Below are 128,259 nucleotides of genomic sequence, written 5' to 3' on the forward strand. Positions count from 1 at the left end.
CTAATTATAGAAAAATTAATTCTAACTTTAACGGCTATGCTTTGATTACAGCCTTCCTTAGACCAAGGCACTAGCAGAGGAAGGACAATCAGAAGCACTTGCGGGCAGCCCTGATCACTGGGAAAATCTATCCCAGTGTCTACTTTTTCCACAGCCCTTTATGCTGCTCCAAATTCATGCAGAGATGAATGCATTGACAGATGGAGATGTCGTTCTTAATCTTTTAGGCTCACACCAACCTCGACTGCGTTCTGTTATGGCAGCCTAGACTGAGTAAGACACCCATAAAATCGGAAGCCTGGACAAATAAGGTACCAGTTCTAAGCCGGGCAGAGAGGTATCAGAGATGGGTATGTCTGAGGGCTTCACCTGAAGACACAGCTTAGTGTGGAAATAATAGGAAGATTCAGTAAAGCAAAGCAAGGAGGCTGATCTGGAACACAGAGAAAAGGAACTTCATCCCTGCCTTTTGTGACTCCGTTTCTTCACACCGGATAAGGCCATATGAACACTGGGATCATTTGACCTTGAACCCATTGACTTATTCTAGAATTAGATACAAAGCCAAAACAAGAAGTAGAAGGATGCAAAAAGTTACCCTTACATATTTACAAAATTTAAAAGCCTATGGAGGGAATAGATAGAAACATCAGTGGAAGAAGTTGTGACTAGAAAATATTCCCCAAATTGTGATTTTTAGTAACATTTCAAATCAATAAGGAAATCTTATTTAAGAAATATTATTAGCCAACTATTCAGCTACTTGTTTTCATTAAACATTTAAATATTTACACAAAAACGACAAAGTCCAGATATGTACCTGGAAACGTGGTGAATATAAAGGGGCCTGTCTTCCCAGGCCACAGGAATAAAAGCAGAGAAGGCCTCCAACTCTACTCCTTCACAAAATACTGGGACCCCACAAGGCCTTCTGTGCAGAGGGCTGGGAACTAGGGTGGTGGGGGTAGGGGGAGAGAGGTCTCAGCAAGAGACAGTAGCAGGACCCGACATAAAAGGTTGGTCCTAAGTAATAAAGCAAATCTTGAGCCAATAGTTCCTGTGCCCTAAGAAGCAGATCAGCAAAGGGAGCTGCTCTACCTTGCCACCAAGCACGACAGACATCCCCTCCTTCCTCAAAATGTAATGAGATTAGCCGGGCGCGGTGGCTCAAGCCTGTAATCCCAGCACTTTGGGAGGCAGAGGCGGGTGGATCACAAGGTCAAGAGATCGAGACCATCCTGGTCAACATGGTGAAACCCCGTCTCTACTAAAAATACAAAAAATTAGCTGGGCATGGTAGCACGTGCCTGTAATCCCAGCTACTCAGGAGGCTGAGGCAGGAGAATTGCCTGAACCCAGGAGGCAGAGGTTGCAGTGAGCCGAGATCGTGCCATTGCACTCCAGCCTGGGTAACAAGAGCGAAACTCCGTCTCAAAAAAAAAAAAAAAAAAAAAAGTAATGAGATTATCTGCATGTACTCCTTTATGTGAGTTTCTGTATGTTTCCCTCATGAGAATTTATAAAAAGGCTCTTACTAGGTAAAGTATGTGAAGTTTTTAAAGTCTGTAATACATGTGTATCTATATAACCGTGTGTGTATATATATAAAACCATAACTAAGATACTTTCTAGAAAGAGTATACCAATTTTTACTCCCACCAACAGTGTGTGAAGTGCTGCCAGTATTGAGTAGTATCATTTTTTTTAAAGTTTAGCAAATAGGTGAAGAATTGTATCGTGCTGTTATAAATTGTGTGTCCTTGTTGCTAATGAGATTCAAATTGCTTTCAACTCTCAGTTGTCTGTGATTGCCCTGGTGCGTGTGCATGTGCTCACGTGTGTGTGTGTGTGTGTGTGCGTGCGTGTGTGTATCCTTGCTTCAGACTGCTGTCCTTTTAAATTGGCTATGTCAGTTGAATTTCGTCTCTCTGCATACCAGTGTAATGTCATACTGACTATAATGGAACCTGGCCGTATGATTGCCCAACATGCAACTTCTAACTGTCAGAGGGAGGTTTTAGAGACTGTGCAGAAGTTTTTGGTTGATGGGGAAAAATTATAAATATTTGTTCTTTTCTAAATCTTTTCCACTGCCTAAGCAACTTGTGGAGAAATGCCCTAGGTTTGGTTTAAAGTAGCTAGACTTATAGATATTTTAGATTAAATATACAAAATGTATTTGTTCAATCAGGGTAGTACCCCAAATTCTATAGCATGTTTCCTTCCCTTTCAAGTCCCACTGTGGGAGCAAACTCATTATTCTAAACAATGAATAGTACTAGTACCATCTTTTTATAATTTATGTCTTGATTCAACACATAATACATCTTTTAAAATCATACATTTTTTTCTCTCGTAAGGGATTCATTTGGCAAGAGAATTTTCTTAATCACATCATGTTTCTTAACAACTCAAAGAGCTATTTTAAGACGCTTCAATATCTTTCAAATGTTCCCTCCCATTTTTATTTTTAAATCCTTAAATTTCTACTTAGCACAAAGTTTTTCCTTACAACTATTTCTTTTTCAGAATGAATAATAATTTACCGTCAGCATATTAATGTAATACTAGTGCGGATCGTTTAAAAGCAATGATTGTAGTCAAAGTAATAGTCCTCTGTCTACAATAACTTAGCCACTTATTACCTCTTGACCCTTTCATTTGTTGAGCAACTACTATATGTTGACACTATGCTCTGTGGTCATGAATGTGAACAAGACAAAGACTCAACAGTTAAAGTGTTTATAATTAGGATTGCCAGCCTTAGCAAATAAACATATAAAATTTCCACTTAATGTGAATTCTAGATAAATAATTTTTAGTGTCAGCATGTCTCAAATACTTGATGGGATTTAGTTATTCTAAAAAACGTTTACTTCATCTGAAATTCAGATTTAACAGGCATTTTGTATTTTTCTAGAAATTTAGTTATGACCTAATAGAAGAGCAATAAAAACCATGATGCATTTCATAAACATAAAATTAGGAGCTTGGGCCGGGTGCGGTGACTCAAACCTGTAATCCCAGCACTTTGAGAGGCCCAGGCAAGCAGATTACTTGAGGTCAAGAGTTTGAGACCAGCCTGGCCAACATGGTGAAACCCCGTGTCTACTAAAAATACAAAAATTAGCTGGGCGTGGTAGCGCACGCCTGTAATCCCAACTACGCAGGAGGCTGAGGCAGGAAAATCGCTTGAACCTGGGAGGTGGAGGTTGCGGTGAGTCAAGATCACACCACTGCACTCCAGCCTGGGTGACAGACTGAGTCTCCATTTCAAGCAGTCAATCAATGATCATCAATAAAATAGGAGTTTAATCATGCTGTGCAAATTGAGAAGTGAAAGATCAGAGAAGGAATTATTAAAGAGTTGTTTCTGAACTAGGTTTCAAGCAAGCAAGTTGTATTCAGACAGATGGTAACCACTGGTGTTCCAGAAAAGGGGAAAGGCAGAAGTAATGATGGATCCACATTTAGCCTAATAATTGTGGTCCATTTGAGCTGGCAAACAAGTTCATAATGGGAGATATAAAACAAGCGGTACCGTAAACAATCTAAGTCCAAAGTGATAAAGTATGAAAAATATGCACCACATTATACGTCTAGTATGTTAATTATAAATCCAAGGGTACAGTAGTTCAACAACAGTATAGGTCGGTGATGTAATTCCTGTCTAGAAAAGACAGCTATTTATATCAAGAGTTATAGCCCCCTCTACTGGTTAGAAGTCAAAAAAATCCTCCGTTGATACCAAAATGGAATCGTTGGACAGTCTGGATATTTCACCATAAACCATTTAGCAATATTGGCAGTTTCTTGGAATGTCTTATTTTAAGCTGCACAAATATTTTTATAAATTCTTCAATTCAGAAATGAATTAATAATACAAAACACTCCAAAAGTTGGGGGATTCGTTTAAAGTCATTAAATGGAAACTGTTAGTTTGTTCAAATGAAGCTCACAACAGTACTTGCTGTCGTCACCAAGATTAGGGTTGTGTTTTTTGTTTTTTTTTTTTCTGTTTAATCTGACCGAAAGTTTCCAGATGGCAAACACAAAATATATTTTTATACATTTGATAATATACAATTACCTATAAGAGAACTATGTATAAATAAGACTCACTCTGTGAGCCTGTAAAAACACTGCTTTCATCCTAAACCCATGGAAATGAGCACCGTAAGAGCAGCTTTGCGGTCTTCGGTTGAAACAATGGGCCCCCGAGTGGTTCTTACTGGACCAGTTTGGAAGCACTTCTGCAAAGCAGATATTCTTCAGTAAACTCAACTTCTTCAGCTGCTAACTTGTTGCTGAACAGCTAATTGACTCCAGGGTACCCTCAATTAATTAGCATCACCTGTTAAACAAAAGCAAATCACTCCCTATTGTCTGTTAGATCAACTCTAAAATCTCTCTCTGGCGGTAATTTAATCTCCCCGCCAGCTGGTCTTGATTCACTTGCTCACATTCCTCTTCAAAGCCTGGATTCCAGCAAGGGTTCCTCTTCACTGGTCCTCACTTTGCCTTGGGTCTCCCTGCAAAAATAATAATAATAATAATCACTCCTGCAGGAAAATGTAACTTCTCTCTTTTCAGGGTCTGCTTCAAGTCTCAGCATCTACTGTGCTGTGCAGCTACCACCTACATTGTTTTAATTCTCCAAATCCTACAGGTTCATTATGTTTTAGACTTGTTCCTGTATGCCGTGTTGTACTTACTGGTTTCTTGTCCATTTCTGAGCCAATACATGGGTAGGTCCCCCTAGCAGGTTAATAATTTGGTACCTTTCTAATTCATGTTAGTTACATGTTAATTTGGAAGAGACTCCCGTGGTTTGGGGAGGCACAGAGAGTGGGGACCACAGAGCTCAATCACGACCCTACTGTTTCCAAGACCTTCCTACTTCACTCCCTAAAACACAAGCCCTGCAATATGGTATGTCACTAGGGGTCTCACCATCTTCTTCCTCATCCTCAAGAAGCTACTTGAAAACATTCATTCCAAACATACATAGTGCATACCCTCAGAAATGATTTGTTTATAGGATCTTCTCAGTCTTATTATTTCTCTACTGATACTTAGCATGCCCTCCAGACTGAGACAGAGCAGGTGCCTGGCTAGCCTACTCTGTGGCCAGCTCTGTATATATTAGAGTTGTCCTTGGCTCCTCAGCTATAATGTTTAGATATTTATTTTATCTTCTGTGTGTCCAATGGCATCTATTGTAATTCAATGTACACTAAAACTCTTTTTTTCTCTCTTTCTTTTCTTCGACTTTTAAGTTCCGGGGTACATGTGCAGATTTGTTACATAGGTAAACATGTGCCGTGGTGGTTTGCTGCACAAATTATCCCATAACCTATGTATTAAGCCCAGCATCCATTAGCTATTGTTTCTGATTCTCTTCCTCTCTCCACCCCGCAACAGGCCCCATTGTGTGTTGTTCCCTGCCATGTGTGCATCTGTTCTTGTGGTTCAACTCCCACTGATGAGTGGTAACATGTGGTGTTTGTTTTTCCATCCCTGCATTACTTTGCTGAGGATAATGGCTTCCAGCTCCTTCGATGTTCACGGAAAGGACATGATCTCATTCCTTTTTATGGCTGCGTAGTATTCCATGGTATAAATGTATCACATTTTCTTTATCCAGTCTATCATTGATGGGCATTTAGGTTGATTTCATGTCTTTGCTATTGTGAATAGTGCTGCAGTGAACATACATGTACATGCATCTTTATAACAGAATGATTTACATTCCTTAGGGTACATACCCAGTAATGTAATTGGCTGTGTCAAATGGCATTTTTGCCTCTACGTATTTGAGGAATCACCACGCTATCTTCCATAATGGTTGAACTAATTTACACTCTCACCAACAGTATAAAAGTGTTCCTTTTTCTCCATAACCTCACCAGCATCTGGTGGTTTTGACTTTTTCATAGTAATGATTCTGACTGGCATGAGATGGTATCTCACTGTGGTTTGATTTGCATTTCTCTAATGATCAGAGATGTTGAGCTTTTTTTTTTCATAGGTAAAACTCTTAAAAAATACTTGACAAGTTCACAATTATCATGAACAGTCATCATTATACTGCTGTCTACCATCTCTGGTTTAAAAGTATTAAAGAGGTTATATCAGCATTTTGATGTTTGTTTAAGTTTTCAGGCTGCAAAAGTATAGTTCTTTAAAATATATGTATTACTTCAATAGAAGAATGCCTTACATAGCATAGTTATTTCAGCAATTCCAAATAACCTAAGAATTTCATTTCTAGCAATATGGCTGACAAATTAACCCAAAAATATCAACACTAAAGCATTAGAAAAGCTAAATAAAAATTAGCAAACATTCTTCTGGGGCAAAATACTTAAAAATACATTAGAGAAAGAGGATATTATCTAAAAATGTCAGGCATATTTGACAAAGAACCAAACACAAAATTGGAATATTTATTAGAAAATAAATTTACTTGTTATAGCAAAAACCCCCTAAATATTCAAATTCTAAGACTCACTTCTTTGACATAAAGTTTGTGTCTGCAATTATGTCTCAGCCATTGCGATCTAGAACATCAAGCTATTTTATGTATGTTATATTCAGGATAGCATTTCAGCAGGACACTGCATAGTACATGAGACATGGCATATGCCCAGTAACAGTTTGTTACATTATTTGAAATGAACAAACCACCTTAGACTAAGTATTCTGATTTTTAACAAGCATCAATTTTATGTGAGAGCATCTATTATCTATTAATTAAAAACAGAGCAGAATATATATGTATATATATATGTATATATACACACATACACACACACACACAATTTATCTGATGAAGTTGCACACTAGATATACCAGTTGTTCATTGCTGCAAAGCAAATTGCTACAAATGTTGTGGTTTTAAGCAATATTCATTTGTTATATCGCAGTCAGGTAAGAAAGAAGTCGGGGCTGACATAACTCATGCATGCTTGGATTGTTTTCATAGGGTCTCCCAACACTGAAACCAGGGTATCAGCAGGTTGGTCTGTTATTTGGAGGATATGGAAGAATCCACATCCAAACTCATCTAAATTGTTTGCAAAAGTGGAGGTCCCCATTCCCTTGCTGGCTATCAGCTGGAAGCCACTCTCTGCTCCCAGAGGCCACCTGCGTTCCTTGGCCTCTAGGAGCTGGGAGTGGTCCCACCCATCTTCAAAACCAGCAGTGATGCGTCAGATTCTCTCCCAAGCTTTGGATCTCTGATTCCTTCGACCAGTCCATTAAAACCTGGCTTTTGAAAGGGTTCATGTAATTAGATTATCTCCTTTTTGTCACATAATCTCCTTTTTTGCCATATAATATAGTCTATAATTATGGGAGTGTTATCTCATCATATGCAAAGTTTCCACTGCACTCAAATGGAATAGAATTACACAAAGGTGAAAGCTCTTTGGGTCTTCTATAGAATTCCGCCTGCTGCTTGTCAGGTGTGTTACTTAGTTGGTAGTTATGCTACGTATTAAGAGAAGATAGAACATATACTTATTAATTTAACAAACATCCACAGCCCTCCATGTACCAGATGCTATTACTACAAAGATTATTATTATTTTTTTAAAGATGGCCAGGCTGGTCTTGAACTCCTGACCTTAGGTGATCCACCCACCTCAGCCTCCCAAAGTGCTAGGATTACACTTACTACAAAGATTAGTAAACCATAGTCCCTGCTTTCAAGGAGATTGACTTATAAATACGTCTTTACTGTGGTGAATGCAAGAATGGAGAACTCTTGAAGGCATAAGAGATGGGTCTGAAACTTGACATGGGATGTAGATGAGTAGTAGCACAAGATGAAATCTAAGCAGCATATAAGATGGCAGAGGGCCTTGCATATCATGCTGAAGGATTTGGTTGTGTTCTGCAGGTAATATAGAGCCCTTGGTAGTCAAACAAGAGAATGGCATGAGATTCCTGCGAACAGCAGCCGTCCAGACATGGACAATGTTGCTAGCAATAAATAGTACAATACCAGCTTCAACACATGCAGGCTGACTCACTATTGTCCTTCCTGCTTTGGGGAGAAGCAAATTCTAATGACCTAGTGACCAAAAATATTAGTGCAATTTTCAAAGGAACTTAATTTATAACTTGACCATCGCCTAGGCACTGAGAAAATCTGACTCACCTTGGCATCTCCTGCATCAATATTCTGTGACAAATTTCTAATTCACCACAATCTACTATGTCATCCTTCCAAACTTGCATGACTTTCCCACCCACCCTCTGCCAGGCTTTTCAACTACCCACAAAAGAAAAAAAAAAGATTTTTTTTATAGACTGGAGTTGAAGTTTTGCACACATTAAAAAAAAAGAAAAAGCAGCTGCACATTTTTTACCTGCTGTTGCTTCCTAAGAAAAGGTTACAGGAATCTCAAGTAAATTTTAATGAGTTGGCTTCTTGGGTCTCGGAAGTGATTTATGTAGGGAAGCATTTGAGATTTTGTAGTAAGTGCATGGTTGACATGAGTTATCACGTAGGTGTACAGCATTCCACATACATAGTCCTTTTAGTTTAAAGAGTATCCAAGTTACAGAAACAGAATAATTTTTAAATGTCACTGTTAGATCTCTGCTAACTACAAAGAACTAAGTATTTAGAAAATCAAATTGCTGCCTCCTGGAAGTGACTCATCATTAACTTCTTGTCAGTGGAATATATTGTTTAAAAAAATAATAAATGTGGAGGAGGAACGACTATTTCCTGATCAAGAGGAGAAAAGAAATCAAGTAACTCCTTTTGCATGACTTTCCCTACTCTGCGTCCATCCTGTTCTCCCTCCTGTTAGCAGACATGTGTATGACTCATGAGATTCTATTTGAAGTTTCAGCTCCGCTACTGTCCTCCCAGAGTAGCATTTTCTGGCAAAATCTATGTGGTAATGAAATGGAGAAGCCTGAGCTTTCAAGATTCCTGACTACCAAGAAGACAGGTCAACATTTTTAAACTCAAAGTCTTCAAAAATCAGGATAGTAATATTTAAGGGAACATAATGTCATCTCCCCTAATATACTATTTTAAAAATCCATACCATGATAAGGTAATGAGATGTTTTAAGGCTTCTATAAATTAACTTCTGAAATATCTAAATTTCTCAAAAAGAATTTTGTTTTATTCAATCAAAAAAATGTTTCTGAACACCTACTATGTTCAGGCAGGATACCCTGCATGGGAAATACAATATCGAATGAAGCATCTTGTCAAATTCTATTTTAACCATAGGGTGTCGGGAGTTTATATCTTGGCCAACCTTCAAATAACCCCCCACCCACCCATGGCAACCATGGAATCTTTAGTGATCTTCCCAACTGAGGTAGAAGGTAGGTGGGGCTTAACTCTGGACCATATTGAAGACAGGCCAAAACCTGGAAGAGGCACCAAAAGCACCTTTCTGGAAGACACACCCACCAGCGCCTTGACAGTTTACCATTGCCATGGCAATACTCAAAAGTTACTGCCTCATTTGTAGCTGTTTCCTGAACAACCCACCTTTTAATTAGCATGAAGTGGGTATTAATAGGACTGCAAAACTGCTCCTAGGCTGCTACTCTCCACACACTGCCTATGGGGTAGCCACGCTCCACAGGGGCAGTCACAGAGCTCTAACATTGCTGATTCCTCAATAAAGCTATTTTCTTCTACCCCCGGCTCACTCTTGAATTCCTTCCTGGGCCAAGCCAAAAATTTGAGCTAAGCCCAGTTTGGGGGCTCATCTGTCCTCCAGCACAACAAGATGTTGTAACTTCTTCCTGTAAGGAATCAACCTTATTTAGAGCCTTTAGCCCGGTCTTCTTCATATTTGAGTTATTAATTCAGTTGTCCTTTTAATTGCCATTATCAAAACATCATAGTTCACCATATTCTAATTCTGTGAGAAAAGACCCCTTGGCAATTTCACAGGTTGAAAGGTCACCCTCTGCTTATCTTACAAAAAATATAGTAATTGATCATTTTTCTCAATATATATTAAGTTACTTAAGTCTTCATGTGAATATCAGTCAAGATATTGGATATTTTGGATAATTAACAAATAGATGCTATCTGTATCTTTGGAAAATTAAAATTAAATAATAGCCTTCAAAAATATATTCAATTCATTTAGTCTATTAACAGGGTCCAAAGGTGCGAGTGATTGGGGCAAACTGAATCACCTGTCTTTTGACGGGAGTTCTGCTGATTGACAGGTATATGCCACTGTTGGTACCAACAGCTGTGGGAGACAGGTTGTGAGTGATATTTTTTTGCTGTAAGTATCTAGTCTTACACTTTGCATGAGATATAGAGAATACTGAAAATAACAATATAATTGCCATGCTGGACCACACTCTGCTATTCTCACACCCACCCTGTGAAATCAGAATCCTTGCTGCATCAACAAACTTTTTAACAATGTTCTATTTTAACTTTATTCCCCTAATATTATTAATTATTATTCATATTTTGGAAGAAAAATCTACACTGTCAGCCTAATCCTCTATTTAGCAATGTCTGGTAGAAGTTGCCCAAGAGGTGCTCCTTCTAGGTATTGGCAAGACCAGCTCCCAATATATCAACGTGGGTTTCAGATCTCTCAAAGTGATTGAGTGGTCTGTGAAAAAGAAAGAGAGATGAGGAAAAAGTTTTCCTTAAAGCTGGACCCAGGGGAGACTCCACATAATGCTGCTCTGTGGGTGTCTGACCTTCTCCTGAAAACCTTTTTATTGTGCTCTTTCAATAGGGGAGGGGGAGTGAGGGTATGCAAAGTTTCAGTGATAATTACACAAAAAGAATGCATTTGCAAAAACTGGTACACAAAAGTCACAACGTGGTATTATAAAAACAGAACAATGAAAAGATAACTTTCTGTGTGTTAGCGTAGAAATCATACACCTTACCAAGAATATAGATTAAACATAAACTTATGATGATCAGCAAGAACATATTGGGTTCACAGCTACAGGGGGAACAGGATCTGACAGGACAACCAGCCTGATCACAAAAACTGCAAGAGGAGAGGGCCTCCATACAATCCTGGAGGAGTAGTGAGAGAAGAAAGACTTACATCCTTATCTCAGCCACAGAGACGGACGCTCCTCATGCGTCTGTTTATAGGCTCTCCATAAGGGTCGCATTCCCTTTCCAGGGCCATAATCAATATGCCTTTCCTGGGAAAGGAATCTGAATAATACGCCTCTCCATTACATGTCCGTTTATAGGCTCTCTGCAACAAGAAGCCCATGACGCTCTGTCATCTCTCTCTGGCAGTCAAGCTATGTGGTTAGTCCCTTTCACAGAGTTCTTGTTCTTACCAGAACAGTTCAGCAGAGCCAAAGTTACAAGTTGCAGCTCAGCAGAGCCAGAGTTACAAGTGACATCTCAGCATTTCACATTGTCCTTCTTTTTCTCAAATATAATCGATACAGTAAGTAACAAGCATCACAAAGCAAATAACTCATTTCAGGGAAACTAAATTCTAAGAATTTACAGGTTAAAGATCAACAATTTCTTCCTCTTATTTCAGGTAGCTTGGGTTTTGCCAATTCTTCCAGAAGCTTAGGGTTGCTCAGTCACCACAGAGGGCTGCAGAGTATTCCCAGCACTAGGAAAGGAGGGTGGAATATTTCTTAAGGCTCTGGCAAGAGGGCATCACCAAGTCAGCAAGTGCAAATTACTCTTTCATCTGAGCAGCCATTACCTGAGCAGCTTGGCTTCATCAAGAGTAGTGAAGAGGATCAGTCACTGGAGAAATTCAAGTGAAGTCAAGGTGGGGAAGGACAGCGGCCAGGGACAACAACGGGCAAATACCACAGCGGGTCATTCTTTGTTTTCAACTTTTAGTTTAGATTCAGGGGGTACATGTGCAAATTTGTTACATGGGCATATTGTGTGATGCTGGGGTTTGGGGTATGAATAATCCCAACACCCAGGTAGTAAGCATAGTACCTAACAGATAGTTTGTCTTTCTTTTCTTTTCTTTTTCTTTTTCTTTTTTTTTTTTTTTTTTTTTTTTTTTTTTTTTTTTTTTTTTTTTTGAGGTGGGGTTTCACTCTTGTTGCCCAGGCTGGAGTGTAATGGTGTGATCTCAGCTGCACAATCTCCACCCTCCAGGTTCAAACGATTCTCCTGCCTCAGCCTCCTGAGTAGCTGGGATTACAGCATGTGCCACCACACCTGGCTAATTGTGTACTTTTAGTAGAGACAGGGTTTCTCAATATTGGCCAGTCCAATCTCAAACTCCCAACCTCAGGAGATCTGCCCACCTTGGCCTCCCAAAGTACTGGGATTATAGGCATGAGCCACTGTCCCCTGCCAGGTAGTTTTTCAAACCTTGCTTCCCTCTTTCCCCACCTTCACAGTCCCTTGTGTCTATTATTCCATTTTTATGTTCATATGTACTCAAAGTTTAGCTCCCACTTATAAGTGAAAATATGTGTTATTAGGTTTTCCATTCTGGCATTAATTCATTTAGGATAATGCTGCATCCATGGTACTGCAAAGGACATGATTTTATTATTTTTCTGGCTGCATAGTATTCTATGGTGTATATGTTCCCACAGTGGCAAATTCTTAAGTCTCAAGTCCTGCAGGGTTTCTCACAGTATTAAGTTGATTGAAAGTGAAGGCTAAAACAAAATAAGAAAATTGGCTTTTGGCAATAAGCAACAACAAAACTCCACAATAAGTAGACAGCTTCTAGCTCAGTACATTATGTCGCTATAGTAAGGTACATACTATAGTGCTTGTATAATAGATATAGAGTACACATATATATGTATACGTGTACTATCTGTGTATGTGTACTATATATGTATATGTATTATATATAGAACACATATATAGTATAGAATACATATATGCACATATAGTACTATAGCATGCATGTATATACGTATAATACATATAGAGTATATATATGTATACTATGTATCTATATATGCTATAGTACACATACACATATATAGTATACATTTATAGTATACACTATCTCTGTAGTATATACATATATAGTATATATGTACTATAGTATGTACAGTACTACAGGATATACATATATACTATAAATAGTATACACATATACTATATATGTATACTATATATACAAATATATTATCTATATATAGTATATCATAGTGTACACTATTATAGTGTGTTTATGCATATAGTCTACATATGTAGTGTAAAGTATAGTGCACTATATAATAACTTAGTGGATTTTGTTAACTATTTAACTCCTGCTGAGCAAAGGATATTAATTGTTGTCAACATGCTGAAAATGATGGAGTTACTTCTTGGTAGGAAGCAATTTGGTATAATGGCTACACTAGGTGTTTTTGTAATTTGAGAAAATATTAGCCTTGGTTACATGATTTTATAGATTATTCTATTTTGATGTTTAAACTATAAAATTAACTTTTTATTTGTGTATTGTTGATTTTTAAAATGTATTAGTTCTATATGTAAAGTGTTTTGCTAGGGCGTTAAATAGAAAATGAAGTATTTGATTTGGAGATTTTTATCTGCTTGGGATAAAAGTGATAAAATAAAAATGTTAGCAATATTAATGAGAACCTTTGGCACAAGGTAAGTAACTATATGTCTATTTTCCACATCGTGTATCTTTACTTCTTTATTTACAATGAATTAAAAAATGAGAAAATATAATACATTTAAAAATCATCCATAATTTCACCTTCTGGATAAAGGGCAGTAAGACTTTATATCTTTCAGCCTTTTTTGCATATATGTAAGTGAATTATATGTGACAGGGAAAAAATAAAGCATCCTTAGTTCTGTGCTGGCTGGAAATCCTGTGGCTGACAGCAAAGCTCTTTGGTGTTGACCGTGCAGAATGAGGTTGTAGGGGATGGGGAGATACAAGAGGAAGCAAGCCTAGCATGAATAGATACGTGGAAAAAAGCACAGAATAATAATAAAATAGATCTGGAATGTGGAAGGAAAAGAGCAAAGACCATCCCAGCAAAGACTGTGGTATGAAACTTTAGGTGATCTGGACAGATGGGATAAAGCTTTCAGTAGAGGTGAGAGAGAGACAGACAGACAGACTGAGAGAACAGAACAAAATTTTAAAAATGTATGCCACTTAAATTTAAATTGCTTTTCAAATATTTGGAAGATGTTACACTTCTAATTACTTGAATGAAGACCCATAGGTAATTTAACTTAAATGAATATTTTTATGACACTTGTGGGATTTGTGTACAGCTATATTTATTCCCTTTTTTTTAGTAACAGCATTAACTCCCCAAACCTGCAGGCTCCTGGCAGCCACACTTGAAATGATATAACCTATTTCTCTGGCCACGCTTCGTACACTAAGGATAGACATCATATATCTATATATTCTTGGTTCAAGTCTCTCCAGGAATTTGAAACTGGAATGTACAGAATGCAAAGCAATTTCTAGGTATTGCTGGACTGTAATACATAAAGTTTGGGAGTTCTGGGATCGACATAATCTACCACATGCATCAGGGAATTAAACAGAGAGAAAGAGAAATGAAAGATAAAGAAGACTGACAACTTTTTAATATGCGGGTGAGACTTTCATTGGAATATTTCTCGAAAGAAACAGCCTTGGGATCCTTAAGATCTCTTTGTTTTTGGTGTTTTAGTCATGAAGTCCTTGCTTATGCCTATGCCCTGAATGGTTTTGCCTAGGTTTTCTTCTAGGGTTTTCATGGTGTTAGGTCTTATATATAAGTCTTTAATCCATCTGGAGTTAATTTTAGTGTAAGGTGTCAGGAAGGGGTCCAGTTTCTGCTTTCTGCACATGGCTAGCCAGTTTTCCCAACACCATTTATTAAACAGGGAATCCTTTCGCCATTGCTTGTTTTTGTCAGGTTTGTCAAAGATCGGATGGTTGTAGATGTGTGGCATTACCTCCGAGGCCTCTGTTCTGTTCCATTGGTCTATATCTCTGTTGTGATACCAGTACCATGCTGTTTTAATTACTGTGGCCTTGTAGTGTAGTTTGAAGTCCAGTAGTGTGATGCCTCCATCTTTGTTCTTTTTGCTTAGAATTGACTTGGCTATGCGGGCTCTCTTTTGGTTCCATATGAAATTTAAGGTGTTTTTTTTCCAGTTCTGTGAAGAAAATCATTGGTAGCTTGATGGGGATAGCATTGAATCTATAAATTACCTTGGGCAGTATGGCCATTTTCATGATATTGATTCTTCCTAACCATGGGCATGGAATGTTTCTCCATCTGTTTGTGTCCTCTCTTATTTCGTTAAGCAGTGGTTTATAGTTCTCCTTGAAGAGGTGCTTTACATCCTTTGTTGGTTGTATTCCTAGGTATTTGTATTCTCTTTGTCACAATTGTGAATGGCAGTTCGTTCTTGATTTGGCTCTCTTTAAGTCTGTTACTGGTGTATAGGAATGCTTGTGATTTTTGCACATTGATTTTGTATCCTGAGACTTTGCTGAAGTTGCTTATCAGTTTCAGGAGATTTTGGGCTGAGATGATGGGGTCTCCTAAATATATAATCATGTCATCTGCAAATAGAGACAGTTTGACTTCCTCCTTTCCTAATTGAATATCCTTTATTTCTTTTTCTTGCCTGATTGCTCTGGCTAGAATTTCCAATACTATATTGAATTGGAGTGGTGAGAGAGGGCATCTTTGTCTAGTGCTAGATTTCAAAGGGAATGCTTCCAGTTTTTGCCCATTCAGGATGATATTGGCTGTGGGTTTGTTATAAATGGCTTTTATTATTTTGAGATACATTCCATCAATATCTAGTTTATTGAGAGTTTTTAGCATGAAGTGCTGTTGAATTTTGTCAAAGGCCTTCTCTGCATCAATTGAGATAATCATGTAGTTTTTGTCTTTGGTTCTGTTTATGTGGTGAATTATGTTTATAGACTTGTGTATGTTGAATCAGCCTTGCATCCTGGGTTGATGCCTACTTGATCCTAATGGATAAGCTTTTTGATGTGATGTTGCAATCAGTTTGCCAGTATTTTAGTGAAGATTTTTGCATCTATGTCCATCACGGATATTGGCCTGAAGTTTTTCTTCTTGTTGAGTCTCTGCAGGATTTTTTGGTATCAGGATGTTGGTCTCATAAAATGATTTGGGAAGAATTCCCTCTTTTTGGATTGCTTGGAATAGTTTCAGAAGGAATGGTAACAGCTCCTCTTCGTATGTCTGGTAGAATTCGGCTGTGAACCCATCTGGACCTGGGCTTTGTTTGGTGGGTGGGCTATTAATTGTTGCCTCAATTTCAGCCCTTGTTATTGGTCTATTCAGGGTTTCAGCTTCTTCCTGGTTTAGGCTTGGGAGGATGCAAATGTCTAGAATTTATCCATTTCTTCCAGGTTTATTGGTTTATGTGCATAGAGTTGTTTGTAGTAATCTCTGATGGTGGTTTGTATTTCTGTGAAATCTGTGGTGTTATTCCCTTTATCAGCCATCTTGGATCCCCTCCCAGTGTATTAATAATTGCATCATTTAACATATAGACCCTAACTTCGGTGTCTGTTCCCAAATAAATTTTATTTTGTCTGCTTTGAAACTGAATTCTCCATCTGCTGACCTATTCATCTAATTGATCCAAATCGTTCTAAATGTTTGTTTCATTTCTTAATATTTCTGTTGTTTACAGTTTTTGCATTACTAAAGAACTGTATCATTTTCAATTACTGCTTTTTCTGATCATCCATCACAACAATGCAGGACTAATTAGCTTAGAAGAGCTAGCTGTTCCTGAAATCCCTGAGGAGAATCACAAGAAGGCTCAAACTAATTTCTCTGTCAGTGGCTCATGCCAACTTCCTATTACCACCTCCTGTGATCATGCTGTGACTTTGACAACTACCCTTGAGGAAATAGCTTTGCCAGTTTACATAGCGAATTGCAGGCAGAACAAAGAATGGGATAGAGTCTGATGTCATTCTCTCTTCCTTCTCCTCCTGACAGGGCATATGAGGTTACCCATCTCAAACTGTCCCCGCATGACTTGCCACATCACAAAAGGGATCTCCACAGTGTTTCTGTATTGTTCTGTATTGCTTCTGGCAACACATAACTACAAAGAGACCTTTTGGTCAAGCTGTGACCGATGTCCTGTGTTATATTTAATGGCATATGGAAAGAAAGAAAGAAAGAAAGAGAGAGAGAGAGAGAGAGAGAGAAAGAAAGAGAGAAAGAAAGAAAGAAAGAAAGAAAGAAAGAAAGAAAGAAAGAAACACAAATACTGTCTTGCTTTTCTTGATATTAAAAAAACTGTGAAGGTTTTTTTTCTAATACCTAGAAGTCTTTTTAAATTTATAAAATAAAAATAAGATGAAAATTTTCAGGATCAAAAATATTAAAGCAGATATTCTCTGCATATCAGAATATAAGACTAGCTATTATGAATATTATTTTTGGTTATTCATGGCTTTGTAGATAAAATAGCAGACATATGGCTTGCAATTTCTAGACTTATAAATACATGAGAAGACTCCAGCCAGTTTTGTTCCGCTATATAATTTTAACCATGTAACATTTTTGAAAGCCCTCGAGTCAAAGTTTCTCAGGGTGTAAAAGCAGTGACAGAATCCTCTAAAAAGCTGAGATGCTTATCAGTGAAACTAACAACAGAGTATTTTTCTTTCATAACATTTAAATTATAATACAATGGCACCACCTGTTGATGGAATGGCAGAACTGAATCCTAAGAGGACAACACAATATCAAATATTTATTAGAATTTTAAATCAAGGGTCATTTTAAATCATAGGTATTTGAAATCATAGGAAATTTTAAATCATAAAATCGTAAGTCATAGGGAATTTTAAATCATAGGTCATTGGCCATTGATCAGATAATAGATTATTGAGATGGCTGGCTAAGATTTGATTTGTTTATATCAATTGCTTCTTTGACTTTCTCACATTTCCCTAAGGGCACAGCATTTCCCTAAGGGCAATCATTGCATGAACATAAGAAAATGTATAATTGAATTAGTTTTCTTAAATGTATTTAAATGTAAGTTTTAGGGAAAAAGTGTTTCTAACATGAAGTTTTTTTCTTACAACACACAATTACTTTGGGTTGAATATGAGGGTTCTGTTGAACACATTTTGGGAAAACTAAACTTATTTTTTTGGAAATATGCAGGACTGGATAAATAACCAGTAAACACATTTAAAAATTACTTTTATAACATAGCAAACATACCCTCAAAAAAAAAAAAAAAAAAAAAAAAAAAAAAAAAAAAAACTTATACTTGCAAGAAAGTAAGGGATACCCCACAGGCAAAACCAGAAGAACCCAGAAAATCAAAGCAACAAACCAGAGAACTTAATATTTTTCAGCTGTCCTGGAAGAAACAATATGTGTTTTGAGGGGTGGAAACTAGTTTCAAAGTTTTTTGTTTTAAGGGCTCAAGCCAAAATATAATAACTTGACCTTGACTAGTGATGTCACTAGTTGAAACTGAGCCAGTCAAATGGCTGTATAATTAGTGAAAGTGTGGAATAGAAAAAGCAAAGATCTGCCAACTCAGGAAAAATACGTGGAAGCTTGTATATCTTGACCTGGGATCTAGATGGATAAGTCAAATGTCTGATATTGGAGTTCCTTGCATGGGCTTAAGTTCTTCTGCCTATTATCTATGTGGTCCAGGAATGTTTCAGCTGAGAAAGCAACATAAAATTGGCCTGTGGTTGCATCACTGCATAACATCACTGGAAATACCCGGATGAACCACATTCAAAACCTCTCTGGGGGACATATACTCTCTTTAGAGTATAAGCCCAACGTATGTCTATTCAGATTTCCATAGATGAACAAGAAATGGAATGATGGAGAAAAAATATTAAAAATGAAATGGCTGGGGCCGGGCACAGTGGCTCAAGCCTGTAATCCCAGCACTTAGGGAGGCCGAGGCGGGTGGATCACAAGGTCAAGAGATCGAGACCATCCTGGTCAACATGGTGAAACCCCATCTCTACTAAAAATACAAAAAAGTTAGCTGGGCATGGTGGCGCATGCCTGTAATCCCAGCTACTCAGGAGGCTGAGGCAGGAGAATTGCCTGAACCCAGGAGGCGGAGGTTGCGGTGAGCCGAGATTGCGCCATTGCATTCCAGCCTGGGTAACAAGAGCGAAACTCTGTCTCAAAAAAAAAAAAAAAAGAAAAGAAAAGAAATGGCTGAAATTTTCTCTAAACTGATGAAAGATGCAAATTCCCCAGTTGACAATGTATAACACTCCCACCATATAACCATATAGGAATCCTGACCAAAAAAAAAAAAAAAAAAAAAAAAAAGCTCCATTGAACATGAGTTCATAACTCAAAAATCAGAAAACAGGGAAATATTTTATCATAATTGAGTTAAATACTATCATAAAAGTTCAAATTTGGAAAACAATCAAATGAAACTTGTATAAATAAAAATGTTTTATTGTAATTAAAAACCCAATAGGTTGGACAAAACAGATAAGACAGAACTAAGCAGAGAATTATAAATGGAAGACTTTATTGCAGATATATTGTACTACAGAGATAAAGAAATGGAAAATGGGAAAGAGAAGTTGAGCCATGGAAGAACTAAGCCCAACATACGTCTATTCAGATCTCCAGAGATGAACAAGAAATGAAATGATGAAGGAAAACTATGAAAAATGAAATGGCTGAAATGTTCTCCTAACTAATGAAAGACACCAATTCCCCAGTTGACAATATATAATGCTCCCAAGCAGGATAAATAGAGGTGAAATGCCTAGATAATTCAGTGGAACAGCAGAAAGGTCATGAGGAAGTAATCCCAAATGCAAACAGAAAAACAAGACAGGTTTCCTAAAAAGGAATGACAATTAGAAAAACCACAGACCTTTCAAAAGTAATAATAAATGGCAGACAACTATAGAATGCTATCTTGAAGGGAAGAGAGAAAACAACTCACACCTTATTCATTTATGTCATGTATTTTATTTTTAATTCGATAGAGATGAGGATTTTTTTTTTCCTATTCCACACTTTCACTAATGGTACAGCCACCTGACTGTCTCAGTTTCAACTAGCAAAATCACACAAGTTCAAGTCATTATCTTCTGGCTTCAGCTCTTAAAACCAAATAACTGAGCTGAGTGCGGTGGCTGCTGCCTGTAATCCCAGCACTTTGGGATACCAAGGCAGGCAGTTCATGAGGTGAGGTGTTAGAGACCAGCCTGACCAACATAGTGAAACCCTGTCTCCACTAAAAATACAAAAATTAGCCAGGTGTGGTGGTGTGTGCCTGTAATCCCAGCTACTCAGGAGGCTGAGGCAGGAGAATTGCCTGAACCTGGGAGGCAGAGGTTGCAGTGAGCCAAGACACTGCCACTGCACTCCAGCCTGGGTGACAGAGTGAGACTCCACCTCAAAAAACAAACAAACAAACAAACAAAACTTTGAAGCCAATTCCCACCCCACAAAACATACATACTTTTCTCCAGGACAACTGAAAGATATTGAGATCTATTTTATCACTCTGATTTTCTGGGTTGGTCTTCAGATTTTGCCAATGGGGTATCTCTTACTTTCTTGCAAGTATAAGTTTCTAAAGTATGTTTGCCATGTTATAAAAGTAATTTTCAAATGTATTTACTGGTCATTTATCTAGACCAGCACATTTCCTAAAACAGTTTATTTTTAATTTAATCATTGTAATAGAGACAAGGTTTCATCTCTAAAAGTAAAAATAAGAAACTGTACCTACCTTATGTCAGTTAAATGAGTTAACATTTGTAACACTCTTAAACAGTGCTGGCTCATAGTAAATGTCATGCAAATGTTTGTTAAATAAAAATAAAATACATAAAATCTACCCTCCTCCTCTGCCTCCTAAGTAGCCAGGACCACAGGCATAAGCCCAGTGTTGGGCGTGCTCTTAAATTTCATTTTGCTGGTGTGAAAACTCAGGAAGAGTCAGGTAAAGTAACATTCTCAAAGGCACATGGCTAGTCAGAGTTTAGACCTTGAAATTTTATCCCACCTAAATTATCACATACGAATAGTGAAAAAATAAGTCAGGTGTGGGGTGTACACCTGTAATCCCAGCCTCCAAAAAATTAGCCAGACATGGTGGCCAGGATGAGGTGGGAGGATTGCTTGAGACTGGGAGTTCCAGGCTCCCGTTAGCCAAGGTGTTGCCACTACACTTCAGCCTGGGACACAGAGTGAATTACTGTCTCAAAAAAGAGACAAAACCAAGCACACCCTTTATAAATCAATACTTAGTGACAATGAAATTTCTTATCAGAAGAATTCAAAAACTGTATGCTTTAGGAAATAGAAAATTAAATCCAAAAAGAAGGAAAGGCAAAATTGTAAATAATGTGACAACCAGGACAGTAAACCTGAACAAACCAAAATATAAAAACAAAATACATATGAAGACTAATTATAGAGGTTACACAAAGGGGAACAAAATATTGGACGTTGCTGTTATTTAATAAGATCTTACAGCTTAAATGAATTATTTGTTCGATAGACATAACAACTCTAAATGTGTGGGTATTAGATATATAATACAGCAATATGGAAAGCAAAGCTGGATACGACAGCAAGAAAAGTATTGACAAATCCACCTCAACAGTAGGAGATTTAACAGTCTCCATTCCAAATGACAGATTAACTAGATTTAAACATTTTTTTAAGGCGGTGGATGAATAAAACAATGAATTAATCTCTTAAACTGAGAGTAATACATAAAACCCTATGCAGAAATGTCGGAGAGCAGATATTCTTCCAAATTATGCATGAAAATTAAAAACAAATTGACCATGAGCTAAGCCTAAAAGCAACTCTCACCGAATACCAAAGTATCAGGATTATAAAAACAATAGTCCTCTGAACAAAATATAGTTAAATTAAAACAATAGTAAATAGATAACTCTAAGAGAAGTCTGAAGATTTAAAATCTACTTGTAAATAACAAATGGGTTAAGAAAAAAACTGGGAATCATAAAATATTTGAACTGAATGATAATCATAAAATATCGAAATTTGCATGAGAGATTATAATTTTATAGCACTAAATGTTATATTAGAATGCAGTAGAAAAGTTAAAAAATAATGAACCATTCAACTCAAGAACTAAGAAAAACCACCAACAAACAGCAGAAAGTGATCATTTTGCAACTTTTAATGGAATAAATGATTTAGGCAAGAATTTTGAGTGGTTGCTAAACCATTAAATAAAAGGTCGAGGGAGAATTGAATTGACACGGAGGCAAGGTAGAGCCCACAGGTTGCTTGCAGAGAGATACTTTACATGAATAATCAATGTTAGAAACACTAGTAATTAGATTACCAGCTTTTGGTGTGATGCAATACGAAAAACATACCATTATTCTTAAGATATTCTTGCAAAAAACTGTTTTGCCATCTAATTAATTTACTCAAATCGAATCAAATCTTTTCATCTAAACTACCAATTTACAGGAAATTCCAAAACCTAAGCAAGGTACAAATCAAACATTCCTACAGGGAAACAATCAGTCACATTTGAAAAAATAAAATGTTCTAAAGGAAAATAGATACCATCTCTTCAACAAATTAATGTCATGAAAAAACAGGGGAAGAGGAATGTCCTACATTAAAATATGCTTTAGAGAAATGTTGTAGGCTTTTGTTGATTGAATCAGGGTCTTACAGAACTAGCTCTAAAAGGCATTGTAAAACTTAACGGAGACAGGCAGATAAAGACTGATAATAAATGACTTTAAGAAATTATTTTGTTGGATGTGATAAGTGGTTATGTAGGAAAGTTTTAATTTCTAGAGATGCATACTGGAATAATTATTTATTATGACATCTGAAATTAGTATTTTAAAATTTACCAAAAATAGATGAAACAGATGATTTAATTATTAAAGCAAGATGTGACAGGTGTTTATTATACCTTTCTCTCCATTTTTTCATGTTTGAAATTTTAAATAAATAACACATTTCTAAAATAAAAACCAAGGAAAATAGAAGCAACCTTGGGGCTCCAACTGTTGTTTGCTTTTGAAGGAGCAAAAGACCTCTGTCTGTCTGTCTGTCTGTCTGTCTAGGTTCCACTCTTGCCTAAAAGGCTGCTTCCCAAAGCTGGAGAATGTGTGACACAATGTCTGGGGCAGAGGTCATTCATTCTTCAACAAGCATGACATTCTGCCTGGACAGAAGCCATGCTGGTGATCATGACACAAATTGAATCACAGAGTTAGTTAATGATCATATGCCTCTTCCTCCCCCGGTTTTATATACAACATTCCAATATCGATTTTTAGCCAAGCAAATCTGGACAGCTTCTAAAAGAACCAAGAAAACTGGGAAGAAAGTCCGGGATAAAATCAAAAGCAGTTTCAACTCATGGAACCAATTGTATTTTACTATCGCTGAGTTAGTTCAAAACTGCCAGACATTATTTTCTGGGCATCCAAATCCATTCAGTTTCTGAGCTTTCCCCAACAGAAATTGTCATTCTTCTTCCAGACTATGGAAGAAGAGTTCAATATTGTACCGTAATGCCCCCTTAGCCACAGTTTCTCTTTCCCCATTTGCTACCCATGATCAAGAAGGTTAAGTACAATACACTAAGATATTTTGAACAGAGAGAAAGAAAGAGACCACATTTACATAACTTTTACTACAATATATTGTTATAATTGTATTGTTATTTTTGTTAATCTCTTACTATACCTGATTTATAAATTAAGGTTTATCATAGGTATGTGTGTATATGAAAAAAAGATAGCATTTTTAGAATCAAGTCCTATCTGCAGTTTCCGGTATCCACTGGGGGTCTTGGAATGTATCCCTCATGAATTTTTGCCATATTGGCAAAAGTTAAGCTGCTGGATTTGATATGTATTTATTGGAGTCTCAATTCTTCCAGAAGGGATTTGATTAATGCTGTGAGGGAGTCACAGACATACATCAGAAGAAATCACAAGTAACAGCAGGAGAGAAAGGTCTTAAGGATTGAGGGCAGAGTGTGCTGTAGAAGTCCAGAAAAGTGCTAATTACAGAACTGAACATGAGACAGGCTACGAATCATGAAGCTTTGTTTCTACCTTATTAGTCTTCTTCTTTTTCTTGCCTTTCTTTATTACATTGAATAGAAGTGATGTTTGTAGGAAGCCTTGTTTTGTTGCCAGTCTAAAAGGGAAATTTTTCTTCATTAAGTATGTTGTTACTAAACTTTTTGATTTTTGGGATGCCTATGGATGCCTAGATTCCTTTAATTGAATCAGTCAGTATATCCATCCCCCAGCTACTGTACCTTCTCGGCAGTTAAAAGTCTACAACTGGACAGAAGTGGTGGCTCACATCTGTAATCCCAGCACTTTGAAAGGCCAAGTAGGGTGGATCACCTGAGGTCAGGAGTTCAAGACCAGCCTGCCCAAATGGTGAAACCCCCTCTCTAAGAAACATACAAAAAATTAGCCAGGCATGGTGGCGGGAGCCTGTAAATCCCAGCTAAGTGGTAGGCTGAGGCAGGAGAATCACTTGAACCCGGGAAGCAGAGCTTGCAGTGAGTCGAGATTGTGCCACTGCACTCCAGCCTGGCTGGGTGACAAGAGCAAAACTCCATCTCAAAACAAAAAAATTTACAACCTTCTCTTTCTACAAGGAGTTATTATCCTTGACAAACTAGACCACAGGGACAATCCATGGCTAATCACTGACTAATACGTAATTTTAAAAACTGTCTGCTTTGTAAGTACCTTTGAAACAACAAAGAAAATGACAAGCTTGTATTTATTAATCAGCAACCTAAGAAGAAGTATGAGAGTCAAAAATGGTCCCTGGCAGCATTTAAATCAAACATGCAAAACCAAACAAAACTTATCCCTGCAGTGGCAAAAACAAACAAAGCCAAAGGCCAAGACAGAATTTGTTTTTTGTGAGTAATGAAACTTCAGAAAAAGCTAAATTTTCTTTGTCTTGGTGAAGGTCCTAGCAATAACGAAATGGGATCTTGAAGACTGGGAATGGGAATGTCTAGCCTCAATTTCTCATCTTGTGTGCCTGTCCATAGACAACTTGAGTATCCTCACAACATGGCAGCTGGCTTCCCCCAAAGAAACAGAGCCAAGAGACGAGGCAGAAACTGCAATGCCTTTAAAGAGTTACTTTTGAAAATCACATCCCGTCACTTTCACCGTATCCAACTGGTCATGCAGTTTGGGTCTTTTCGATGTGGAAAGGAACTACCCAAGGACATGACTGTCAAGAGGCACAGCCACAGGTTGCCATCTTGGAGGCTGGCATTAAGAACATTTGTGATTCATGGAAGGAAATCAACAAATCAACTGGAACATGAGTTTGGAAGAAGTTGATTCCAGCTTTCCTAGATGACTTTGAAGGGCTCAAGACTTTAGTGGAGGAAGTAACTGCAGATGTGGTGGTAACAGCAAGAAAATGGGAATTCAAAGTGGAGGCTGAAGGGATGACTGAATTGCTATAATGTCATGATCAAATTTTGTTGGATAAGGAGTTGCTTCTTATAGATGAGCAAAGAAAGTGGTTTCTAAAGATGGAATGTACTCCTGGTGAAGATGCTATGAACACTTGAAATGACAACAAAGGATTTAGAATATTCCATAAACTTAGTTGATAAAGCAGCAGCTGGGCTGGAGAGGACTGACTCCAATTTTGTAAGAAGTTCTACCATGGGTAAAACATTATCTCATGCCACACAGAAATCTGCTGTGAAAGGAAAAGTCAATCAATACAACAGATTTAATTGCTGTCTTATTATTTTTTTTTATTGCATTTTAGGTTTTGGGGTACATGTGATGAACATGCAAGATTGTTGCATAGGTACACACATGGCAGTGTGCTTTGCTTCCTTCCGTCCCCTCACCTGTATCTGTCATTTCTCCCCATGCTATCTCTTCCCACCTCCCCACCCCCCCGCCCCTCCCCCATTTCCCCCCAACGGATCCCAGTGTGTAGTGCTCCCCTCCCTGTGTCCATGTGTTCTCATTGTTCAACACCCGCCTATGAGCGAGAATATACGGTGTTTGATTTTCTGCTCTTGTGTCAGTTTGCTGAGAATAATGGTTTCCAGGTTCATCCATGTCCCTACAAAGGACGTGAACTCATCATTTTTGATGGCTGCATAATATTCCATGGTGTATATGTACCACATTTTCCCTGTCCAGTCTATCATCGTTGGGCATTTGGGTTGGTTCCAGGTCTTTGCTATTGTAAACAGTGCTGCAATGAACATTCGTGTGCATGTGTCCTTGTAGTAGAATGATTTATAATCCTTTGGATATATACCCAGTAATGGGATTGCTGGGTCAAATGGGATATGCTGGAGAGGATGTGGAGAAATAGGAACACTTTTACACTGTTGGTGGGAATGTAAATTAATTCAACCATTGTGGAAGACAGTGTGGCGATTCCTCAAGGACCTAAAAATAGAAATTGCTGTCTTATTTTAAGAAATTTTCACAACCACCCCAATCTTCAGCACCCACCAACCTGATCAGTCAGCAGCCATCAACATCGAGGCAAGACCCTCCACCAGCAAAAAGATTGCAACTTGCTGAAGGCTCAAATGGTCTTCAGCAATTTTTTAGCAATTGAGTATTTTTTCAATTAAGGTATATACATTGATTGTCTTTTTTAGACATAATGCTATCACACATTTAATAGACTACAGAATAGTGTAGACATAGCATTTATAGGTACTAGGAAAACACAACATTTGTGTGACTGGCTGTATTGCAATATTCACTTTATTGTTATGATCTGGAACTAAATCTGCAATATCTCTGAGGCATGCCTGTATTTAAGATAACATTTAATATTTTTAAGAGTCTGTCTCTCTGTATTAGTTCACTTGGGCTGCCATAACAAAATAGCACAGGCTGGGTGTCTTAAACAGTGTAAATTTGTTTTCTCACAGTTATATAGTCCACAGGTCCAAAATCAAGGTGTTGAGAGGGTTGGTTTGTAGCAAGACCTCTCTTCCTGGCTTGTAAATGGCCACCTTCTCACTGTGTCACTACATAGCCTTTTCTGTATAGAGGGAGACATCACGCTCTGATGTCTTTCTCCTCCTTGAAGGAAATCAGTTATATTGGATTAGAATCCCACCCTTATAACCTCATTTCATCTTAACTACCTTCTTAAGGCCTCTATCTCCAAACACAGTTAAATTAGGGGTTAGGGCTTCAGTATCTGGATTTTGGAGGTACAGAATTCCATCCATTACACCTCCATAGCTTGATATTCCTGCATCATCAAGCATGAGATGCACATCCTCTTTCTTCTCTAGTAAAAGAGTCTATCCAGCTCAAACTTCTCTGATTTTCCCCAATTCAATGAAGAAATAATTCATATGCCATCTTTGTTCTTTATAATGTTTTGCCTGAATCATTAATAAAGCTAACACAAGGAGAGTATTTTTCAATGCTTGTGTTTCTTTTGTGCCTAATGTTCCCTGTTACATATCACAATCATTGTATGATGTAATTACTATTAATCAGATCACTTTATGAATGTGGTAACTAAACCTTAAAGAGGGTGATTTATTCATTCTATCACAATTGAGAACATGAATGAGCTTTTTGTAGATCATGGCACCATTCACTGATACATGAAAGACTGAGAGTAAAGCAGGTTTTGTGGGAAGAGTCATGTTTAATTTGGCACAGATTGAGTTTGAGGTGCCCATGACACATCCAAGTGTGTATATATTATATGCTTACTTCATATAGTTAGTCTTGGGTTAAGGTACAAGTTGTAATTTTATGTTCTCATTTCATAATAGTTAGCACAAGAGCTAAAATGGCAAATAACCTCTTTTATTCTATGTCTTAGTAAAGAATAATGCCAAAATTATTTGTCTACTCCATGTATGTTTCCAACATTCTTTTTCTTCCCATTATTCCCATACATTTCAAGTTAAAGACAGCCACTTTTTAGAATCGTAGAAGTAAACAAGACCTGCAGCGAATATGACCTTAAAAAATAATATAAATTTGCTTATTTTACAGATGAAGAAAGCAAGGTACAGCTAAATGATTTAACCAACATCCACACTTAGTGCCCATAGAGAAACTAACATTCAGATTTTCTAATTCCATTTCAAGACACTATTTCATTAGACCTGTGAATTCTGTAACAGTATTCTGCAGAACATAAATGATATAAGAAGCTCTGCGAATGAAGTGATTCAAATGTGTCTTTTAACATTAAACATAATCTCCACTCTTGGAAAGTTGCAGTGAACAACTTGTTTAAATTTACTTAACCCAGCATTTAATGACAGTTCCCCTTTGCCGCCATGTATTAATGTCAGTAGGAGATGCAGTGGGTAGTGATGCACTAGGCCACATTTGAATATGATGTTGGTGGGTCTGTAAGGGACTTGTATGCTCAGTTGGACAAGCATTATCCTGCTAAGATTAGGATGATGCAGGAGAAGGTGGCTTCATTTGCTTTGCTAGACTTCTGCTGCTATTGGAAGGCAGAGAACATATAAATGAAAAAAATGTATTAATAAATGAGTATGGGGTTGTTTTAATGACCCACCTAAAAGTTATTAATCTTATTGCAGGGTGGGTTTTTGAAAGATTTGATTTCTTCTAGACAAGGAATAATGTAAATACACTAAATTAGGAGTCTAGGGTTTCCAATTGGAGAAGGGTACTTTTCATGTTAGTTCCTAGGAACTAGGTAATAAAGTTGTGCTTTTATTTGGCAAAATGTTTGAGGAAAGACAGAAAATAAGTAAACAGAGACTTAGAGTTTATTGCTGAGTAATTAATTTTGTTGCTTGAAGTAGTAAAGATAGATGAAAAGAATTCAATATAATGTAAATCTCAGCCCAGTTTTATGGCAGCACCATGACTTGAATTTGAAAGAAAGAGAAGTATTATTAATAAAACTTACATATAAAGGTAGTTAAACATTATTAATGCAATCTATATACACCTCAGTGATACAAGTTTAATCAAAACCATAGACAGTCCTGAGAAAAACAGTATGCTAAAATACAAAGTGTTATAAATACATCAAAAAACATTTACATAATTTTCAAGTTATTAAAACAAGGGAAAGGCATTATCATCCAGCAGCAGATATACATGCAAAATGTGATTCCTTTAAATATTTATTTTATAATTACTGAATAATAACAATTTTAATGAATATTAATTTACATTTCTATTTAAATGTTATAATTAATGAATTAAGCAATTTAATGGTCTAATATTCCTTGTTAAAGATATGTCCTGCTAATTTAAAACATTTCCAATAAAAAGTATAATATGAAAGTGGAAAGGACATTCATATCAATGTCCATCCAAGATTTTGCCAGCATCACTGTAGCTAAGAAAAACCATAGATTAAAAAATTTCTAATTAAAAAAATACATTTTGAAAGTACATTTTTTTCTCTTTTTTCATAACAAACTTCTGACTACTATCTGTCCATTAATGGAAAGAAAACAAACGTGATGTAGTGTTATATATACTATACCATTAATATTTCCATACACTAATGGAGAAAGTCAAATGTGGAAATACTTTGAACTTAGAAGTCTGCCAGTTCTACATAAGCTCTATGTACATAGACTCTTCTGCCTTTCAGGAAGTGAAAGAATTACATAAATTGTAATCAGCATGCAAATATTAGCTATTTAACTGGACCAATCTGTACTACTTCCCCTCATCTCTCACTTGCTGAAAGATAATGAATTCTTAATTTTCAGTAAAGACAAGTTTTGTTTCCTTGAATCATTATTGAGATCCGGTGATGTTAAAATCCCCATGTTAGGATTATGAGTAGACAGGTCTTTGTTTCCATAAATTTATATCTCAAGAGAAAAGCAAATAATTCTTTGCAAACACAATGATAATAGGAACTGTCATACGCAAGTTATAGATAAGGTACTATGAAGCTTCAGAAATTACAATTATTACTTTCAATTATAACGACTGGAGAAAGCTTTATTTAAAAGTGGCAGGCACACTCTGACATGAAGGATAGGTAAGATTTGATCTGCAAAAATAAGGCAAGGAATATTCTAAAGGGAATACAGATCAAGAGGAATGCTATGGCTGCAGTACAGGCACTTTGAGCAAGTCCCTCTAATAACAGTACAGGGTACCGAAGAAATAAAATGAAATTAGAAATAACGTATAAGTAGCAAAAAAATCACTAGAAATAAAGTATAAATGAGCAAAACCTTATTTGGCATCTAAAATATTTTAAATTAAATGTTTATTTTAATTAGCCAAATGTGAGGGTATTCTACAATGAAACTGTATGTTTTTGAAATTAGAGAACATACGATATTATAAACTGAAATACAATTGGCTAGAATTTATGAGTAAAAAGGTCAGAACTACTGTTCCATTAAATTCCCACAAAACGCCTTCTTGATATAAAAAAATACCCACTGTTGTATAAATGCCTTCCATGTGCTAAGAAGCACACTGAATCCTTTGCACGTGTTACTTTTTCCACTTACTTACAATATATGACATGTGTGCAATCCCCCTTTTAGAAGGAATAAAGCCTAGGTAGAGAGTAGGTAACTTGCTAGTAAGTGCAAAAGGTAGGAGTCTGGGCCAGTATGACCCATAGCTCCTAGCTATGTATTACTGCATCCCAAGGTAATATGATTTCTAAGGAGTACAAACACCTTACAGAACCAAATTAAAAACAAAGTTTTTTAAAAATCAGATTTTGCATTTTAGTTTTAAACTCAAAGCTTAGGCAATACAAGCCCTTTTTTTTAAAAATTATTTTTATTTATTTATTTATTTGAGATGGAGTTTCGACCTTGTTGCTCAGGCTGGAGTGCAATGGCACCATCTAAGCTCACTGCAACCTCTCCTTCTTGGTTCAAGCAAGTCTCCTGCCTCAGCATCCCGAGTAGTTGGGATTACAGGCATGCACCACCACACCTGGCTAATTTTGTATTTTTAGTAAAGATGGATTATCTCTATGTTGGTCAGGCTGGTCTCAAACCCCTGACCTCAGATAATCCTTTGGCCTCGGCCTCCCAAAGTGCTGGGATTACAGGTGTGAGCCATCATCCCAGCCTTCAAGTCCTCTTTTTTTTAAGCAGCACAAATAGAAGTTTTCACATGAACTCATGTTAACTGCTAGTTTAGTGAATAAAAACTAAATTTTAGTCCAGGTGTTGCCCACACACTCTGCAGTCTCAAAAACTGGACATGAAAATGCTGCAACATTTATAAACAGGTTGCTTTCAATCTGGTTTGCTACAAATACCTTATAATTCTGTGTTGCACGTGGTAGAAGCATTTCTGATGCACATTATGCCACATTCTTTGCCATGTTTTTAGGTACTAGTTGGTCTAGTTGGTCTTTATTGAAGCACAGAGGTCAGACAGCCTCCACCTTATGAGCAGCACCTTACAAAGGTAAGGATGTTACTGCACTGTAACTCAACCATTGCCTTATAGTTCCAGTGTCGCGAAATTACTATTATAAATTAAAAGCAATAGGCGTAAGTTCTAGTCCCTAGGGCCTGGGCCTCAGAGCCTCCAGCTGAGCCCACAGTAGTGCCTAGAGGAAGGGGTATTCCTGTAGGTTAGGAACACGCTGACACCGCCCACCCTCCCCACCCCGCCCCCAACACAAAAAATACCACCCGACCCAAGGATCCCAGATGGCTCTGAAAGGCCAGAAGCTACTTCCACCGCTTTCCGTGGCTGTTTCCGTCTCCAAGTTCACTTCCGGGGAGGGGACTTCCGGGCCCGCTGCCTCTAAGGGGCGGGAATAAAAGAGGAGCCGGAAGTGGAGCCCGCACTTCCGGTACAGGAAACTCGCTGCTGCCTCAACCCGGCTTGACAGGCGCGGTCCCTGCAAGTAGCTCTCGTTCCCTGCTTCCTGCCTCACTTTCCAACCCGTTTGCCGCCGCCGTCCCGCAGCTGCCGCCTCCGGAGTCGCCCCTTCCCCATGTGCCGGGGCAGGAGTCCGCCAAACGAAGACCCGCCCGCCGGTACACCATCATGTCCGAACTGACTAAAGAGCTGATGGAGCTGGTGTGGGGCACCAAGAGCAGCCCCGGTCTCTCGGACACCATATTCTGCCGCTGGACGCAAGGTACCCTGGCGGGGCTTTCCCTTGCAGCCGCCGCGTCCTTTGTCCTGCGAGAGTCCGCCCGTGACGCCTCTCGCCCCAGCCCCTCGCGTGCCCCGCGCTCTGCCCCGGTCGCCGTGCTGGGCGCACCAGCTGGACTTTGCAGACACGCCCTGCTTGCCCTGGCTGGGAGAGGTTGAGTAGGAGAGTGGTTACAGCTGCCGCTAAATACCCGCAGCGCCTCTTCCGCTCTCCGGGCTGCGCTTCGGCTGGGGAGAGGGGTGGCCCCTTGCGGGGCTGCAGGGCGTGACGCGAAACTTGCGGCCCCCGTGCCCCGGTGTCACTTTCTCAAGGGGTGCCGTGGCCTTCCGCATCTTTACCCCTAACAGAGCTGTATGGTGGTGGCGATTGGTCTGTTTTTGGAGGGAAGGAGGGACGTCCACGGGAAAGTCAGAGTGGCTAATTCCAAACAGCAGTTTTTGGTTTGTATTGTCATTATGTGGATAGGCGCGGTACTTGGTGTGTAAACACTGTTGCCTGCTAAAACGTGTCCTTTTGGCCCAAAGTATCCCCCTTTTTGATCTGATTTATTATCTGTCAGGGTTAAAAAAGGAATATGGATCGTAGTACTTCCTCTGCTGGTCCAATGTAACACAGACAGGATTTTTACTTATGTAATAAGTCAGTACAAGTAATAATGACATAAAACAAGCATTTATTGAATTGCTGCTCTGGAACAAGCTGGGCGCTTTATATGAGTAACTATCCCTCATTCTTAAGTTTTGATAGGCAAACACAACTGACACATTCCTGAAGGTGACTTAGGAAAGATGATGAGATTAAGAACATAGCCTTGAGTCAGAAGGATCAGTAATTTATGTATGTAAAACTCTATTATTATTAAAACATCTAATTAGAGAACACCTGTTCCCTAAATAGATTGGGGGAATTTTGGCATAGTAAATATAAATCCCTATTTCAAAACGTGTATTTTGTAAAAAAAATTAAGGATTTAAGTAATCTCACCCTCCCTCCCTCCCATATATGTTTTAAGAGCTGGTGAGATTACAATTATGACGTATTAAAACTTGGGATATTTAATCCCTCGCTGTTGCTTTGTAAATGAGAAAAATGAGTTGCAAATGGCTGGGCCAGAGTTGCACAAATTGATAGAACTGGGAGTGAATTCCAGGTCTTTCAATTCTTAGTAGAGCTCTGTTTTTATTATTTTCCTTTGAGTTTCCAAAGCCTACATGTAATAACTTCGGCTCTTGTTTTCACATTCAATTATGTCGGTTACCTAATCTTGGGCACTGTGAGGCAGATTTTATTTTAAAACTTCCCACCTACTTATTCTAATAGTAAACAGCTCTAAAATACACAAAACTGTGAAAGACTAAAAAAAAAATTTATTTCCATAGTAATCAGTTAACATTTTTGAAACATTTACAAAGTAGAATAAGATAGCATTCAGCCCTATTTATACTGTCATGCAAATATAAGGTAGATTCAGGCCGGCAATTTTAGTAATGGTTAAGAGCACTGTCTTTGGAATAAATGTATGTGGCTTCAGGTTCATGCAGTTTAGCTTATTTAAGCCTCATTTTCCTTCTCTGTAAAATGTAGATAGTAGACCTTATAAAGTAGTTGTGAGGATTAAAGGTCATGTAAATAATTTAGGCACTTAGCACACTATCTGACATATAGTAAACACTGAGTAAGTGGTAGCTGTTTTTATATTATTTTTAGAAGTGTTTAATTTTAGACTAAGTCAAAAATCACTCTGGCTTTTCCCTGACAATTACAATAAATTATTGATTTGATGGATAATCATTCTAAATAACACCTTATAATGACTTATTAGAATGCTTTGCCACCTTTAATCATGCAGACATTCCTTAAGATTAGTTCTGTCAATACCATTTCAAAATAAAGGATTTCTTTTTTTCTTTTTTTAATTTACAGAATGCAGTTATATTTTGGATATGTAATTCTTCAGGGTCTTGCACTGATTAAGATTTTAAGTCAACCAAACGTATTTTTGAAGTTATCACCTCTGAATCAGAGGGGTCCTGTTACTGGTTTTGGTATGTTAACTGTCGTGTTCATTTGTTCTTTGAGGCCATTGCTAAATATTGCTGTAGCAGTCCTTTGGGATTATGGGAATAGGCACAAGACACTGCTTTGCTGCATTACTAATGTGACATCAACTCTGGCTTTATTTCGTAGTCTGAACCGTGCCTTCATTTGACAACTGCAGTCTCATTAGTCTTCTGGAAGCAAGTTATAGGTATAAGACCTTTGGCGTGGCTATTTATACAATTATATCTAGACATAGCTCATCTGTGAATTATATTGATTGCTCAAGCTAAATTCGTTTGCTATGGTTGTTAAAACAATAAGCTGCAGGAGTGGCACATGGTTGTTTTTAATTGGCTTTTTTTAGATAATTCTCTTCTACAAATCCCTGCTTTTTTTTTTTTTTTTTTTTTTAAATGCAGGGTTCTTTTCTTCTTCTTCTTTTCTTGGCCAGTTTTAATTTTAAAGGCAATAAGCCATGTAATTTAAGGACTTAAAGTTGGCAGGGTTTTATTTTAACTTGAAAATTTATTCTCCTCTCCGCTTTCCTCCTGCTCAATTGCCTATAGTACTTTTTAAAGAATAGCATATAATTTCGCTTCCTTAGCTCATTAACACTATTTATCCTCCCCCCTTCCCACAGACTACACCAGTGTTCCAAGCTCTTAAAGTTGAGTCAGTAGGGTGGGAGGGAAGACAAACAATAAACACAACATAGCATAAATTACGCATGTACAATAAATAGTTAGAAGATGAGAGAATACGGAGCTCTGGGTGGAGTGGCCTGCGCAGGCCTCATTTTAAGATGAGATTTGAGCAAACACTTGGAGTCACCCAACTAGTCATGCAAAAGTCTGAAGAAAGAGTGCTGCAGTCAGAATGAATGTTAGTTATAAAAAAAATTTCACTCAAAATAAGCCTGGTGTGTTCAAGGAACAGAAGGAAGTTATTGTGGCAGGAGAGGGAATAAAGGAAAAGGAGAGTAATAAAAGAAGATGTAAGAAATAAAGTGGCCCAAATCATAGAAAGCTTTCTAGGCCATTAGGACAACTTTTGCTTATCTTATGAATGAAACAGGGGTCCTTCGAAGGTATGGGAAAAAAGGAGAGCTACCACTTGACAAGCTTTTAAAGGGTTTATCTGCCTGATGTGGTTGAGGTTAGACTGTAGTGGATTGAGACAGCAAGATCAGGTAAGAGACAATTGCAGTAATCCAGGGGAGAAAAGATGCTGTCTCGGACCAGGGTGGTGGGAGTGGAGAGGATAAGAAGTGAGCAGATTGACCACAACCCAACAGAACCAAAATAAGAATCAGCTAGACCTAACAGAAATAGTGTTTCTTGTATAAATAACAACATTTTGATTTATTTGGAATGTATATTCTTTTCAATATTGATTGCTTAGCTCAGTATTTGGCAAACTTCTTTAAGGAGCAAGTGGCCTTTTTATTGCCTCTCAGCTCATCAATGCTATTGCAGCAAAAGCAGCCCGTAGTTAGTATGGGTGTGGCTGCATCCCAAAACATTGTAAAAGCAGATGAGGCCTGATGGAGAGTGTTATTTCTCAGAAGCCATTTTTCCTCCTTCCAAACATTAAGTTATTATACTGTTTCTCCTTAAGACTAATCAGAAAGAGGGATATTTATTTTTTCTGTTTTATCTGTCCCGTGGGTGGGTTCCCCCTCTCCCCTCAGGGCAGGGGGTCGTGTAGGTGTACTTGATTCAAATTAGAGTTCTGGGCTTTCATTGTAGCACAAATTTTGTTACAAAATATGAAAAAAAAAGATTTAACGAACAACAGGAAAAATGAAGGATCTGTTAAAATTTAAATATAAAATATATTAGGAGTTAATACACTTGAGTTAAGGTTTAAAAGCACGATGTACTATTTTATCAAAGTAATAAAATGATATACCAGCATCATTAATTTTTCTTCCGAAGTGAAGCTAATACTGTGGATCACATTGTTGCAAAGATTTTTTGTTGTTTTTGGAAGCTTTTAATATTCTCTCACATAGATTTTTCTTTCTCCAACATACATATTTTTCTTTCTCAAACATAAATTATAATTTGCCTAACAACCAGTATTTCTTAATTCATAGTTTGTATGCATATATGAAAAAACTAATTCCTTGGTACTTTGAATATATAATTTATTATTCAAATACTTCAAAGTATCTATCATAATATCTTACATTTGTGCTATATTTTACAGCTTTTGAAAAATCTTACCTAATCCTTGCAACAACTCTGAAAGATAGCAAAGAACAAATGTAGTTATCCTCATTTTTTTAGATGAGAGGTCCAGTGGAGATATTTTACTCAACCAAAATGTCAAACTAAGTCTTTCTATAGCTTTGTTTATATGAAAGGCTGTAAACTGTAGAGGCTATAGTTGTCAAATGGTGTGCGTAATGTGGATAGGTATGGTAAGTAATATGAAAACAAGCGACTGAAAAATTGCGATGAGCTTCATGGCTCAGTTTTACACTGGTTCTGCGCTATAAAATGTGACAATAGACTTTTCTGTGATGTGTAGTACTGTGTAATGTGATGCGAAACTGTATATGTAGGCTCAGGTCTTTTAAGATGGATAATTTCAGACCTAATCAGGAAAAATAGCCATTCATGTTAAATCCTTTTAAAACTAGGAAATAATTTGAGTATGAGATTTCTTGACAAGAAAAGTAATGCTACGTCCTGAGAAATTCAAACTTAAGTAAAACCTTATTATAAAATGAGAAGTCTACTTAGCAGAGTCCTGTTTTAGGACAGAATACTTAATTTTCACTTAGCTGACTTTATTTCATTTTGGTTCTAATATCCTTTGTCCATTATCAATTAGCACTCAAACATGCATACTGCAATTAAACAGAATTTTGCATGAAGCATAACTGCTTAGAATTCTCTCCATGGGCTCTTAATATTCAAAGTGCAAAAGCAACTCACTATAATGCACTTCCAACTAAAAGACCCATCCATGGATAATTGGATTACATTATTTAAATTTTAAAAGAAGGCAGGTTCCATTACTAATTCACACTTTAATTTCATACACTGAAAGTTGAGCAGATCCTAATTTCGCCTCTGTATTTGGGTACAACCCTAGGGGCCCTTATTCCCAGTAAGAGAAGAGCTGGCCAAACAGTGAAGATTTCATGTCTTGTTCCTGGGTGGGACCTTAAGTTTGGTTGTTTTAACGTAACCAGAATGCTGAGTTGTCACTTTCTGTATTAAATTTGTTCCATGCGTCTTCTCTATTCCATTTCTCCATCTGCCCTATTTTTGATCTCCCAGGCTGTTACGAATTGCTGGAGAAAATTGTGTCTAGCACCAAGACACTTGTGTAGTTAAATCTTAGCTGAGCCCTCAGTACTTCCCTTCGTTCTTCCTTTATGTTTTTTGGAATTAACACTTACCCCAATTCTGTACCCTTGTCATTCCTCTCACTCTCAGTATTAACACCTCTTCGCTTCTTCATTTTTGTCTACACATTTAACTTAAAAGCCTTCTAAAATTTACTATTCCTAGGCTATTGGCTTTCAAGTTTTTAGAACTCAGTTCCCCGTTACAGTCTTAAAAATTATTGAGGACTTCAATATGAAAAATTAAAAAATGAGTGTGATCTTGGCATTGTTTTACATTTTTACAAATCTCTTTAATGTTTAGCACATTAGAAGACAGCTGGATTCCCACATTTGCTACTCCAGTCTGTGCAATGTGTTATTTTGGTTGAAGTGGATGCAGAAAATCTGGCCTCACAGATATAATTGGAAAAGGTGTAAGAAGTATGGTAATAGCCTTTTCAGACAATCATACATAATCTTCTTTGGTACCACACCAAAACTTGACACATCAGAGTATTGTAGAGATGAGTTGCAATATGAAATCTAAAATCACTTAACTTTTCTTCCTCTGTTGAATTGAAATCTATTGGTCTGTCTTGCAGTTTGAATCAATCTCTTACGTATGCATTAATTTGTAACAGTATACATCAGTGATTTGGAAATTATCTGTCTACTGGTTTATGACAGTCTTCCAAATGTTAATGTATTTCATTGTACCATACCAGAAGTCACGTTTGTTACTGTTACCAGTGATCTCTGCAAAACAATATATTAGCTTTGAGACACTGTCAGACTCAAAGTGGTGGACACAAGTTTTCTAAGTGATTGCTTGAAAGCTGGAAGTTTTTTCACTAGCAAAAATAGTGTCAGCTATTTTCCTTGAACTGTCATGCTCACTTATTTCTGAGAAAATGTCAGCCAGACATTTAAGTCTGAATAATTGTAGTTTATTGGTAGTTATGCTAGGTAAAAGTAGCACTCCATTAAAAAAAAAAAAATGGCCAGTTTGGCTTGCAATTAAAAAAAATTATACATACACTTTTCCTTGAGATAACTTGCAAACATCATACCCAGTATGTAGCAGAAGTGCTTTAAAAGATGTTGTATTCAAGATCAAGATTTAATGAAATTAGTAGTTTTGACAGTATCAGTGTGTTCTTAAGTTAAATTGGCTCTGTAGGTGTGTGAGGGTATGGTGGTGTTTTTTTTTAGGACAGCTACCACTAGGACAGTTTGATGCTACTGTTTTGATGTGTGCTAAGGAACCAGCAGTGTAATCCACCATAGTTTTTATTCCATCACTGTGAATGTCAACATAGTGAAAGAGCCAAATCCTGTCTTAGTATTATTAGGTAAATAATTGTAACCTCCAGTGGACTCCCTGAAAGGGTCTCTAGGACTTCCAGGGGTATCTGTGGACCACCTTTAAAAGTCTTTCTCAGCTCGTTTTCCAGACTTGGAGACCTTAAACTTTCTCTTTTCCATATAATCATTCTTTACTTCTTCTTTTTCTTTTTTTTTTTTTTTGAAACAAAATCTTTCTCTGTCATCCAGGCTGGAGTGCAATGGCGTGACTTCATCTCATTGCAACCTCCACCCCTCTGGTTCAAGTGATTTTCCTGCCTCAGCCTCCAGAGTAGCTGGGACGACAGGTGTGCGCCACCATGCCCGGCTAATTTTTGTATTTTTAGTAGAGACAGGGTTTCACCATGTTGGTCAGGCTGGTCTCAAACTCCTGACCTCGTGATCCACCTGCCTCAGCTTCCCAAAGTGCTGGATTCTTTCCTTTTTCTAAGTCATGCAGTCTACAAAATTAATAATTCTTTATCCAACTGCCTTTCAAGCTATCCTCCTTTTTCCCTTCTGCCAAACGTAAATATAGTTTTGTCTGTTGATGTCCAAGGGATATTGGGTTCAAGGACCTCCCCCCACCCCCCCACCCCCAGCAGATACCAGAATCTATAGATGTTCTGCAGTATTTGCATATAACCTGCACACAACTTCCCCTATACTTTAAATCATCTCTAGATTACTTAAAATACTTAATACAATGTAAATGCTGTGTAAATAGTTGTCACCTTGTATTGTTTGGGGAATGATAAGAAAAAAAGTCTGTACATGTTGAGCACAGCCCAACCATCCCTTTTTCCCCCTCTCCCTCAAGTATTTTGCATTTGTGTTTGGTTGAATCTGGTCGTCAAACCTATGGATATGGACAGCCAACTGTAGTTTGTTTTTACTATTTCTCTTTCTAATCTGAATTACACTTCAACCCTTTAAAATCTGGTTACTCTCCCCAGTGCTCTAAATTTATGTTTTTAGTATTCCCAGTGACATGCTTCATCTAGTATTTTAATGTATGTCTTTACTCAGCAGCATTTCTGATAGTTGACTATTTTATTCTGATTTTTCCTTTTTTTTTTTTTTTTTTTTTTTGTTGTTGTTGTTTGAGACGGAGTCTTGCCCTGTTGCAGGCTGAAGTGCAGTGGTACAATGTCAGCTCACTGCACCCTCCACCTCCCGGATTCACGTGATTCTCCTGCCTTAGCCTTCCAAGCATCTGGGACTACCGGTGCACACCAGCGCACACAGCTAATTTTTGTCTTTTTAGTGGAGATGGGATTTCACCGTATTTGTCAAACTCATCTTGAACTCCTGACCTCATGATCCACCAGCCTCAGCCTCCCAAACTGCTGGGATTACAGGTGTGAGCCACCACACCTGGCCTGATTTTTCCTTTCTAGGAACTCAGTTAATTTGCTTTTCTCTAATCCTTTTAATTTTTGTCAGTCTCCTTTGCTGACTCAGCCTCTGCTCACTTTTTAATGTTCCCAACTTCATTATTTTTTTTCTACAAGTTCTCATTCACTTTAATTGATGTATTTTAAGATAACTGAAATTGCTGCCTCTAATCCTAACTCCTGCCCTGAACTCCACACCCATATCTCCAATTTCTAAAAGTTGCCAAATGGCTGTCTCACATTTTTGAAACTGAACTTGGTATCCCTAAAAACAAACGCTGCCATTATCTTCCCTGCCAAAACTTCAACAAGCATTAATTAATAGCTATACAACATACTGTGGGAAAACACTGATTAGTAATGCAGGTACAATACCTGTCAGGTGAGGTAGATGGCAAACAGGTAAACAATAACTACAGATTATGGTAACTACTGGTTGTGCTGGGGGATGAAGAGAGACTACTTAGATGGGTTTGTAATGAAATATCACTCTGAGGAATTAACACCTAAACTGAGACCTGAAGAAGGATTTATCTATATGGAGAGTAGAGGAAAGAGCATTTCATGTAGAGAGAACAGTGAGCATCGAGGCTACAGGTCAAGTCCCTGGGATGTTCTAAGGAACTAAGGTCATGGTAGATAATGATGTAAGCATAAACAGAGTCAGTTGGATTGATATATCTTACAGTGGCCTCTAGACCATGAAAAGGAGTTTGGGTTTTATTTTAATTGCAATGAGAAGCCATTGAAATGTTTAAAGCAGGCTGTGTCAAAATCTGATTTCCATTTCTAAAATATTCTTCTGGCAGCTCTATAGTGAATAGTTGGGTACTGGACAGGAGTGAGGGAGAAATAGGGAGACCTGGTTGGAAACTCTTGACAGTGTTCCACGTGAAAGATTATAGTGGTTTGAACTATAAGGTGGACTGGAGATGGGATGGAAATGAACATGTTCAAGGTACGTTTTGAAGCCTTGAAGCAGAAAGACATTATCTTAGGGTGAAACCTAAAATAAATTTGAGTTTTCCAGAAAAAGGGTTAGCAGGTGTTCCAAGCAGAAGCAGCATCATGTACAAAGGGTAAGAGACAGGAGAGAAAATGAAACACCTCAGGACCTGAAAGAAACTCAGTGTGCCTAGAGTCTAAAAGGGAGAATGGCAAAGTGTGAAGTAGGAGGTTCAGTAGAAGCCAGATTATACAGGAGCAAGTTCAGGGACTTAGACTCTTCTATGTCTGGAGTTCCAGTCTGGGCTATACTTGGGAATTACCTGGTTAGAACCAGTAATGGAATTTCTGGGAGTAGATGAGATTACTCAGAAAGAATGCATAGAATGAAATGAGCATAGATCCTAAAGCCGCAACCTTGGGAACATTAGCACTTAAAAGGACTGATATGCAGACAGAAGAACTAGAAAAGCAAAAGTTGATAAAAGCCAAGAGACAATGATTTTGCAGGTTTGTGGTCAGCATTTCAGATTGATTCTTTGGGGTGTTAAATAAGATAAGACTTGGGAAATAACCTGTACCGGTCACTGATGAACTTGGGTGAGAATGAGTTTGGCACATTCATGCATTGAAAACCAGATGAGTGAGGGTTGAGTAAATTATGAGGTAAGAAGATTGAAACAGGGTATGTAGATGACTGGGTGGGCTTTGGGAGGACAAGAGCGATGGAGTGCTCGTTGGAGTTTTTGGTGGAATCTTTAGGTTTTGTTTTGTTTTAATATGTGAGATTGCTTTCTGGAAGAGATTGAAGGTAAATAGAGGAGGTGGGATGGAATGGGACCCTCTCCAGTACCCTCTCCATTGCTCTCATCTGGAGTCTCAAGCAAGAAACTTCAGAAATAGCTCTAATTTCTTTTGTACCAAGCCTTTGCCCCACTTACATGTCCTAAATAAATCTTATTTTTACCTCAGAAATATTATTCGAATACAGTTTCTCCTCTTCACACTAACGTTGCTTTCATTAAGTTAGCATCATGTCTCTATAGGGCTGTTGAAACAACTTCCTGCTGATTCTGTTCCTTTAACCAGTAAGATATTACCAAAAGATCTTTGCTGGTTGAGACCTGCTTCTTCAGCCCTTTGCTGTGTTAACCACTTGTCATCTTTCTTGCTGCCCATTTGCTGGCCCTTCCATCAAACCCTCATGCTACCCTTTAGCTATGTTAAAATCCCTCTGATTTATAAACATTCTCTCCTTTTGGAAAACCTTTTTGCTTTAATCGAGGTATCTTCTTAAGCTGAGTTACATTCATTCACCTTTGCCCCTCCAGCATATTCATATTCAAGATGAACCTGGAAGTTATCTGTTATGATAGAATAGAGCATGCCTTTCTGTATCCACAACACTCTGCATTCTTCTGTTACAACTTTAGTTTATTCCTTTGTCTTAGTAATTATCTATTGGTATGTCTCTCTTCACCCGGACTAGTGGCTCCTCCAGACCAGAGACTGTGTCTTCAAGGTATATATCCCAGATGATTGGCATAATATCAGATACTAAGTAATCTGAACTGATTTGGCTGAATGACTGAAGAGTAACAATTAATGGAATTGATAGATTCTTAGCATTGTGAAATTGGAATTGATTATTTTAATGAGAACCCTGAGGCCCAAGCAGGTGAAATGATCTTCATAAGGTTATCCAGATGGTAACCGAGTTCTCCTAACTTCTGATCCAGGGCCCTCTAAAGAACTTCCACTAGCTGCTGTTAGTCCATGCTGATTGGATAATATTTAAATTAAGATAGAACTATAAATACCCATATACTGTCTACAATGCCATTTAATTTTTTGCTTATAGAATGTAACTGAAAGATTGAAATGATAGAATGATACTGTATGTAAAGAGTCCTAAAAATTGTTTGAATTTAGTAGACTATCTAGTCTTCCTTAGATGAAAAGTCAGATTTAGTGTCATTTTACTAAAGTCCATACTTCATCCTCCTAGAGGAGTTTCTGGGTACAAAATTGTATGTGTATATTTGCATTTGGGGGTCGGGGAGCATAGGTTCCACAGATTTTTTTCAAAAGGTTCTTTGATCCGCACCTCGTGACTTCAAGTTATTTTGCTGTTGTGATAAGTAATCATTCTCAAAGCAAAGTACGTGAAAGATTCTTTTAGCTGCTACTTGAATTAAATGTTTAATCTTTGCAACTTGCTTTCATTTTTAGGGTTTGTGTTTAGTGAATCAGAGGGATCTGCATTAGAACAGTTTGAAGGTGGCCCCTGTGCTGTTATTGCACCTGTTCAGGTAACATAGACTCCTTTACCAGCTCCTTAGAGGGACATGTTGAAATGTTTCATGCTTTCTGTTTTCTAATGTCTGTACTCCATATAGTAATTATGAGACATGGTCAGTTAACTCTTAACTTTTGCTCACATAAATTATAATAAACATCCAAAATAAAAATGAATTCAGAATATTGGTGAATTGCACAACAGTAGCCTTTTGACTGCATTTTCAAGGAAGAAGAGGTATCCCCTGACTTTGAGAAAATTAGGAAGTTTCTTGACATCTTTAATACAGAGTTCCTGTTTAGTAATAAGATGTTATACTCTAGATAGGTACACACAGTGATTGTACTATTTTCATTTGTTCAGTCTATAAAAGTTATTTTTATAGACTGAAAAAAGTTGATGATTTCATACTTTTATGGCCTCTAACTTTAAAATTTTGAATTAAGTTGACAGTGTATACTATTTTATGCTATAGCTTTGGCTTTTCTAAATAATTTGTAACAACTGATTTCAAATAATTTCAAAAACCAAAAAGGTTTTTTGTTTGCACAAAACATAGAATTTATCAGAATGTCTTTATTTGATTTGGAATCTCAATGTGTTATATTGCTTGAATTTCAAAGGCTGATTCACTATAAACTGTTACATTGTTGAAACCAATAATTGAATTTTTAGTTTACTGTAATATTGATGATGTCTATGAATGACAGTGTAACTTCAGAACTGTTATAAAATTTACAGCTAATTTACTGTTTATATTTTAGCCATAATGTTTTGAAAATACATATTTAATGTGGCATTTACTCATTGGATACAAAGAGTAATAAGATCAAAGTATATACAAAAATAAGGTACTTTGGCTACAAAGTAAATTCGTTTCTCAGAACTCATACTCTATATACTTAAAGGGTTAAAAATATATTTCTGTACAGGAAAAAAATCTTTTTGGTTGATTCCAAAATATGTCTTTCATAGATCATTATTTTTTTAAGTTGATTTTTTTGCATTAGGAGATTTTTTTTTAAATAAAGAAAAATTTGAATATCCAAATCTTGCCTTGGAATTATGGAATGTGAAGAATGAAATTTATCTATAAATTAGTAATTATAGCTGTTGTGCTGAGTAACTGAAATTAATTTCAGTTGTCAGTAGGAATGTTACCTGAATTTGAAGATTCCTTGTTATGTCCATATATAAATTAGATTATATAAATACTGCCTCTCTTGGTCAGTAATAGCAGGATTTTTATTGGAAATCCATGAATGTAATTAAATGGAGGGTATACCACAGGAGTTTCTTGTTTTATAAAATACAGTATATTTCAGTGGTGGTAGTTACTTGTGCAAGTGGGGTGCTGTGCAATGATGGTAATATTTAAAATCCTGATCCTACCTTTCTGTGTCTTTGAGGTAGTGGTTTAGTTTAAGAATCACATAGCCCAGGCACAGTGGCTCACACCTATAATCCCAGCACTTGGGGAGGCTGAGGCAGGAGGACTGCTTAAGGCCAGGAGTTCAAAACCAGGCTGGGCAACATAGTGAGACCCCTGCTCTAAAAAAAAAAAAAAAAAAGAAAGAAAAGAAAAAATTGAAAATTAGCTGAGCATGGTAGGGCATGCCTGTAGTCCTAGCTCCTTGGGAGGCTAGACAGGGAGGGTCCTTTGAGCCCAGGAGTTCAGGGCTGCGGTGAGCTACGATTATGCTGCTGCCTTCCAGTCTTGGTGATAGAGTGAGACCCCATTTCTAAAAAGGGAAAGAGTCACGTAAACTTTGTAAAGAATTTTTTTTGTATTAATATTTCAGTTTAGAAGTCAAAACTAAGTTATTAAGAATGACCAGAAGTGAACAGGTACATATATTAAAACTTTTTTAGAGTATAAAAATTAGAACATGATGCTGTGTAAGAAGAATAGGCAAAATAATGGAACCAAATAGGTAATACAGTCATAGACCTCATCACCTGTAACAATTTACCAGGAATTTGTCACAGCAAGAATAAAGAAGGAACTAAGATCAGTGGTGAAATAAAATAAAGTTTTATAAATGCCATCCCTATGACTTGCCAGCACTTTGAGGGGAAGATAAGTTTAGATAATTTGTCAAATGTATTCTTGGAATAATATTTAACCATAAGAACACTTAAAATTAACGTATCATCAACACTGTAAGAGAAACAGTACCTCCAAACTCAGAAATATTTGCAGTAAATATTATCAATAAAAGGATGTTGCCTTTCTCATATAAAGAACTTGTAGAAATTGATTAGAAAAACACATGGGGGTGAAATGGGCATAGATGTGCAGTCATAACATGTGGAATGATGCATTACAGCAAAAGAATCAGGATGCTCACCCTCACTAGGAAGCCAGGAAAGTAAAAATAAAACTGTAACTAGATTCTATTTCTTACTTTTTCTCATCTTTAAAAATAAAATTACAATTGCCAGTGCATGTAAGGGTGGGATGATGCTGGCACACTCATATACTGCCATGTAGTACAAATTTGTACTTTGATTTTCGGAAGGAATTTTAAATTATAATTGAAACCATGACAGTGCAGATTCTGATGCAACAACAGTATTTCTGTGAGTCTTTTCTAAAAAAATCTTTAATATGGAAAAATTATATTTAAGACGGAGCTTATATATTAAAGTAGCAAAAAAAATTGAAAGCAATATCTAATGCACAGTAATATAATTTAATAATAATTAAAGTTTGGTAAATACCTTGATAGACAAGTAGTAAGAATTATACTTATGAATTCTATAGAAAAACAAAATATTCATATTCATGATTTTTTACTTGTAATAAAATTAAAACTACATTAAAAAAAAAGATGGGAAGGAAGTATATAAAAATGCTAATAATAATAATTATATTGGTGGTGAAATAATGAATGTCCCCCTCTCACTTTCAATACTTTGTGTTGTAGTTATACCGTTTCACTTTATGGTTGTTGTCATTTTGGGGAAAAATGAGAAGTACTTGATTATATTATTTGTAAATTGTATGCCTATGTGAATGGAATCTTAGTTTTTTGTTGTAATACCTTAAATTGTTTATTGGTGCCAGGTACTATGCTAAGTGTATTACATAGATGTTCTCATATAATCCTCACTGCAACCTTTTAAATTTTGTACAGTTATTTTTAGTTATAGTGGAGCCAGGATTCAAACCTAAGTTTGCCTGATAAAAAGCAGTCTTCCTAATCTGTACACTAGTACTTTCAAAAGTCATACTGTAATCTGTTTTTCTTTGACCTGCCCTCAGATAGAATAGGTGGAGCCCAAGAATCTGTAGTTTAAACAAACAAGTCAGGTGACCGCGATGTAGCTACCGTTGAACTACACTTTGAGAAGGAGACACTTCTCTGTGCAGCTTTTTATCAACCAACTGGTGTAACACAGTTGACTCGCTTAAGGGGAAGTTTAGAAATCCATTTGTCTTTTCTTTTAATCATGTAGCTTTTTGAGTTAAACCTGAGCTCCTGATAATAAAGTGATGACTTTAATCGTGTTATTCTTGTGTCATAGATGAGAGTTAAGGGAACAGAACTACTTTTATATTTAGATTTCTTTTACCAGAAGGAATCTAACTGAAATGTAGACTTACTCTTGTTCTACATAGCTTTCATTTTGTGACTAAAGCAGTAAGTGTCTATGCTTTCCAGTTGCATTCTGTTATTTGAGTGAGTTCTACTTGTCAGAAAATAAGTACTGTGGAAGAAGAATAGTTTTCTGGATCTAAAATCAAGTTGATAGTGGTATACTCTGAGTAAATAAATCTGCACAGTTCCTGTCAAATGTGAGAGAAGCTCATTTGACATCTTTACAAAACTATGCAAAAGATTAGAAAGGGGGTACAAATTAGTATTTCCCATTTTAAAATTGAAGAATGATGTGATGTATGCTTACAATGCAGTTCACTAATTATTGCTTTAATTGTGTAAAGGCATTTCTTTTGAAGAAGCTCCTGTTTTCCTCTGAGAAGTCTGCTTGGCGGGACTGTTCAGGTATGATAGCTGTCTTTTAAAACTTTTACTTCATCCTCTGTTTTAATACAGATGATCTGTGCAGTGTTCATTAGTAATAGTTTAATTGAAATTACCTGAGAAAGTTAAGTGTATCAGTGGGATTTTTTTTTCCCCTGAGGTTTCCTTTTAAAACGTTTTTAGGAAGTTTCATAAACAGTGACTGCATATTTCTAAATTTGGTTTTCTAACCAAGGGTGGTAAGACAGGATTGTATAACTAAGGGAAAAACCTTGGCCTCTTGCTAAAACATGGTGCATTTCCTAGAACTGTTAGGTGACAGCATACCATAAAGAATAGTCTTTTTGTTTGTTTGTTTGTTTTATTTAGCTGTGAGCAAGACCTCAGAATTCTCATTGCGTTCTTGCATATTTCAGTATAATGCCTTACACAGTGCAAATACTGCAAAAAATTTGGATGAAACTGCAAATGAAGCTGTCATAGCTTCTGTAACATGAGCTTCTGTACCCAGAGAGATGTGTGGTGCCACTTTATAATAACAAGAATTTGCATTCCACTTGCTAGTTTACAAAGATCTCTCCTTCTACACAATTTCATATGAATCTCACAATAACTTCTGGAAGAAGGCAGGGCATATTACAATCCCAGTTTTGTATCTGAGGACATAACAGCTTACATACCAAACAATGACTATAGAATATACTAATGATTTTGGATTTAAGAGTTAAGGTATCATTTTCATAATTTTTTAATAGGTGAAATACAAAATGAATTTTAGTAGAGAAACGATTTGAGATACTATTGTTGAAATGAATTTTTAATAAAATGTATGCTATTACTTACACAGAACGGTATTCGCTTTGATAAAACATTTGTAAAGCATTGTCGTAAGTGTGATAAGTGCTGTGCTGATAATAAAGGATAATAAAGTGCCTTTAAAGAACTTTTAGTCCATTAGGAGAGATAGAAACCTTATATCGTGAAATTTTATATAGAATGTGTGCATATCCTATACTCTCGGTTTGAAAGTTTCAGAAAATGATACTACTTCTTGACAGTAATACTGCTTGAAAAGGGAGTGTGGCTAAGGTTCATAAAGAGATGGTCTGAGCATTTGCACTATTTTCTATAAAATTCTAATGCCCAAATCTATATTATAACCACTGGCCTCTGCTGATACAATGGATTGTGGTAATATATGTGCATCTCATTATTTTTATCCCTGTGGGACAGGGTGATCAAAGATGTTAGACTAACTCAAAAGCAGGGGAAAAAAAAATAGAGGTCTCAACAGGCCTTTACACTGTGCTTGGTTCTGCAGTAAAGGAATCCTCATGGCTTCAGTTGCTAAAGGTTTAAGAAAGTGATGAGCAGTATCAGATTATGATCTTTCATAATGTTTAATTCTGCATTTTCAGGGTTCTTTTTCTACTTGATGGTTTTATTTAGATGGCTTTATTTAAAGTGATGATATTTTAATCTACAAACACATTGTTTTTCTAAGACGTGATTTTAAATATATTGAGAGATTTTTTTTTTCCCATTTTTAGAATGCTTGATTTTATCACACTAACATATTTTTACTATTGTTATTCATGACAGATTTCTTTTTTCCAGAAGAAACCATTGTAACTTATGCTTTGGTTATTTTTAGAGGAAGAGCAGAAGGAGCTCCTTTGTCATACCTTCTGTGATATTTTAGAAAGTGCTTGTTGTGACCACTCTGGACCATACTGCTTGGTTTCATGGTTAAGAGGAAAGACAACTGAAGAAACTGCTAGTATTTCTGGGAGTCCTGCAGAGTCTAGTTGCCAAGTGGAACATTCTTGTAAGATATATTTTTATTTCCTGAAGTTTTTTGTTGTTCCTTTGTTTTAATTAATCTATTTAATATTTTGAAGAAAAAATTACTTTAAATTTTCATAACATGTATTTTAGCTTAAGCTTAATTACTGAGCCTTCATATTTTTTGTTCCCCTTAGAAGATACTACATTGTTGCAAAAAAAAAAAAAAAAATCAACTTTTTAAAATGTTCTTGTTAACTTCTGCTTAATAACAATCTCTTTCGAGCTTTAGAACTCTTATTTAGAAATAATGATACACTTCAGTTTCAGATGCCTTGTTATTTTGCTTTGGTATTGCAAAAAAAAAAAAAAAACAAAAAAAACTTTTGACATCAGAAAATTTCATAAATTTGTCTTTACTTGCTTCCCAGAGCAAAGATGGGGACATGTGTCTTCATTGTAAGCTGGGTTTTTTTCCTTATGAATTTTTTGGATATTTTTATACATACAGATTATTTTAAGGCAATTTTAATTTTGCCTTACATTTTTCATACATTGATTTAAGATTTTTCTCTTTAAAATAAGTTTAATGGCCATTCCCATTATTCATAAAAATGACATATTCTGTGGTTTTTAACTTTTGAAAATTCTTACGTGATTGACCTGCTAGCTGCCAGTGTGAAATGGAGACAGCTAGTGGTACGGAAGCGAGTTAAGAGTTGCTTTTCTGATGTGCTTTTCAGGAATAATCTTGTTAGTTGATGGTTTTTGATACTTGCTAGTCCCGAGTGCTTCTGTTAAATAAGTGGCTTATTCTACTTACAGTGGATCCCATTAACGGTCATCTCTATGAAAATTTTTTGTAAAGATATTACCTACCTGAAAGTACATTTCAGTTGTATGTGATACACATTTTGCTTTCCATATGGTATTATCCATAAGGTGCTGCTGCCTCCCTGACTAAAATGCCTTGTGTTGTCAGTGTCGTCTTTCTCCTGCCTTTGCAGTTAAAATGCTTTAAGCCAAGCAAATTCTAAAAGTAGTACATTTGCAAGGAATAATGTTGAACGTTTAAATGTTGAATGATGCTTCCTTTCAAAGCCTTTGAAACATGGCCTTTCAAAAAGAACTTAATGTATTCTACAGTTCTTAATTATATTTGAAGACAACAAGTGGAAAATAGTCACAAGGATGGTAGTCCAAAGTGTCATTAAGACTGGCTTTAAAATATTTTCCTGGTTTTACTGTGTGGATGCAAACATACTTAATACTTTGATTTAGGATATTAAAATTTTGAAAGAGGAAATGTTGATCTTTTGAAAAGGTCTTGTAAAGATTATGTGCTTAAAGCCAGTCTACGTATTAATGTTGAGAAAATAGTAAGCTCTTTTTATGTAACATTTCCCATTAGTATCTTAATAGTATACTGATGCATACTATGGAACATGCTATGGATTTCTGTAGTGATAGGTTACATTGCTGTAGGTTAAAGGACCTTACAATGCATTCAGTTTAGTACTTCAGTAACTAATTAGATGGGCATATTGAATTACCTTCCAAAAAACATGTTAGTAATTTTCCAGTTTACTTTGTATCTCATTTTAAAAGTTGCCATGACATAAACCATTTTTATTTTTTTAATATTGTATTCCTTTGAAATACTTTGTTAACTGAAAGTTTGAGAATTTACCTTAGATATTGACAAATGAACTGTATTTATATTACAATTTTTATTCCATGTAACAATCTATTTTACCTGTTCTTTCCTTTATTCCCAGCTATGTTCTTTTTCTTGTGTTTTATATTTTTCCACCATCCTTGCCTGCTAAGCTTTTTATTTTGCTTGCCTCTTTTCTCTAAATTACTATCTTTATGTCTACTCTTGAAGTATACCCAGTAAAATGATTAGGTAATCTGACATTGCAGAACAGTTAGTGTAATTTGAAAAAGATGAGGTAGAATTTTCATTTTATTCTGAAATTTTGAATGTAAAGTGTTTTTCCTTCTTGTTAATATTACTTTCTCTACAAACATTAATTTCATTGGCTTATGTGATGTGTATAGTTTTGGCTTGTTGGTAATGCACACTTGTTCGCAATAGTGAATACTCAGGTTCAATTTCAGTTTGTTTCCCACATAAACCAAGAGATAACTTAATCCGTTTGGACTGCTAAAGATTTTAAAAAGAAATAAGAAACACTTAGGCTTTGAAATCTAGCATAATGTAACATTTTAAATTGTAAATAAAAAAATTTTTGAGTTCATAATGAATTCGTTTTCTTAACTCACCAGTGAGAATTTATATTTGACAGTAGTAAGAGTTGCTTTATAAAGTATATTTGAAATTATTCGTTGTGATAAATAACCCCCCGGAGCGACTGTCTGGGCTCAAATCTCATCTCTGCCGTTTAATCCTATGTACTCTTGCGAGGAGTTTTCTGTGGGCCTCAGGTTCTTTTTCTGTAAAATGGAGCTAAAAGGGTTTTTATGAGGATTAAATGAGGTAAAATATGTAGGGCATTTAGAAAAGGGCCTGGCGCTTAATAAAGTGCCCAGTAAACATTACCTCTGATTAAAGTGCTTTGATTTCCTTTTATTAATAAACATAATCTAAATAAGTAACTGAAAAACTTCTTAACAGTTGCACAAATAAATGAGGAAACAAACTTAAAGCTGTCATTGAACCTGTGCTGTTTGAAAGTGTTATGCCCTTTTATACACATTTGTTTAATAATTAAGCATTAAACCTAAAGATTTTATATTCTCAAAAGGAAGATTAGCTGTGATGATATTACTTGGATCTATATAATCTGAAAGATTATTTAAAAGTGCAGGACACATTATAATGATGTGTGAGGCACTGATTATCAGTAATTTTTTCATACTTTATAACCTACCCTAGCATAGCGGAATTGAAATGTTTATTAATCACCCTTCTACATTGTCAGTATTGTATCCACTTTAGTTATATTCATGACAACAAAGATGTTGAAATATAAATTCATATTATAGTAGAAGATAAACTGCGAATTTTAAGGGAGTAGGGAAATAGGGAAAGTTTTGATTGCTTGAAAGTATTTACAGCCTGCTGTGTGTATCTTGTGTCATTTATTTGCCATGTGTAGTGCTGAAAAGTGTCTTTTATGTATAGCTGCCTTGGCTGTCGAAGAGCTTGGCTTTGAGCGATTTCATGCATTAATTCAGTAAGTAACATTGGAACATTTAAAATACTTACTTTGTGGACACATTGCCACTTTAAGTCTGTTCATACTACGGAAAAATTCTTAGTTTTACATAGAAATGTGCTACTTAAACATAAATTTTAAATCTATTGCTTCAGGATTAATTTGCCTTTTAATTAAAATAGTTTGTAAATGTATAAATTATGCTGAGTCCTAAATTAACTATCCAAATTTGGTTTTTAAAATCATTAAAAGCTTTTTCATCATTACAATGAAAAGACTATCATTTTAGCTTAATGTTTCTGTGTCCTAAATAAATATAAAGATTTCTGGTGGGATAAATAGTAGAATTATTTCATATTTGCCAACAACTTTTTTCTATATCTTTTATTAAGAATGCCCACATTTTTGTTAGAGCATTTAAACTTTGTATTACAAAGTAAAAGGTAAGGATGGCTTAGAATTATGGGTGGCGTTTGGTTTAAAATTTAATGTTAATTTCTTTTAAAAGAAGCCACAAATGTGTAAGTTGTCTTTGGCATTCAGATATTTGTTAAGTAATTTCTAGGATTTAAAAAGTGAAGTTGTCTTTGTGTTTACCCCCTCTTGCAAGAAGACCACTCTATTCTTTAAATAACTGTATATTATTGAAGAATTTATTGATTCCAGACAGTTCACCTAAGAGATGAAGAGGTTCCCTGCCAAGTAGGTGTTCTTTCTTAATGATACATACCATATATAGTGGTAGTTCTCAGAAATAGCTTTCGGTTTTAGTGGCTAAATTTGTATTTGAAAAATTTAGAACCATCTAAAAGTTTCCTCTTTGTATATGTTTTAATGTATAAGAAAATTTTAAAATTTTCCCATTTTTCAATGTAGTTTTCCCATTTATGAATCTCATCATGATACCAATACTTAATTCTTTTTTTCCCCCAGGAAGAGATCATTCAGAAGTTTACCAGAATTAAAAGATGCTGTCTTGGACCAGTATTCAATGTGGGGAAATAAATTTGGAGTATTGCTTTTTCTATATTCTGTGTTAATGACAAAGGTGTGTTCAAAGAGTTGCTTTTTCTGCCTTTTATTAATGTTGTTTACTGCTGTTTTTCCTGCTGTGATGAGTAATTGTATTCCTGATGCTGTTTTTAATTCTTAGAATAAAAATCTTTTATGCTTAAAATGAGTTAATTTTGGTTTCCTCAGCACTTACTTACTACTTAAGCAGTTTCCAACTTTCACCTCTGTTCTTCTGGTCTAGAGAGATTATCAGTAATGTTGTCATTGTGAAATGCTGTCAGTTCTGGCAAATTGTGTTTCCTTTGATCCTAGTTCTGTGTAGCACTTGACCCCTTAACCCCTTCTGGAAGCTGTTTTTGACCTTCACTCCCCTTCTTGATTTTTTTGATAACTCACTGTATGAGTTCTCTTTCTATAATGTCTCTTAATTCTTTTTTTGTTTTGTTTTCTTTGATAGCCTCATTTCCTTCTTTACCTGTTACCTCTTGCTCTTTTCTCTCCTCCTCCTCCTCTAAATTTTGATATTCCAGAAATTTTCTTCCCAGGATCCTGTATGCCTTTTCTTTTAGGGATATTTCATTTGTAGCTGTTTAATAGTTTCAGTATGTCCCCTTCTTGTCGTACTTTTTTTCCCCCAAATACCAATCTCATGTAGCATGTTAATTTCAGTTTAGTATCCTACTAGATCTATCATGTCTGAAATCAGACTTCTTTTATTTGACAAATGTTTATTGAGCATTGACTCTATGCTAGGGACTATGCTTGTATTAATAATATGGGATACATTTTTAATAGTATCTATTTAGCATTGTAAAAAAAAAAAAAGACACATTAATAATTCCATTATGGCAGTGTTTTTTGGCATTTGGTCTTGTGTCTGAACCTATTAGATTGACTGTATCTAGTAGAGACTATCTGACAGATGTAGGACCTTAATGCATGAGGGCAAGTTTTCTGTATGGAAAAGCTGGAGGAAATTTTTTCCAGCAGTGGGCACAACAAGTGTAAAAGTGTAAAGGATTGAGGGCATAATGCAGGTGTGGAGAGCTCTAAGTGGTTGAGCCTTATTGCAGCATAAGACACCAGAGGGGCAATTGTGGAGGATGAGACTGGGCACTAAAGTAAGACAAGGCTTTTAGAATATGAAGGTCCTTCTGTGTATACTGCAAAGAGTAAGCAGGTTTCATCTGCTCAGAATTGGAACACAACAGAAGTTTGAACAAGGGAGTGACAAAATTGGGATGGGAGTTGTGATGGGTGGAGTTGGTGTTTGTAGTGTAAGGCTAGTGTCAGGAAAACTGAGAAAGTGAGTATTGAAATAAGAGAAGCCTAAACTAGGAAAGGTCATGGAATGGCAAAGAAAGGAAACATATTTAGAAATGTAAATACTTATTTGGATTATTAAATATAAATAAGAGAACCAAAAGTGCTTTGTTGTGTAGGTGTTGGGAATAGCTGTGATGGTGGTATCTAAGATGACAGGTTTCTTAATAAGCTTTTCTTGACTGTTACTTTTCTCCAGCTTTTTCATGCTCAAACGTTTGATACCTCCTGTTTCTTATTCTTTACAGCCAATAAATTATCATGCTAGTTGTTCTTCCTTAAGCTCTTCTCTAAGATGATATCCCCTTCCTCGTTAGTGATTGTGTCACTTGTTGATAGTATTCATCTTGACATTATTATAGCCTGCTTTGTATTGGTTACAAGGATGCACATGGAAAGAGCTCATGCTTCTTTGTTCCCCCTGCTGGATTTAGTCATTTATTAAAAATTTTGGTTGTTAATTAATCGTCTACTTAATTCTTAGAAATGACTTCTAATATGATACAACTAATGGCTAAAGTTAAGTGAATAGAACAATGAGTGGCACTTTATCTTTGTCCTTTTGGAATTGATGAGGTTAAAATAAGTAGGTCTTCTTGTACTTATCCAGTATCTAGAACTTTTGCGAGGGGAGTGCCCTTCTGGAGGCTTAAAAAGTATCAGGAAATTCATTTTTAAGAAAAGAAGGCACTTCCTGCCCTCCTCCTCATTTGCATTTTGTCAGTATACATTTGAATGACCAGTATTTGTGAGAAATCACAATCAGAAGTAAACCTTCCATTTTATGTACCAGTTAAATAACTAAAATGCAAAGTATTTAATGTTATGTCTTCATGTGTATATGTATTTAGTGTAGTAAGTTTTTACGTAATCTTAAAAACAGTTGTCTTAACAGGCGATAATTTAGCCAAAAGTTAAATGAATATGAACTTTTGTATTAAATAATTTTCTCCTTTCTCCTCTTGAATGTTAATTCTCTCTCCCTGCCCCTTTAACCAACAGTACATATTTCCCCCATGAGTTTTCTTTATATAGAGCCCATGAAAAAAAAAATAAAAGATATTTGAGGAACTACTTTCTACAGTTATCATCTTAAATGCACCCCCACTTCAAATCTGAGTCATTCTTGGTAGAAAAGTTACTTAAATAATTGTATTAGTTTATAGTGTAAACTAAGCAGTTTTTAAGCGATCATAATTTTTGTTTTAGTTTTTAAAGCAAGTCAATGAATTCTTTCTTTCTTTAGGGCATTGAAAACATAAAAAATGAAATTGAAGATGCAAGTGAACCCTTGATAGATCCTGTATATGGACATGGCAGGTAATTGACTAAAATCTCTTGTCTCTATATGTGAACTCTAGTTTTTAGAAATTTGATTTAAGATAAAAAATAACAAAATAAAATAAAATAAAAAGATAAAAGAAGACTGAGGTAATTTTGCTTGTCAGTAGTGTTGACAGTGTAACGTCATATATGTGGATTTGAGCACTCTTGTTTTATGCATTATTGATGCATGAAATGTTAACTTTCATTTTATGCATTGTATTTATCGTGGCAGAAATTTTGCTTTAAGATAACAATGGGGAGGTATTTTAACAAATCGATTTAGAAAAAAAACAAAACAAAACAAATCAATTTATGGTTTTCTTAATGATAAAATTTACTTATTTTGACTTAGAAATAAGTATATCTTGTAAATGCTTTTCTGCTTAGGAGAAAATCCCCCATTTTCCTTTGGGACCACCTTCCCTCTCAAGCTTTCTATGGCCATTTTTACCAAAACTCAATAAAACAGTGATAGTTAACCTACTCTAATACATGAGTCCTTCTTTTTAGAACTTTCTGCCTCAAAGTTGGAAATTCATGTATCTTTCATCAAAGATACAATATTAATTAATAATTATATATTTTTAAAAGTTACTATAGATATTAAGTAAATTATTAGTCTGTGTCATTTTTATACATTTAAATATATCTTATATAAAGTTGTTAAATGCATGTGAATATGTAGAACAAGAATTACCATTGTGCTGATATATTTAGTGATACATTTAGCAAGGCTGAATATATAAAGTGGAAAATGTAAGGTTTTCCCTAACTTCATAAATTCATACATAATTTAATGTGAAAAGTCATTACTTTACACCTTGCTGTAGGAATTATTTGATTTAGCAACTGGTTGTATTCATATTTAATTGCTTTTTAATTTTTATTAATAGCCAAAGTTTAATTAATCTCCTCCTGACGGGACATGCTGTTTCTAACGTCTGGGATGGTGATAGAGAATGCTCAGGAATGAGTAAGTATATTCTTTGTTCTGTAGCTCTCTTTCATGATTAATATTTCTGTGGAATGCAGCTGATTATTAGTCATCTATTTAATGGCTCTGCATTACCTAGATGTTAAGTGCTTTCTAACAGAAGAATCCTTTACAAAAGTTTTCAAGGCACCATAATGTTAACACCATTAATCTTGGAGCCAGGCAATCTTGGGTTCAAATTCCAAGTGTATGACTTTAGTCAAGTTGCTTAACTTTTCAAGCCTTTCGTTTTCCCTGGTATAAAACTGGGATTTAAGACTCTTAATATATATAAACACAGTGCATATTTATTCAGAGATATCACTGCATTCTTTGCTTGAAACTGAGAATTACAAAGCCTGGTGATACGAAATACTTGCTTTGAGAGTCTAGTGTGGTTTTTGTCTGTATTATTTTTAACGTGCATACTTAAAAATGCTGAGCAAATTTAATGTTGACTGAGACTTTTAAACTACCAACTCTTCCACTACCACTTCCATTTTTGATCTCAATTATTTCTTTCCTGTGGCTTCTTATGTTGCCAGGCACATTGAAATGGATCCCATTTTGGCCAATCCATTCAGTTAAGGAGAGCTGATACATAACCAAATAAAATTCCCTTCAGTTTATTACTGGGTCACTCTGAATTTATCTGTTTATTCATTTAACTTACAGTGAGTAACCACAGCATGCCTCTCTGACGTAGGTAGTATAGGACTTGAAGCTCCAGAGTTGCCAGAGCTCACAAGCAAACAGAGCAAATATAATTGAGAAAATAATAGTTACCACTTTTTGCTCCCGTTGAAGTGATTCTTGATCTTCTATTTGAATTTTTCTCAAATTTAAAAATGTGTAATCAACAGAAACATGAAAGGGTATATTAAGGGGAAAAATCAGTAAAAATAAAACTTCAGAATTAAAAAGCACCATAATACAACCCATTTTACTGTTTGAGAATTTTAAGAACTAACTTCACTTCTTATTTAATACATATGCAAAATTATTTACTCAGTGGTGAGGTTAGAATGAGAACCAAGTTTTGTTGATTTCTGGTAAAGGTCAGAGTTTAAACAGTGAAATTCATAAACAAAAAAACTATACAAATTATCTTGCTCAGCTTTCTGTAATTGAGCTCATCCTAGTCTTGAACCCTTAATCTGATTCATAGCTGAAAGCATTTAATCCTGTCAATGAAAAAAATCTCATCTCAGTCTCTCTTGGGTAACATACAGGTTTTTTTGGTCTTTGTGTTTCTCTCTCACCTGTAGATGGCTTCTGCACACTTCCCTCTTTCCTCTTCTTCCTGTTGTTTCTGGACCCTCAGGTATCTCGGATGATTAGGGAAGCAACACAAGGTTCTTCCTAGGGTTGAGGTGACTCATCCTACTTGGCCCTCTGTTTTTGCTGCTGCTTACCATGTGCCCTGTCCTGACTCTTCCCACCCTGTCTTTAGCGCATCACTCTTGAACTTGCTCCTCATCAGTGTGGTTCCTCTTTCTACGCATTCTTTGGATTCTCGAAAGCCTATAGTACGTAATCCCCAAACCAGAATACTCCTCTGCCTCCCTACGCTTTTCCTCACCCAGCCTCTTATAGACTGAGATGAGATACTTCTTACTGACAGGATTAACAGTCAGAATGAGGGTTCGAGAATAGAAGGCTCTATGACTGGACGCAGTGGCTCATGGCTATAATCTCACCACTTTGGTCAAGGTCTTGAACTCAAGACCTCGCCTGAGGTCAAGAGTTCAAGACCAGCCTGGCCAACACAATGAAACCCCGATCTCTACCAAAAATAGAAAAATTAGTCGTACGTGGTGACGCACACTGTAGTCCCAGCTACTCAAGAGGCTGAGACAGGACAGTCGCTTGAACCCAGAGGCAGAGGTTGCAGTGAGCTGAGATCATGCCACTGCACTCCAGCCTGGATGACAGAATGAGTCATCCACCTCCCCCCCAAAAAAGAAAAAGAATAGGAGGTTCCATAGGCAGCTCTTGCCATGAAGTCATTACTTCCTTTACAGAATATATTAATCAATTATAGATTTTGGTTCTTGAGATGTACACATCTTTTGTTTCTTGAAATAATACTTTTCAAGACTGTCATCTTGCTGTGGACCTTTTTTCTGTATAGTTTAAAAGTCCAAACTAACCAATAACTTTGAAATGGCTAACTTGGAAAAGAAAATAGAAAATGTTTCTTACATTTTGGAATGTTGACTTGAAGCGAACTCTGTTTTCAGTCATCAAACTTAAAAATGAGAAAAATATCCCATTTATCTTTCACTGAACCTTCTTGTTTTTTTCTAGATAACACATAGTACACATTTTTTCTCGCCCTGCCAAGGTTGTTATTATTACTAGAAAAGAAACCTTATTATAAACTTTAGTTTCCGGAGGAAAAATAAAAATAAAATAAAAACTTTATTCATTGGGTCTACTCTAAATTAATCCAACTTAAACTCTCACTGCTGACTACACATTGTAACCCTTTTTTCTACTCCTCATAACTCCCTTTATCTATTGCCACTTAAGGCAGTGGATTGAAACCCCTTCTCCTCTTTATCTGTCTCTAACTTTACCTCTGCCTACTCACTCTCAGCAGACTTTGAAATCTCAAGTTGTCTTTTTTCAGCACATTTTTCCCCCGTTTTAGAACTATACATCTTCCCAGAGTTACTGTTACTCTTGATTCCATTTACTGTTTCTCCTATTAAATGTGGCTCTCTTCCCTGGTCTACACAAAATTGAGGTGGTTTCTAACGCTTAAAACAAAGACCATGATGCGTAATGACCAGGCAATGAACCTCTCTTCACCGGCAGAAGTTCCTTGCCTGCATTGCTAAAATATTTACTCTCTATGATCTGAATTCTGTGTAATTTATTCTTCTAAAGCAAAGACCTCACTACCTGCTAAAATCATAGCCTTTTTTTCCTACCTGCTATTCTTCTTGAAGGAAGTACACAGCATGGCTCATTTACTAACACTATACCATGAACAGGAATCTTTGGATTAAAATCTCAATCTCAGATGCGTCTCTATAAATGGGGCAAATATCTACATCTCAGGAGTACTGTGTAATTTCAATAAGATAAACTCCAGTGCCATCTCACATGTGTATTATAGCACTCAAGAGTCTAAAATGTAGTTTAAGAGGCAGTATATCTTAATGATTAAGTATGTTAGCTGTGCAGAATTAGACTAATGTGGTTCAAATCTCAGTTGTGCAATTTATTAAACTGTGTGGAATTAAGCAAGATATCTCACCACTCAGTGCTTCTTTCTCATCTTTCAATTAGAATGATTATCACAGGATAGTTAGAATAATGAGGTGAGAAAATGGCAAAAAGATATTCATCAAGTCCTTAAGCGCAGTGGTTGGCACTGTTCAATACATGTTTGCCACTGCTGCATCATGAGCATTCTTACTAATCATCAATAGTTGTGACTGACCTTTACAGAAAATTGAAACACTTGAGGGCAAAGATTGGTTTTTTCCTCTGCCAAAATAGAAGCAGGGCCTTTATGCAACTTGTAATGTTTCTGATGTTAATTTATTCAACAGGCTTTATTTGAAAACGGGCTAGTTATGTGTACCTTACTGTCATGTATCTAATTAGTTGCTGAGTCCTCGAGATTCTCCATTGTTGAACTTTCACAGAGGACAAGTGATACTGCAAGATAGTGTGCTTTGGTGGAACAAGCAGAGATCTCGGGTGTGATGATGAGACGAGTTAGTTTATACCTCTGCTGTTTGACTGAGCACATTACTAAGTTATCTGAGCCTCAGTTTTCTTACCTATGCATTGAGGTTAAAAATAGACATTCACACATGCTGCCTAGCACAAAGCACAGAAATACTAGCTTCTCTCTTTTTTCTTCCTTTGCCAAGTCCATTGTGGTCTCATTACCTTCCACCTGTCTAGACTATCATGCTATAGCTTTCAATCTGTCATTTCACTCCAGTGTATTCTACAAACTGATGAGTTAATGCTTTTGTTTTACAGGAACCCCTGTGTTCCTACTCAACCCTATGTTACAATCTTTTACTAGTCTTCTTCACAAAGCCAGTGCCTTAATCCAGTGGTTCTCAAACTTGGCTGCACATCACAATTAACTGGGAGAAATTTAAAATCATCTAGAGATTGTAATGGAGCTGTTTTCTGCGGGAATCTGGGTATTCATATATTATTATTATTATTATTATTATTATTATTATTATTATTATTATTGAGTCAGAGTTTCGCTCTTGTTGCCCAGGCTGGAGTGCAATGGCGCGATCTCGGCTCACCGCAACCTCCGCCTCCTGGGTTCAGGCAATTCTCCTGCCTCAGCCTCCTGAGTAGCTGGGGTTACAGGCACACGCCACCATGCCCAGCTAATTTTTACTATTTTTAGTAGAGACGGGGTTTCACCATGTTGACCAGGATGGTCTCGATCTCTTGACCTCGTGATCCACCCGCCTTGGCCTTCCAAAGTGCTGGGATTGCAGGCTTGAGCCACCGCGCCCGGCCATTCATATTTTCTTAAGCTCCCCAAGTGATACTGTGGTCAGGATTAAGAACCACTGCTCTATTCAGAGGGCTCTGCCTCCCTGTCCCTAAACACAGTGATACTTATCCCCAGTTGTCCTTCTCATTCCATCTGGGACCATTCAAATGTTAACTTCTACCTAATGTCTCTCCGCTTACCCTGAGGAAGCAGGAAAAGTTTTCTCCTCCCTCTGAACATCTCTGGTGCTTTACTTCAGTGTGCTTCATTCTGTCACACCTCGCATCATAGTTATTAGTATGCATGTTCTTGTTTCTGTAAACCAGGTGCGTAATCTTTTGAGGAAAACTACATTTTTTCTGTGGGCCAGTGTAGGCATTTTAGAAAGCGGATCTTAATCTCGACAGCAACCCTTCAAGGAAAGTATCACTCCTTTTGTTATAAAGAAGGAAAGTGATGCCTAGAGAAGCAAAGTGACTTGCCTAAGAATTTTCAGCTAGTAGCTATTTAATTGTAATTTTTCTTTCTATGTTACCTACCTCCTGCCGTGTTGTCAGAGCAGGAAATAAGTCCAGTCAATGCAGAATGCACATATGTCTGATGTCAATAAGGGTATTTTTTTTCTAGTCTCTCTTTTACCTTGAGTTTACTTATAGTAAACATTTAGATTGTTTCCGTTTGGGCTATAAGAAACTGCTGTAGTAAACACGTTTTGTATATAAGTGTCTTTCATATATATTTAAAAGTATACCTACAGGTTAGATTTCTAAAAGTAGAAAGTGTATTAAAATTTAGGCATCCGTTAATTTTTTTTTACTTACGGGTTTATTGAGACTTAATTCACATATCATGCATGTAACAATTCAGTGTTTTAAATATTTTCTCAGAGTTGTTTAGCCATCACCACAATCAATTTAAAATTTTTTTTTTCTCCAAAAGAAACCCTGTTTTCCTTCGTAGTAACTCCTTAAACTTCCTTCCACGCCAGCCGTGGCGACCGCTAATCTACTTTCTGCTCTATAGAATTTGCCTGTTCAGGATATTTCATAGAAATAGAAACATACACTCTCTGGTCTTTGTGACTGATTTATTTCACTTAGTATAATGTTTTTAAGTTGACCATGTTTTCGCATATACCAGTACTTTATTCCTCTTTATTGATGAATAACATGCCATCGTATAGATGTGTACCACATTTATTCATCTGCCAACTAACGGACATGTAGACTGTTTCCGCTTGACCATCATGAATAATGCTGTGTTTCATGTACTGTTTAGTGTTTCTTTGCCATTCATAGGCCAAGGAGTTGAAATCCTGGATCATAAAGTAACTCTTTAACCTCTTGAGGGACATGTGTTAAATTTTGATAGATAATGCCAAATTTCTTTCCAAAATTAAAAGTATAAAGTTATGCTTTCAAGTGTGTAGGAGGGGTCTCACTTTCCTGCATCCTGCCTGACACTTAGAATTGTGCGTCTTTAACGTTTTGTCAGTTTATTGACAAGTGATAGCCTGTTTTAATTCACATTTCTCTGGTGCTCATTGAGCCTGAGCTTGATCATCTTTTCATGTGTTTGTCAGCTTTTAGTATTCTTCTGTAAATTACCTCTTCCCATATTTTTGGCATTTGGGGAGGAGGAGTTACGTTCTTTTGTTCACAGTTTCTAGGAGCTCTTTATAAATTCTTAGTTCTTTCTCTGTTTGACCTTTGTTGCAAATACTGTTGCCCAACCTCCTTTCTCTTGTTAACTATGTTAATGATATATTTTCTTATATCCAAAGCTTGCTTTTTTTTTCTTTTCTTTTCTTTCTTTTTTTTTTTCGAGACAGAGTCTTACTCTGTCACCCAGGTTGGAGTGCAGTGGCACAATCTTGGCTCACTGCAACCTCTGCCTCCTGGGTTCAAGCAATTCTCCTGCCTTGGCCTCCCTAGTAGCTGGGATTACAGGCACACGCCACCATACCCAGCTATTTTTGGATTTTTAGTAGAGACAGTGTTTCACCATGTTGGCCAGGCTGGTCTTGAACTCCCAACCTCAGGTGATCCACCCACCTCAGCCTCCCAAAGTGCTGGCATTACAGGCGTGCATCACCACACCCAGCTGGCTTTCATTTTTGTGAGGTTAAATCATTTGGTCTTTTTTTTCATGGCTTCTATTTGGAGTGGTTTGTTGTTTTTTTGTTTTTTTTTTCCTCTCCCCTTATATCAGTTTTATGTGTCTCTCACCCCAAGATTTCTTATTTTAATTTTTTAGAAATGGGGTCTCCCTCTGTCACCCAGGCCATAGTGCAGTGGTGCAATCTTAGCTCACTGCAGCCTCGAACTGGGCTTCAGCGATTCTTTTGCCTCAGTCTCCCGAGTAGCTGAGACTATAGGCATGCACCATTGTTCCTGGCTCCAGACTAAACTGATTTTCTCTTGTATTTTCCAAAAATGCTTTTGTGGGCTTTTTGTTTTTTAATGTTTGGCTCTTTATCTAGATTATGTATTTATGAATGGTATGAGTTAGGGATCTGCCTTTTGACTTTTTCTCAAAGAAGAATCTAATGTCCTAATTCCAGTCAGTTCTCCACAGATACGAAATACATTTTTTGTTACAAAACACATTTTTCCATATTTGTCTGTTTTTATTTCTTCTATTCCACTGATCTATTTATTTATGACTTCTTATGCAAAACTTCACAGTTACATAGTTTTATAATACACTTTGAATATTCATTAGCATGATTCCTGACATACTTCTTCGAAATTGTTATAGTCATTTCTACATTATCTATTCCAATTGAACTTTTCCCCCTGCTTTCAAGTTCAAGTTTTAAAAAAATCTATGAAGATTTGGGTTGATTACATTATATTTGTAGGTTATTTTGAGGAAATGATATGTTTGCAATATTATCTTCTCAACTAGATTGTTTTGTACATTCTTTAGTAAAAATTAGTGTTTAATCTTATAGATCATATGGTCCTGAATCCATATACTTCATTCTACCCTAACTTTTGAAACATCTTTTGCTTCTCCAGTAGAATAGAAATAAACTACAATAGAACTAATCAAACTAATTGCATTCTTGCCCACTCAGTCTTTCACAGTGGCTAGTGTGGTATTTTTCAAACTCAATGTGATCATGTTTCTCTCTCACTTAAAACCATTTGATGGCTGGCTTCCCTGTGCACTTACAGTAAAATCCAAACTCCTTCTAAGGCTCTAAAATCCTTTTGTGGTCTGTCTCTTTACCTGCCATCTGTCTTTATTTTGTACTATTGCATATCTGTTGCACTAAAGTTTTCTTTGATTTAGGTTTTCTGTGAATTAATTTTTTCTTGGTCTCTTTTTTGTCTTAAAGGAATTCCTCAGTATTTGTACACTCTTTATTTTTGTCCATATTGTATATTGTTTTTGTATGCTTATTTGATGATTATTTTTATTTTATAATTTATGGAATAGCGATAGAAGAGTCAACTCTTGTCATTCAGAAACGCAGAAGTTTCTTGGTTTCTGGTGGGTTTTCTAATAAATAGAAGTCAGTATTACAGCCAATCCAATGCATAGCTAATTGAAAGATGATGGACTCATACATAGAATAATGCATATGCTAATTAACTCAGTTTAGCCATTCTACAGTGTATACATATTTCAGAACATCATGTTGTACACCACAGGTATATACAACTTGTATTTGTCAATTAAAAAATAAACAAGAAGGGATATTACAGTTATGCCAAAAAATAGTCATGTTTCTCTGGTACCTGTTTGATTATACTCCATGTAATACGTGGAACTCCTAAAAATGCAATCAGGAACTGAATGAGTCTTCATGGTTTGTTTCATTCTGTTGTATAAGATTATCAGTTAGGCTGGGTGTGTTGGCTTGTGCCTTTAATCTCATCACTTCGGGAGGCCAAAGCAGGAGGATCACTTGAGGCCAGGAGTTTGAAACCAACCTGGGCAAGATGGCAAGAGCCTGTCTCTCATATGGTAAATTAATACTGGCAAAGAAAACAAGAATGTAATCACAAGATAATTAGAATGTTTTGCAAATGTAGAGTACATGCTTGGAACCTGGAAGCAGTTAAGATTTCTGATTTTTTTTCAGATTTGGAAATATTTACATTTTTTCTTACCAGTTTAGCAACCCTAATTGAAAATCTAACATACAAAATGCCGTAATGAGCATTTCCTTCAAAAATCATGTTGGCTCTCAAAATGCTTCAGATTTTGGAACGTTTTAATTTCAGGTTTTCAGATTAGGGTTACATGAAAATAGACTTTTGAGGCTATTGAGACAGTCTCATACAAATAAATTCTACAAATTAATGTGAGAATATTTTATCCTTACTGTATTAAAACTTGGCATAAAAATAAATTGTCCTAGTGTGATACACTTGAAGCTATCAGAAGATTAAAAATGTTAAGTAATTCTATTTAAGAAAAATAGGCATGCTGCATTTTTTAAATATTGCCATCCAAACTAGATGGCTAAGCGTATGTTTACTGATCAAATCTGAATGGTTCGTTACTCAATGATTATGAACAACTAGTTTGCTGCATTTAGTAACATATTTTTTATTAGACATTTGTTTAATAATCTAGGGAAATAGATGATGTAGTATCTAATTGTAACACTAGGTGGTGGTAACTGATTTTAGAAACCGAATTATGAAACTACCAATGTATGCATTCTTCTTTTTACATGAGAACATTTAGTGCTGCTTATATTTCAGAAGGAAAGGGAGAGAAAAGTTTGCAATGATATGAATATCCATTTATACCCAATTGGGCTGTTTTTCTCCTCTCCCTTGTTTTGCCCTTTTTTTTTTTTTTTTTTTCCCCCCCAAGACATAGTTTTGCTCTTGTTGCCCAGGCTGGAGTGCAATGGCACAATCTTGGCTCACAGCAAGCCTCTGGGGTTTAAGTGATTCTCCTGCCTCAGCCTCCCAAGTAGCTGGGATTATAACCCCCAGCTAAGTGTGTTTTTAGTAGAGACAGAGTTTCATCATGTTGATCAGGCTGGTCTTGAACTCTTAACCTCAGGTGATCCACCCGCCTCAGCTTCCCAAAGTGCTGGGATTACAGGCATGAGCCACCGCGCTTGGCCCCTTGTTTTACTTTAAATGCTCTAACCCAAAGATTCTCAGATCTTTTAATCTCATGCTCTTTACACTCTTATTGAGGATCCCAAAGCAAATAATGTTTTTCATGTTAGGGACTGAGAAATTTTTAAATATGTGTTAATTCACTTTAACAGATATATGAAAAACTATTCAACATCACTAATCATGAGAGAACTGGACATCAAAACCACAGTGAGATGTCCTCTTACTCCAGTCAGAATAGCTATTTAAAAAAACAATAAAAGTGCGGCAAAGATAGAGAAAAGAGAACTCCTGTATGCTGTTGGTGGGAATGTAAACTTGTACAGCCACTACGGAAAACAGTATGGAGATTTCTCAAAAAACTAAAAATAGAATTATCATTTGATCCAGCAGTCTCCCAACTCAGTATCTACCCAAAGACAAAGAAATCAGTATATCAAAGGGATACCTGCCCATGCTTGCAGCACCATTGACAATAGCAAAGATACGGAGTCAACCTTAGTGTCTGTCAACGAGTCAATGGATAAAGAAAATGGAATTCTGTAAACAATGGAATTCTATTTGGCCATAACAAAGAATGAAATCCTTTCATTTGCAGTATACATGGATGGAACTGGAGATCATAATCTTAAGTGAAATAAGCCAGGGACAAAAAGACAGAATCACATGTTCTTTTATGTGGGATCTAAAAACAATTGATCACATGGAGGTAGAGAGTGGAACAGTAGATAGCAGAAGGGTAAGTGGGGAGGGTAAGTGGGGGGACGTGGGGGAAGCATGAGGGGAGTGGGTTAGAGTACAAACTTACAGTAAGTTGGAATAAATTCAGTGTTTGATAGCAGAGTAGGATTACTTTGCTTAAAACTGCATTGTACTCAAGCAATGGAGACGAACACTCTGCATAACATGGTTTGATCATTTTTTAGTATATGTGTTTAAAAATTTCACATTTACCTCCTGAATTTGTAGAAATGAAACATAATTTTAAAAACTGTACAAGATACCCCTTATTAATATTAATATAAATAACACTTTTAATAAAATTACTTAAAATTAAGGAGAGTGACATTGTTTTAAATTTTTGCAAATCCCTTTAATGCTTGGCTTATTACTAGACAGCTGGATCTTTATATATGCTTACAAATTTTGATACAGTATAACTATCATTCAACCTCTGTAAAAGTCTGTGCTTATGAGAGAGTAAGAGTAAAAAGGCAATTAACATCATATTATGAAAATCATTTTGATCTCATGTAGTCTCTTAAAGGGTCTTGTGGTCCCTGAGGAATCCTAAACCACAATTAAAGAACCATTGCTCTACCCGATCTGTGCCTGTAAGATGCTAGTGACAAAATACAAACTGTATGTATATGCACCTTCTATTAATTTTGGATTTACCAATCCAGAAAGTTAAACTGTCAGCTCTTGCCTTACACCGTCTATATGTTGTAGTTAGGGCTACATAGCAAAATGTTTGCAACAGAAATGACAGTTAATATTCTTACTACATTAATTGATAAAATATATCCTAATGGAAAAATGGATAAAACATGACCAGATGGTGAAAAGGATACAAAATTATATATACATTGTATTCACAATGAAGATAATTGTTACCCAGAAAGAAATGCTTTTTAGGGATATTATGGATACAAATATATTATTATATTACTTAACGTATGTTAGCTGAAGGGTATAGTTATGAAAAGACTTTATTATCACATTTTAATTTTCTGTGTTGTGTCTGTTCTGAGTTATCCACATTCATAACTTTATCTCTCATCTCTATGCTCATGATTCCCAAATCTTTTTCTCTAACCCTGACCTGTCTCTCCTGTATTCCTGAACCTTACTTCCAGCTGTTTCTCTCTCTAGCTAGAGCACGTAAAGGTTCCTCAGTCCCAGCTTGTCTATAATCAAATTCACGTTATCTCTTCACGTTCATCCAGAACCTACTTCTTAATTCTTTATGTTAATCACTATTTATCATGTTCCCCAGGCCAGAAGCATTTAAGGAAACTTTGCCAAATACTTCATTCCTTAAATGCATTGATTTTTCATACTTGTTTGTGGTTTCTTCTGCTTTGAATTTTCTTCTCATCCTCATTTTGGCCTGGAAAACTATGATATGCTTCAAGATTCAACTCCGTGTTATCACTTCTATAAGCCTTCCCTAACACTGTAAGCAGATACTCTCGTATCACCCTATGTGTGTGTACAGAGAGAGCACGTGTTTTCTTCGTCTGAGGCAGAGATCATTTTCTGTTCATCTTTATTTCCCCAGTCTTAAACACGGCCTGTGTTTGTTTACAGGAGACGGCTGGCCTTAAATGTCCATGTTTTTAGTGTTAGACAAGTAGAGTCACTGCTACCTAATGATAAATTTTACCAGTGATTAGCATATCCATTTGTTCTTTAAAATCCAAGTCAATTCAAGTTAGCCCTTTTACATGGGTATTAGGTGTCTCTTTCTTCTTTTATTTTTGTCAACGTTTCCTGGATTTCAGGGAGTAAATTCTTTCATTTAAAAAGTTAACATTGAATATCAAGTTTTATAAATACATTTAATGTACATCAAAAGTATCACATTTACCCACCACAAACCTGATTTAATGGTATTTTATACTGAGTAGTACTGTAATGATTAGTTGACATTACCTCTTAATAAATACATGCTAAATTTAAGAGTATAGTTTTGGGTAAAATAAAATTTTGGTGTAGTATAAATATATATACATATAAGTATGCTTCATATTTATACACACTACTACAATGCTAAGTTTGTTTTCTTTTTCTTTTTTTTTTTCTTTTTGTTTTTGCAGAACTTCTTGGTATACATGAACAAGCAGCTGTAGGATTTTTAACACTAATGGAAGCTTTAAGATACTGTAAGGTAAATTGATTTTTAAGGTACTTTGAATGTTTTTTGTTCAGAAGTCCACTATTGTGGATACTGTTTTGTTCCTATGACAGCGCATTTGAGCACAGTGTTATTGTTCTGTACTGCTTTCTTCTTCCCTCCTACCACCCATCCTAAACCAGCAGGGTTATTAAGTGTGGTTAAGCTGGCTGATCATGCTGAGTTTCCTATGCCAAGTCTGTTGTTATTTTTTGTGAGAGGAGGGGCAGAACCCAGTACAAAATAATACAAGAAAACTATTCTTTTTTTAAATTGTCATCTATTATTGAATCTATTCAATTGACCACTATTACTGAATATTCTATTTTTGGCAAATGGAAGAAGAAGAAAGCACTGTTTCTTTATTACCTAACGAAGAATATGCTCACCAAAGCAACTGGTAATACTTTATCAGGCAGAGAGAAGGAATTGCCAGATGCCTGAAATTCTGACTTTTATCTATTCCATCTGAAAAAATGATTTCACACTAAAAAATATTTCAAGTGTTTTATAGCATTAAACTGTTTAACACACGCACTAGGGTTAGTGGAACTCTCATGTATTGCTGTTTATTTTATTGTTTCCCTACACAATATGAAATAACCAATGTGTATTGTAAATAGTTTGAAATGGGATTTAAATCATTATTGACTTTCACTTCATAATATGTCATGGTTTGAGAGAAAGAGGTAAATCTAATTTTCTTTTCCATTAAAAACAAATTTTTTTTAACATAGAGACAGGGTCTTGCTATGTTGCCCAGACTGGTCTCAAACTCCTGACCTCAAGTTATCCTCCCACCTTGGCCTCCCTCCCTAAGTGCTGGGATTACAGGAATGAGCCTAAGGCACCTGGCCTTCCTTCTCTATTTTAGAACAGGGTTCCATAGCAGTGGTTCAGATGGTGATTATATCTAATAACAATAACTGGTTTATCCTCTTTCTTTTTTGTCACACAGTGTTTCTTTTTAATAGTGACACTTGAGCACTGGGTGATACGCATATGATAAATCGGATTTGTCCTGCCCTTCCTCGTTAGTAGTGATCATGTTGTTAAACAGTAGCAACTCTTTTATTTTTGGTGACTTTTAATTGTATTAAGCTAAAGCTGCTCTGAAACAGCCTGGCAACGAGAATCAAACTGCGTCGCCTTCCCCCTAACAGATATGCATACACATTCAAAGATTCTAAGGAAAGTTAAGCATGGAGGGGTGGGGTGGGGCAGGTGGGATGTACACGTATGCCTGCATCTTGCATGAGGCTAGGGGTGGAGATTTTATATTTGGAAACATTTCCTGTGTATCCCGTAAGACCCTGATGGTCTTTGCACTTGCATTGCTCTTTCTACTGCTGTGCTCCAACCGCACCGGTGTCTTTTGACTTTCCCAGACATGCCCAGCCCTCTCCAGTGCTTGCTCTCCTTTCTGCTTGGAGTTGTCCAGCTCTTGAAATAGATGGCTCACTGTCCCCTTCAGGCCGGACTTGAGATCATACCTCAGAGACTTTTTTCTTAACCAGTCCCTCAGTTATTCTTTTCTAGAATATTTAATAAGAATAATTACTCTCTAATGACCCTTTTTGTTTACTTATCTTTTTGTATCTTGAGTTTGCTTTTCTATTACCTTCCCTAGTGGAATATAGACTCTTTGGAAGCAGGGACATTGCTAGGTACATATTAGGTGCCAGGTACTCAGAAATATTTGTTGAATGAATGAATGGATGTGTTCACCAAAATTGCAAGGGTTTCTAAATGTGAGCTTTGCTTTGCTTTAATTTTTAGGTGGAAGAGTAGAATGTTTTTCTCCTCAAGATCTTAGTGGGAAGTCAGTCGCTGCTGTATATTCTTCTGTTTACATATTGCTGTAGTGCTGTAGCAGTTAACTATGGTTTTAAATAAGATTTAAGGATTCTGTTAATGGTGCAACAAAACACACTGATAGTTGGATAAGTGAAAGGCAAAACTCTGTTCCCTACACTGCAATTGAGAGAGGGAAGCCAGGCAGGGCCACATGCAGGATTGCATCTGGGAACTGAGGTACGGTAAGCTGGAGCCATAGGAGCAGCTATGTACAGCAAGTAGGATGGGGTCAGCTAGGTTGCCTGGGCTTCCCTATAGATGGGCTAGTTTGAATAATTCTGGGGGCTCTTTAGTTATCCCTAGCAGTCTGACACCTGACTCCAGGGTGATTAGGGTGATCCCTGGAGTGTGGAAGACCTATAATGGTAGTGGTTGGAGTATAAATTTAATTAGCTATGTTTTTAAAGGAAACTGGCCTCTAGCCAGGGCCTCAAAAGTGAGTCAAGACAGCATTTTTTGAAAAACGATATTACAGTGTTCATCTCTATATAACTTTCAAATTCTATATATATTTTACATTTACTTCTTGCCAGATGCTTGGAAGAATGGCATTAAGGAAATCATTGTGCTTGTGGTAATTTTGTAAATCTGAACATTTCCCCATGCTTTATAAATGTAGCAGATTTCCCTTTAAAGGTGAAGTTAACATTTTGCAATACCATTTTGACCATACATGCATTAATACAGTTGAGGTGATGAAATGATCTCTCTCTCCCTCCTGCACTCCCCCTCTCAACACACACGTAAAAACCCAACAAAGAATAAGGTGGCTATGGCTGCTTTTGATTCTACTTTTTTTTAAAAAAATTGATTTATAACTCAAATACCATAAACTTCACTATATTAAAGCATACAATTCAGGGCTTCTTAATGTATTCACAAAGCTATGCAACTGTTACCCCAGTCTAATTCCAGAATGTTTTCCTTACCCACAAAAGGAGCTTTAAATCCATTAGCAGTCACATCCCCCTCCACCCAGCCCCTGGAAACAACTACTCTCCTTTCTGTCTTTGCGAGTTTACCTCTTTTGGACATTTGTACTAGTGGAATCATACAATATGCAGCGTTTTGTTTCTGGCTCCTTTCACTTAGCATAGTGTTTTCAGTATTCATCCATGTGTTTACATATATTAGCGTTTCATTCCTTTTTATGACCAAATAATATTCTTGTGTGTGTGTTACACCAGTTTTATCCATCAGTTAGCTTCTTTCCACCTTAGCTGTTATGACTAATGCTGCTCTAAACGTTGATGTACAAATTTTTTGTGAACCTGTTTTTATTTCTCTTTGGTATATACCCAGGATTGAAATTACTGGTCATATAGTAATTCTATTTTTAACTTCATGAGGATGCGTCAAACTGTTTTCAAAGTGATTACACTTATTTATGCATTCAAGATATTTTTACCATTATAAAACACTCCGTGAGTTTAGCATTCATTTACTCGTTGATCTTATCCTCTTCGTTTTGTATACTTCTTCTTTAATTTAAATATACGGTTTTCCTAAAAGAAAGGTTAATAGCTAAGCTGTTCACCACATGAAGCACCATGATGTATGTGATGCAAATCTATCAGAGTAGGAGTTAGAAAACCTAAGTTCTAATTCCAGCTCTGTACTGTTGAGTTGCTTAAGATGAGACTAGATAGAGATCCTGTGTATTTCTCTGGTTTCCTGTGTATAGATTGACACACTTGCACTGCTCATCTCTAAAACCTTCATACACTCTGGAACTGTAATCAGCTTTCTCTCTTTTTTGTTCCTTTTCTTTTCTTTCTTTTTTTTAAGCATATATTTTATTGTGTTTTAGGTTTGGGGGTACATGTGAAGAACATGCAGGATTGTTGCATAGGTACATACATGGCAGTGTGGTTTGCTGCCTTCCTCCCCATCACCTGTATCTGGCATTTCTCCCTATGTTATCCCTCCCCAGCTCCCCACCCCCTGCTGACCCTCCCCTAGTTCCCTCTGCAACAGACCTTAGTGTGCAATGCTCCCCTCCCTATGTCCATGTGTTCTCATTGTTCAACACCCGCCTATGAATGAGAACATAAGGTGTTTGATTTTCTGTTCTTGTGTCAGTTTGCTGAGAATGATGGTTTCCAGGTTCATCCATGTCCCTACAAAGGACACAAACTCATCGTTTTTATGGCTGCGTAGTATTCCATGGTGTATATGTGCCAGATTCTCCCTGTCCAGTCTATCATCCATGGGCATCTGGGTTGGTTCCAAGGCTTTGCTATTGTAAACAGTGCTGCAGTGAACATTTGTGTGCATGTGTCCTTATAATAGATCAATTTATAATCCTTTGGATATATACCCAGTAATGGGATTGCTGGGTCAAATGGATTTTCTATTTCTAGGTCCTTGAGGAATCGCCACACTGTCTTCCACAGTGGCTAAATTAATTTACACTCCCACCAATAGTGTTGAGTGTTCCTATTTCTCCACATCCTCTCCAGCATCTGTTGTCTCTGGATTTTTTAACGATTGCCATTCTAACTGGCGTGAGATGGTATCTCAATATAGTTTTGATTTGCATTTCTCTAATGACCAGTGATGATGAACATTTTTTCGTGTTTGTTGGCCTCACATATGTCTTCTTTCGAAAAGTGTCTGTTCATGTCCTTTGCCCACTTTTGAATGGGTTTGTTTTTTTCTTGTAAATGTGTTTTACAGATTTTTACAGTTCTTTGTAGATTCTGGATATTAGCCTTTTGTCAGATGGGTAGATTGCAAACATTTTTTCCCATTCTGTTGGTTGCCAGTTCACTCTAACAATTGTTTATTTTGCTATGCAGAAGCTCTTAAGTTTAGTTAGATACAATTTGTCTCTTTTGGCTTTTGTTGCCAATGCTTTTGGTGTTTTAATCATGAAGTCCTTGCCTATGACTATGCCCTGAATGGTTTTGCCTAGGTCTTCTAGGGTTTTTATGGTGTTAGGTCTTATGTTTTAAGTCTTTAATCCATCTGGAGTTAATTTTAGTGTAAGGTGTCAGGAAGGTGTCCAGTTTCTGCTTTCTGCACATGGCTAGCCATTTTTCCCAACACCATTTATTAAACAGGAAATCCTTTCCCCATTGCTTGTTTTTGTCAGGTTTGTCAAAGATCGGATGGTTGTAGATGTGTTGTCTTGCCTCCGAGGCCTCTGTTCTGTTCCATTGGTCTATATCTCTGTTTTGGTACCAGTACCATGCTGTTTTGATTACTGTAGCCTTGTAGTAGTATAGTTTGAAGTCAGGTAGCGTGATGCCTCCAGCTTTGTTCTTTTTGCTTAGAATTGACTTGACTATGCCAGCTCTCTTTTGGTTCCATATGAAGTTTAAAGTTGTTTTTCAGTTCTGTGAAGAAGGTCATTGGTAGCTTGATGGGGATAGCATTGAATCTGTAAATTACTTCGGGCATTATGGCCATTTTCATGATACTGATTCTTCCTAACCATGAGCATGGAACATTTCTCCATCTGTTTGTACCTTCTCTTATGTTGTTGAGCAGTGGTTTGTAGTTCTCCTTGAAGAGGTCCTTTACATCCTTTGTTAATTATATTCCTAGGTATTTTATTCTCTTTGTGGCAATTGTGAATGGCAGTTCGTTCTTGATTTGGCTCTCTGTAAGTCTGTTACTGGTGTACAGGAATGCTTGTGATTTTTGCACATTGATTTTGTATCCTGAGACTTTGCTGAAGTTGTTTATCAGTTTCAGAAGATTTTGGTCTAAGACAATGGGGTCTTCTAGATTGTTCCTTTTCTTTTATTCTTTTCTGCTGTTCGCAAACCATGCTTCCTACTTCACTGGCTCAGCTTTGCCACATTAGGACATCTAACTCATCCTTCCCATCATAGGACAAAGATACTAGTTTCTCTGTCCATGAATACAAAAGAATACCTATTTTCCACTTCCTTCCTAGTGATAAGAATAAATTCCACAGGGCCAGGGTGGTGGTTAAAGCAGGGGCTGCTGGCTGATTAGGAAAGAATTTTTGGCCCTGACTGCCACAAACAGCCACTTGGAATTCCCCAATTATAGGCAGTCTGTAAGAAAAAGGAAAATGTAGCAAATTGTACTGGTAAGATTTGTCATTTTTAAGTTAAAGTTTCTGTGTTCATATGAAAGTGGAATTGAATGCTGTGCACATGTTGGGTTTCCTAAATCTATTTGTTGAATATTAAGCTTTTTTTTTTTTTTTTTTTTCCCTAAATTACACAAAATGATGTTCTCAAGTTTTTGGTGCTGTAGTGTTCACAGACTATATAACCTTGAGCTCTGGTTACAAATAAGGCTTTTTATACATTTTAAAGAGACTGTTCACATTGTGAAACTTTGAACTTACCTTCTGTCATGAAGAGTCAACAGGACACTTACATACTTAAATGGTTTAGATTTTAATTTTTCTTGAGAGATTTTTATATTGTCCTAGATTGAGAACAAAGACGTTCTTTCCCTTTGATTATTCATAAGTCTACTCATTTGTTAATGTATAATTATTTTTTTATAAAATTAACAAATTTATAGTTTAAAGGTTCGAGGTTTCATTCTGAAATTCTAAGAAGTAGTCATTTTATCTAGGAACTTTAACAAAACCTGAGAGTGACTGTTAGGGCTAAATAGTGATTTCTAGCTGTGTTAAATCTATATTATTGTTTTAATGTCACGGTACAATATAAGCTCAGAATTGGCAGTAACACTCATTTTCACATTCAGCACTTGGTCTCTGTGAGTGTACATTATTCCAGTTAAATACAAATTGGACACTTAAGTTATGCTTCAAATATTCATGGGCAAATATGTAAGAGGCAGTATAAATTTTTAATTTGTTTATTTGTTTTATTTTGCTACATTTGTTCTAGGTTGGTTCTTACTTGAAATCTCCAAAATTCCCTATTTGGATTGTTGGCAGTGAAACTCACCTCACCGTATTTTTTGCCAAGGTATGCTTATAGCAGGATTTTTTTTAAGTTATGACATCAGGGAAACAAGTATTATAAGTTCATATTTGGTTTGGATCTTTGTGCAAACTTCAGTCTATTCTCATAACAAATAAATTGTTTAAAAATCTCAAAAACTAATACTGGAGAACATACTGTTTTACTGCTCTAAATCTGGACACTTTTAAACAAAATCTAGCATGATTTAGTTATAATTTCTTTTTCTCTCTTTAGAGCTTTAGCTTTTGGTTTTTTCAGAAATCACTTGTGTTATGGAGAAAACAATTGAATTTTAGATTCAGTTGAAGTTTTAGATTGCCTTTTTTGTAAGTAAAAGATTTATTTAACTTAGATGATACATGATATAAAATGTTTTTGTTATTAAAACGTCTCCTTTAAAAAATTTATTTTTAATATTATTAGCTTAATGGTATTACAGTCAAGTGCTCTTTTAAGATGGACTGTTTGCCACGATTTTAATATATACCTCACTACAATATTGAAATAGCTGAAATATATATGAATATTTTCTTTTCAGATTTTTTTTTTTTTTTTTTTTTTTTTTTGGAGATGGAGTCTCATTCTCTCACCCAGGCTAGAGTGCAATGGCACAATCTCAGCTCAGTGCAACCTGTGCCCCCAGGTTCAAGTGATTCTCCCACTTCAGCCTCCTAAGTAGTTGGTACTATAGGCACACGCTACCATACCTATCTAATTTTTGTATTTTTAGTAGAGACAGTTTCGCCTTGTTGGCCAGGCTGGTCTCAAACTCCTGACCTCAAGTGATCTGCCCACCTCAGTCTCCCCAAGTGTTGAGATTACAGGCGTGAGCCACCATGCTCTGCCATATCTGAATATTTCTGTTTCAAAATTCTTACCACAAAGCTGTTTCTAAATCTCAACTAGAATCTGTATATGATGTTTTTCAACAATTGAGTGGTTAAGAGCTTTGCCCTCAGACAACTTTGGTTGTAATCCCAGCTTTGCCACTTCCTCATGTCTCTCAGTGCCCTTTCCTGTGTCCTTAAATTAGGGATTCATAATAGTACCTAGCTCTTAGAATTGTCGTCAGGCTTAAATACAAAGTATTTAACAGTGCCTAGTACAATTTAAATGGTCAGTAAATCTTAGCCGTGGTCATCATCATCATCGTCATAATTTTTATTATTCAAGAAACAAGTATTAAACATCTCTGACATCCTAGGCAGCCTGATAGGTTGCTGAATGTTTGTAGGAAGATGCTTTTGAGGTTCTTCATTCTGATGTGCTTTTCTGATTACTCCTTGAGCTTTTTGAGCATGCATTTGTCAATGTACGTTTATTATTTGTTTCTGTAGAAAGTATAGATTGTATAAATTATACCATAGTCTGAATTGGCAATGCTAAGTTTTGTGAATGTAATTATGTATTACTGTCTTTGCTTTTATTGTGTTGACAAAAGTCTAGATAGGGGTTATAGAGCAAGATACATAATTACCTTTTCTTAGGCACAGAAAGCTATAAAATACAATTCTGAAAGTACAGAGTTACTGATACGTTGGGTTTAGTTTGAAAGCTTTTGCTATTTATTTCCTTCCTGAAGTAAGTGTGAACTACAAAAACTGACAATTACTAATTCCCAAGTGAGGATTTCATCATTGTATAAATTTGGCTCAAGCCTGTAATCCCAGCACTTTGGGAGGCCGAGGCGGGTGGATCACGAGGTCGAGAGATCGAGACCATCCTGGTCAACATGGCGAAACCCCGTCTCTACTAAAAATACAAAAAATTAGCTGGGCATGGTGGCGCGTGCCTGTAATCCCAGCTACTTGGGAGGCTGAGGCAGGAGAATTGCCTGAACCCAGGAGGCGTAGGTTGCGGTGAGCCGAGATTGCACCATTGACTCCAGCCTGGGTAACAAGAGCGAAACTCCGTCTCAAAAAAAAAAAAAAAAAACAATTCCTTCTGACTTACACACAAAAATGTATTTTCAAACTAATTTTTAATCCTGTTTATCTTCAATCTTATTCTTTAAGAAAAACTACATGAAGCTAAAAGTGTTAAATATAAGAGATGATAATAGTTTAAATCTTAAATTTTATAATTGATATTTAAGAAATGTTTTTGTTGTCATAACAGTAGAATAAATTTCACAAAAGGTTAAAACAAGGAACAATGTCGAATGAGCTGTGAACTTGAGGACATTATCTGAAAAAGTGAGTGATGTTGAGTGAGTTCCTAAGAGTGAAATATGCCCTTCTTTTCATGACATACACTCTTCCTACCTGTCCTGATATTTTTGTGGTTCCCATGGCACTTACCCATTGTGCTGTTGCATTTATCACCCAGCACGCAGTTTCTGATTCCCATACAGTTTTCTATGTGTCCCATGGCAGGCAGTGAGCCTTGTCTAGGGCAGGGGCTGTCTCTCATTCACCTTTTCATTCATAGATCCCAGTCATGTGCAATATCATGTTCAATTAGAGACTTGGAGTTAAGAGAGAAACACAAAAACTCCTGCCATGTGGGTGTAGAACTCTTGAATTTGATACTTATTGTTACTGTTTTAAGACTTACCTATGTAGTCTCAGGATTTGGTATATAGTCTGGCACACTGCAGGTGGGAGGAGTTGTCAGTTGAATGAATAAAACTTTTGTACACATTTCCCACACTTGGGTTCCAGTGATGTTTATACCCCCTAAGAACATTTTACATGACTCATTGTGTAGTATCTATAGATACTTTCTTAGATGTCGAATTTGGATTGTTTGAAATGTAACCTTTAAAAGGAGTTGCCAGTGAAGAATTGTTTTTTCCCCTTGAAATAAAAGTAAAACAAAGCTGGCAGAGCACCTAAATGGTAAATGAGAACAGTAATACTTGATCACTTTATCGAGTCTTGTTTTAGGTTTGTTAAACTAGTGTTCATAAAGTCTTTACCACATTTAAAAATACTGCAGATTTTACCCTTCTTAAAATTATAACAATGACCATTACTCAGCCATTCCTTCTGTGGTATTTCTACATTTTGAGCAAGAACTTGTGGCTGTGGGTTTTTCTTTTTCTTTCTTTTTTTTTTTTTTTTTTTTTTTGAGTTTTGGTGGGTTTGCTTTGTCATACATTCAGTGGACTGAAACAAACAAACAACATGTTTTAGTATTTCCCCAGCAGTTCATTGTAATTTTCCTTATAAGTATTTATGTCTTCTATAAAACTGTTTGTGTATTTCATGTGCTCACTTCTTTGTTCTGGTTACAGTTAAGTAAAAAAGTCTTTATTTTAAGTTTATAGTTTTCAGGGCAATCTGTAATTTGGCTTTGTGAAATGCCTGTGAAGAACAATGGAATTCTTCACGTGCCTTACGCAGTGAAGGTGGTAATAGTTGCAAGTGTCTTTATTCATTCATATACTCAGTTAACAGCTTTTCACTGGACATGTAGTATGTGCCTGGCATTATGCCAGTTGTTCTGCATACAGTAGTGAGCAAAAATAGATATGTACGGGCCCTGGGTTTTTTTTCTTCTTTTTCTTTTTTTTTTTTTTTTTTCCATAAGGCTTACCTAGCTGAATGGTCCTGTTCTTAATGGAGGTGGACATGCTCCTTGAATTACTCAGTTAAGGATGTTCAAATAATCACAGTCAAATTTACAAGTATAATGAGTGCTGACAAAGCACAGGTCCATAATGCTGTAAGAACTTACTGTACTTTTGGAAAATGGGGATGTTTCCTTGAAAAATTGATGCCTAAAATGAGAACCTGAGGTATCAGATTAAACCAGACGAAGAGGGGCAAAGAGGATTTTCTACATCACAAATGAAGCAAATTTATGCCTGAAGAAAGAAGGACATACAGACAGATGAACTGTGATAAGAGCAAACTGAAAGACAAGATCCGGAGGGAACACTGAGAATTAAGGAGACAAGATGTAAGCTGAGGCTGGAAGGACAGCCGGCCGTGTTACTCTCTGGTAATAGGAGTAATGACAACTGGACTTGTTAGAAATGGGTGGTGGGAGTCGTTCTGGGGGAGGTGGGAAGGAAATGAACAGGATTCAATTCACATTTTGAAAAGGTACCTCTGGCTAATTGTGGAGAATGGATATATTGAAGGATAGCTCAGAGAATGGGTAAAAAAAAGTCTTCTCTAGTTTTATTTCAGGTAAGCAAAGAGTGTAATTTGGTCGAGGGTAGTGAGGTAGAGAGGAATAAAGTGCATGGATTTCAGAGATTTACTCCTGAGCTAGAATGATAGGACTAGCTGATGGATTGGATTTGGCAGAGAAGGGATAGAAATGTCTAATAAGATAGGTGTGGCTAATGATTAGATCTTAGAGCCTTAGAAAATGTGTACTTAACAGCTTTGCTGTTGTTGAATGTAGCTACTCGTGATTAAAGCAATTTGTTCACTGTATGCACATCACATTATAAGTAGGCTTGGGGAAATGAGAGGTACCTCTCAGACAGGCATGTAGAGAGCTATGCTGTAGCTTCTCTGACATCACTTTCTTCTTGTATTTCCCTCCAAAGAGCAGTTATGGGAGACAGACAGTCTATTATGTAGACTGATGCAACACATAAATACTGTTTTGTTTTTGTTTTCAATTTAAATTTAGCACTAGTAAGAGCTGTCAGAATCATTTGGCCCACATCTATTCTTTATGCCAAAGAAACCGGTCCATAGAGGAATGGAAAACTTTTCTAATGTTGCATGGTTAGGAAGATAGAAATGTGATAACGAAGACAGAGTAAAATACCAGAAGCTGTATTGAATTTAACCTTCTATATGGGGTAAAAAGATACTTGTTAAGCAAATTAATAAAGTAAAAGATGTTGCCAGTAATATTTAATGCACAAATAATTGGGAAGGGATCATTATACTATTTCCCAGAAATTACCGAACATTCAAATTTATATCACAAGATTTTGCTTTATTAAAATGAAGATTTGGCCAGGCATGATGGCTCATGCCTGTAATCCTAGCACTTTGTGAAGCTGAGGTGGGTAAATCACCTGAGGTCTGGAATTCAAGACCAGCCTGGCCAACATGGTAGAACCCTGTCTGTACTAAGAATACAAAAATTAGCCGGGCATGGTGGCAGGCACCTGTAACCCCAGCTGCTCGGGAGGCTGAAGCAGGAGAATCACTTGAACCCAGGGGACGGAGTTTTTGGTGAGCCAAGATTGTGCCACTTCACTCCAGCCCGGGCAGAAGAGTGAGAGTTCGTCTCATTAATAATAGTGATAATGAAGAATTAAGCATTGCTGCACGTGTACATGGAAAACCAAATTAAGCATCTATTTAGAAAGGTTTATTCTTAAATTTTAGGTTTAAATACTAGTTTTATATGTTCTATATACATGTAATTAATTAAATTTTTATGGGAATGAAAGCTTTATTGTATTAGGTCCTAGTAATAAGTAGGAAGTGCACATATGTTTTTTTTTTTTGTTTTTTTTTTTTTTTTCCTGAAACATTAGTGGCTTTGGGCAAAGAGTTTGAGTAAAGTTAACCACAAGTAAGATGAAGCACAAATTGTCATTTTCTTAAATAGTAGCAGCCTTGTTTCTCTTCATTTTTCATGATTTAAAAGTATTTCTTTAAAATCAGATTGAAATATATATGTATATATCTCACTACTTTAAATACATAGCAGTTTTGGAATAATATATGTTTGTGTTGTGTTACTGAATATCACCTCTGAAATTTTCTCAAATATTAATCTACACATAGTCTCATGGCTAGAACTGAAAATATTGTGAGGTCAGGTGGTTGATGGCTTTGGCTCCTTTTTCCAAATTTTATAAGTAAATTTTTCCAAAAATATATTTTGGCATATTTATATACAGGATGAACTAAGGTCTCATCTCTTAGATATGATGAAAGTAATGTAGTATATTGGCTAAGTTTTAAAAATCATAGCATTTTTCTTTCTCAGAAAAAAAATGTCTTTGACATTTCAACTTCGGTTTTATTGTGAATTACGTTTATTTAAATTTGACTTGATTTTCTTAATGAGTTGTTTTTTCTTCTCTACCCTTATTCCTAACTTACTTTCCTTTAGAAGCTGAAGCTTGTGGCTTATGTTCATTTGCATTATCAAAATAATCGGCTTAGTTTGAAAAATAAATAGTACCCTAGCATTATATTTTTGAGAGCATGTATTATTTTCTTATTGCAGAAGTCATGCATATACACAGTTGGTCCTTTGTATCCTTGGGTTCTGTATCTGTAGATTCAACCAACCACAGATCAAAATATTTAGAATAAAAAAAGGATGGTTGGGTCTCCACTGAGCATATAGACAATTTTTCTTGTCATTGTTTCTTTAACAATACAAGAGGATGTATGTAGGTTATATGAAATTACTATACCGTTAAATAGAAGGAACGTGAGCATCCATGGATTTTAGTATCCTCGGGGGTCTTGGAAGCAATCCCTGTGCACACTGAGGGATAGCATGCAAACATAAGAGTCGAACACAGTCTCACTATCTCAATAATAATTAACTTTGGGAATGACCCCAAAAGCACCTTCTCTTTGCAGTTTTTGTCCTACCAAACAAGGATCCAGTTAAGTTTTCTGCATTACATTTGATTGTTTCCTGTATCATATTTGATTATTTCTTTGTCTCTTTTAATTTTGAACTTGATATTAGTTGGTCGATGTCTATTTTTATGGACTTTGTGTTTTATATTTATAGATAATCCACTGATCAATTTGTAATTATTTCTTGTTCACTTTGAAAGGATATTTATCAAACAGCTAAAATTTTTCTTCTAACCCAGTGTTCTTGGTATTGTAATACTTTATTATGCATAGTGGGAACCAAGATTTTAAGTGACTGAAACGAGTACAGAGTAGGCAATGATATATAGTCTCACAAATTGTAAGCAATTTGGAGTCATTTTACTGAGAATGTTGTTTTTACATATGCCAGATAAATTATTCATGTTTTATTTTTAACTACGTGAACCAGAGAAGGAACTACAGGTATAGAAAAAGATTTTTTACTGAAACTCTGGCAATAATGTTAACTACATACATCTAGTTTTAAGCCTTAGATACTCTTCCAGAGTGAGTGCTGTTGGCTAAATGTTTCAAGATTTCATACAATTTATTGTACTTTTTAAATAAAGATTCTAGTATTTATCATTATTTAATTTATCACTACTTTAAAAGTTCACTAAAATTTATATTTTTCTTTTCACTGTATTTTGAGAAAGAATGACAGAATACTCTGCTTCTTTGGGTAACTTGACACTGTACTGCCTGCAATATTTCAAAGTTGCCATGAGTTTCTCTGTGGAAGTAACCATTCCAAGCTTCTTTACATGGTGTGTTTCTCTTAAAATTACTTACCTAATGCCAATAAATTGTTTCATTTTTAACTAATTTTATAAAAAGCAGATATATACATCCATTTAAAAATCTGCAGAAAAGTCAAAGTGGCATTAATCTTGCATCATCAAGCTTTAGGGCTTTCAAGTCGAGTAGTCTTCATTTTAGTGATGTCATGTTTTTTATTTGTACCCTTTTACATAGAGAAAGAAGAGCAAGACAGTGACAAACTTGTAATAAAGATTAAGATACAGTGATTTCTCAATCAGAACCTTTTTTTACTTCTGAAAGAAGTCCTGACCACTGAGTGTCAGGGATCATAAATCGGATAGTTGTCTGAGGGTGGGAGGAAGTTGGAACACACTGGGAAGCAGCCTGGAAGATGCCATCCATGGGCAGTGGAAGTGGGTGCATTGTGAGTTGGTTAGTGGAATCCCAATTATTAAGACAATTTCTTTGGTCAAATTGACTAGTTCAGGAACAAATATTGTAATACCACAGTTTGGGTATCTCAGTATAACATGCCAGTCAAATAACCCCACATAGACAAAGCTTTTCGATTTCTCTTCAATATGAGCAGAGCACCAGACATTTGACGAATGCTTAAATAATTTAAAAAATGGAAATCAGACAAAGGGGGAAAAGAAACTCAGAAGAAATTGAGACAGTGTAGGGATCAAAGGAAAACTTCCAAAAACCGTAGGAGAAGTTATTACACTCAGGAAACTGCCAAGGCTGTGAGAAAAGAGTACTTGGAGGACAAAAGAGAAAGTGAAAACCTGAAAGAATTGAAAGAAAAAAACTGGGGAAATTTCTCTCCCAGATTATTGCAACAACCTTCTAATTGACAACCATGCTTTTACCCTTGCAGAGCTGGAGTGTCATCTCAGTTAAGCAGCAGAAATGTTCCTCTTAAATGTGAGTCATGTCGAGTTGCTCTTATGCCCAAAACCCTGCATTGGCTCCCCTTCCACTAAGAGTAAAAGCCCAAGTCCTTGGAATAGTCTCCATGTCCCTTCCCTCTCTCATCTCATTTTTTACTACTATTCCCTCCTGTCTTACTTGGTCACACTTGCCTCCTTTCCTTTGCCTCAAAAACTAGGTCTGCCTGCCTTCAAAAGACTAGCACACACACAGAAGATCCTTCCTTCAGGTTCTTACTCACAACTCGCCTCCTCAGTGAGGCCTCCTTGCCACCCTTTCTCACATTTCAGTCCCTTTCCCTGTGCCCTTTTGGCTAACACGTCCTCTCTTGTCTGTTATCTTTCTCTCTCTCAATATAGGTAAATGTAGATAGTTATTTAAATACAGATTTTGTAAGGGATGTGCAATGTATATAACATAAAATTAACCATTTAAAAGTGAACAATTTAGTATGTTCACAGTGTTGTGCAAACAGCATTCGTATCTAGCTCTATAACATTTTTGGCACCCAAGGCATCAGTATTTCATCCATCTTTATGGCTGAATGATATTCCATTGTATGCATATGACACAGTTTGTTTATCTGTTCATCAGTTGGAGGACATTTGGGTCATTTCCACCTTTTGGCATTTGTGAACAGAGACGCTGTGAACATTTGTGTGCAAGAGCTGAGTATCTGTTTTTAAATCTTTTAGGTATATACCTAGAAGTGGAATGACTCGGTCATATGGTAATTCTGTGTTTAACTCTTTTTGAGGAACCATCAAACCGTTTTCCACAGCAGCTGAACCATTTTACAGTCCTTCTTACCAGCAGTATACACAGGTTCCAGTTTTTCCACGTCTTTGCCAATACTTGATTTTTAAAATTATTATAACCATCCTAGTGGGTGTTAAACAGTAATTGTAATTTTGATTTAGATTTCCCTAATGACTAATGAGCATCTTTTTATGTGCTTGTTGTCCACTTGTGTATCTTCTTTGAATAATTGTCTATTCAGGTCCTTTGCCTGTTTTTTAATTGGGTTGTTTGTCTTTTTGTTATTGAATTATAAGAGTTTTTAATATATTCTGGGTACCAGATTCGTACTAAGTATTTACTTGTTTTCTATATTATCTGTCTCTCTCAGTAGTAAGCTCTGTTAAGGCAGGATTTTTTTGTGTTTTGTCACCTACTGTTTGCCACCTCATAGAGCAGTGCCAGGAATAGTGTAGGTGCTCAGTGGCTTTTGGTTGACCACATACATTGTTGAACACACTGAAGATCAATCTTAAAAAAACTGTGAGAGAGCCATGTCGTTACTTGATAAGTTGGGGTCAGGAGGTGGGCTTGAGATCGCTAAATAGTCTGATCATCAGAATTCAATAGATCTCTGTCTTACGTGGAAGGCAAATAGAAAAACTAGCTTTTACTATCCTACCTGACTAATGCAAACCACCCATATTATTGAATAGAAACAGCTGTCATGAGTGTTTACAAGTAAGCTTTTTCATACCTATATGCTGTAACATGTTAAAAATTTACTTTCATGATTTGAGGATGGTTAAGAAAATTGTTTCTATTCAGTAAAATAACCTCTTAACTATCTGTTTCTATTTTTAAAATGAACAATTTACTTTTAGGACTCAAAGTACTTAAGTATAATTTTTTTTAAGAGCACTTGTACGGGTCCATGATTTTAATTTTCAGCACCAAAGTATTAATATACCTACCACTTTATATTTCATATATCCAGGGACCCAGAATTTACCTTTTTAGTTGTATTGGAGCCCTCTTCCTGACCTCTAATCATTTAACATGTTTTGTAGAATTAAAAGAAATTTTTCATAAGTCAGTTTTACTTGAAAATCAACATTAAAAATAAATTTATTTTATGAACAGATTATAAAAATGTTCAGGATTCATCATTTATAATATTTCTTTCTTGAAGAAATATTTTTTCTTAGGTTTTTAAATTTAAACTGTCTGCCATGTTTTATAAATCATCTTTTCTGTCTGATAGAGACAAAGTCATCTTGCTAACCCTCTGTCTCTGTCAGACAGCGAAACTGTTATTGTACCGCTTGACATAGTATCCTAAGGAGTCTGGTTGTGAGAAACGCATCCAAGCTGACCCATGTAAATGAGAGTTTTATAGTTAGTACTGAGGGAGAATATCACAGAATCTAGCTTCAGGAACCTTATAGAAACTGCAGAGTCATCAAGCAGCAGGGTTCCCACAGAACTTCTAATAAGAGGGTACGGGTGAAGTGAAATGCAGTATGTAAATGGACCTCTTCAAAGAGGGAAACTTAATTCCTACTAAGTATGATGGAGACCTTTCCAAGCAGGTCATCTGAGCAATGGCAGAAAAAGATCTGTACATGGAGACGGAATGTGCCCTCTGGGGATGGATCTTCAGAAATTGTATCACGGCACATTCGATGAGGTTATTTGAAAACATGCAAACCTACTGCACAGGTAAAAAGAAATGTATTTTGAAAAGTAGATGCTTAAGGAATACAGAACTTATGTTTAAACTTAACTTTTTAAATTGTCTTCCCTTAATTTAAAAAGAAAAAACTAGCTCTTATTAGATGAAGGCTGTGTATCATTTGTTTTATAATATGTTAAATATTTTACGAGTCAGGTCTTTCAGAGTAAATACTTAATTATTTAAATGTTCAAATATTAGGGCATTTGTCCTCTTTTTTTCTCCTTAACTGTCATTTTCTTCATTGATTCCTCATCTTTTATTTTTATATTTGGGTTTAAAGAATAATTTATTTGGATCACTTTCTTAATTTCCCTTGAAATGGGTACTAATTACAAAATTAATTTCCAATGCAAATCCAAAATGGATACTTTTAATTTGAAAATACACTTTATTTCTAGAATTTAGAATGTATAAAATGCAAGACAGAATAAATGTCTTTTTTGTTTTTATTGTGCATTTGAATCTCAATGTGGAGTGACAGCTGTTGATCCAATATAAAAATAGTTGGACCCTACCTATAGCATCTAGTTTCATCTTCAGAAGATCCGTGGCTCGTTTGCTTGGTACTCCATTCAAACTCCTTTGAAGTTGGGGAGATGAGTTTTACATCCCTTTTTTGTTCTCTTTTATGGTTGTGAAGGAACCCGGTGTGTGTGCAGAACCTCTCCTTTGACCTTTCCTTTGATAAAGCAGTTTTCCTGTCAGGTATGAACACATGAAAACCCACGACAGAACTGTTTATATAAAGAAACGGAATTTAATGCTGAGGAGGCAAAAATTATTTAACTGTTGCTTTGTGAGCTGACTGTTCTTCCAGTAGGATCTGTTACTAGGTGTGTAGGAAGAATTATTTATACAGCACAAGCTGCTTTTATTACTCTTTGGTGTAACAGCAAGAACAATGGAGTTAACTGTTAGAGCTTTTTTCTTTTAGGTGTTTAAAAATTGGACAGTTTAACAATTCTTTGCATGTAATAAAAGTGTTAAGGAAAAGTAGTAAAGTGATGCTTCATAGGCTTTACTGTTACAAGAAAATTTACAGTTGTCATTTTGTGTTCTCATGCAGTTTAGTTACCCCGTCCATTTATCTTAAGTAAGTTCTTGAGTTTGTGCATGTATGGAGATTTCATGCCTTATCTAACGCAGAAAGAAAATAGTGAAAATGTGAATGTTTTTGTTCTTTGTAGTTTAAATCATAACTTATGAAATAGTGAAAATGCTCATGTTTTTGTTTTTGTACTTTAAATATCTTATGTAACTTTTAACACCTTTCTTCTAAAAGAATAGCAACCTGAAGGATACTGAAGTTAATCTCTCTTATCTGCACTACTTAGAAGGTTTGAGTAGGCATCTGGACATCCTAACCATTCTCAATGATTTGAATTATTACAAATATGCAAATTTTAAATCACTACCTCTCCTACCTGCTTAGCAAGATTTAGGGCTGTTCCCTATCGGCAATCTAGGATTATGCCAATGACTTGTACCACCGTAATACTAAAGCTTTTTAATTATTTTGACCAGAAATCTTTAAAAATATAAATGTTCTCACCTCCTTAGGCCAAGTGCATATCAATTACCCTTGCGTACTCCTTGCCCTATACAGCTGTATTTGGATATTCGGTTTGTATGATTTCCCTGAATTTTCTTTTTCTTTCAGTTAACACTTCTCAGTCATCGGTGAGGTCATCCTGCTTCCTTGTAGAATTCTCTCTTCCTTTGAATTTCTTTTTCTCCTATGATAGTATCCAAATAATTATCTAAAGATAAAATATTGATGGAAGGTCCCAGAAGTATTCTGTTAGAAATAAAGCCTGGTAGTTTTAATTGTCAGTATCATTAAGCCCATACCCCTAGCTGTCTGTTCAGAATTGATAGAAAAAAAAAAATATATAGCCAGTGAGTTAATAGCAGATGACAGGGCCAGGCGCGGTGGCTCACGTCTGTAATCCCAGCACTTTGGGAGGCCAAGGTGGGTGGATCATGAGGTCAAGAGATCGAGACCATCCTGGTCAACATGGTGAAACCCCATCTCTACTAAAAATACAAAAAATTAGCTGGGCATGGTGGTGCGTGCCTGTAATCCCAGCTACTTAGGGGGCTGAGGCAGGAGAATTACCTGAACCCAGGAGGCGGAGGTTGCAGTGAGCCGAGATCGCGCCATTGCACTCCAGCCTGGGTAACAAGAGTGAAACTCCGTCTCAAAAAAAAAAAAAAGCAGATGACAAAAAAAGGTCTTGTACAGTTAATATATAACCATCACTAAGTCTTACTAAGTTTAATTTATTAATAAATGACCATCAGTAAGTCTTATATAGTTTAATTGGGGGATGCTTTGCTTATGTGATCCTCTGCCCAGAATGTGCTTATCAAAATCTTGCTCAGCAAGATTGCTACCATTCCTATTGTGTCCACTAGTTCTCCTACTCTCTTCTTGTTCCTATTCTTTCTTCCAACGTCCTACCTTCTTGTGGCAATGATGTCCCACACTACCTACTGTCACACACATTCAGCATTGTGCTAAGTACTGTTGAAATGTAGTAATAAATAGTAATAATTTACTGTGAACATTTACTGAATGTTGTCTGTGTGTTAGGCAGTATGCTAATTAATCATCTCGGGAGCATTCCTCACTTAATCCTCAAAGCAGCCTGAGTTGCATTCCATTTTCATCTACGTGTTACAGTCTGGGGCCAATGAGAAAATGACATTTCCAAAGTTAGATACTAGTGAGTACTGAGGCAGGAGTCAAACTCGTCTTCTGACTTCTGAGCTGTCCATTTAACTGCTTCCTTCCCTTAAGAAAAAAACTCATTGTGCTAGAGTGGAGTAGAGCCTGCTAGAGGGAAGAAGTAGGTGTAGAACAGATTGTACTTGAATGAAAGGACGTGATACCTTTGAGACCGATATGAAATGAAGGTTGTATAGATGTAGTGCCGTATGGGAAAGTTAATACTTATTTGGGGAATACTAATTGGTTGATTATAGCTAAACCATACTAGTTGTGCTAGGATATTAAGATGAAAGCAAAGGCCGATGATAGGACCAGCTTGAATAATCAGATTGTTTTCCAAATTATCTTACTATATGAAAGTCTCTCTTGATGTGGAAAGCTAAACATGAATACCCCTGGCATGAATGTAAAGCAAAATTCATGGAAGTAGAATGGCCTTTTCAGTCAACAATCAAAGCTTCTCTGTACAACTATGATAAAATTTTAGATTATAAATGTGAGTACTGTGACTAATTTTTTAATCAGGCAGACCTTGTTTAAAAGTGTAGAAGAGGAGGTACGATGCATTGGGGGCCCTCACCTTTTGTTCATACTAATCCAAGCCTACCAAAATTAAATTACTGGTGTTGAGTAGACTACAGTTTCAGCATACGAAGTTTGCGTATGTGGAGATTCCTCCATGTGCGGTTTACGTCGTTAAAGTCAGAGTTACTGGGTAGCATGAGGGAAGACACAAGAAGAAAATGTAGGCTGCTATGAATAGGAAGATCAAATAGAGTACATGTGGCACAAGCAGCATACAACCCCAGCCAGAATATTATGTGTTAATTCCTTTTGCTAGCTTGCTGCAGTAACCAACAACTTGACATTTCAGTCCTGTACACAGTGGTATTCAAGAAGGTGGCCATAAGAACAGCCCATCCTGCGGGTAGGAGTATTTGACCACTGACATTGTTTAGATTTGCCTTCGTGTGGTGGTGATAAAAAGTAATTTGAGAATGTTTTAACGTCTTTAAAAACAGTGTACGCTCTATTTGCCTGTGCTGGAGCACACCACTGCCACCATACCCCTTTACCCAACACAGAGTCCAAAGCTTACTGCCCTCGTAACTTCCATGCTGGCTGCAAGTGTGCTCCATGTGTCTCCTCTAAGATCCGGGCTAAAGGAGTAGCCTCTGTCTGGAATGTGCAGTTTTTATAAGAGGGAAAATAGCAAGACTCCTGGCAAAAACAGATAGTGGCACTTAAAGCTTCTGCCAGAAGCTAGCATAATGTCCCTTCCAGTTGCATTTCTCTGGCTAAATCTGATGTCAGTGAGGCGAGGAAGTAGACCCCTTTCACAGAGAGGTACTTCAGATCACTTAGCAACAGACAGTGAAAATCCTCTTAGAAGGAGAAAGCGGCAGCTAATGGGGAACAATATTATCTACCACCATTGATTACCTTGTATTTAGGTGACTGAACAGTTTAAATTAATTCCAGTGATATAAAGAGTCCTACTTTTGAAATAAAGAGGAACTGTATCTTTTCAGGTACCTCTATCTATATTATCAGTATAAATATTCACTGTGGGCCAGAAACCTTTTAAAATGTTGTAACATTAACTATCCTTCTAAACATCTATTGAAGTACAAGGCCTGTGTACAGTGGGTTGGCTACAGATAAGTAGTTCATTACTGAAAAGATCTTTAAAGTTTATTCATTAAACCTTACATCATTATCAAGAGCAATCTGCTGTCATGAGTAATCAAAGAACCTCCAAGAACATCACCTAACTTCAAGAAAGCTTGATGGATTTGTTAAAGTGAGTTGGTCGATTATAATTTGGAGAGTCAGTAGCTCACTCATTAATGATTTTAATAATTATGGTACAAGAGTAGAGCACATCTGTTGGAAACTTCATCTCCCATTGCCTTATTTCCACTGTGCATTTAGTTTGTGTTTCTGGAGGAAGAACCTCAGAGGGCTCTCTGCTGTATTTCCTACCGTGACTTCTCTGCCGATAGTACACAGATTGGTGCCTCACAGCAATGGGCTGCTGTGGACGTGACCTGGGGCTTACACGTGATCTGGAAAATAATGGAAGAGTAAGAAAAGACCACCGTCCTTCCTGCTTTCAGATATTGGGATTAACTGAATTCTGTTAATCCTGCTGGCACTGATGACATTCTATGTTTTGAGATAACTGACTTAAAATCTATTTCCCACGGCCGGGCGCGGTGGCTCAAGCCTGTAATCCCAGCACTTTGGGAGGCCGAGGCGGGTGGATCACAAGGTCAAGAGATCAAGACAATCCTGGTCAACATGGTGAAACCCCGTCTCCACTAAAAATACAAAAAATTAGTTGGGCATGGTGGCATGTGCCTGTAATCCCAGCTACTCAGGAGGCTAAGGCAGGAGAATTGCCTGAACCCAGGAGGCAGAGGTTGCGGTGAGCCGAGATCGCGCCATTGCACTCCAGCCTGGGTAACCAGAGCGAAACTCTGTCTCAAAAAAAAAAAAAAAAAAAAAAAAAAAAAAAAAAAAAAAAAAATATTTCCCAAATCATTTTTTCATTAATATAGTAAGCAAAGACTAAATGTGAAACATTATAAAGTAAAATTTTACTTAAAGCTTAAAGGTAAATTGTATACCATTTACCTTTTATCTATTTATTGGAGGGACTTTTAACACTATAAAGTGTTGTCTGCAAGCTCAACTGTCATATATGTGCAGTTATTCTTGAAGTTAGGTGATGACACCCCTGGGGGTTCTTTGATTAATCATGACGGCAGATTGCTCTTGATAATGAAGTAAGGTTTAATGAATAAGCTTTAAAGACCTTTTCAGTAATGGACTACTTATCCGTAGCCAACCCACTGCACACACACACGGCCTTGTATTTCAGTAGGTGTTTAGAAGGATGGCTAATCTTACAACATTTTAAAAGGTTTATAGTGAACAGTGAATAGTTATACTGATAATACAAAAAGAGCTATGTGAAAAGAGGTATCAGTTTCCTGCTTGTAGGTTATTAGATAGTCCCATTAACAGCTTGGTTCACCAACCCCTGTCCTCCACCCCCTGCCAACCACCTGCAATTAAGCTGAGTGAGGCTAGATAATTTTAAAAGCTATATTGTTTAGCAGTCCCTGTTGACCAGTAAATTGGTTGAATATAATTTCCTTTGATAAAAGCATGTGATTATATCAGATGAATGTAAAGAACTGCTTTTACTATAGAAATTTCTATGGCAAATCAGAGCTTAAGTTGCTAACTAAAACGGTATGTAATACTTGAGGCTGATGTTTAGGATCTCTTTCTACTGAGGGTACCTAAAAGATTTCCACATGCCGTACATGTAGAAATTTTCTCATAAGTATTACAACTAGAGATGAAAAGAAAATGCAAGTATATCTGCTGACCTTGGAATCTCTTTATTTAATTATAATTCGTGGTTTTTTGTTGTGTGTGAGGAGTGTAGGATTAGTGTATATTTGTTAGAACTTCATCTTAAAAGATAATTTTCTTAGGATAATTTTAATAATATTCATGGATGTTTTTCTCTCTTCTGTTAGACTGCAACCTTAAGCGCACAGACTGGGTCTTTCTTGGCCATCTAATGAGCCTTCCAAATGTTTAAGAAATTATGGTTTTGTGGACAGATAGAAAATATACTACATATGGAACCTAAAAGCTGTTGCTATAAGTTTTGGAAATGGAAACTCTGAGGGGTAGAATCCTTCTCTTCACATTTATATAGTTACTACATTCTTTGTAACTAAACCATTTTATGTACAGTAAGAAAAATATGGCAGTTATAATACCTCTCACTGAAATGTTTTGTCTTGATTATAAAACACGCTTGATTGAATGGAAATCTGTACTTGCTGTTCAAACTTGCTATACAAATATGCAGTATATTGAATATTAAGTTTGCTACATGGATTATTCTACTATAGATCTTTATACTAGGAACCCTGTTCACAAGTGTTTAAATTGGAAAAAATTAGTGCTGGAATTTGTAATTTTAATTAAAATTATAAAGTTAAAAGAACTACAACATGAAACACTTTAATGGAAATAGAAGGTGGTTTTGTAACTTTTTCTGATTACATCTCTAAACATTTAAACATTACATAAATTTAAACAAGGTTTATTTAACTAAAAGATCATTTTCTACAGTAATCCAAAAAGCATTGTAAACACTCAAAATAAGCAAGCCAGTAATCACTTTAGAAGACTATGTACTGGTTTAGATTTGTGGAATAAAACTTCTGGAATGTTTCCATTTGAATTTACTATAATCTCTTGGGTTTTTTCTCTTCTCATTTTCTTTTTTCATCCTCTAGTATAAACGCATCTTTTTTAAGTGGTATGATTAAGAAGAGTTCATGCCTACGAAGTTTACCAAATTAAAGAGTAAAACATGATTTTTTTTTTTAAATGTTCAAGACACAGTTTGTTTTTATTAGTAATGACAGGTGGTATAGTTGGTGGTTTTGTTATTTGGAACCTAACCATTACCACTTGGTTGTATTCTGGGAGGGGGGAAAAAAAGTGTTTCTGTTTAGATAGCTAACAAATGGGTTTGTTATAATTTCCCCACATACAGGGTTTTGAGATACTTGTTTTACACTTAACTTCAACCAGTAAGTTGCCTTAATTCCTGATAGGATTTGGCTCTTTGTCCCCACCCAGATCTCATCTCGCATTGTAAGGAGGGAGCTGATGGGAGGTAATTGGGTCATAGGGGCCGTTTCCCCCATGCTTTTCTTCTGATAGTGAGTTCTCAGGAGATCTGATTGTTTGTACATGTCTGGTGCTTCCCCTGCACACTCATTCTCCTGCTGCCTTGTGAAGAAGGTGCTTGCTTCGCCTTTGTCTTCTGTCTTGATTGTAAGTCTCCTGAGGCCTCCCCAGACGTGCACATCTGTGAGTCAGTTAAACCTTTTATTTATAAATTACCCAGTCTCGGGTAGTATCTTTCGAGCAGTGTGAAAAGAAACTAATGCAATTCTTTTTTGAAAATTTAATTGACCCTTGAACAACACGGGAGTTGGGGTGCCAACCCCCTGCATAGTCAAAAATTCACATATAATTTTTGACTGCCTCAAAAATTTAACTACTGGTAGCCCGTTGTTGGCTGGAAACCTTACCATAACCAATAAAAGATTAACACATTTTACATGTTATATATATTATATACGTACTGTTATATATATTATATGCTATATTCTCACAATAAAATAGGCTGGAGAAAGCAATATGTTAAAATTGTAACGAATGTCAGTTTGTATTCTGGCCCTGCTTTTACGTTGTCTTCCTCATCTTTCAGCACTGGTTCAATAGCATTCATGTCTATCAAGCTATCTTCTCTTATTTCCTCTGATGGGGTATCTGTTAGCTCTTGAATTTCTCCAAGATCTGTGTCTTGAAACCTTGTACTCCTGTACCCTGATTCGCTTAAATCCTGTGAAGTCATGCTCAACATCTGGACACAGTCGTCTCTTGCAGGAATATGTTTCAGGCTGGATGGATTAGTTTTTTCTGTAACAGTGATGACCTCTTCAGTGGTGTAATCCTACCAGACCTCCATGATGCTCTCGCTGTTGGGTTCTCTTCCATAGCAATAACCATCTTTTCTGCAGAGTACTATGTGTAATTAGCCTCAAAGGGTCCTCATGACTTCCTAATCTGGAGGCTGAATTAGTTATGTTGCACTTGAGGGCAATTAGACTACTTTGATTCCTTCGGTGGTGAGCTCATGGGATTCTGGGTGGCCAGGGACATTGTCCAATATGAAAAGCACTTTAAAAGGCAGTCTCTTACTGGCAGGGCACTTCCTACTTCAGGTACAGAGCATTGACAGAACCAATCCCGAGAATGTATTCTCTTCCGGGCTTTCTTTCTTAAACAACCAAAAGATTAGCAGCTGGTGTTATCTTTACCCTTCAAGGCTTGGGGTTAGCAGTTTTATAGATAAGGGCAGTCCTGATTGTCACCCTGACCTTATTTGTGACCATATTTGCATAAAACAATGGCCTTTTCCTTCCTGTCTTAAATCTAGTGCTTGCTTCTCTTCCTTACATATAAATATCCTTTATGGCATTTCCTCCCCAGAATAGAGCACCTTTGTCTGCAGTAAAAACCTGTTCAGGCAGATATTCTTTCTTCACAAAGATTTTCTTAATGGTATCTGGGAACTTACCTGCTGCCTCTTCATTAGCAGAAGCTGCTTCTCCTGTTACCTTGACATTTTTTAAGCCAAACTAGTTTCCAAAATTATCAAACCATCCTTTGCTGGCATTAAGTTCTCCACCTTTAACTCCTTCACTTTTGTTTTTCTTTAACTTTTCGTGTTGCACTTTTTCTTGAATCATATGACGGTCTAAAGGTCATATGATTCAAGGATGCTCCTTCATATAGCAATCCTGCACTTATATACAAGTTGCATTTTTTGTACAAGAAGGTATTTTGCAAAAAGCAGGTTTACATAGGTGATATGATTCAAGGATTGCTCCTTCCTGTAGCAATCCTGCACTTATATACAAGTTGCATTTTTTGTACAAGAAGGTATTTTGCAAAAAGCAGAAGGTTTACATAGCTGCAGTGATGGCTTGACGAATTTCCTTTTCTTTCTTTACAGTGTTCTTTATGCTTGATTCATTTATCTTCACATAGTGAGCAACCACAGTAGCAGACCTCAATTCATGGTGTATATCAAGCAATTCCACTTTTTCTTACATCCTGACTTTTGTTTCTTGGGAGCACTTCCACATCACTAGTGGCACTTCATATGGGTCTCTTGGTTTTATTCAAGATGTACAGTGTCTCACTAAACATGGTGAAAAGTACGTGAGAACTGTGAAAGATCACTTTTTCCTGTGATGTGGAGCTCACTGGAGTGATGAGCTGTACATGCAGAGATGATTAGCACCACACTTGTGCTCTAAGCAGATACAACATGAGCTCACCACAATACCATCAGGAGATGGTGAAATTATCTAGTGCAGTATGTACTAAGGTTAATTTTTTGCAGTTATGATCTGATGCTGCATCTTTACATTTGTTTACATCTCTTGACTGTGAATGGTGCCAGGTACAGTCTGTATGCCTGTGTTTTTATACATTTTAATTTTTTTATAATTGGTGGCATTTCATGGTAGTAAATAATAAAATAGACTAGTAGCTACCTATACTTTATTCATGGCCTACTTAATTTTCGAAAATATTTCCAGGCTGCACAGTTTGTCGCAAATTTCCAGGAGTATTTTTCAATATATTTATTGAAAAAGAATTCATGTATAAGTGGACCCATGCAGTTCAAAGCTGTGTTGTTCAAGGACAACTGTACTCGCTTCTTAGTTCTTTGAAGGACTCTCCTTTCATCAGTTTTCAGTATTTTCCCTGGCAGGTTCTCCAGCCGTACCTCCATGTAACGCTAGTGTTCTATTTCTGATAGCTCAGAGAAGCCCACAGTTGGCAAACGGTGAGTATTTGTAGTCTGCCAAGTATTAAGATAAATATCCAAGTAGAACACATGGAGTTAACCGTTCCCTCCAAAGTCTAAAAATTCAAAAATCAAATTCATTCTTCTGTCAAAGCTCATTTCCCTTCCTGAGTCCTCCTTTTCTGTCACAGTTCTCAGTCCTCTTCAGCTTTTTCTGTTTCCCTGTGTGCTATGAAGTTACATCTCCTTGCCTTTCATGATTCTGTTTCTTCTAGCGAGAATTCCCTGCTCTTTTCTATTTCTGATAATAGCCAAAATACGTTCTTTGTAAAACCTATGAAAGTGATTAAGATGTCTTTACTCTCCCCGCCACAGGTGTATATATCAAAAAGGTGGCATGTTTAATAAATGTTACAGCATTTGGAGGAAAAATACGTAATATCTAAATCACAGGTCAGCAAACGGCCCTCAGGCCAAATGAAGCCACCACCTGATTTGGTAAAGTTAGGTTTTATTGGAACGTAGCCATGGTCATTTGTTTTGCTGCCAAAACCATGTGCACTGCAAAACATAAAAATGTACTCCATGGCCCAATGCAGAAAAATGCTTGGCAAACCCTGCTCTAAATGAATATGTGTTAACTAGAGTATACCAGGACGTTTGCCTAAGTTCCAACTTCTCTTTCCGTAGCAAGTGGGTGTGTATAGCCTATTCATAACCAGAGGCAAGAAGGAGATATGCGGTATATGTTTCATTAAGGTTTACTTTAATTTCTTTCTATATTAGCATAGTATTTTTTAAAAAACACTTGGAACTTAGAGACATGGTGTCAGGTAGTTTGTTTTAAATTCTTTTGACACTCCTGAACTTTGCAGTCCTTAATGCCAGAGAATCTGATGTAAACCTTCTGTGGCTAAAAACTGGAATTTTACTTACTTCCCGCAACTATATAAACAGTGCGAATTTCCCAAACTTCACTTTGTAGCAATATTGAAATAATGCTTTAGTTATATTTCTGCTACCTTTCCCCCCAAAAGATTTCATTTAACCCTGAAAAGCTAACCTGGTACTCCCTTTTCTTCTATTTAGATGAGTTTTAATACTTAGGAATTCTAAGCAGTATCTTAAAACTCATTTCAAAACTCTTCCTCAATCAGTAGTTATAAAAAAAAAAAAAGTTGAGAATGGAACAGATGGTAAATAGTAAAAATGACTGTATCCTAATTTTGTGACCCTGTAAGTCCCCCTCGACATAAAATCTGATCTGTAACTGTGTACCTTCTTCTCAGCCAGAATTTCAGTTACGGTGTTCATCTACAAATGTCAACAGTTTTACGGAGAGAACTGAAAAAGAAAAATGTAGTATTAGAAGTAGTTAAGGGAGCTAAAGCTTTTACTGGAATAAATATAGGCATCTGCAACTAAGGTTTGGGAGTGATCAAGGGAACTAAGGAATCGAAATAGCCCAGGTGTCAGTAATTTCTCCCTAAATCTGAGAGCCAACACTGCAGTCCTAGCGTTGGCATAAAAGTTAATTGTAGAGCTAAGGCTGTATTGGCAATGTATCAGAAAAAGGAAAGAGGGTTAATAAATATTGTACAGCTTAAATAAACCTAACTCAAGAATCTGGCATCATCTTCTAAAATTACAAGTGCATTCTGTCTTTGACCCAGCCATCCCACTCTGGTGACCTGCCAGGCAAATACATTTATGAAATTACAGGTTCAAGTTTGATTCAGCATTGTTTAACAGCAAAAGACTAGATAGAATTCAGTGGTCCAGCAATAAAGGACTAGATCAGAAACTCCAAAAGGCATTGCAAGTTAAGGCAGAGGAAAACATGTCACTGGGGCACACACATTATCAGCAAAATAATGTTGGAAATGCACTGAAGGGTGAGCCTAAGAAGTTTCTAGCAAGGGATAGCAAATGAGAGAAAACTTGTACATTATACAATTTTACAAATATTAAAAAATATCAGATCTTTTTAAAGTTACTTTACCTTTTATTGTAATACATGGAACAAGTGTAAGGGCTTGGACAGGTTGCCTTAAGTCCCATTCCTGTGTTTTATAAATATGGTTTTCAGAGACTGAGTTCTCATGGTTGGTTAGAACTCCTTTGATTCTTAGTTTCTTAATCTGTGAACAGGGTAAAGGTGATATATTAGAATAACAATTAAGAAGTACATTTCTCAGGAGGCTGAGGCAGGAGAATTGCCTGAACCCAGGAGGCGGAGGTTGCGGTGAGCCGAGATCGCGCCATTGCACTCCAGCCTGGGTAACAAGAGCGAAACTCCGTCTCAAAAAAAAAAAAAAAGTACATTTCTTGCAAAAATTGTGTCCACAAGAGAACAGCATTTTAGATTTTAACACTTGTACCCTGTGAAAAGAATTCAATGTAGGAGGAAGGGACACTTGGAAACCTGTTCTCTGATGTTTGTTTGAGTGAGCACCATTATAGGCAAAGACAATTATAGGTAAAAGCTAACCAGAGGTTAACAGGAGCCTACATTTTAGATTCATGTGTGTCAAGCAGAATTTCACAGTGGCTTAGATATGTGGAGTAAATGTTTGTAAAGAATCAAAGATTAACAGTGAATTTTTGTGCTGAGAATTCTCACAAATGTTTTCTGTGATAAATTAGTAATGGAAGAGAATTTGTTTCATGGGACAAGAAATTTCTGCCTCTAGGGTATTTCGTTTGAGTTCAGAAAAATTAAAATTCTGGACAGGTAGAACTTGATTGAGCTTTGACTAGGTTACTAAATTAAAATTCTAAATGCATTGCTGATTGTATCATTATTTGCTATAATAAATCTCTGGATTTTTGATATTTGAAAACTAGAGTGTATTTTATTTCTTACCTGAACCAAATGTGAAAAAATGAGGATTTTTTTTTGCATACTTTTTTCTAGTAATTATGAGTATAATATTAGACTTTTTTTCCATATGTTTTAAGTATTTATATAAAGCTTCACGTGTAATGTTCACAACAGTTTTCTGTGGTTGAAATTTTATTGTGTTTTTTTAGATGTAAAATAAATGGCCTGGAGAGTTTATGACCTATCTCATTACACACCTATGATACAAATGTAACTCAGAGTCTTCTTACTGCAAATGTCATGTCTTCCTACCCTAGTATCCATTATCTTTTTTAATGTCATGATATTGTAGCTTATTGACAACATGCTTTTTACCTTTTCAGGATATGGCTTTAGTTGCCCCTGAAACTCCTTCAGAACAAGCCAGAAGAGTTTTTCAAACCTATGATCCAGAAGGTAAAAGATTTTATTAACATCAGCTCTGTGTTTTATGTCTTCATATATTTAAAATATATTGATACCTGCCTGATTTTATTCAAAAGGTATATTGGATTATTTAATGAAATTTAAGTTGTGTTTCTTGAACATTTTAAAAGACAAATAGTGAAAATGGGAACAAATGACATAGCACACAAGTCCTTGTCAAGTTGGGTTTCTTGGAGTACTGAAGTTATAGTTACTGTAGTCTTGACCTCTGGTTAATCTTGACCCCAAATGGAAAAAAATGCCACCTTTTGAACAAACTCTTTGAAAACTAAGTCATTTTCTTCTTTACTTACCCAAACAAATATTAAATAAACAGATCTTCCAGGATAAGACACAGAGGAAGATCATCTGAATCACTTCGGAGCCTGTGCTTAGCTATCCTATGTAACAAAGTGTAGTTTTTAAAAGTTCACATATATATCATTAAAATGTCCACTGAGTCACTGTCACTGGGGTTGTTTTGATCACTTTCGTGTCTATGTGCTTAGGCAACAGTCGCGACTTTCTTACAGCTAACTCACTGACCTTTCAAGTATAACTTCGAAACTAATAGTCTTACTTGTAAGTTCCCTTACAAAGTACCATGTAGAAATGGAAGTTGTTGGATCAGTGAAGTCCTTGTGGACACCTGAATGGATTCGCTTATCTTTATGAATACACTTTCTGCTATCTTGAAACTTTTTACACTTAGGGATCTGCTCTCTCCCTCTCTGAAAACCAAAGTCATGCAAATTCTAAGAATGTATCTTTTCTCTTACCACTTACTAGCAGAAAACTTTAGTTACTTTTAGGTCTGTTTTCTTAGGTATCAGTCTTAGAACAACTGCACCTATTTCTTAGAGGCATTATGAATATTAAATGAATAAGGGGGAAAGCACCTTGCCCAGTGGCACAAGCAGTTGTCCAAGGTAATAGTCATAATCTTATCCCAGTGTAACTACCATGGAATATTCCAAAACCAAACACATGGCTTCCGTGTAATCATTTTGTGTTTTGTTTTACTAGTGAAGATTTTAGAACCACAGTTGAAACTGAGTGCATGAGTTTCTGAGAAAAGAAACATACAAGGAGAGGATCAGAAAATCTTAGGAGATAATACCTATTAAAGAATAAAGGCATGAAAAAAATGCCTTCACAGCAGACTTTGGAACCCTAAACTTTCAGGCCAATGTCATAAGACTGGGACTGGTTTAAAAAGTTTCATCAATAATGCAAAGATACTGAAGCTAAGATTTTTAAAGTACCAGACAGTTGTCATAAACAGTAGCTTCATTTGCTTTTTTTTTTTTTTTTTTTTTTGCCACTAATGAAGTGGCAGGCCTATAGTGTTTTCTTTTATATAGTACCCAAGAAAAGTAGAATTTCTCATATTACCAGTACTAAAACATAATTTATAATCAGTGGCAATTTCTAAGAATTGAGAGATGCATATGAAAATAAATTTACTATGTTTCTACTAGACAAAGAAAATTATTAAATGATTTGAATCTACAGGAGTTATGTGTGACAGCTTATCAGGACTGTAAATGAATTATTAAAGCAAGCAGAATTTATTCAGATAACTTGGAAAATATGTCTCTGTATATGACTTAGGAAGAAGATAAAGTCCACTTTTCATCTGAAGATCACTGTTCATGATTTAGCTATGTATAGTCAACTCTAGAAGTAGAAGGATTAAAAGTAGATTAATAGTTCCATTTTAGTCTTTTCAGTCACTTACAAACTAGTCTGCTAATTTTCTTTCCCCAAATGGTATGCTTTTGTTTAGAGATGTAAACAAATCACACCTTCTCAGAACACTTAGTATACAAAAAGTTCTTAAAAGCATTTGGATAGTTACAGTTTTTATTTAGCAGAGGCAGGTATGGGGACAGTTATCATTTGTCACTGTCCTCAAACTGCTTGTAAAATAACTGACCTAGAAGGACGCTGAACGTACCCAGGAGTATTTTTATATCTTTATCTCACTCTTAGCTCCCACCCTTGGTTGCTAAACCCAGGTATGTGACAGGTAGACGGATTTGCAGTCGTGCTGTTAACACTGTGCTGTGGGTCCCTTCTGAATTAAATGTGTGTGTATAGGCCAATCTCCATTTATAGCACTGCCTCTATAAGACCACATCTTCCGTAGTCTAAGCAAGTGATTTAGTACCAATCATTTGGAACACAAACCTGGTTTGTATGTGGGGATCTGTCTAAAAATAATGTGTGGCATTTGCATGGAATGTTACAATTTGTAAAGTACTTTACTTCCATGGCCTCATTAAAACCTCCCGACAAACCTAGGAGATGGGCAGAGATCATCATCGTTGTTTTTGTTTTTTAGAGAAAGCCTTATGATGGTTTGAGTCACTTCTCCAGAGCCACATACCTAAATGTGAGAACCAAGACTAGATTTTAAATATTTCAGCAATCTTTCCCTTTCTCTCTACTACCAATATCTTCCTGAAAGGCTAAAGTCATAAAGAGGTACTTTTTAACCTTACTAAATTTAAATTTCCTTTGAGCTTCTATTCTTAATGTAATGGAGTAAGGATTTGATATTGATTCTCATTTCTAGTTGAGCAATTTCTGCCCATTTCAGAATCTTAAGGATCTTAGGAGCCCAATATTTATTTTGATATCAAGCATACTTATAAAATAAGGTCAAAATACAGTTTTAGAAGTATTCTCATTTGGAGTACTAGAAAAATTGTAGTTCATGCAGGACGTTGATGTATCACTTCTAGTTAATTGGCTCAGTTTAATGATTAATCTCAAATTCAGAAAGACTAGCATATGTACACAGCTCAAAGAGAATCAGGGGACAGGCCTATTCAAAGTGTTCCACATGAGCTTCAGAGAAAGTCCACAGTGGTGTTGTGTGTCTTTTTTTGTGGGAAAAAGTGTTTGGTTATGTGCTTTGTATTCAGGTACATGTTTCATTAGGAATTTTTGTTAAATGATCAAATTTTTAAAAAGAGAAAGATATATTAATATGATCAGAAATACTGGACAGCAGGAATTCTCTAGTGCCTCTGGATACTGGAAAAATGGCTCCATCTCTGTTTTTCCTCACTAGCTGTGTGATGTTGGACAAGTTCCTACCTCAGTTTTTCATTTGTAAAATGGAGTTAATAGTAACTACTTCACATGGTTAGTCAGTTCTCAGTACTTTAACCATGGTGTTGTTTTTAAAAAATATGTGGCACAGAGCTTATTCCATAATCTCCAAAGGTATCAGGGTCTGTGTAGGTAGTATTTATTTGAAATTCTAATCACAGGTTTTCACATTATACATAATGGGTGTGTTTTCTTCTTTCTCCTTTATCCCCACCCCCTGAACAATTAATTACATGTCAAGAAGCAACACCATTTTGGCGCAAGGGATACATATTTGATTTTAAAAGATCCCTTTAAATATGCTGTTTAAGTTGCTAAAATATGTCGAGAGCCATCTTTTGTCTGATTTCAGCGTGCTGCATTTTTTTAATCTTTAAGAATAATTGGACTGTTGTAGACTGAGCGTAATATACAGCACTTCCTAGACTTCCTCTAGAATTGCCTTGTCTTCTGTTCCTTTTAAATAAATGCTCATCCCTGTACCCACCCTGCATTCCTGTCACTGTCATCACTGCTTGTCAGGCAGCCCCAGCTAACAGTTTTCTGTATACTGCCACCATGTCTTCTAAGTTTTCCATCACATAATAGAAGTGAATTTGCAGTACAAGCTACCAGTGAGCTACTTATTTCTGAGCTTGTAGGTGTAAGTTGCAAAGCTGGTTTGGATTGAACTGTGGTGCTTGGATGGTTGGAGCACTTTGCTTAAAGTTAGGTTGAGCTTGGATAAAGGTAACGTGTTATCGAACAGCTATGAGTCAAGCACTGTGCTAGGCCCTGGGGATCTGGACTCCCTGCCCTCCAGGAACTCATGACTCACTGGGGAGCAAGGTGGGCCAACGAGAAGTAATGCCAAAGAGGCCTGGAAAAGCTCAGCTCTGGTGCCTATCTGACTTTGCCACAGGGAAAAGGTCACTTGCTTGTTTCAATAAGAGTATTTAAATTTTTGATCTGTATTATTAAGGCTTTATTGGTATATTGCTACACAAATATACAATATTTATTTTTAAAAAATCATTAATATTTGACTAAAGTGACATTAAATTCTGCTTAATTTTTTAATTCCCCACAGTGAATGGAAAATGTCACAGGCTCCACAGGCTCCTTAGAAGCTGTTGCAAAAATCTGAGAAATCTTTTTCCAGCCTCTCTGTTAATTTTGAGTTTGTAATATTTGCCTTTTCCTACAGTGTTTACTTTAGCTAATATCTCTGTTAAAATGGAGACCTGCTGAGCTCTCTTGTTTCTTAATCTTTGAGAACAGAAATCATGATTGTTAAATATGTCCTTTGAAAGCCCAATTCAGGTTTCCTCGGTTATGAAACAGTTATCTTATCCAGGAGATGACGTGCCTGACTCACTTTGACTCTCCTTCATCAGCACTCTTTTGTATCGAGTGATTCCTCCTCACAACCTCTAAGGATTTGACACTTTTAGCAATCTGGGTTTTTAGCTGGTAAAAATCTTTGAAAATTTTAAACCAGCAGCCCTTCTCCTCCTTACAGCCACGGTCTGGCAGCATTGCAGTATGTACACGCTAGCCATGTCCCATCCTAGCGGCTCTGTCCCCTTTGCTTGCCCCACATCTGTACTTATGTTGTTAATTTGCCAATTCATACAAGTTCTATTTTTTCTTTTAGTTCCTCATAGATCTTCTTGACTAATCAACAAATGGTATTCTTTCAGATTTCCTTTGCTGCTGACTTTCAGGTCATCTTTTCATCTTTGTGCCTCTGTTTCCCTATTCTCTAGAGAGTCAGTTGATTAAATGCCACATGACTTAGGTTTCATCTGTTTTTATACTTAACGATTCTGGTATGTTTCTAAAGAATGGTTTTGTAGGTATGATTAGCATGTCAAAGTAAGTATTTTACAAAGGAAAATAATTTTGAAATCTTTTAATCTTGGGTATATCAAAAGTCTTTTAATTATTGAGAAAATTATATTACATCTTCAGTTTTAAAATACTAAATATACAAAATGTAGAGTCAGTGACCAAGTGCAGTTACAGTTACACTTAAGAATATATGTGTTTATGAACTGTAAATCTCAGAGCTACCTTAAACATGTTTAAGCTTGAGGTTAATCATACTTGAGCATGTTAAGAAGGTGACATTGTTGTTTTTGTTGTTGTCATTTGTGCCTTTATACAGCCAACGAGCTCTTTCCTGGGATGGGAGCTGAGTTGCAGGTTATGCTTTCTACGGAAGGGCTGCCAGCCATGACAAAATATATGCTGTCAGTACTCCTGAAGAACATTGTACAGACTGAGCATCCCTAACCTGAAAAGTTGATCCTCCAAAATTTTGAGTGCCAATATGACACTCTGGAGCATTTCAGATTTCAGACCACATTAGGGATGCTCAACCATTATTATTTGCAAATATTCAAAAGCCAGAAGAAATCTGAAACCCAAAACACTTCTAGACCTGAGGATTTTGGATGAGGGAGACTCCACCTGTAATGTCAGATGCATATAGCCTATAAACCCAGAAACCTAATTATTCCTGTCTGCTAGTGGCCACGTAAAGCCCGTTTCACATTCAGAGATGCTGAGCCTTTAGCCGTGACTTAACTAAGCAAAATCAGTGATCGGACTCTTCATAGCTAAACCCACAGAGCTTGAATGTTTTTACAAGTGCTTTCAACCAAGGTCTTTATTCTCAATACCTCAAATTATTGGTAACTTGACAAATTGGAATTACTCTAACCCTTCACTTAAAAAATTGTACATTTTTAATTATCCTAAATGACTGGTAACCTTTCAGTCAAGGCTAGTCTGTCTTCAAATGGATAAACAGCTCCTTATCAGGTTTAAGTATAGAAAAGATCTTTCTACAGTCATAATTTCATTCCTTTCTAATAGAGATAGTGCACAATTCTACATCCTGAAGGAGCAGCTGCACACTTTATTTTGTAGTTTGATTATAGGAGCAGGGGTTTTGGACAGCTTGTTCTCCATGGCAAATTTTTTTTTTTAATCATCTAATCTCTGAAAGATATTGGAAGCTGATTTAAAGCTGAAATACTCTTCAGAAATGAGTAAATGGATAGGGGCACTTGGGCACTGTACATGTAAGGAATAAACAACTTACTTGTTTAAAACTACTATCATTTCAAACTATCCCACGAGGATTTTGTGTGTGTCATGGTCTGTTGTATCATCAGAGTATGGACCTTTTTCCATAAAATCATCATCATCGGCATTAATTTGACACAGCATTTCAGTTTTTTAACCTATAGCTTTCAGTAAAATCACCGAATCTGTTTTAGAATATGTTTGCTCTTACCTGTCAGTTGTCTAAATTGCAATGTCCTTCAAGGAGCTAAATATCATTGTGACAAAGAGAATTTGTTGGTAAATAATTTTTTAATTGAAATTTTTAATGAGAATGTAAAGGTTTACTTTGTTTATTGAAAGACATACCTAATTACTAAAGATTTTAAGTAGAGAAATATTTTACCCACTTAACATTGTAACACTGTTTAAAGATCAAATAATTTGACTGTAAACTTTCCTTGGAGTTCTCAAGTAGAAGTTAAATGATCTTTTTATTTCAAACTAACCTAGAAAATCTTTGCCTATATTTCCAAGAAAACTAATAGAAGAGAGTATCTAATAAAAATAGGCACTGTGCCTAAAATAAACATAACATACTATTCCTTAACTCTGCATTTTTCATGCGATTTTTTTTTTCCCCCTGGAAACTGATCAGCAGTAGTAGGATTTCTTGAAATAAACTCTTATTTCAAGTTGTTTCTGATTTCTCCCCCCCCAGATAATGGATTCATACCCGATTCACTTCTGGAAGATGTGATGAAAGCACTGGACCTTGTTTCAGATCCTGAATAGTAAGCTCTTCATTTAGCCAACTCAAAAAGATTCGATTAAGTTGAAGACATATTGTACATTTTTGCCTTTAAAAATCTAAATCTGTATATACAAAACTAGCAGTTTACATAAAGAAAAGATTTAGAAAGAAAACGGACTAATCCAGTGTTATAGCAGAGTTGACATACTTACTGATCTTCCTTTCCAACCCAGCAGTTACTGTCTTGCTTTTTCAAAAATGCTAAAAGTGTCTTTCTGTAAACTTTAAAAAGTTTTTTCTCTGCAAAGACTTCCCCACATGTTAACATTTTATGTGACTGTAGGAGCTTCAGTAAAGTAATGGCTGTTCTGTGTGCTGTAGATAACTGCCAGTTGCCCTGCTTAAATAACCAGCGGTCCTGACTTTCCCCCTTAAATAGAGATGATCAAAGATACCTAACATTTCTAAATGATTACATTAACTGACCTGAAAGTTTTGAGAACGACTGTAGTAAATTATGGCATATTATCTTTCAGCATGTCCTTAGGATCCTGTCATTGTCTTCATTCTCACTGTTAGGTTTTATACATTGTTATATCTACAGCTTCCTACGTAGATTAAGATCTTCAGTTATTATCTATGAAAAAATAAGATAGAAATCTGTATTATTCCTTTTTTCAGCATATTCTTTCTGCAAGTTTTTGAAGAATGAAAAAACTTTAGCTTATTAAACATAATGAAACTTAGCTTATCAAACATAATGAAAGTCTTCAGCAAAAGCAACGGGAAACATTGGTGGACATAGTTTTATGATTTGGTCCTATTCGGTTTTTAAATGAGTTCAGTCTTGCTCTCTTAGAAAGTATGCAATGCGTATAAAGAGTTATAAATTAGTCACATCTGAATTCATCTGTCTCAACCTTACTACCTAGAGCTGTACTTTCATCTGTTCTCAATAGTTAGAAATATTAATATTTGTAGTTTTCAATTTAAAGAGGAGAAATTCAGAGTGTTGAAGTAGCCCAACAAATGTTATGATAGTAATTACTGTTCTTCTTCTAACCTTATTTCCAAGTGGAGACACTGCTCTAATTACAAAAGAAAATTAACTCAAGTAATTTTTGTTACTGACCAGCTTTATGACAGGAGAAAGAAAAACAAGTGGGGAGGTTTTTTTCCCCCAAATTCTTACATAGCTATGTATCATCTGCCTAATTTTCCTTGTTTTATCTGATAGAAAACATACCTTGAATCATAAAGTTAGTACAACTGATTTAATGAGGTGGTTTTTCTTGAAGTATCTGAAAGATTGGACCGAGTTATTCACTCAGTACTTTGGCCTAGTTAGAATTACAATACGGGATGGCCCATAGAATAACTGGGCCATCGTAAGCATTAAATGAATTAAATATAATATGACCCTGCCTTCATTTGTTTCATCATAATTTCCTGGCCTTACTGACACCCATTAAAATGCCGAATCTTTTGTATGGTATACTGTATGAGAATGATAGTCACAGACGCACGAGAGCATCTCACAGGACCAGTAGTATGTGGCAGGCAGCAGGACTGTGATGCAGCCTGGCCCAGGGGTTTGCAGGACAGACAGCTACGTCAGTACAGATGCAGCTTTCAAAAACCTTAAAACAAAGCTTACCCTCACAAGAATAGCTTCAACTCCTTTTGTGAGAGGCACATCTGGTACTGACCCAGGCCAAATACAGGTGTAAGAGAGAAAGATGGAGCACCCAAGTTTCAGATGATGCCTAGACTCATCTTTGAGGCAAACTCCAAGAGGAGAAATTGCCCCTGAGGAAGTTGGTTGACTAGAACCACCTGAAACCCCCAAACACAACACTGAATGTTGTATAAGAAGGTAGATTTAACTTGGCCTTTATCATTTGAGATAGGATGGAAAGTAAAACTTTGAAGACTGTTTTCATTTTTAAAGCCATTAAACTGCAGACTGCTTTGCTCTGCCTTCTTTCTAGTAACATACCACCACCTGTCCCCAGCCTTGGTACATTTACATGGTAAGGGCTGGTACTCACTTTAGGCTGCTTCTGGACCAATGTAGTATCTATCACTCACTGTCATTCAGGACATATTAGTTCTTTAAGAATTAATGTAGCTCTTTAACCCTCAAATTACATTGTCTATGAATTTTAAGATTGTATCTCATTTAGTTCCTAAAAGCAAACTTTTTAAGAGATGTTTTCTATTATCTGATGTACCACTGCCTTTTGACCTGTTTCTTTTTCTCCTTGGTCTTAAAATGAACTCTTTTTTTTTGTTAAATTCAGGCATACCTATAAAGCAAAGAGAATTTGCCTTTGGGAAGTAACAAGCCTGAGTTTATAAACCTTGGTTTTTAAATTACTTTACCTAATAAGGAACAATATTCCAAAGTCATCATAATTTAAATTTTAAATAGTAACAGATTACTCTAGTTTAAAAATAACCAAGTTTTGGCAAATTAGATGTCATTCCTGTGTATTTGTCACTAAGGCTCTAAAAAGAACAGCTCTTAGTATTTTTGGCATTTGAATGTGTGGTAGTACCAGTAATTTAATCATGAAAGAAAAGCAGCTTTTTTTTTCCTCTGGTATCCAGTATTTTTCTTTTTTTCTCCCCATAGTATAAATCTCATGAAGAATAAATTAGATCCAGAAGGCTTAGGAATCATACTGCTGGGCCCATTTCTTCAAGAATTTTTTCCTGATCAGGTAACATAGTTGAGAAAATGTATTTATTGTTGTTCTGTTGGGATGATTACCTGTGATTGTTTGCAGCATTTTCTCTGTTTCTGTACAACGTCCTAACATGCAGATATGAGTCTGAGAAAGCACTGTTACTTGGAAACTTTCCCCGACAGAGGGAATGTGTGTTCAAATATGGTAACATAGTGCCTTGACAGGCAGGGTAGCAGAAGATGGCCCAGACACTAGTCTATACACGTAATGATGTGGAGAGAACAGTTCAAAAGTTTGTGGAGTAAAAAGATTCTCTTTCCCTACTCCCACCTCCATTTTTCTTCTCTTGGGAAACTGTTAATAGATTGGCATGTTTCTCTTTAGACCTTTTGAAACACTGTGAGAGAAAGTCAGGGTGGCTGTGGGTAGTAGGAGCCCCTACCTAGAGAAGCCAGGTTGCAGGAGAGTTTCAGTTGTGTGGAAGAAAACCTGAGTGGTTCTGTGCTGTTTCACACTGTGACATGTCTTCCCCTGGGCTTCCATAGGAGCTCAGTTACCTGGAGTAGCAGAAGAATCTGTGCCATCCTTAATGTTTTTGAGTTATGTCTGCATCATTGGCAAGCCAATTCTATATCCAGCACGCATCCTTCTGTCTTTACTCTCTACGTGAAGCATTTTACCACTAAATCAAATTACTTAACTAGATAATTTATATCACGGTCATTTTATCAGAGATCAGTATAGTTTGCATTGGAGTTCATTGTTTCAATAGATGTTCCAATTTCTATTTTACCTCTCTTGAGAGAGAGATTGACAAAAATTTTAAAAGCTAGAGGGAAAATTTTAAAATATAATTAGTAAAAGTCAAGATGCAGTTAAGATTGTTAAAATTCAAGATAAAAGTGTTAATGAAATTCTTAAAGAGTAAAAGGTAACTGAGGGTATCACAATGTAGACTACTGGACTTTTTAAAACTTTGGTAAAGGCTTCGTGAAAAATTTGTTTTCCAACATTAGACCCTTGAGTGTGATATCCTCTTTGTTTTTACATTCTGACTACTAGATTTTTTTATATTGGAATCTGATGTTCTAAATAGCTGGATAAAGAATTACAGCATTTTAAACTTTGAGACAAATTTTTAATTATATTTCAAGGCTGGTATCAGAACATTTGATAGAAATATTGATTCTTAGTTCTGAATATAATGAAAAGATAATTTTCCTGTTAAAAACAGCAAAAAAGTGGAAATATTTATAAGCTTTTCAAGACCATTTATCATAAGAATAGCAGAAGCAGCTCCCATGTGCTAAGCACATATTCTCCATCGGGCACTGTGTGCCTTCTAAATTCGATACTAATATTTCCTCATTTTGACAATGAGGAAACTGAGGATTAGAGAACTTAAAAGAGTTGTTTAAGGTCATACACTAATATTTTAGTAGCTGATTCAGGAATCCAACATAGTCTGTCCAACCCCATAGTCTATGCACTTTACCACTGTGCTACACTACCTTTTGTTGGTATTTCTGCATTTTATGCCAGTTAATTACTGGAAATAGAGAATATAAATTATATTCAGTTACAGGAAAATGGTTATTTTTTAAGTTTAAATAATTTTACTTTGATAGTCAAGAGCCAAATTATGTAACTAATTGCACTGACTCATGAAAGCGTTTTCAGTGGAATACAAACAAAAAATTTTAACAGTTTCGGCTTTAGTTGGGAATATAAGACATGAAAAGTTAAACAGTCTCTCAAAATAGCAATAGAAAAGATGATACCAAGTACTGTATGATTCATTCTCAAATTATTTAGACAATTTTTATTATAAAGGTTAAGTGTCAGTGTAGTAAAGAATCAACTAGTGTGTTCAGGAAAAACTACAGAAAAAGTAAGATTTACAGCGGTCTGGAACAGGAAGGAGACGAGGGCATTTTAGAGAGGATTAAAAAAAAAAAAAAAAAAACATGAATGTACTAAAGGCCAACAAAAGATCTTTTCATGAGCAAATGAGTCATGCTTGTCCAAAAGAGAATTCAGAAAGGTGAGTAGTTGGAGATAAGACTGAAAAGGTAGATTAGGCCCTGTACTGTTTGAAGACTCTTGATTGCTGGTCACAGAACCCCAACCTGGATTGGAGTAAGTGAGAGGGAAATACACAAAGGGAAGGAGTAGCTCAGGTGAATTGAAGAGGCAGGCACTGGGAAGGTGCTTATGGAGTCGGTGAACAGCACTGGGAGCATCGCCACCTCCCATTCCCTCCCTCTAAAATGGCTACATTCTCACAGCCTTTCTCTAGGGGCTCCGGTTGCCAGTAACTGTCTTCCCTTAATTTCAGTTGGAACAAATTCTAAGGAAGGCCACATGTCCACCCTTGTATCCATCAGATATGGCCAAGAAGACAACGACTATCTATTCAGGCAGACTCAGCCAGAGGCCCTGAGGGAAATCACTGGGAGCCAGGCCAGTAATGGCCTTGAACGTTAGGTTAAGAGGGTTGAACCTGATCTTCAGCTAATTAAAAAGCAAGGTTAAGATAGTGGGAGTAACACCACCCATTTTTCTGCAAAAGTTTAGTCTATTCGTGATATATAGGCTATCCTTTCTTTATTGGATATTATTAAAGTTGCCTTAAGCAGTGTGTGTGTTTTTTCCTCACAGTGTTCTTTTCACTAATTGTTAACAATATTCAAATACTGTATTGGATATTTTTTGGAAAGGAAACCACTAATTCAATATTGTGGGCCAAATTGGAAGTATGGGTCTATGCTGAAAGTGTATTTAGTCTGAGTAAAAGTGATGCTACTGCTTTTCTCTGTTCATTGAGAGGAACAAATTATTTACATAGAAAAAGAGATGTTTTAGGAATTATTTTTGTGTTTTAGAAGCTTGTCTTTTGAAAAAAAATACAGTGATACATGCGTAATTAAAAACATAAAATTAGTTTAAGTGTGGAAGAGCTTGTAGTAGAAATCAACCTTCCCTACTTCCCAACATCTTCTTCAGAGGCAACTCTCACCTTCAGGGCTTCCTGGTAGTTAACTCCATGGAATCTAAATTTCTTGTTTTGTCAATGAGTCCTCAATCAAAGGATAAGGATTTGAAAAACAAGCATTTTACTTTCAGTTAATTCGAAATTGCCTGATATCAATATATGAAGTTTTAATAGTACTTTATTTATAATAGGGCTCCAGTGGTCCAGAATCTTTTACTGTCTACCACTACAATGGATTGAAGCAGTCAAACTATAATGAAAAGGTATGATAATTCACGTAGCCATCGGTCTTCAGCTGGGTTGATGAAATAAGTATGTGAGTATATAACAACGTTCAATTCTCATACAGTTGCTACCTAAGATTATTCCAGGTGTCTCTTTACTACAATGACACATTTTAGAATTGGTCATCTCTCGATTTGACTAGTACATGTTAGCCTACATTGGAGATGGACATTGGACTTCAGAGCAGTAGCTTCACCGTGACTAAATACATACAGACTGCTACCCTTGGCAATGTAGCATGTTTCCAAAGCAACATTACAGTTAGTCCGGTGAAAGATGCTACTGATCCATTTAAAGGAAGGAAGGTAACATTGAAATTTTTGATTGGAAAAAATAACCTTAGGAGCTAGCACTTATTGAGCATTTACCTGGAATTGTATTAAATACTTTAAGTTTCATACCACCTTATGAAGTAAGTGTTGTCTGTATATACCCATTTTACAGGTCAAGCAGCCAGGAAATGACAGAGCTGAGAGTAGAACTTAGTCCAGCTCAGAGCCCGTACTCCTACCCATTATGCTTTGCGGCTTTCCTTTGCAAACCATTGACCAAGCACATAAGTGATTCACTGCCAGGTGTACTTACCTGGCTTAAAGCAAGAGTTTGCTTGCATCGCTTTCCCCTTTTGAGTGTCTGTTATCTTTGCTTTTATTCAAGTATCAGTTACAGTAGATATAGCTAATATGAAAGAAGTAAGGTCCAACATTCCTTTTTAATTTGCTGTACCCATGCTGGCTTCATGTATCTAAATTGTGGAAGGTTACAGAAAAAAGATAGTATAAATTAAGTACATAATTTTAATTAGACCAAAGCTAAAAGACTAAAATTTGTTCTTTATAATATAAATTGGTTGTTTTTATCAGGTCCAAGTATCTATATATATAAGCAAATAATATACATTGTCAACAAGAACACTTGGATGCTGTTTTCTAATGTGTGAATGAGTGCTTCTTCTAGAGTTTGACGTTTGCACAGCTTTGTAATAGGAGGTACTTTATAATCACTCATTATTCACCCACACAGTCCCTGCAAGATAGGTCAAATATTATCCATATTTTACAGATGAGGCATCTGAGACAGGGAGATTAAGTGACTCACCCAGGGTCACAGTCATTGGCAGAGCAGGGATTGGAACTGAGTTCCTGATTCCCACTCCTGTCCTTGTTCTGCTTAGCCATGCTACCTGTATATAGTAAGTTTTCAAGTCATGCTTTTGACGAGCTTCTGACCCTAACAAAAAGATTAGAAAACAAAACAGATGAACTGTGAAAATGACGGTAATATACAACGGCTATAAAGCAAAGTATGGATGTCACAGAAATGTGTTTTGAAGTTACTCAGGAGCTAGAAATAAAAGCTGCATATTGAGGTCCTATTAAAAAGGAAACAGACAAAAGGCAAATGCTGGCAAAGTGGGATGGAGTGTGAGCCACCTGGCATCCAAGGCTTGTTGAGGCCGTGGAGGTGGGTCATGGTACCTTGTCCAAGCACTTCTGCTCTATTACAAGAGCATGAGAAGTTCTTTGTGAAAAATAGGGCCTGCTGTATTTAACTTAATAACTTGAGTTATATTCTTTGTGTGTAACTTTTCAGGAAAGGCACTTTTGCTTTGGGGACTGAAAAGCCAGGGTTGTAGTTTTAATGTACATTTATTTCATCAGTGCTAGAAACTAATGTATTAACTAAAGATGCCAAAAATGCATTTGACATTAAAATATATCTTTAGAGCTTTCGTAGAAAGGAGTAGATTTATGACACAAAATTATCTGATCTAGTAATCCATTCCTATATTTAATGTGTTTTAGAGGCAATTACCATGTAAGGATAATAAAGTTGCTTCTTTTGGCTCCTTAACTAAATAGCTTATGGCCTTTATTTTGGAAGAATGTAATTACACTCATCCGTGTCAGCCAGTGAATGTGTAAAAATAATTTTACGTACTTTGGAAAAAGACAGTCTATATGTGTTTCTTTTCACTTAGCATGGAATCACTGAGGAGTGCCTTAATGTCCACAGTGAGCCCTTGGTAACGACTTAGGGGTTTTGTTGGTATGTTATCTCCAAGATACTTTTTTTAACATGTTTCATTGTAAATTAATCAGAACAAAATTTTTCTTGGTATTCACCTGCCAGGATATATTTAAGTGATCATTGGCACTGCATATACAGTATTTGACTTTTCTTTCTGTCCTGACATCCTTTTTAATGTTTTTCTCCATGACTTTTCATGCTGTACAAAATGTACTCATGAATTGCATTTCAGAAATACTTAATACCATAATAGCAAATTTTGATGACAAACATGCCAATTGTTTTCAGCTCCTGAAATTTGGTACTTAAATTATAAGGAGAAAGTGACCTCTTCCCTAGCACGTAATAGCTATATTTCCTTTCATAGCTCTCCGTTTCATGGGGCAGCATGAGCATCTGAGAACCTCAGTATTAAAGCAGTAGGACGTATATAAATTATATGTAAATATGATCATTAAACATTTCTTTCAAACGCTATAGATCCTTTGAAGAATGTTTTTACTTAGAAACAGTCCGTTTTATGTGTTTTATGGTTCTTAAAAATCACCTGGCCAGCTAGCAGTTAAATATCATTTACAAGTTTACTTTCACATTAACTGGTAAACAGATATTCTTGCTCATAATTTCTAACAAAATAAAATTAGATATAAAGTTGCATTTGAAACAATATGTAATACCTTATTTGCTAAGCTTTTCATTCCACATAACAATTTGCTAAGACTGTTAATTGACCTTGGTATTTTGTTCAACAGGTCATGTATGTAGAAGGGACTGCGGTTGTAATGGGTTTTGAAGATCCCATGCTACAGACAGACGATACTCCTATTAAACGCTGTCTCCAAACCAAGTGGCCATACATTGAGTTACTCTGGACCACAGATCGCTCTCCTTCACTAAATTAATTTGCCTAAGTATTTATAAGGAAGATCTTAATAACAGATGTTGAAAGAGGGAGTCAAGACTGGCAATTGGCTGAATTAAGCTAAACACTGGTATCATTGGTTAACTGTAAATAACAATTAAAAACACATTTTTTAGTGTTTCAGATATGTTTAAATTATGTGCCCTAAAGCTTTATGTTAAAGATTATCCTACTTTAACCCTTGGTATGAAATTTACTAGCAAAATTAAGCTTTAATCAAAGTTCATCACTTTTGCAGTCAGATATGTGGTCATTTACTTACCAAATTACAAATGCAATACTATAGCATTTGTATATTGAGTATCAGAGTTACTATTTATAAACTTCTACTTTTATTTCATTGAGGCACATTTTATTGTTTGAATGATTCCGGCTTGTAATATATCAGCCTCTACATTGAAATGCAGAGTTCATTTTTCTAATATCTGTTTTTCATTGGAAATACTGACAAATAACAAGTTGTCAGCCTGGATCTTTTGACAATTGACTTAACTCTGGTATGTTCACAAAAAATAGAAACTCTAAGAGACCATTACCATTTAGTCACAGATGTATAGGGATATATTCTAAAAACTGATAGAAAAGAGAATGTCTGATAGTCGACACTGTTAACTTTTACTGTAAATTGCTAAACACACTTTTCCAAATTTGCCCTAACAGCCCCATAAGCCAGCTTTCTTGTATATTTATAACCACAGTAAATGCATGAGAACATCTGTTATTACATTAGTATACTGCATTATTTATTATGATCCTAGTTGATGGCCTAAATAAACGCCTTTTTCTTTAACTGTACTTTTGCATTTTTTACCTTAGTGGCTCAAAAGAAACAATTGTACTTTTAAACGTTTCTACCTAGCAACCCTGAGAGCACAGAGCACTACAAATGCCTAATGAAATCATACAGGACCTCAAGACCAGGCCTTATGCTTACCTAAGATCTGCTAACTGAGCCAGCCAGGAGCACGGGAACCCACATGGCAGCTGTCTAGACCAGTGAGCAAAGACGCAGAAGCCTGTTTACTTCAGAGAGAGATCTGCAGTATTCTGATAGGTTTGTGGCTCAGCAGTTTGAAATCACAATAGCCAGAAATACTTTTTTCCTCCACTTGTGAAGCAGAAATTATGTAGTACCCTCTTCTACATTTCAGAACTGAACATTGCTTTCAACAGTATATTTCATTTGTGAATTTCTGTTTGGGCTTTGTTTTCTTTCATACACACACAATTACAATATAATTAAGCATACGAAAAGGCATGAGATTTTATATAACTTTTGGTGACACTGTTCAGGAGTATGATACTACCTACTAAACTTACAGCTATAAAATGTCAATATTTTAATCTTGTCTTGGCTGTTTCCAAATGTGTATAAGATATATTGTGCTAGAGTTTGTTTTCTAAAACTCTGGTTTAATAATCCCAAATTCCTTAAGGATTACACAAAAGCATAGATTTTCTCATAAACATCAAGCCTACAAAATGGAATGGTCCTCTTGCCATTGCTACGTAACAAATCATCCCAAAACTTCAGGGTATAAAACAATCATTGTATTAAATTTACAAATTCTTTGCTCAGGAATCTAAACAGGGCAAGGTGGGAATACATGGCTTGTCTGCTTCAGTCAGCAACTGGAAGCTAGAATTATCATCTGAAGCTGTCCCGCATCACATGGCAGGCATGACTGGACCTTAGCTTGATCTCATTGATTGCTGTAGAACACTACATTAAACAGCCATGGGGACATTTCCTTCCCACATGCATGTGGGCTGCTTACCAAATTAGATTATATGCTGGCAATAAAGTAAGTCTACAAAATCCCAAAAGCCTAGAAATTAAGTGACCACTAAATCAATAACCAAAGGGACAAAGAGAAATTGCAACGAGAATTAGAACATAATTTTTACTTGAGTGTTAATGAAAATTGAGAGCCAAAAAAAAAGGAAATGTATAGCACTAAATAAATACTGTATATTAAAAAAGTAAAACATTTGGAAATTGAGAACCTAAGCTTTTATCTCAATAACAAACCCAAAATAAGATGAAGTAAATCAGAAAGTATCCACATACAAAAGAATGAATTTGGATCCCTACCTCACACCATTTGCAAATAGTAACTTAAAAAGATTGGTTATATCTCTGGTTATAAAAGCTAAAATTGTAAAATCCCTAAAAGTAAACAAAGTAGTACATCTTCATGACCTTAGGTTAGGCAATGGTTTCTTAAAACACAAATGACAACAAGGATAAACTGGACTTAAAAACTTGTGTGTCAAAGGACACCCTCAAAGTGAAATGACAACCCATAAATGGGAAAAACGTTAGCAAAATATTTGAAGAAATTTGAATACAGTATAAAGAACTCATAACCAAAAAAAAAAAAAAAATTTAATGGACAAATGATTTGAAGAGACATTACCCCCAAAGAAGATATACAAATGGCCAATACACACATGAAAAGATGTCCAACCTATTTGGTCCTTAGAAAAATATCAATGAAAACCGTGAAATATCACATTGTAGTCATTAGGATGGCTAAAATAAAAAAGATCTACAAAAGCAAGTGTTGATGAAGATGGGGAGAAATTGGAACGCTCACACATCTCTGGCAGGGATGTAAAGTAGTGAAGACACTTCAGAAAACTGCTTTGTAGTTCCTCAAAAAAACACAGAGATGGCACATGCCTCACTAATTCCAACTCCTAGGTATATCACAAAGAGAAATGATGAAAATATACTCACAAAACTTTTTGTGAATGTTTATATCTGTATTATTCATAGTAATCACAAAGTAGAAATAACCTGTTGATCAACTAATAGATGGATATGCAAATATTGTATAGACAGTCTCCAACTGACTGATTCAACTTAGCAATTTTTCAACTCTTACAATGGGTATATCAGGGTATTAAATGCATTTTTGACTTACAATATTTTTTACTTATGGTGGATTATTCAGGACATAATGCCACTGTAAGTCAAAGAGCATCTGTGTGTATATATATACAATGGAACTTTGACATTTAAAAAGAATGAGTTGCTGACACAGGCTACAACACAGAAGACCCTTGAAAATAAGCTGCGTGGAAGAAACCAGTCACAAAAGGCTGTGTGCATGATCCCATTTATGTGAAATGTCCAGAATAGGCAAACATATTGGATTTGCAGGTGCCAGGAGCTGGAGAGGGGACAGAGTAGGATAACAGGATTGAGGAGTGACTGCTACTGTTTATGGAATTTCTTTTGGAGGTGATGCAATGTTCTAAAATTATGGTGAGGGTTGTACAACTCTGAATATACTTAAACACTTAATTGCGAGAATAAAAGATAGATGGAGAAACCAATGAAATAGAAAATTGATTATATAATAGAAAAAAAGCCAGCAAATCCAAAAGGTAGGTCTCTGGGGGAAAAAAAAAACAATAAAATGAATAAATCTAACAAAACTGATTAAGAAAAATGAGAAAGCATTAGCATCAGGATCAAAGGGGAAACAAATTATCTGGATATCAAAATAACTGGAGAAGATAATGAGCTATCTTATGTCAAATTAAATTTAACAGTTTAGATCAAATAGACAATTTGAAAAACAGCAGAACTGACACAAGAAATCCTGTATCTGTTAAAGAAATTTAATCAGTAATTTAAAAAATTCCCTCAAAACTCCCTGGCCTGGGTGACTTCACTAGCAAATACTTTCAAATACTTAAGGAAAAAAATAATACCCATCTTAAACAAGTGTTTCCAGAAGTAGAAGGAATAACTTCATGATTCATCTTATGCATGCAGAGTGACCCTGATATAATACTAAAATCTCACAAAGACATTTAAAAAATGAAAAATAGACAAATACTCCCCATGATCATAGGAACAAAAATCCTATACAAATTTGAAACATGAATAAATTGTATATACATGTATGTGTGTATAATACATCAGGACTAAGTGGGGATTGTGGCAGAAGTGAAAAGTTGGTTTAGTATTAAAAATAAGCATTTTTCACATTAACTCACGATTCAACAGAGGCAGAAAAAACATTTTGATACATAATTTAAAACTTGTTCATGATTTTTAAAAATCTCAGTAGGCTGGGCGCGGTGGCTCAAGCCTGTAATCCCAGCACTTTGGGAGGCCGAGGCGGGTGGATCACGAGGTCAAGAGATCGAGACCATCCTGGCCAACATGGTGAAACCCCGTCTCTACTAAAAATACAAAAAACTAGCTGGGTGTGGTGGCGCGTGCCTGTAATCCCAGCTACTCCGGAGGCTGAGGCAGGAGAATTGCTTGAACCCAGGAAGCGGAGGTTGCGGTGAGCCGAGATCGCGCCATTCCACTCCAGCCTGAGTAACAAGAGCGAAACTCCGTCTCAAAAAAAAAAAAAAAAAAAAAAATCTCAGTAAACAGACTAGAAGGGAGCTTTTTCAATATGATAAAGAGTGTTTAGAACAAACACATTCTTAATGGTGAAATATTAAATGCTTTCGCCCCAAGTTCAGGATTATGACAACTGTCCTTTTACCCATTCTGCACAGCACTGTCCTTTGGAAGTTCTGGCCAGTGCAGTAAGGCAATTAAAAGAAATAAAATATTAAATGATTGGAAAGGAAAAAGTTAATGGCTGAAGGTGTGATATCTCATTGTAGTTTTAATTTGCATTTCCTTGCTGGCTAATTAAGTGCCATTTCAATGCTTACAGATCATGAGGATCTCTTTTTTGTGTGAAATACTACATGTGAGTCTCTTGCCTATTTTTACATTTGGTTGCCTTTTTCTTTTTGATTGGTAGGAGTTCTTTATATATTCTGAATGTAAGTCCTTTGTCTCATATATATAAAATGAAGATATCTTTTTCTCTCAATGTATTTTGAAGATATTTTTTTACTCTCAATGTATTCTGATGAACGAATTTTCATTAAGGTTCTATTTATCATTCTTTTATGAATAGTATTTTTTGTGTATCTTTTTAAAGAAATCTTTGACTACTGCAAAGTCACAAATTATTATCCTAATTTTTAGAAACTCATGGTTTTACTTTTCACATTAGGTCTATTATCCATTTAAATTAAATTGCTGTGTATGAAATAAGTGGAGCCTTTGTTAAAAATCAGATGTGTTTGCAAGTCTGTTCCTGGCCCATTTTGTTCCACTGGTTCATCTCTCCCTGTACACACATCACATTTAATTATTGCAGCTATACAAAATCTTGAAATCTGAGACATTAATTCCTCCAGGTTTGTTTCTCTGCTTCAAGATTATTTTGGCTACTTTCAGTTCCTTTCACTGTCTATATAAATTCAAGAATCAGATCATCAAATCCACCAAAAAACAAAACAAAACAAAACAAAACAAAAAACCCCAATGAGATTCTAATTAGGATTTCATTGAATTTAAATCTCAATTTGGGAAGAATTGACCTGTGATACTGACTCTTCCAATCTATGAATGCAGTATATTACTCCATTTATTTATTGCTTTGACCAATGCTTTCTAGTTTACAGTATAGAAAGTTGCAGGTCATTCATTGGATTTATTCCTACTCAGGGTTTCCCCTAAACTGCCACTGAGGTGCCCGTTTCTTAGTGAACACCTGAAGTGGGGGCCTCATTGGCAGTTTAGCAAGAGTAAGGGCATGGATTTAGAGTAATCATGCCTGCAGTGAGTCACGATTGCCACCACTGCACCCCAGCCTGGGCAACAGAGCAAGACCCTGTCTCAAAAAAAAAAATTACGTACAAATTTAAAAGAACTGTGGTGTCAAGATGTGGTTTCAGGGACACAACACCTTCAAGTGTCCCCTCACACCATCACAGAGCAGGGTGCAGTAAAGAGACACCTGAGCCGGGCGTGGTGGCTCAAGCCTGTAATCCCAGCACTTTGGGAGGCCGAGGCGGGTGGATCACGAGGTCAAGAGATCGAGACCATCCTGGTCAACATGGTGAAACCCCGTCTCTACTAAAAATACAAAAATTAGCTGGGCATGGTGGCGCGTGCCTGTAATCCCAGCTACTCAGGAGGCTGAGGCAGGAGAATTGCCTGAACCCAGGAGGCGGAGGTTGCGGTGAGCCGAGATCGCGCCATTGCACTCCAGCCTGGGTAACAAGAGCCAAACTCGGTCTCCAAAAAAAAAAAAGAGACACCTGATGGGCAGGAAGCATAAAGTGATGGGGACGTGACAGTCAAAGAAATAGAAAAACACAAGACATAAAAACAAGGCCATCAGAAACACGTCACACTATAACAAACATCAGCATTAACTCCCCCAATTTGTCAAGTATTACTTTCTCAGTCCTAGGTTTATCAGTATAGATACCATTTCTTACAGTGCCTCTGAGTTACTAACTAGGTTTGCCCTGTGGCCTTTCCACAGTCCCAAGGCATGAGTGTCCCTGTTTTATAAGTGGCACGCCTGAAGTGCAGAAAATGAATTAATGCCTAGAACCACACAATCAGAATATGGCAGCTAAGACACGAGGCCAGCTGGACAGTCCCCATACTCTGCCCCCTGAGTTCCTGTGAACCACAGTGTGGTGCCAAGCCCTGAGAACAGTCAACGTCACCCACATTTCCAAAGATCAGGCAACTTTGCAAGGTGCAAAGCAATGAAGACCAGACCAGAGACAAGACTCACCTCTGACCAGCTTCTTCCTAGTATGAATTTGGGTGATTCACTGAACACTTCCATAAATAGAATGGAGTTGAAAATGACATCCATCTTTATTCTTTCACAATAATTAATTGAACATGCACGTACATACTAAATAAGAAACTAAGCGTAAATTATTCTAGCACATATTAGCTGGTCAGCAAATGTTTGCCTATTCCTCATGAACCGGATAGAATGGAGAAGACATGATGTTGCCACATGTACCTAGGAGACACTTCCAACTGCACACAAAATTTATACCAGCTCAGTCTACAGAAAACCAGTATCAATAGAAAAATACATATATGGCTCACTGACATGTAACACAGTACAGTTATATAACTCATGTCAGATTATATAACTGAATTTTCTAAGCATGAAAAAGATCTGCTGTGAAGGAATTTTGATCTGAGTATAAAACCAACAGAACAAATATTTTTTCACTATGTTCTGAACCAGTGTTAATACCAAACATCTATACTGAAGAACTCCAAATCATTCTATCAACACATTGCTTATATACTTATATGCACAATAAATTTTTCCTCCCTGTCAATTGCACATCTTGTTCGCACTAACTAATGTTGCATATTAAATCAATTGACTAATTCTAAACAAATATTTTGAATCACAAAGCAAATGTGAACAACTTCCATCTGCCTTGTGAAATTAAAACATTTTGTCTATAAATACATCTATTTATTATACCATGATAAAATTTAATAGAAGAAATATGTCCCATTAAAAATCATACTGCTCTGGAAAAACAAAACAATGTAGTATTTCTATTTACTGCATTTCCTATACAGTGTTATTTACTTACTGTCGCATCTTTTTAATCTGCTTGTTTTTACAATTTCAAGAAAGTTGGTACTGTCTTTTCTTAGCTGGCAGAGTCCTGAAATCCTAACTGAAATATACAGCATTTCTCTGCAAGAGCCTAGGGCTAGAAGTTAGCATCGTGGATGACTGAGGTCAGAGTGGATCTCTGACAGACAGAGGTCCTAGCTACCCAGCCTTGGACAAATGAGTTCCAAAATAAAATACTCAAGGTCTCCAACAATCCAACATTTTAGAGAATGGGGCGAAGAGAGCAGCAGTTTCCAGCATATTTCTAAAAATGGGTTTGTGGTCTCACAACATTAACAAACTCTGCCACAAGTTTGGAGCCTCTCAGATGCAGAAACCCGATCTCTTTACATCTGTAGTTCTAGTAACACTTCCTGAAACAAAACTGGGACTCAGTAGTGGCATGCTGAAAGGTTATTTAACACCCCTTTTTAACCATTATAATCTTCATTCACTGAAGAAGGAGATTTTCATGAACTGATTTTTCTCTTTTTTTCTTTTCTTTTTTTTTTTTTTTTTTTTTTTTTTGAGATGGAGTTTCGCTCCTGTTACCCAGGCTGGAGTGCAATGGCGCGATCTCGGCTCACCGCAACTTCTGCCTCCTGCGTTCAGGCAATTCTCCTGCCTCAGCCTCCGGAGTAGCTGGGATTACAGGCACGCGCCACCATGCCCAGCTAATTTTTTGCACCTTTAGTAGAGACGGGGTTTCACCATGTTGACCAGGATGGTCTCGATCTCTCGACCTCGTGATCCACCCGCCTCGGCCTCCCAAAGTGCTGGGATTACAGGCTTGAGCCACCGCGCCCAGCCATGAACTGATTTTTCTATCAAACTCTGGGGATATGAGTTTTTCTGTCCTGGGTAAACCTAACAGCTGGAATCACCCTGGATAGGAGATGAGCATGGAATGAAAGTGACATACTAAGATGCAACTGACTCCAGCTCCCCTATGCCTCAGAATGACAATATTGAGTGATTCCAATGAATCTTCATTGGTGATTTTTTTTTTTATTGTACTTTAAGTTCTGGGGTACATGTGCAGATCTTGCAGGATTGTTGCGTAGGTACACACTTGACATGGTGGTTTTCAGGGTGGGTTGCAAGACTGGGTCAAAACCTCTGGCAATGAGATAGGGAAGATTATTTTAGGTGAAAGGGTGCTGTCTTTCTCCTAATACCGAGCCACACCTTGAGGCTTTAGTTCTGGCTGCACAGGAGTCTGATCATAGTAGAACAGGATGACATCGGGCCCATGGCACAGTTCCACAGATGACTGGAGGTGCGCATGAGCCTGGCTGGTACCCAGATGTCTCAGGAGGCTGCCAAGGAAAGGAGGTGAGGATTGGCAAGAAAGGAAGAGGGAGAAGGCCAAATGCAAACACCTCGTTCAGTATTTTTAAGAAGAAAGGGTATCATAACCAGGACAGGCAACGTCAAGAGTAGTTAGGAGTCACAACCAGACAGCCCCAAAGAAGTGGAATTTGAGATGGGGGAATTTCCAAACAGCAGGGAAGGAGGGAGCTATCTAGAAAGGGAGGCCAAGGGTACTTGGTAGAGTCCATGCTGCATCCCCATCACACAGATGAGACAGTAAAACCCAGAGGCGAAGGCCGCAAGTTGCACACTATGAAGTAGCACACCGGACCGACTTGTCCTTGAGCCCAGCGCAAGGTGAACCTGATGAATAGAGAGTCCACAATCTTCATGACAGAAGATTTTTCCTTCTGCAGTCAGTTCCCTGCCAACTGGACATGCAATATTCTAACTGAGACCAAGCACAGTGGCTTATGCCTAGAATCCCAGGACTGTGGGAGGCCAAGGCGGGCAGATGGCTTGAGGCTAGGAGTTTGAGACCGACCTGAGCAACATGGTGAAACCCTATCGCTACTAAAATTACAAAAATTAGCCGGGCATGGCGGTGCATGCCTGTAACCCCAGCTACTTGGGAGGCTGAGGCAGGAGAATCACTTGAACCTGGGAGGCAGAGACTGCAGTAAGTTGAGGTCGCGCCACTGCACTCCATCCAGCCTGAGTGACAGAGCGAGATTGTCTTTTTAAAAAAAAAAAAAAAAGAGAGAAAAGAAAAAAATCCTAATTGGTTCTTCTGGTTCAACTCTGCTTCTTGGTTCACCAACCAGCGTTCTACCCGCCTTTCTTTGTGTAAGAAAATCAGAGGGGAAAGAGGAAGAGCAGAGAGGGCCTCTGGGGTTATCACCTTTCTGCAAGTGTAATATTCATGGTGAGAGACCATGCCCGCCCTATGCATCCTGGGTTTGGGAGCCAGTGGGTTGCCTCCCTTCCCTGAGACTAAGTGAGTGATGCATCGAAAGAAAGACTTCGTGAGATAGTGGGTGTTTGCAAGAATAAAAGACCTTCTTAGACAACAGAAGAGGGGGTCTGCCCTGCTGAACAGGAAGGAAGAGAATTGGAGAAGGCAAGGCATGGCATTGGGGCAGCCTGCATTTCCACCTTCTGGGGCCCCGGGGAAGGGAGCCAGGCTTGTCTGATCTCCAGGTGGTCTAGCTGAGGCAGCAGCCAACCAGGAATCTAGTATTTCGCGTGCTGAAAACCTGTGCAAAAGGGTTTTCAGCACATCCTAAACCTTCAGCACATCCTAAAGAACTTGCCCAGGTACCCACTTGAGAGAGCAGCATTTGGGAACCCACTGAACAGAGAACACCAATGGTGGCTCACTGTTAGACAGAAAAGAAGAAGAAACCTCCCAAGAGAGGACTGCAAGACTTTCTAGTCCCAGAAAGAAAGTGGGACTTCTTTCCCTCTCCTCCCTCCTCACCCTGGCACATCAGAAGATCAACGATTAAGAGGTGGTTTCCTGGATCCACCCCAAGCACTTCCCCCACCCTCCATCCCAGCAGCCAATTTCCCTTCAGGCCTGTGCTAACCGAGGCAGGGTGGGAAATGGAGGAAGCTGAGGCTGACACTGAATTTGAAACTGATGCTTTAAGATTAAGGTGATTTTAATAACTGCTAAGTGAGCTGAAAGTTAGGGAACCTTCGCATCATCTTCAATCTCTCTCTCCATCTCACAGTCAAACCACCAAAAGAGATTCTCAGTTCTCCCTTCAAAAGGTATCCACGATCCGTCCACTTCTCACCATCACACTGCTTCCATTTCGGTACAAGCCACCGTAGCTGTCAACTGAATGATTATAAAAAGCCTCCCCCGCTTATACTCAGGCTTCCCACTTTGTCCCGCTATGTTTATTTATAACACAGCAGACAGAATGATCCTATTAAACACAAGTCAGATTGTGTCACTCTCCTGTTCAAAACCCTCTTGGGCTTGTCTTACACATGATCTTCACCCACCCTCATTTCTTCTCTGATTCCATTTCCAGGAACTACCCTGCAAAGACATCCATATGTTCCAGCTACAACTGGCCTCTCTGCGGTTCTTCAGTGACCACGCACGCTGCCTCAGGGCCTTTGCACTTGCTTTCCCCTCTTTTTGCAACTTCTTCCTTTTTTTTTTTTTTTTTCCGGAAACAGAGTCTCATTCTGTCACCCAGGCTGGAGTGCAATGCTGAGATCTCAGCTCACTGCTAACTCTGCCTCCTGAGTTCAAGTAATTCTCGTGCCTCAGTTTCCTGACTAGCCGGGATTACAGGCACCCCCCACCACGTCTAGCTATTGAAACTCTTTGTTCAGCTATTTTAAGGCTCTTCCCTTTACCTGCTTTGGATTACTGAAATGTTGCCTTCCAAAGAAATCTATCCCTGGCCATGCAATTTAAAATTGAACTTCTTCTCTCTACATCTCCATGTCCTTCTTCTTTTTTTTTTCCCCCCCTACTTAACCCTTATCTACATCTGGCATGTTTTGCTAACTGTGGTAGAATATACATTTGCGCTCACAACTTTTGTTTCCCCAGCCAATCAGGAGTGTTCACATGATCTGCTTTGGCCAATGAAATGCAAGAGTAAGTGATGCATGCTTCTCCTAAGCAGAAGCTGCAAAGCCATCCTATGGCTCTATCCCCTCTCTTTTTCCTCTGCTGTGAGACCAGCACATTCCAGGAAGGGCTTTCTCCCTGCCCTTGAAAGTGATAGGATGAGAGCTGCAGCTGGCCTACAAGGGCCTGGTCATGTAAACTCTTATTGCTTTATTTAGGCTACACTATCTATGGGCACGAGGCAGGTCCTCACGGTGGGTAAGAGCCAGTAAGAGACCAAATTACTGGTTGTCTGTTGGAAGAATCAGAAAAAATAAAGTTCTACATCGTCAAAAGGACATTCACAGCAAGCTAATGATGTTGGGCATTTTCACCATTCTCTAAGTCAAATAATATTTCTTCTGGCAGTGGCTCAGTGGCTCATGCCTATAATCCCAGCATTTTGGGAGGTTGAGGCGTGTGGAATATT

General features: G+C 36.6%; 1 protein-coding gene across 3 annotated transcripts; it reads left to right on the top strand.

The window, feature by feature from the left end:
• Positions 1-31,794: 31,794 nt before the first annotated feature.
• Positions 31,795-117,179, top strand: MINDY3 (MINDY lysine 48 deubiquitinase 3). 3 transcript variants are annotated; one of them, XM_003930634.4, is made up of 15 exons: positions 31,795-32,103; positions 43,423-43,502; positions 47,439-47,499; positions 49,133-49,306; positions 52,415-52,466; positions 53,382-53,496; positions 56,032-56,105; positions 57,005-57,084; positions 69,495-69,565; positions 76,276-76,356; positions 100,446-100,518; positions 107,426-107,498; positions 110,097-110,184; positions 113,338-113,409; positions 116,215-117,179. In XM_003930634.4, the coding sequence occupies exons 1-15, from the start codon at positions 32,010-32,012 to the stop codon at positions 116,362-116,364; spliced, it is 1,338 nt and encodes a 445-aa protein (XP_003930683.1). In that variant the 5' UTR covers positions 31,795-32,009; the 3' UTR covers positions 116,365-117,179. The 3 variants fall into 3 exon arrangements, with proteins under 3 accessions (XP_003930683.1, XP_010339488.1, XP_039334683.1); XM_010341186.3 differs by lacking the exon at positions 76,276-76,356; XM_039478749.2 differs by lacking the exon at positions 52,415-52,466.
• The last annotated feature ends 11,080 nt before the right edge of the window (positions 117,180-128,259 follow it).

Source organism: Saimiri boliviensis, chromosome 8 (genome assembly GCF_048565385.1).
Source record: "Saimiri boliviensis isolate mSaiBol1 chromosome 8, mSaiBol1.pri, whole genome shotgun sequence".
Classification (NCBI taxonomy): domain Eukaryota; kingdom Metazoa; phylum Chordata; class Mammalia; order Primates; family Cebidae; genus Saimiri; species Saimiri boliviensis.

What these genes read in the sequence shown, in the direction of transcription:
- MINDY3 (XM_003930634.4), top strand. Translation starts at nt 32,010, where the DNA reads ATGTCCGAACTGACTAAAGAGCTGATGGAGCTGGTGTGGGGCACCAAG. An exon ending in ATTCTGTGTTAATGACAAAG is followed by an intron (nt 53,497 to 56,031) that starts GTGTGTTCAAAG and finishes TTCTTTCTTTAG; the next exon opens with GGCATTGAAAACATAAAAAA. An exon ending in TCAAACCTATGATCCAGAAG is followed by an intron (nt 100,519 to 107,425) that starts GTAAAAGATTTT and finishes CTCCCCCCCCAG; the next exon opens with ATAATGGATTCATACCCGAT.